We start from the raw sequence: 144,179 nt of genomic DNA on the forward strand, positions 1-144,179 counted from the left end.
TAGTTAAGGAAATAAGAGATTTGGTCAGCATATTATATTTTTCTTTTTGTCTTTACTGTTCAAAGGAGCACCGATCAGTTTTAGTTTTGATTCCTAGATCTGCTGATATCTAATGTTTGTCACATTTTTTGGGCTTTATCTGTAATATGGAATCAATGATACCTATCCTATGTCTCCGTCTGTGAAGATAAAATGAAAGCATGAATATGAAAGTTCTATATAAGTTACAAATCACCATATAAAGCAAGATAGGATCTAAGAACACATTGCACATGCTACAGCAGCATTACTTTGACTGGATTTTTAAAGAGTCTGAGATGCTGTTAAAAATGTCAGTTCCATTCTCCTACACTGGATTTACTGAGTTATTGTATCTGATAGGGCCCCGACATTTGAATTTTAGCAAAACCCCAGGTGATTCTAATGCATATTAAAATTTGCAAGCCAATGTACTCTGTTACAGTTAGTTGAAATGAATTAAATAAAAACATCCTCAAGTTCACAAGGAGATACTAGTTTTTAATCAAGAAAAAGCAAATAGTGAAATTGAGTAACTTCCCCCAAATAGTGGCTTCCCGTGGCTCAGTTAGTAAAGAATCTGCTTGCGATGCAGGGAAGATCCTTTGGAGAAGGGAATGGCAACCCACTCCAGTATTCTTGCCTGGAGAATTCCATGGACAGAGGAGCTGGGCTGGCTACAGTCCATGGGATCTCAGAGTTGGACATGACTGTGAGACCAACTTTCAGCCTTTCAGCCCTTAAACAGCAGGAAGGGAATGGGTTTACTTCATTTCTATTGTGTATTTGCTCCAGATTCAGAACTGTGAATTTAGTGATTCCCAACCCTGATTGATTTCAGAAACACATGGAAACTTTATATCAATTCCTGACCCCGTTTCAGGAGAATTTGATTCAGTAAGTCAAAGGCAGGATCAGGAAATCTGTTTCTCAAATGCGCATGCGATGGTTGTAGACATTGAGGGCAGGCCATTGAATTATGGTAAATGATTGTAAAGCCAATTTGAATTATGTAATTGATTGTAAATGATTGTAAAGCCAATAAAATCCACAATTTCTTTACTTAACAAACTTCCTATGTACCAGTATCAGTGTTGACTTATGTGATAATGACATTCATTAGTCCTGATAAACAAAATGTAGTTTTAAAAAAGGTGACAACTTACTATAGGCCTTGCATCTTTTTGTTCAGTATTGAATTGTGTATCTACTTGGAATAGAGTCACTTTTTTTTTTTTGGTTTAAGATGTGCAATTGAAAGCTGGAAACTGACAGAGCCTAGCTGTTCTGACTGAATGAGTTTTAACTTTCAAAGTCTTATGATTTTTATAACCGTCTTCTCTACAATCCCAAGGTTTGAGATGGAATCTGAACACAAAACCTATCACAAACTTATCTGAACACAAAACCTACTTTGTAAAATAGATTTTTAACAGTATTTATTCAATTGGAGAGAAGTGAGTCTTAAACACTTCTTTCAGTTCAGTTCAGTTGCTCAGTCGTGTCTGACTCTTTATGGCCCCATGAACCCTAGCACACCAGGCCTCCCTGTCCATCACCAACTCCCAGAGTTTGCCTAAACTCATGTCCATTGAGTCGGTGATGCCATCCAACCATCTCATCCTCTGTCGTCCCTTTTTCCTCCTGCCCTCAATCTTTCCAGGCATCAGGGTCTTTTCAAATGAGTCAGCTCTTCACATCAGGTGGCCAAAGTATTGGAGCTTCAGCTTCAACATCAGTTCTTCCAATGAACACCCAGGACTGATCTCCTTTAGGATGGACTGGTTGAACCTCCTTGCAGTCCAAGGGACTCTCAAGAGTCTTCTCCAACACCACAGTTCAAAAGCATCAATTCTTCAGCCCTCAGCCTTCTTCACAGTCCAACTCTCACATCCATACATAACCACAGGAAAAACCATAGCCTTGACTAGATGGACCTTTGTTGGCAAAGTAATATCTCTGCTTTTCAATATGTGATCTAGGTTGGTCATAACTTTCCTTCCAAGGAGCAAGCGTCTTTTAATTTCATGGGTGCAGTCATCATCTGCAGTGATTTTGGAGCACCCCCAAAATAAAGTCAGCCACTGTTTCCACTGTTTACCCATCTATTTGCCATGAAGTGGTGGGATCAGATGACATGATCTTAGTTTCTGAATGTTGAGTTTTAAGCCAACTTTTTCACTCTCCTGTTTCACTTTCATCAAGAGGCTCTTTAAGATGCGTGTACCACAATGTTCAGAGCAGCACTGTTTACAATAACCAGGACATGGAACCAACCTAGATGTCCATTGGCAAGATGAATGGATAAGAATGTTGTGGTACATATGAACAATGGAATATTACTCAGCTATGAAAAAGAAGGCATTTGAATCAGTTCTAATGAGGTAGATGAAACTGGAGCCTCTTATACAGAGCAAAGTAAGTCAGAAAGAAAAACACCAATATAGTATATTAATGCATATATATGGAATTTAGAAAGATGGTAATGATGACCCTATATGCGAGACAGCAAAAGAGACACAGATATAAAGAACAGACTGTTGGAGTCTGTGGGAGAAGGTGAGGGTGGGTTGATTTGAGAGAATAGCATTGAAACATGTATATTATCATATGTGAAATAGATTGCCAGTCCAAGTTCAATGCATGAGGCAGGGTGCTCAGGGCTGGTGCACTGGGATGACCCTGAGGGATAGGATGGGGAGGGAGGTGGGAGGGAGGTTCATGATGGGGAACACATGTACACCCATGGCTGATTCATGTGAATGTATGGCAAAAACCACCACAATATTGTAAAGTTATTAGGCTCCAATTAAAACAAAAACAAACAAACAAAAAAAAGAAACTCTTTAATTCTTCTTCACTTTCTGCCATAAGGCTGGTGTCATCTGCATATATGAGGTTATTGATATTTCTCCTGGTAATCTTGATTCCAGCTTGTGCTTCCTCCAGCCCAACGTTTCTCATGATGTATTCTGCATAGAAGTTAAGTAATCAAGGTGACAATATACAGCCTGACGTACTCCTTTTCCTATTTGGAACCAGTCTGTTGTTCCATGTCCAGTTCTAACTGTTGCTTCCTGACCTGCATACAGATTTCTCAAGAGGCAGGTCAGGTGGTCTGGTATTCCCATCTCTTTCAGAATTTTCCACAGTTTGTTGTGATGCACACAGTCAAAGGCTTTGGTGTAGTCAATAAAGCAGAAATAGATGTTTTTCTGGAACTCTCTTGCTTTTTCAATGATTCCAGGAATGTTGGCAATTTGATCTCTGGTTCCTCTGCCTTTTCTAAATCCAGCTTGAACATCTGAAAGTTCATGGTTTACATATTGCTGAAGCCTGGCTTGGAGAATTTTGTGTGAGATATTGTGTGATAGTTTGAGCATTCTTTGGCATTGCCTTTCTTAGGGTTACACTTCTTTAAACTTCATTTACCCAAATGCTTGCATGCTAAGTCACTTTAGTCATGCCTGACTTTTTGTGATCCTATGGGTAGCCCTGGAGAAGGCAATGGCACCCCACTCCAGTACTCTTGCCTGGAGAATCCCATGGATGGAGGAGCCTGGTAGGCTACAGTCCATGGGGTTGCTAATAGTTGGACATGACTGAGCGACTTCACTTTCACTTTTCACTTTCATGCATTGGAGAAGGAAGTGGCAACCCACTCCAGTGTTCTTGCCTGGAGAATCCCAGGGACAGAGGAGCCTGTTGGGCTGCCGTCTATGGGGTCACACAGAGTCGGACACAACTGATGTGACTTAGCAGCAGCAGCAGCAGCATGGGTAGCCCGCCAGGCTCCTCTGTCCATGGGATTCCCCAAGGAAGAATACTGGAGTGGGTTTCCATTTCCTCCTCCAGAGGATCTTCCCAACTCAGGGATAGAACCTGAATCTCATTGTTTTATGACTTATGTTTGTATCTTCAGAGGCTTTCAGACATTCTTGTGATTCTTAGTGAAGTGAAAGTTGCTCAGTTGTGTCTGACTCTGTGACTCCATGGTCTATACAGTCCATGGAATTCTCCAGGTCAGAATATTGAAGTGGTAGCTTTTCCCTTCTCCAGGGCATCTTCCCAACCCAGGGATCAAACCCAGGTCTCCCGCATTGCAGGTGGATTCTTAACCAGCTGAGCCACAAGGGAAGCCCTTTGATTCTTAGTGAGTGAAGTGAAGTCACTCAGTCGTGTCTGACTCTTTGTGACTCCTTGGACTGTAGCCTACCAGATTCCTCCATCCATAGGATTTTCCAGGCAAGAGTACTGGAATGGGTTGCCCTTTCCTTCTCCAGGGGATCTTCCCGACTCAGGGATTGAACCCAGGTCTCCTGCATTGCAGGCAGATGCTTTACTGTGTGAGCTACCAGGAAAGCCCGGGGCCCCCGGTGCTGATAAGCCTCCCCCACCCCCAGGCCCTGAGTGATCCACATCACACCTGTCTCTGCAGGACCTGTCGCTGAGTCTGATCTCCCCTCCTTTCTCACCCAGTTCCTCAGGTAAGGTGGTGCTCACGCCCCATGTTCTTGCTGTTGTTGATCATTTAGGTGATTCTTAAAAGAAGCCTAAATGCTGAAAAAGTTCTGTTCACTACCCTCCTTTGAGAGAAGAAGAAAGAGAGATGGAATGGCTAACCTATCATGGGCCATGGACTTAATTAGTTGTCAAAAACTGTGCAAAAATGCAAGTCTTCTGGACATAGTTCACTTCTTACTGAATCAGGTGAGCAAAATACATCCCATCCATATAGAAAAGAATGCTATTGTTACATCGCATGAAAGTGAGTTTAAATGGATGTGGATATTGTCAACATCAGGCATCAAATAATTTTTCAGCCTTCCCTCATTGTACTTCTAGTATTCGAAATTACTGGGGGCAAGAAAAGATTATGCTGCTCCTGCCTTGTGTATCTGCTTCTCAAAACTGCAGCCCATAATTCCTCTTATTGGTCAACTTCTGGGGACATGATTTATAGTTTTCCAAGAACAGAAGTAATTTAAAGGCTCTAAATTCTATTAGAGATTAATTTTAGATAAGGACCAGAAAGTATTTGACACATTAATGGAATTAGCTTCATGGAATCATCTAGATACATATAATGCTTTCTTGATATGTACTCATTAAAAACAAAGTGGAACACTGAAGCATAGGCAATGATTGTTTTGAGAGCTCTGGATAATCAAAGAGCAGTCTCAGGTTATTAGCATACAAGTCTTTAAATTCATCTTATCTTTGTTACTGATTGTGCTATATTATAAAATTTTTCTTTTAAAGGAGAGTAAGGGCTACCTTATTGGAGAAGGAAATGGCAACCCACTCCAGTGTTCTTGCCTGGAGAATCCCAGGGATGGGGAAGCCTGGTGGGCTGCCGTCCATGGGGTCACACAGAGTCGGACACGACTGAAGTGACTTAGCAGCAGTAGCAGCAGCAGCAAGGGCTACCTTAAGTCACAGATACATCAAAAGACCCTTCAGATGAGATGTAGTAAGAGAATTAGAGAAAGGAGTTAACTCTAACAAAATCTTTGTATTTTGACAGAACCAATACTCACTTTTTAAGTATCCCCAGTCTGTAGTGTTTGTTACAGCAGCCCAAGCAAGCTAATACAATTACATACATATGGATATATATCCTCTTAACATCTTCCCACCTTGTCAGAGCCTGGAAATCTCTTGAAATTGTATGTAAAATATTTTTAGAAGCAGGGCTGGCTACATACTTTCTGGGTTTTCTTGCAAAATGAAAACACGGGTCCTTTGTTCAAAAAGAGCAAGAAAGTACCTTTCTTTTTTATAACCTATAGTATCTTTAAAGTACTAAAATACAATGTTTTTAAAATTTATTCCATGGCCTGTCTTTCAACTTGCCATTCTTAATTTCCCAATAAAGAAAAATGAAAATATTTAAAAGTATTAGTTTGCATTTTACCATTTATATTTATTGTGTCCTGCAAGTTTGAAAGGCAAATAATTTTACTAAAAAAGCATTTAACTTGTACACAGAATCACCAAATTTATACAGTTCTTATTCTGTAGTTTGTACATATATATTTTGTTCTTATCAGAACAGTAGAAACACTGCACGTAACAACTCAACTGTTTTTTTTTTACCATTTCTTGGTACACATATGATCAACACTCAATACTGATGGCTTTCCCATATGTAAAGAAGGACTTAAACGAACTATGGGTTACCTTGTCTTTTCCTTCTATGTCATCGTTTTCAGCATAGTGGGTTGCCTAATGCAGGGAAGGGACAGAAACAAGAAAGGATACAACAGGGCCCCTTGGTCATTAGTTTTCTTTCTGTATTTGAAGCAAAAGTTTTGATTGATTTGAAAGAGTGGCCTCTTGGGGCAGTTAGTGCCCTGCTTCCTCGTTAGTAGATACTCATGTTTGCCTTGTTCTTGTTTTGAGTCTTAGTAAACATCCACATATTGAGGGTTCACTGAATTCTGTGCTCATGGGTGTTGCAAATTCTATATACAGATAGAGTGGCAAGGACAGGGGACATGTGTATTTTCCATTCTCCTCTGCTCATGTTCCATCATCCCACTGAACTTTTCTTACAAAGCATACATTCAAAGGTAAAATCATTAAGAATTCAAGATAGTGACATCAGAGTATTAAAACAAACATGAGAACCTTCTGAACAAGGGACCTTTTGTGATTGCACAGGTCACATGTGTATGAAGTCAGCATGTGTAGGGGTGTGTGTGTGCTCATGAACATCCAGTAGTATTTTCCTAGCAAGAAGATGTGGAGAAGGCAATGGCAACCCATTCCAGTACCCTTGCCTGGAAAATCCCATGGACAGAGGAGCCTGGTAGGCTGCAGCCCATGGGGTCACGACGAGTTGGACACGACTGAGCGCCTTCCCTTTCACTTTTCACTTTCATGCATTGGAGAAGGAAATGGCAACCCACTCCAGTGTTCTTGCCTGGAGAATCCCAGGGACGGGGGAGCCTGGTGGGCTGCTGTCTATGGGGTCGCACAGAGTCGGACACGACTGCAGCGACTTAGCAGCAGCAGCAGCAAGAAGATGAAGACTCTTTTTCATACTTTCAAATAAATGTCTGGCCTCACAAAATGAAGAGAAGATAATGTTTTAGAAGGATTGTGTTTCAGAACAAAACTTTGTCACTCTGCGGGGGAGGTGGTCATTCTTATTTTCCTCCTCTGGAGAGAACTGATGCTAGTAGATTTGCTGGTACCAATTGCAAGGCATTAATTGAGGCAATAAGTTTGGAACTACACTTCCAAAACTTTTACTGAAAGGAAATATGGGTGTTCCAATCACAAAGCATCTGAGCTAGGGTATCTATCAACTTCATTTTTATATATAAGAAAGAGGGACTCTAGAAAGGAGCTTTCCTAAAGAGCTTGTAACTGTTTAAAAAGTATGTCCTGAGCTTTGTCCTTTAGGACTACACATAAAGCTAGGGGAGAGAGGGGCTCTCAGATGGCCAAAGAAAGGCTGAGACTTTCTTAAATATTTGAAAATAATGCTTTTGGCAAAAGCAGTTGCTGTTCAGTGGTGAGTAACATCTTGGGTCACATGAGGCTGGCAAAATAAATTGCCTGCATCCTGCTTCATCACCTCTGTTAGACATTGATATCACACAGTGTAAAAATGGGTGTTTTATGCAGGGAAAGACACTGACATTTGTGTGCACCACTCTGGAGTCTTTGCTGCTGGTGAATGCTGTGATAATTACACGCAAATACTCATTCAGTCTGCCAACCATTTCTTTGTAATTGACAGTTCCTGACTCCTGGGCTTACTGCAGAATTGTATACTTGGTGCAGCTCAATAAAAGCCAGGAACAGGTTTGTATACATTGCTCTGTCAGGCAGAGTTCTGGGATGTTGGAGTCGTTTATTACAGCCTTTGCTGCATCATCCCACACAACTCCAGCCAGGATTTAGTCACTTGAAAGATTGTTTTCAAGCTTTTAAAGTAAGATGGTTTGTACTCTGAGATAGAAACTAAGGGCGCCATGAATTTAGGGTTCTAACAATACTTTTCTTAGCCATTTAACAACGTGGAGTGGAGAATTTTTTAAATGTTTATTAATTAATACTTACAGGTTGGAACAAATTATTTCTTTCTTTGATTTTGCCCAATGGAAATAATTTGAAAAAGATAGTATAGAGACAGTAGGTGGCAAAATGCAAATGGTTTCTGTCTCTGAAACAGAAATGGCAAGGTTAGGAAAATTCAGAGGTTTCTTTTTCCCCTTCTAGTTTCAAACTCAATATACTGTCAGAAATAGTCAACATAATGGATCATCGTTATTCAACAAATGAAGCAGTCCCTGTTTACAATAAAAACATATGGTAATTTAGAAACAGCAAACACATGCTATAAACATTCTGGGACTGAAATATTTACCTAAAGACTTGGCTGATCAGTTGCATTTGATGTGCTTTATCAAAGATGCCTATTCCTTAAGTGTCAGAAAAGAAAGGCAAAGGAATGCATGCCATCAGTGTCAGGGAAAGGGAAAGTCGACTGACACATGGACACATGATATCTATACATGCTTTGCTTCCTGTCTCTTAAAAAAAATGTGGATAAATGAAAACTCTGAGGTCCTTACAAGTATCTCATTTTCTGATAAGTTTTATTAATTTTTTTCCTTTATTACTTGGTTATGATTTCAATCTTATTTCTTCATTTGTTTCTAGACCAAATTCTCAAAATGCATGCCTGTCATGAATCCTCTTTCCAGGCATGCGCGATCAGTTAGAAATAAAAGGCCCAGGAACTGTTGTTGGCAATAATTTTTTTCCTTATTGGCTTGCCACTTCTGCTTTGTTTTTGTCATAAACTGCCAAGTTCCCTTTGAACAAGGAGCTTTTTATTCCAGCTAAAAGCATTCACCTTCGGGGCCAGGAGACCTGCCCTGACTCCTGCCTTTTCTTCCCTTCCGCAAACATCAGGGTCTCAGCAATCAAGGGATGTTAATATTCCAAATTTCATATCTTACAGGATTACAGTGAGCATGACATGAGTTAATAAATATACTCGGCACCAGACTTGCTTAACATTATTGAGATTTTTATTGTAGTATTAGAAAGAGAAAGCAAGTTCTAATTAAAAAAAAAAATGTATAGATTCTTTAAACAGTTACCCAAAGCCTTCAATTGGTCCTCTATATACTGTCACCTGATTTTATAATCTCTATCTCTTTCTTGGAATGTGAAGTCAAGTGGGCCTTAGAAAGCATCACTACGAACAAAGCTAGTGGAGGTGATGGAATTCCAGTTGAGCTATTTCAAATCCTGAAAGATGATGCTGTGAAAGTGCTGCACTCAATATGCCAACAATACTGGAAAACTCAGCAGTGGCCATAGGACTGGAAAAGGTCAGTTTTCATTCCAATCCCAAAGAAAGGCAACGCCAAAGAATGCTCAAACTACTGCACAATTGCACTCATCTCACACTCTAGGAAAGTAATGCTCAAAATTCTCCAAGCCAGACTTCAGCAATACGTGAACCGTAAACTTCCAGATGTTCAAGCTGGTTTTAGAAAAGGCAGAGGAACCAGAGACCAAATTGCCAACATCTGCTGGATCATGGAAAAAGCAAAAGAGTTCCAGAAAAAAACATCTATTTCTGGCTTATTGACTATGCCAAAGCCTTTGACTGTGTGGATCACAATAAACTGTGGAAAATTCTGAAAGAGATGGGAATACCAGACCACCTGACCTGCCTCTTGAGAAATTTGTATGCAGGTCAGGAAGCAACAGTTAGAACTGGACATGGAACAACAGACTGGTTCCAAATAGGAAAAGGAGTTCGTCAAGGCTGTATATTGTCACCCTGTTTATTTAACTTAGATGCAGAGTACATCATGAGAAACACTGCACTGGAAGAAGCACAAGCTGGAATCAGGATTGCTGGGAGAAATATCAATAACCTCAGATATGCAGATGACACCACCCTTATGGCAGAAAGTGAAGAGGAACTAAAAAGCCTCTTGATGAAGGTGAAAGAGGAGAGTGAAAAAGTTGGCTTAAAGCTCAACATTCAGAAAACGAAGATCATGGCATCTGGTCCCATCACTTCATGAGAAATAGATGGGGAAACAGTGGAAACAGCGTCAGACTTTATTTTGGGGGGCTCCAAAATCACTGCAAATGGTGATTGCAGCCATGAAATTAAAAGACGCTTACTCCTTGGAAGGAAAGTATGACCAAGCTAGATAGCATATTGAAAAAGACATTACTTTGCCAACAAAGGTCTGTCTAGTCAAGGCTATGGTTTTTCCAGTGGTCATGTATGGATGTTAAAGTTGAACTGTGAAGAAAGCTGAGCACCAAAGAATTGATGCTTTTGAACTGTGGTATTGGAGAAGACTCTTGAGAGTCCCTTGGACTGCAAGGAGATCCAACCAGTCCATTCTGAAGGAGATCAGCCCTGGGATTTCTTTGGAAGGACTAATGCTAAAGCTGAAACTCCAGTACTTTGGCCACCTCATGCGAAGAGTTGACTCATTGGAAAAGACTCTGATGCTGGGAGGGATTGATGGCGCAGGAGGAGAAGGGGATGACAGAGGATGAGATGGCTGGATGGCATCACTGACTCGATGGACATGAGTCTGAGTGAAGTCCGGGAGTTGGTGATGGACAGGGAGGCCTGGCGTGCTGTGATTCATAGGGTTGCAAAGAGTCGGACACGACTGAGTGACTGAACTGAACTGAACTGATCTCTTTCTTTGCTACTTCTAAAATTAGCCCTTGGCTTCTTTCCTTCCTTATCTTTCTACCTCTTGTCCTGTTTCTTCTATAAGGAAAGCTTCTTCTCCTAATGTACTAAATGATTTTGTAAGGCAGTTCAAGACTGGTGTCCTTCAATGAGTTTGCACTGGTTGTTCCATTTGGCAGTCCCCACCTCTGACTTTTGTGTCCATAGCCCTTTCCTATGTGATCTGTTGCTTTTTATGTGCCTATGTGTTTTAATGCTTTCTCTGATATGCTTATTTAGATAAATTCCAAAGTACTACTTTTTTCTACATCACACCTGTTAAAGTAGTGCCAAATATCTTTCTTTCTATCTCTCCATACACGCAAAGGGTACTTAATAAATGCTTGCTAAACAAATAAACTATCATCAGCATGCCTCATCTAGGAGTTACAATGAAATAATTTCTATTTGGAAATCTAGTTTTTCTTGTGCATTGTTATCCTAGCTCTCTGCCTCAGTGTTTCCATATATACCATTTAGAATATTTTCAGTTATGGCTACATAAAAATGCATTTGAGGATGTTTTACATTTTTTAAAAAATATTTTATTACTAATATGTAAACATTACATTGCTGACGATTCTTCTGATATCAAACCTCAGATGCTGGCCATCTAGACAGGGGACAGCAAATATTTTCTTTCAAAAGTTAGGGTCAGATAGTAAATATTTTAGACATTGGCCACACACAGCCTTCATTGACATATATTCCTTAATATTTTTATTTTAGTTTTAACAACCCTAACAACATTCAAACCATTTTTAGCTTACTGGACAAACACCAAAATGCTGCAGACCATGGTATGTGACTACTGATCTAGATCTCTTGAACTTCAGCTCTTGATGGTTCCATTGCACAGAACTTTCAGTGCATTCCGCCTACTGTACTCTATGCAATTTTTAAAGAGTGAATTTTCCTTGTGGAAATTACTTAAGAAGAGCTGCAAAGATGAAGTATGATCAGTAAGGAACCAGAGGAGTGTTCCTTCAGTATCAAGTTCTCTTATTATCATTGCTGGCTTCACAGCAATTCTGTTAACCCTAACAGCTTGTGACAGCTGGCTAATTCATGGAAGCCTCACCAATTAACCTGTGCGATGTCTCCATAGGCTCAGGATAATTGTGTTTGGACTAAATATTCCAGGTGGTGTCTTAACATGCCTTTAGGGACACTTCTAACACCCTGGGGGAGATTCCAGGCATGACACCTGTGGACTCGACCCCAGAAATTTTCCTTGGAGGACAACTCAAATGCCATGTTTTTCAGAAAGCTTTTCTTATTCCCAAGATCTCATAATTTTCTGAGCCCCATGACACCTGATTGTCACTTTTGTGTCTTTTAATAGCTTTTCCTGACTTCAACTGTAGCTATTCAAATCCTGTTTTTATCCTCTGTGTTACAGCTTATGTACGAAGGTTTGTGTGTGTGTTTTTTTTTTTTTATGTATTTAAAATGTCTCTCTCCTGGTAGATGTTCAAAAATATTGAACTGAATTCAAAACCTACTGATACCCAATTAAGTGATATTTTTCCTGCACCTTCTGTTGGCTTTTAAAGAGATGAAGAACAATCCTACTAAATGATTTACTGAGAGTCTTTTTCCATCAAAAGAGAGCCTAAAGAGAAATGGTTTCCCCACAATATATTTTTCTAGGAGTCTATTCCCTTGCAGTCTTGTCAAATTTGATACATTTAATCATTTCTGAGTCTATGATGAATTCTGGAAGTCTGGCACTTAAGTTTTTAGTAGTTATTTTTAGTCAAACTGTCAAAAAAAAAAAAAAACTGACTCGGACTTTTTTTCCCTTTGGGGTCAGTTTCCCACATCCTTTATTTCTCTTTCTGTTCTGAGAACATATTCCAGGGAAGTCAGTTCTGTTCCAACACTAGAGCACCTGTTAATAGCCACTTAACCATCCCAAGGAGGCACAGATCTTCATCCTGGGCCTGTCATAGTAGGTAAAGAGAAAGCTGGCTTAGTCAAAGGCTTTCTCACCAAACTGGAATATGATCTGACTGCTTGGAGAGGCATCTGTGCAAGCAGGCAACAGCTTTCCTAAATTCAACCAAAAAGGAAGGGGAAAACATATCCTACTGAAGACTCATGCTTTGAAATTTCTTCGGAGAGCACAACTGAGTCTTTGTATAAATCTTTCCTGGTGTATTTGCTAACAATAGTTGGTGGAGGCATAGAGAGAAGGAGGAGAAATACCTGAATTAAATGGCTGCCCTGGCAAATTAGTGTGAGAGCAAGTTCTCATTTGACCATCTGGACGATAAGTTATTTGCTGGTGGTCATTCAGAGAAAGTAAAAATTGTCCATTTGATGTGTGAAACGTATTTTCTTTAGTTTTTTGCTTGCCCTGTGATAAACCAGTGAATTTCCCTAAGCTGTTCAGCTGTACTGTGGGGATTAAATATTGATTCTAACCTTGTAAATGGGGGTAGAATGTGAAGCTGGCTGATGGGCCCCCTAGGGAAGGACACTATGTTTTAGGTCTTTCTTTTATAGAAAGTTAGAGATAAGTTGCTCCATTTCAAGCATGAAAGTAGACAGACAAGGAAGACAGCCCTTTTCTTAATCAAATTAATATGAACAGGCTGCCTATGGTATGATGAGTACAAAGAGAAAAAAAGTGGCATATACCTGCCTTTTTGGTGGAGAGTGTCCAAAGTGCTGTTTGCATAAGTGACAGTGAGTGTATTGCTTTTTAGAATGTGCAGGGCGCAGAGATTATGAGAGCGAATTCTTCCTGTCAGCTGGACCCTTTTGTATCTTGGGTTCGTTGTTAAGTCAGTTCACTTGTGGTCTGTTTCCTCTGTAATTTGACTTAAAGTTGAGGGCAAAGATAAAATCAGCTTAGAGAGGAAGTTGACAATCTGGTAAATAGCTGTGGCTTTTCTCTTTTAGGCAATAGGTGAGATAACCAAGGATCAAAGCAGTGCATAATATTTCCTTAGGAAATAAGTTTTCTGCTGCTGTCAGATGGTCTTGAATATTCAAAATTGCCCACCAGATAAGCTGACCTACAAATACACAGGGAGACTCGGGGAGGACTGACCTCCCTACCTGCCTTGGCAGCAGTACACAGACTTTTCTCACCTAGGTGGCAGCAAGCTTCAGTAGCTGGATGGAGACTAGTGTATGCTGTTCTTTGAGGTTGTTTTTGTTTTTTTTTTATGGAAAGCCTGGTGGGGGAGGTCTTTTCTCCTTTCATGGAAAATCTATCTTACAAGAGGAGATGAATAGAATAGAAAAGATAGACCTTTACATGTAAATGAAGTGGTGTATGGATGGAGACAGCAAAAGACTGATTCTTATGTATTGTTTCTTTAAATAACATGATGTTTTTCTTTGGACCTCTGCATTATTCTAGTAATTGGCCTATTTTATACATTTCCACATTATTTTGCACAGAATAACACTGTGTAAATTCAATTTTTAAAAGTCCTCCTTTTAAATAGTGTCAATCCCAACTAGTTTGGTTCTATTAAAGAATCAACTAATTAACTTACTGATGTTTTAAAAAATTATTGGGAAGACTGTATGCCAGTCATTGTACTATATACTGTCAGATAAGAACCAGGAAACTTTCCTACACTAAATTCTTGTACTTTTTAAGCCATAATCATGTGATTGCAAGTTTTTGTCTTGTTTGCAATTGTACTGTACATGCAGTTTGTACAGTAAAACTGAATTTTAATTTCTTAACAGCAATTAGTGTTTAATACTTTTATTAAATGTCCTATGATACCCAGAACAGAGTAAAGCATATAGTACTCAGTTCATTTCTTTTGACTGTCCTCTTTGGTCAAGTTTGAGAGTGCTTTTTATATATTGAGAAACAATGACTGTTTCTATACCCACAGGCTGAATTTTTTCTGTGCTGTCTCTTCCCTCTCAACCTGAACTTTGATCATAACTTTATTTGGGAAAAATATAAAATCAGACCTGCCTTGAGAAGTGGGAAATTTGAGAAAGCCCATCCTGGGTCGGGAAGATGCCCTGGAGAAGGAAATGACAACCCACTCCAGTACTCTTGCCTGGAAAATTCCATGTATGGAGGAGCCTGGTAGGCTACAGTCCATGGAGTTGCAAAGAGTCGGACATGACTGAGCAACTTCACTTCACATCAGATAAATATGTAAGAGAGAAACCCTGAGGCAAATTTGAGCTAACATCTTGAGAAATGGAGCACAAATGAAGTGGTACAGTTATGTGAACAGTATCCTCTTCAGCTCCTTGTCCTTCTCTGTACCATCGTAATAAGTGGTAATCCTAGAATCGTTCTTTGATTCTTCTCATTTACTCTCACTCTATGGCAAACACTTTATCAGGTCCTGTCAATACTACTTCCTGAATCGTATCCCCAAACCAACCATTGAATACCACCACTCTGGTTCAAACGTCCGTCTGTCATCTGGACTTTTGCAGTAGTCTCCCACACAACAGCCACTTGACTTTAAAAAATAGAAACCACAGTTCCACCCATCAGAACACTGACACAAGCTTCCCTAACCAGGAAACCTTGACAAGCCACCTGTACAAACCCACACACAGTGAGGAATAGCCACAATAAAGAGAACTCCACAAACTGCCAGAATACAGAAAGGACACCCCAAACTCCGCAATTTAAACAAGATGAAGAGACAGAGGAATAGCCAGCAGATAAAGGAACAGGATAAATGCCCACCAAACCAAACAAAAGAGGAAGAGATAGGGAATCTACCTGATAAAGAATTCCGAATAATGATAGTGAAATTGATCCAAAATCTTGAAATTAAAATGGAATCACAGATAAATAGCTTGGAGACAAGGATTGAGAAGATGCAAGAAAGGTTTAACAAGGACCTAGAAGAAATAAAAAGAGTCAATATACAATGAATAATGCAATAAATGAAATTAAAAACACTCTGGAGGCAACAAATAGTAGAATAACAGAGGCAGAAGATAGGATTAGTGAATTAGAAGATAGAATGGTAGAAATAAATGAATCAGAGAGAATAAAAGAAAAACGAATTAAAAGAAATGAGGACAATCTCAGAGACCTCCAGGACAATATTAAACGCTACAACATTGAATCATAGGGGTTCCAGAAGAAGAAGACAAAAAGAAAGACCATGAGAAAATACTTGAGGAGATAATAGTTGAAAACTTCCTAAACTGGGAAGGAAATAATCACCCAAGTCCAAGAAACCCAGAGAATCCCAAACAGGATAAACCCAAGGCGAAACACCCCAAGACACATATTAATCAAATTAACAAAGATCAAACACAAAGAACAAATATTAAAAGCAGCAAGGGAAAAACAACAAATAACACACAAGGGAATTCCCATAAGGATAACAGCTGATCTTTCAATAGAAACTCTTCAAGCCAGGAGGGAATGGCAAGACATACTTAAAATGATGAAAGAAAATAACCTACAGCCCAGATTATTGTACCCAGCAAGGATTTCATTCAAGTATGAAGGAGAAATCAAAAGCTTCTCAGACAAGCAAAAGCTGAGAGAATTCTGCACCACCAAACCAGCTCTACAACAAATACTAAAGGATATTCTCTAGACAAGAAACACAAAAATGGTGTATAAATTCGAACCCCAAACAATAAAGTAAATGGCAACGGGATCATACTTATCAGTAATTACCTTAAACGTAAATGGGTTGAATGCCCCAACCAAAAGACAAAGACTGGCTGAATGGATACAAAAACAAGACTCCTACATATGTTGTCTACAGGAGACCCACCTCAAAACAGGGGACACATACAGACTGAAAGTGAAGGGCTGGGAAAAGATTTTCCATGCAAATAGGGACCAAAAGAAAGCAGGAGTAGCAATACTCATATCAGATAAAATAGACTTTAAAACAAAGGCTGTGAAAAGAGACAAAGAAGGTCACTACATAATGATCAAAGGATCAATCCAAGAAGAAGATATAACAATTATAAATATATATGCACCCAACACGGAGCACCATAGTATGTAAGACAAATGCTAACAAGTATGAAAGGAGAAATTAACAATAACACAATAATAGTGGGAGACTTTAATACCCCACTCACACCTATGGATAGATCAACTAAACAGAAAATTAACAAGGAAACACAAACTTTAAACGATACAATAGACCAGTTAGACCTAATTGATATCTATAGGACATTTCATCCCAAAACAATGAATTTCACCTTTTTCTCAAGCGCACATGGAACCTTCTCCAGGATAGATCACATCCTGGGCCATAAAGCTAGCCTTGGTAAATTCAAAAAATAGAAATCATTCCAAGCATCTTTTCTGACCACAATGCAGTAAGATTAGATCTCAATTACAGGAGAAAAACTATCAAAAATTCCAACATATGGAGGCTGAACAACACGCTGCTGAATAACCAACAAATCACAGAAGAAATCAAAAAAGAAATCAAAATTTGCATAGAAATGAATGAAAATGAAAACACAACAACCCAAAACCTGTGGGACACAGTAAAAGCAGTCCTAAGGGGAAAGTTCATAGCAATACAGGCACACCTCAAGAAACAAGAAAAAAGTCAAATAAATAACCTAACTCTACACCTAAAGCAACTAGAAAAGGAAGAAATGAAGAACCCCAGGGTTAGTAGAAGGAAAGAAATCTTAAAAATTAGAGCAGAAATAAATGCAAAAGAAACAAAAGAGACCATAGCAAAATCAACAAAGCCAAAAGCTGGTTCTTTGAAAGGATAAATAAAATTGACAAACCATTAGCCAGACTCATCAAGAAACAAAGGGAGAAAAATCAAATCAATAAAATTAGAAATGACAGTGGAGAGATCACAACAGACAACATAGAAATACAAAGGATCATAAGAGACTATTATCAACAATTATATGCCAATAAAATGGACAACGAGGAAGAAATGGACAAATTCTTAGAAAAGTACAATTTTCCAAAACTCGACCAGGAAGAAATAGAAAACCTTAACAGACCCATCACAAGCACGGAAATTGAAACTGTAATCAAAAATCTTCCAGCAAACAAAAGCCCAGGTCCAGACGGCTTCACAGCTGAATTCTACCAAAAATTTAGAGAAGAGCTAACACCTATCCTGCTCAAACTCTTCCAGAAAATTGCAGAGGAAGGTAAACTTCCAAACTCATTCTATGAGGCCACCATCACCCTAATACCAAAACCTGACAAAGATGCCACAAAAAAAAAAAAACTATAGGCCAATATCACTGATGAACATAGATGCAAAAATCCTAAACAAAATTCTAGCAATCAGAATCCAACAACACATTAAAAGATCATACACCATGACCAAGTGGGCTTTATCCCAGGGATGCAAGGATTCTTCAATATCCGCAAATCAATCAATGTAATACACCACATCAACAAATTGAAAACAAAAACCATATGATTATCTCAATAGATGCAGAGAAAGCCTTTGACAAAATTCAACACCCATTTATGATAAAAACTCTCCAGAAAGCAGGAATAGAAGGAACATACCTCAACATAATAAAAGCTATATATGACAAACCCACAGCAAACATTATCCTCAATGGTGAAAAATTGAAAGCATTTCCTCTAAAGTCAGGAACAAGACAAGGGTGCCCACTTTCACCATTACTATTCAACATAGTTTTGGAAGTTTTGGCTACAGCAATCAGAGCAGAAAAAGAAATAAAAGGAATCAAATTGGAAAAGAAGAAGTAAAACTCTCACTATTTGCAGATGACATGATCCTCTACATAGAAAACCCTAAAGACTCCACCAGAAAATTACTAGAACTAATCAATGATTATAGTAAAGTTGCAGGATATAAAATCAACACACAGAAATCCCTTGCACTCCTATACACTAATAATGAGAAAACAGAAAGAGAAATTAAGGAAACAATTCCATTCACCATTGCAACGAAAAGAATAAAATATTTAGGAATATATCTACCTAAAGAAACTAAAGACCTATATATAAAAAACTATAAAACACTGGTGAAAGAAATCAAAGAGGACACTAATAGATGGAGAAATATACCATGTTCATGGATTGGAAGAATCAATATAGTGAAAAATGAGTATACTACCCAAAGCAATTTATAGATTCAATGCAATCCCTATCAAGCTACCAACAGTATTCTTCACAGAGCTAGAACAAATAATTTCACAATTTGTATGGAAATACAAAAACCTCGAATAGCCAAAGCGATCTTGAGAAAGAAAAATGGAACTGGAGGAATCAACCTACCTGACTTCAGGCTCTACTACAAAGCCACAGTTATCAAGACAGTATGGTACTGGCACAAAGACAGAAATATAGATCAATGGAACAAAATAGAAAGCCCAGAGATAAATCCACGCACATATGGACACTTATCTTTGACAAAGGAGGCAAGAATATACAGTGGATTAAAGACAATCTCTTTAACAAGTGGTGCTGGGAAATCTGGTCAACCACTTGTAAAAGAATGAAACTAGAACACTTTCTAACACCATATACAAAAATAAACTCAAAATGGATTAAAGATCTCAACATAAGACCAGAAACTATAAAACTCCTAGAGGAGAACATAGGCAAAACACTCTCTGACATACATCACAGCAGGATCCTCTATGACCCACCTCCCAGAATATTGGAAATAAAAGCAAAAATAAACAAATGGGACCTAATTAAACTTAAAAGCTTCTGCACATCAAAGGAAACTATTAGCAAGGTGAAAAGACAGCCTTCAGAATGGGAGAAAATAATAGCAAATGAAGCAACCGACAAACAACTAATCTCAAAAATATACAAGCAACTCCTACAGCTCAACTCCAGAAAAATAGATGACCCAATCAAAAAATGGGCCAAAGATCTAAATAGACATTTCTCCAAAGAAGACATACAGATGGCTAACAAACACTTGAAAAGATGCTCAACATCACTCTTTATCAGAGAAATGCAAATCAAAACCACTATGAGGTACCATTTCACACCAGTCAGAATGGCTGCGATCCAAAAGTCTACAAATAATAAATGCTGGAGAGGGTGTGGAGAAAAGGGAACCCTCTTACACTGTTGGTGGGAATGCAAACTAGTACAGCCACTATGGAGAACAGTGTGGAGATTCCTTAAAAAACTGGAAATAGAACTGCCTTATGATCCAGCAATCCCACTGCTGGGCATACACACTGAGGAAACCAGAAGGGAAAGAGACACATGTACCCCAATGTTCATCGCAGCACTGTTTATAATAGCCAGGACGTGGAAGCAACCTAGATGTCCATCAGCAGATGAATGGATAAGAAAGCTGTGGTACATATACACAATGGAGTATTACTCAGCCATTAAAAAGAATACATTTGAATCAGTTCTAATGAGGTGGATGAAATTGGAGCCTATTATACAGAGTGAAGTAAGCCAGAAGGAAAAACATAAATACAGTATACTAACGCATATATATGGAATTTAGAAAGATGGTAACGATAACCCTGTATACGAGACAGCAAAAGAGACACTGATGTATAGAACAGTCTTATGGACTCTGTGGGAGAGGGTGGGAAGATTTGGAAGAATGGCATTGAAACATATGAAATGTCATGTATGAAACGAGATGCCAGTCCAGGTTCAGTGCACGATGCTGGATGCTTGGGGCTGGTGCGCTGGGAAGGCCCAGGGGGATGGTATGGGGAGGGGGGAGGGAGGAGGGTTCAGGATGGGGAGCATGTGTGTATCTGAAATTAAAAAAAAAAAAAAAAAAAAAAAGATGAATTGACAATGGCATAAAAAAAAAAAAAAGAATGTGGAGAAAGAAAAAAAAAAAAATAGAAACCATTTGATGCTACTTCTGTGCTCAAACCTCTGTTTCATGGCAAAATAACAGTAAAAATAAAATGCCCAGGTTAAGCATGAAGTTTGGTCTATAAGGCGCTATAAGAACTGGTCCTTGTCTATCAAAGCAATTGTCTTCTGACCTCCTTTCCACCTCTTCCACTCCAGCTACACTGTTTTCCAGCTGTTCCTTGAGCTTGCTGATCTTATTCACATATCTGGGCTTTTGGGCTTGCTATTTCCTCTGCTCCAAATGTTTACCTTTGATTTTTGAATGGTTCTATTACTCCCTTCTATCCTAAAGGAGACCAGTCCTGGGTGTTCATTGGAAGGACTGATGCTGAGGCTGAAACTCCAATACTTTGGCCACCTCATGCCAAAAGTTGACTCATTGGAAAAGACCCTGATGCTGGGAGGGATTGGGGGCAGGAGGAGAAGGGGACGACAGAGGATGAGATGGCTGGATGGCATCACCGACTCAATGCACATGAGTTTGGGTGAACTCCAGGAGTTGGTGATGGACAGGGAGGCCTGGTGTGCTGCGATTCATGGGGCCACAAAGAGTCGGACACAACTGAGCAACTGAACTGAACTGATCGCTCCTTTTATTTAATTTTTGATTCAAATTTTACCTTTTTTGATAGGCCTTGTTTATTTTAATATTTGAACATAGGCCTAATCATTCTCTTTACTCTGTTTCTTTTAAAATTTATTTGTAGCACTTTTCATTATCAGAGATCATATTCTTTATTTTTTTAGTGTCCTTTTTTTTCTACCATAATGTAAACTAGATGAAACTGGAGGGATTTTCCCCACCCCATGAGTAATGCTGGAACACGTAGGTACAAAATAAGATTTACTGAATAAATAAATAAAGGGAGTAATGCTATAGCTATTTCTGGGGGCAGGTGTTCAGTGCTGGTACAATGATCTTGATTTGCTTCATGCCATTTCTGTTTGTTGAACCTGACCTGGTGTTAGTAATTTGTTAAAGAGTCAGTGTCTCCTTTGGATCACCTCTGGGTTAGGCATGGGGGCCGCAAGCCACTCAGAACAGGACAAAAATAAAGAAACTTCCAAGTCACAAGGTAGAATGTCATAGAATCATTGCCAAAACAGTCTTAATTGTTTCAGTTTGTAAGTGACAAAATGAGGGTCCATAAAAATAGTAGCTGGAAATATTGCATGTTCTCGGTTGTTCATCCAGCATTTTTAAGTGTATTAAGTTATTTGTATTTCTATGATGTAGGTATTATTATGCTTCATACTTGATGGATGAGGAATGAAGTTTCAGGCACAGCTGCCCAGTGTCTCCCAACTATCAGTAAAACTGGATTCAAACAGTGGTCTCATAATTACCACTTAAGTAATAGTTAATGTTTTTATTCCCTGGGGACAGAATGTTCTAGTCTAAAGAAATTGTTTTGCAGAAAATCCCAATCAGCTCTCCTAATTACTGTCATTATATTTCTTATATTCTAAGAACCATAGTTTTAACTTAAGTGGATATATGTGTGTGTGTGTGTGTGTGTTTATATCTATATCTGTATCTATGTATCAGGCTTCACTGGTGCCTCATATGGTAAAGAATTTGCCTGCAATGCAGGAGACCTGGGTTCAACCCCTGGGTTTGGAAGATCCCCTGGACAAGGAAGTGGCAACCTACTCCACTATTCTTGCCTGGAGAACTCCATGGACAGAGGAACCTGGCGGGCTACAGTGCATGGAGTCACAAAGAGTTGGATATGACTGAGCGACTAACACTTTCACACTTTTTTTCATAGTAGATATTATATTACCCGTTTCATATCATTGAGAGAAGTGATTGATCATATATTATGTGCTCAACACAATGCCTGGCGCATGTAAATGCTATTGCTATTAATAAAGTATTAACTACTTTCATTCAACCCTTTGGTCCCATTTATGCGTATTGCATTACCACAGTTATCTTCTTCCTAGAAAAAAACATTTCATAGACATCTGGAAATCCAAGGGACTGTAGAGACATCTTATCCTTACTGCTGCTGCTGCTAAGTCACTTCAGTTGTGTCCAACTCTGCATGACCCCATAGATGGCAGCCCACCAGGCTCCCCCGTCCCTGGGATTCTCCAGGCAAGAACACTGGAGTGGGTTGCCATTTCCTTCTCCAATGCGTGAAAGTGAAACGTGAAAGTGAAGTCGCTCAGTCGTGTTCGACTCTTAGCGATCCCATGGACTAGGTGGTATATAAGCATGATTTTTAAATCTAATTTGTTTCTTACAAAGCACTGTGGGAGTTAATGGAAGATGTATTTCGCCACTGGAGAAGGACATGGCAACCCACTCTAGTACTCTTGCCTGGAAAATCCCGTGGACGGAGGGGCCTGGTAGGCTACAGTCCATGGGGTCTCGAAGAGTTGGACACGACTGAGCAACCTCACTTTCACTTTTCACTTTCATGCTTTGGAGCAGGAAATGGCAACCCACTCCAGTATTCTTGCCTGGAGAATCCCAGAGACAGAGAAGCCTGGTGGGTTGCCGTCTCTGGGGTCGCACAGAGTTGGACACAACTGAAGCAACTTAGCAGCAGCAACATATTTCACCAGTTTTGGCACAAGTCACTCTCCAACTGGTATCAAAAGTCCAATGAATCATTCAACGCACTTTATTTTCAATAGAACCACTGAAGAGAAAACAGAAACTTGTCATTTTCCCTTTAAGGCCATGCACATTACTGAGTTTTCTATCGGCTTGCTGTGCACACATGACTTTTAAAATGAAAATACTATTCATGTGAAGAGGATGATCAAGGTAGACTGCAACGGATTGTCACTGCAGTAGTTTGGGATGTCAGTAATTCTTAAGCTAAAAGGAATGCTTTCATGATTCAAGAGGATGCCTCTAATTTTACATTTGTTGTCATCTTTCATTTGTTTTCCTATTTTGGAAACATTTACCAACTGCACTTATTAGGTGGCTTCTCATTCCTATGGAAGAATGATCTGTCTTAGAATTTGTGATCCAAGAGGAAGATAGGAGACATTTGTATTTTGATTTCAAAGTATTTTAAAGATTTGATTGTTTATCTACTGTGAGCTTTTGCATTTCATTATTTTAGGCAGCACACAGAAAAGGCTACTTTGTATATTTTTTTTCTGAGACACTTGATCAATGAAGCAAGCTTAAAGTACTTTTCCAAAAGAAATAATCACATGTAATTAATATAAAGAAATCAATTGGATCTATTTATTCTCCTCTCCTTATTACAAGAATATATTTAACCTTAGAAGTAAAAACAAGAAATTTCAGTGTTATTACTTCACATGGCAGAATCACTCAGCTGTGTTTGAAGTATGATTAGCTGTGTCTTTGGTAGCTGCTGTGATTATCATGCCCCTTAGGTACCCTTCAAGGAAGTTGGAGTAGGACTTTTCAACCAGAGAACGATAATACGATCCTTGGATTCATGGTCCTAGAATATTATCCTTTGGTTGATTTCTGAACTTTATAAAATTGTGAAAGTGAAAGTTGCTTAGTTGTGTCCGACTCTTTGTGACCCCGTGGACTATACAGCCCGTGGAATTCTCCAGGCCAGAATACTGGAGTGGGTAGCCTTTCCCTTCTACAGGGGATCTTCCTAACCCAGGGATCAAACTCAGGTCTCCCACATAGCAGGCAGATTCTTTACCATCTGAGCCACTTTAAGACACCCTAAACATATTGTTGTAAGTATTTACATAAAATGAAAGTGCCGATAAATTTTTTTTTTTTTTATCAGCTTGTTCTAAATGACTGGAAACTGCCATCAATAGGCCAACTAATTATGTCTGAAATCCTCAAGGTAAAAAAATTCTGCTTAATAAGGGACTGACATACCTGTCCTCATTTGCTAGAATCCCAAACTATTGGGAAGTAAGAAGCATGAAAAATCTAGTATAGAAGGGACATTTTAGAAACTTCAAAGGACAAGAAGAATAAACAATACAGTAATGTGATGTGAACAAAAATCTCAGCGGGGGAAACAAACGACTGTTCCTATTAAACTGTCGTTTGTGGATTGGTCTTGCCACACTTCTGAGCGGACTTCACAGAAAAAAAGAAAAAAATCATCTCTTCTATCTGTGACTGTTTTGACTGGTGCTTTCTACATTTCTTGGGAGGTAGATCATACTGGGAAAATTGAATCAATTCATTCACTCTCAAAACATAGAACTCTTCATTACTCATCTTTGCTGAGCTGGGCTATAATTCTGATTCCCATGAAAATTTCTTGGCTTGGAAGAAGACATCTGTGTCACTAAGGCAGTAAGATGTACTTACCAATGAATTCAGGGCTTTCTTTCATCAAAGTATAGTACTGAGGGTAAATTATAATAATCAAGATTTGGCCCTTAATGGAAGCCAATCTGCAAGCAGATCTGAAATGAAAACTCTTGAAATCCGTTATTTAAGGCAGCTTAAATCTCTTAGGAATCCATGGACTAGGAAAGTCCCAGTTATAGCACTCCAAGTTTATACAAATATTCTCTTTGTACAAAAGCATGCTTTTTACAAGTACTATGCCATTGAAGAGGAGAAGGCAATGGCACCCCACTCCAGTTCTCTTGCCTGGAAAATCCCATGGGTGGAGGAGTCTGGTAGGCTGCAGTCCATGGGGTCGCTAAGAGTCAGATACGACTGAGCGACTTTACTTTCACTTTCATGCGTTGGAGAAGGAAATGGCAACCCACTCTAGTGTTCTTGCCTGGAGAATCCCAGGGACGGGGGAGCCTGGTGGGCTGCCGTCTATGGGGTCGCACAGAGTCGGACACGACTGAAGCGACTTAGCAGCAGCAGCATGCCATTGAAGAATAGCAGGAAGGAGGGCATAGAGTTGCAGTGACACATACTATTGTCATTCGTGTAGCCATTCTGCAGACTTTATGTCACCAGTCATTTTCCTTTCCTGCTAATTTACATGATTGCTTCTTCACTGGGTGGTTTTCTATGTGTTAAGCTTTGAGTAATTCATTCTTACACCACTCTCCTCCCCTTTCTTGTTTATTTATCACAGAGTCTATAAAGCTCAGTGACATTTGACTTTGCTCTGTTGCTGACTGGGTCATGGAATGCAGAAAGCATGTATGTATCATTAAGTGCATCTCTGAGTGATGGGCTCAGCATCATGTCACATCACGGGGTCAGCCTCTCTCATCATGTCACATCACATCATGCTTGATGTAGACACATGGCTCAATTCTAAGTATCCACATGTAATTGGGAAGTGAGCCTTCACAGCAGTCTGAGCAGTGGTTTCAGATAACAGGAAATGAGCAGATTGACCTCACCATTTTTACCACTGCAATTATAATGAACCCTGTTAGAAGTTGTGCATATATATACGTATTCACATCTCATTGATAAAACAAAATTATCTGTATAAGACAGGCATTTTCTTTCTGAATTCTTCTCATAATGATGAGGCAGTGACCCTCCTGGGTTTATTATTGTGATGATAAGATCTAATTCCTGGAACCAGGTATTAATCTAAAGGAATCTATTGACAGAATGAGCTACATGATAGTTATTAGGGATTTGCAATGTGACAATCAAACTAAGGCTATTGAAAAAAAGTTAGACTAGGCCACTGAGAGATTATTTCTGTAAAACGTCTCCACTATAAAATCAATCCAACCTGGTACATTAGGCTTCTGTTGCTTGATAAATCAGGAGTATGAATATATTAACCAGTAACACTGAATACTTCCAATTTTAAATTTTTCCTTGATTAAGAACTCTAAGGCACTGAATATTAGTCCTCGAAACTCCTTTGCCTTTAATCCTCCATCCTTAAGTCTTTTCCACATTAGAAGCTAATAAAAACTAATCTGAATAAAACAAGATTCTTGAAAATTAATGAATGAAGTAATTAATGAATAATAAGTTGACAAACCTATATTTTTCATATTTCTTGTGTTCCAAAAATACACATGTGTCTACAATAGAGAGAGACAGGCATGTTTCTGAAGCTTTAACCAGTGGAGAAGTAGGTTGTTCTTTAAAGAATGTGGAAGTTGACATACGCGTCCCTGGAATTCAGGAGTGTTAGATGGAGGTATTACCCTGGTCATCAGAAGCATTAACTTTCATAAGCACTGGTGGTCCAGTGAAGCTTTCCTTAGTGCTCTCAGTCTCCTGTTCCATAGCCCTCTGCTCATTTTACTCTAGATATTTATTTTTCTCTGTTACGCTTCTCTTTCATTCTCTATCAAAGCTTCCTCTCCTAGCTATGCCTGACAACTTAATGTGCTATTCTTTTCAAGCAATTTAATAAGAATCAAAATCTTATGTGCAGAAATGAAGTAATGATTATTGGATAAGTGAAGGGTGTTTAGGAAACAGACTGAATTGGTTAACCCTGAAATGATAAACATGGTTAAAAAAAGTATGCTCTATTTTTAGGTAAATTTATCTTTGGTCTATAACATTACTCTAAAATATTTACATTGCCATCAGCTAATATTATTTATCACAGACTCACTGGTAGGTTGTGTTTTAATATGCTATTGTGAAAAAGACTTCCTCATTTCAGTAGATTGTAGATTCAGCATGCATATGTTATCACTGCTCAGAAAGCTAATGAAAACTTTGGTTACATTCATAATGTACTGTGTTTTGATCAAGGGCAGTAATATTCCCTTTGTTCTCTGTGCTGATCCTGCTACATCTGGAAAACTGAATTCACTTCCAGATGCCTTATGATTGTGTATTGGACCATTCCAGTTGGATTACAAGTAAAAGATCAAATGTATACACGTATTGATATATAAAGACATATTGTTTGCTTAAATTTAAGGATATTGCAGGAACTGATGGTTCTTGGAACAGCCTTTCTGATGTGGGGTAAGAGTGAAATTAAGATTGGATCAGGGTTAGAATGAGGTGAAAAATGGGCTGGGAGTGAGCACAGCATGTGCCTAGGGTGATATTGGGTACAAGTTGAGCTTTAGGCAAATTTAGAGTGTTGAGGGAATGACAAGAAGCTTGTGAGTGAGTCTAGAGAGGACCAAGGAACACTTTCAAGCTTGCATAGCAAATTGATACATTCTATGGATTTAGGGCACACGTCAGGCTTACCAACATAATACCTCTAGACAGAGTCAACCTAACAATGGACAAAATTAACCTTAGCAGACTGCTCCTGAACTTTTTCACCATCTTTATTATATTCAGTCATCTGAGCATCTCTTATGTCTGCTACAGCTGCTGCTATTTAGTCGCTAAATCGTGTCTGACTCTTTGCAACTCCATGGATTGAAGTCTGCAAAGCTCCTCTGTCCATGGGATTTCCCAGGCAGGAATACTGGAATGGGTTGACATTTTCTGCCCCAGGGGATCTTCCCAACCCAGGGATTGAATCTACATCTCCTACACTGAAGTTAGATTCATTAGTGCTGAGCCACCAGCTCTTGTGCCTGAAAGTATGTGTCAGTTGCTCAGTCATGTTTGACTCTTTGCTATCCCATGGACAGGTAGACTGTAACCCACCAAGCTCCTCTGTCCATGGAATTCTCTAGGCAAGAATATTGGAGTGGGTAGCCATTCCTTTCTCAAGGGGGATCTTCCTGACCAAGGGATCGAACCCAGGTCTCCTGAATTGCAGGCAGATTCATTACCATCTGAGCAGGAAAGCCCTTATGCTCTTATGCTTGTGTGTGTGTGTGTGTGTGTTAGTTGCTCAGTCATGTCTGATTCTTTGTGACCCTATGGACTGTAATCCACCAGGCTCCTCTGTCCATGGAATTCTCCATTCAAGAATACTGGAGTGGGTTGCCATTCCCACCCAGGTCTCCTGCATTGCAGGCAGATTCTTTACCATCTGAGCCACCAGAGAAGCTCAAACGATCCTCAAATATGGAAAGGGAATTGATGAAGATGTTAAAGATTAAGAGTTACCCCAGGCTTAATTGTGTAAGTTGGGAGTTTGTCAAGAAGAATAATTGGGAAGCCATAGTTCTTGTCACCTAATAACTTAAATGAGGGGCATAATGTGAAATGAATAGCTCTCTTGGCCTTGAGCTTATCAGATATCAGAGTTTAAATGGGTACCTGGAGTTTTGTGGGAGATATCTGAGGAAAGCTTTCTAATAATAAGGGCTATGCAGGGATGGGATGAACACCCTTATAACCAGGGGGTTACCCATTTCTACACGTGTACAAGAAGAGGCTGGTGAACTTTGCCTGAATTGGAAATGTTATTGGGGGATCTCAAAGGTCTTTTCTGAGACTGTGATTCTGAGAGGCTCTGAATTCTTCAACCATGAGTTTCAAGATTTTCCTGTTTCAAAATTTTCCCTGAATCTGAAAATTCAGATCACTGAATTTTCTTCTTGAGGTAAAAGCAGAAGTAAAGGAGATAATGTCTCTAAAGCATCTAGCACATACCCACTTTTCCTAATCACTGTCTTCCTTTGACTCTTAAAGAAAACATATCAGAAGAAAATTGAGTAACTGAATAGGATGTGCTGTCTAACACAGCAGCATTTCTGTTGGGTGAGAAATAGCCCGTCAGGCAATGGAAGATTTATGGTGTGACTTACAAACACAGTTGATTGAATATTTTCATTTTAAGCTTCCCAAACTATTGCTGACCACCAGTTCTTTGTACTTCTATTTTTGCTCATTTTTAAAAAGCAGTTTGAAACTCCAGCTGCTAAGGCAAGAATGCTCTTTTTCACTGGCAACATTTTCTTCTATTGGCAGAATCCACAGGCAATTGCTTTGATGCTTTTTGGAGTTACATTTGGTCTCTGTCATAGTTCATGTAAAGATAAGCTGACTGGGTTGTCTGGTTGGTCCCAGATGCTTTTGGCTTTAATGCCCCATCAATTCTCTTTGTAAATGAAGTCCTGGGCCAATCTTGGGTCTCAGAAGACACTTGCAGATGACTTGTTCATGATCAAAAGGCAACATAATTTCCTGATGTCCATATGCTTTTTCTGGAACTTCTTATGGTGTCCTCAAAAGTGATGTTTCTTATAAGTGGATGACAGATCATCATTTAGAAAAGGTCTCTAAGCTTCAGAAGTGTTTCCTCAAGTGTTCCTGCAAGTTAGAGTGATGAGGGCTGAACTGGTTTCTCAGAACTCCAAGGAGTGGGTTCTAGAATCCAGAGCCATAAAATCATCCCCCACAGAAATAAAAAACTGGGTTTATTGTTTACTTTTGCATCATGATTATATTAAGTGGGGATGTGTAGAGTAGAAATTATCCTCATTTTTCAGTCTTACATTAATATCTGATTCACATAATTTCTCCTAGACAGTTACTTGCAAATCATTTTGTTATAAAGAAATTCAAGAGGCTAGGTAAACCAGTGGTGTGATCATGTACAACATAGATTTGCTGGAACTAAGGCTTTAAAGATCGACAGAAAACCATGCAAGTGGCATCTTTGAACTCCATCTGACATTCTATATGTTTATTTATTAATGGGCAAAAGATTTAAACATACATTTCACCAAAGAATATATACTGGTGGTAAATAAGAACACAAAGAAATACTCAACATCTTTACTCATTAGGGTTATATAAAATCACAATGGGGTACAAATATGCTCTAAAATTGGCAAAAATTAAATTAAATGGCCAAAGTAAGTTTTGGCAAGGATGTGGAGGAAATAGAACTCTCTTGCACTGCTGGTGGTAATGAAAACTGTACAAACACTCTGGAAAACTATTTGACAATTTCTTAAATATTTAAACTGCACTTACTGTATAATCTAGCCATTCCATTCTTAGATATTTACTCAAAAGAAAAAAAAAAACTCAGCACTGTCCATGTATATGCAAATATTCATAGCATCTTAATTTGTAATAGCCAAAAACTGGAAGTGACTTAATGTCCTTCAATGAATGAATTGATAAAACAAATTGTGATACATCCATCAATGAATTACTACTCAGCACTAAATTTTAAATAATTAAAATATGTGTGTATGAGAGTGTATGATGCTGTATATATTACACACTTCTGCATCTCTTTAGGAGCAAGCATGGAAGGCAAATAAAGATCCTTCTGTTTTCTACATTTGTTTTCCAAGAAGGACACATCCAACTAGAGGAGACCACGCCAAGGCTGAGCAGCAGGATTGCTCTAAGAGCCAGAGTCTGTGCTTTTTGTGGTCTCAGAGGGACAGTGGGGCACTTAAATAATAGGCTTATTCAAGTTGAGCTTCTGAGTCTCATTTTTCTTTCCCCAACAAATAATCCCCCTTTAAAACTTTTTTTTTGAGGGGAGAAAGAGATGTTTGGGCTAGCTCTGTGTACAGTCCTGATTGAAATGGTTCCCACCTTGCATGTAACAGAGGAGGAATGATAAAATCCCTAATTAGGAAAATTTAAGAAAACCACATAAACCTCTGAAATAATGCTTTCATTTGTGTAAGGAAGAAAAATGAAGATGATAGTGCAAATTCATAAAGTTTTTGGGTGGTGTCAAGGAGCAAATCATTTCCACTTTAAATAAAACAATTGGAGTCCTACAAACAGCTCAGAAATACAAACAGTGACATCAAAACCATCTGTCAGCTACCTATTCTTATCACTCATCTTAACCTTTGCCTTCCAGGGTTGTGAGCATTCCAGAGACTGTTTGAAAGATGTGTGTGTCTCACAAGCAGCCATCATAAGGACACAAGCTACTGAACTGAAATAGTGAACTTGTCAACAATGATTAAAGTTAGATAGTATTTTTAGAAAGGGGAAGGCTCTGTGCTGGTACTTTATGCAAGTGATTTGAAATATTTATTTCAACAAACCTAAGTTTGGTATTATACCACCCTTACTCTATAAATTGAGGCTGTATAAATTGCCCAAGCTCATATAGCAATCCCATGGACAGAGGAGCCTGCTGGGCTACAATCCATGGGGTAGCAAAGAGTCATACATGACTCTCTGACTTAGCACACATACACTCATATAGTTGGTAAAAGTTGAGCTGAGATTTGACTCAATTGGACCTCAAACTGACTCTAAAATCTCACTCTTTCCAGGGCCTCTGTTTTCTTTCTGGTGGACAAGATAAGTTGCTTTCTAGACATTGTAATTTTTCTCTCTCTTAGCAGGTTCCTTTTATATTTGACTTTATATTGTTTACATATGAACTTGAAGGACCTTCCTAACTGTTACCTATCTCTACTTCCCAGGGATATATCATCACAGAAATAATTTAAAATATTCAGATGCATGAAAATTTGGTGTTACTTTCATATATCTAATTGTCTATAGGCAAATAGGTCTGGATATTCTAGGAACACCTGAATTCAAGTCAAAACCTAAAGATTATCTTTCACACTGATAGTTCTGTTTTATTTTTCTCGGTTTCTGTGAATGTCCTAAGCCTCCACCCAAACTGCTAATCTCTGAACCCGGGTTTTATCCCAGATGTCCTTTCTTTAGCTTTCTCTTACCTGTTTGCCTTTCGCATTCCTTCAACTAGTGCTTCATTTCAAGTCCTTAACCTTATCTCACCTGCATTATTCAATACTGATTGCCAGTCTTTCTGCATGCAGTCTAGTACCTCCTGGATCCAAATTCTCCACTACCACTAGAGAGAGAGAGCTTTTGAAAAATAAGTAATGTGATGTTTTATTCCCCTTCAAGACTCTAGACTTTTTAGGGTATCAGAGAAGGCCATCCATGGTTTTATCTTGTTTCCTATTTCCAGATTTGCATTGTGTCATGTTCTTCTGGCATTTCATCCCAAAGGCAGATACATCTACTTGAAATTTTCCAATTTTGTTTTTGTCATACAGATCATTCTGGTACATCGTTCCATTCTCCCCATTCATTTACATAGTAGGAGGTACCTATTTATCTTTTGATATTCAGCTCAACAACGAATGGCTTTCCAAAGCCATTCTAACATGTTCCTGTAGATAGATAGATATCTCCAGCTAAGCATTCTCTTCTCTGTTTCCTCTCTGTATTCAGATGTCTGCGGTTGCAAGCATGTTATTTCCCTCTTTACTTTTCGATCTTCCTTGACTGTAAGTTCCTGATGGCAAGATCTGTGGCACCAGGATCTAGCCAGGGCAGGGCTCAATTGGTTTGCAGCAGTTTGGGGAAACAAATAAATTGAGAGTGAAACCAAGATCTCAAATCTAAAGACTCTAAATGACAGCATTCTGACAATGGTCTCAAGGAATAGATCAATAGTGAACTGAATAGTCTGGATTACATATTTTACACTTATATTAGTTAAGAAACTTCTTAGAGAATCCATAAATTAGTCTACAAAACCTACTCTGAAGTTTTCTTAGTATCTATACATGAATTGTCATTTTTCTATAAATGTATTTCAATGTGGGTCTAGAAAAAAAATGAGTTAGCCTAAAACAGTGTCAAAATAACGACTTCATCCCTAATAAAGTGGATGAGTGTATTATCTTAACAAGATGTTGGGTCTAAATCATGCTAATAAAATAGAATATTTTCTCATGCCCATTGTGAAACAGCATAAAGTAGACCAATGTAATGGCAAGCACCTCAGAAAATTAGAAATGATTCATTAAATGTGAGATACAACTAAAGAAAAAATTTTAGAAAAATCAAATATCAAAAAACTGATAAGCTAAATTGTCTATATTTACATATATTCATAATTTATTTTCCCCAACTGTCTGTATTTAGCTCATTTGGAAGTCATGTACAAGTTGCAGCTGTTGCTTAAGTCATAAGTGTTTCTATATTCTGAGATAATAAGAATCAATTTAAATTCCAGTGCCTCAAAACATAATCAACTTCCATATAAACTTCATTGCTTAAGGGCAGTGCAGAAATTGAGAATGTATGGTCTTAACAACTTGGGGTTCTAAGAAATGCAAGTTATTCTCTTTTCCTTAGTTTCTGCTTAAACCACTGTGTTTTGAGTATACTTTTTGCAGTTCACTATTGGATGATCTATTTTTGTTTTCTTCAAGTTTATGTCATTTGGTTAGAATAAAAAGTATATAGGCTCACAAATGACAATTTTTAACTGGGAGAAAATAGATTAAATAAAACCAGGGTGTAGGCACCAAAGACCTTATGTCTTTTCCTTGGGGTTTGGAATGGGGAACCAATGACTGAAGCACACTTGCCTCCATGGTGAGGGCCCATGAGTTCTGACACTCCAATGTACAGCCAGCTGCCTTAACTCATATTCATGTGAATGTGGACAAGTTGTTTTAGTTTGGTAAATAGTTCTTAGGCATTGTTAGAAGCACATTTATGCAGGTCAGTCTTTCAAATTATGATTGATCTGGTCTACATTTGCTAACATTTACTCATGGTGGTGACACTGTCCCAGTGGTTTGTACTTTAATTGTTCCACATGTGTATGTGGAACACATACAGAGGAGTAGCTCTTCTTTTTTGCCTCTCTTTATTTTTCATTTCTTCATCTTTTAGTTATTTTTTGCCTCTTCCTACATTCACTCACTCACTCAAGTCCCCTCTGAATATTAATCAGGTACTGAGCTCCTCAGTTCTGGGCTTGTAACCTATGCCTTTTCTTTAAGAAAGGCAGCTGTGCCCTTGGTAAAAATCCTTTCTCCTCACACCTCCCCCTCTTTCCTTCATGCTGCCACTCCATCCTCCCCTCTCGGAAGTTGTGCATGCTATCATTTATTGGGTAGGTATTGCATATCAGGTCCTGTATGGTCACTGCATATATATTATTACATCACTTCACACAACCACCTATGAAGGAAAACCAGTTACCTCATATTTCATCCAGGAGAAAAACAGAGCCCAGTGTAAATTGCCTCAAAGTTTAGAGTTAATGAGTAAATAGGCCATGAACAAAATCCAGAAGTGTCTGACTCAAAAGTCCATTCTCTTCTATTGCTTCATTTTTACTTCTTTAATAGATTTTTAACTTAACTTACAACTTCTAAAAGTTTTAGAAATCAAGACACTGAACTTGTTACGAGGGCTTTTTTATGGCTGTGACATCTCTAATGTTGGTTTGACTTTCAGAGAGATTACTTTTCAAAATGAATTTGTAGAAAAGTGGGGAGTGTACATGGAAGAGTGATTATTTTCAAAATTCAATTGAATGCTTATACTTTTATAACTAAAACAGTAATTGGAACATAAAATATTTTGACAGTACTTAAGTTTTTATTTTAGAGTAACAGGTCCCTTAATAAAGGATCTGTTTAATGGCTGCTGCTGCTGCTGCTAAGTCACTTCAGTTGTGTCCGACTCTGTGCGACCCCATAGATGGCAGCCCACCAGGCTCCCCCGTCCCTGGGATTCTCCAGGCAAGAACACTGGAGTGGGTTGCCATTTCCTTCTCCAATGCATGAAAGTGAAAAGTGAAAGTGAAGTCACTCAGTCGTGTCCGACCCTCAGCGACCGCATGGACTGCAGCCTACCAGGCTCCTCCGTCCATGGGATTTTCCAGGCAAGAGTACTGGAGTGGGGTGCCATTGCCTTCTCCACTGTTTAATGGAGACCTTTACAAATTGAACAAATGCAGGGCTCTCCATCCCAGTCTGACAAGAAGGTCAGCCATCCGCCCTCAGAATTTGAATGATGGGGCTGTCATTTAGGTTGGTGTTGGAAATCAAACTATTGCTATGAATTTCTAAATTACAAAGTGAAGAGAGGATGGTTGGTTTATCAGGACGATATGGAAATTATCTTCAAATTCTTTCCCCTAAATGTCCCAGTTTAGAAGCCACGAAGTATTTTCTCTGGTTTGGGCAATACTAGACCACCTCTCCAGAGAAGGCAATGGCAACCCACTCCAGTACTCTTGCCTGGAAAATCACATAGACGGAGGAGCCTGGTAGGCTGTAGTCCATGGGGTCGCACAGAGTCAGACATGAATGAAGCGACTTAGCAGCAGCAGCAGACCACCTCTCAATCAGACTAAAAAAATAAAATAATTTCCTGTTTTAAATCAGTAACTATTTCCTCAGATTCCAGTGTGCATTTAACACTGTTCTCGATATTATGGATAATATAATATACTTTTAGATATGATACTTGAGCCCAATCTAAAACATCTGGGCTTGCAGTACAGTTGTTGAAATAAATACTTATCAGTTCCAAGAGATTTTGAAGATCAAGAAGAGGAATAAACACCACAAGTGAAGTTCTTTACTCTGTGGAAAATTTTTGTTTGATTAGAGCAACACACTCACATCCTCAAATAGAATACAAACTGACATAATGATAATAGTTTCCACTTCCAGTGTGTGATACCAACTTATCAAATAGTCTAGGTTGCAAGAATACAGAGACATTTGTATCTAGGAGAAAACTAAAAGGTTCTTGGTATAGTAAACGTGCTTCTAAGTGGGGAGATACATCAAATATCATTTTAGCATTCTGGGTACTATGGCAGGATATATAGGTAGGTTGGAGGGGCAGTATGTGTGGAGCAGAAAACACAAATGAGATGGAGAGGAACTTATAGAGATATATGCAAGAAGTCTCTCAACACTATGTCATTAAAGACAATAAACAGTGTCACCTTCTAATCTTTCATCTTAAAACTGTGTAGATTCATAATTAGAATTTGATTTTGGATTTTTCACCTTTCCTCTAATGAGGTAAAGCCACATTAGCTTGGTGGTTGCCTTACCTGTTGATGCTAGATACTAGACAAAGCCCTAAGATATTGTTGTTATGGTGATAAGAAAGGAAAGGGAATTATACATTCTTTGGTAATATGTAGGGCATTTGAATCACAAAGCCATCTGGTGAGAGCCTTTTAGTGTGGGATTGATGTGTCATACTGCCCACTCCATCATGATGGCATGAATGATGAGGTCCATAAACGTTCCATATAGCTGGTAAGTTGGAGTGGTCTCTATCCTTAGTACTTTAGGGAAGAAGAACTAAGGGACCATTTATTCTTATGTAAATGAAATGTATTAGTAATTATAGTTTTCCATCCAGTCAACTTCGGTTAGGCATTTGGATGCAGCTTTGGCATAATTTGGCTGCAAAGAATATAATCAATCTGATTTCGATGTTGACCATCTGGTGATGTCCATGTACAGAGTCTTCTCTTGTGTTGTTGGAAGAGGGTGTTTGCTATGACCAGTGCGTTCTCTTGGCAGAACTCTATTGGCCTTTGCCCTGCTTCATTCCATATTCCAAGGCCAAATTTGCCTGTTACCCCAGGTGTTTCTTGACTTCCTACTTTTGCATTCCAGTCCCCCATAATGAAAAGGACATCTTTTTTTTGGGTGTTAGTTCTAAAAGGTCTTGTAGGTCTTCACAGAACCGTTCAACTTCAGCTTCTTCAGCATTACTGGTTGGGGCATAGACTTGGATTACTGTGATATTGAATGGTTTGCCTTGGAAACGAACAGAGATCATTCTGTCGTTTTTGAGATTGCATCTAAGTACTGCATTTCGAACTCTTTTGTTGACCATGATGGCTACTCCATTTCTTCTAAGGGATTCCTGCCCGCAGTAGTAGATACAATGGTCATCTGAGTTAAATTCACCCATTCATTTTAGTTCGCTGATTGCTAGAATGTTGATGTTCACTCTTGCCATCTCCTGTTTGATTACTTCCAATTTGCCTTGATTCATGGACCTAACATTCCAGGTTCCTATGCAATATTGCTCTTTACAACATCGGACATTGCTCCTATCACCAGTGACATCCAGAACTGGGTATTGTTTTTGCTTTGGCTCCATCCCTTCATTCTTTCTGGAGTTATGTCTCCACTGATCTCCAGTAGCATATTGGGCACCTACCGATCTGGGGAGTTCCTCTTTCAGTACCCTATCATTTTGCCTTTTCATACTGTTTATGGGGTTCTCAGGCAAGAATACTGCAGTGGTTTGCCATTCCCTTCTCCAGTGGACCACATTCTGTCAGACCTCTCCACCATGACCCACCCATCTTGGGTGGCCCCACATGGCATGGTTTAGTTTCATTGAGTTAGAAAAAGCTGTGGTCCATGTGATTAGATTGACTAGTTTTCTGTAAGTATGGTTTGTGTGTCTGCTTCTTGCAACACCTACCATCTTACTTGGGTTTCTCTTACCTTGGACGTGGGGTATCTCTTCATGGCTGCTCCAGCAAAGCGCAGCTGCTGCTCCTTACCTTGGACGAGGGGTATCTCCTGATGACTGCCCGTCCTGAACTTGAACGTGGAGTAGCCCCTCTCAGCCCTCCTGCACCTGCGCAACCACCACTCCTTGGACCTGGGGTAGCTCCTCTCGGCCGCCACCCCTGATTGCAGCTCAGATCATGAACTCCTTATTGCCAAATTCAGACTTAAATTGAAGAAAGTAGGGAAAACCACTAGACCATTCAGGTATGACCTAAATCAAATTCCTTATGATTATACAGTGTAAGTGAGAAATAAATTTAAGAGATTAGGTCTGATGGATAGAGTGCCTGATGAACTATGCACGGAGTTTCGTGACATTGTACAGGAGACAGGGATCAAGACCATCCCCAGGGAAAAGAAATGCAAAAAAAGCAAAATGGCTGTCTGAGGAGGCCTTACAAATAGCTGTGAAGAGAAGAGAAGAGAAGCAAAAAGCAAAGGTAAAAGGAAAGATATAAACATCTGAATGCAGGGTTCCAAAGAATAGCAAGCAGAGATAAGAAAGCCTTCCTCAGTGATCAATTCAAAGAAATAGAGGAAAACAACAGAATGGGGAAGACTAGAGATCCCTTCAAGAAAATTAGAAATGCCAAGGGAATGTTTCATGCAAAGATGGGCTCGATAAAAGACAGAAATGGTATGGACCTAACAGAAACAGAAGATATTAAGAAGAGGTGGCAAGAATACATAGAAGAACTGTACAAAAAAGATCTTCATGACCCAGATAATCACGATGGTGTGATCACTCACCTAGAGCCAGACATCCTAAATGTGAAGTCAAGTGGGCCTTAGAAAGCATCACTACAAACAAAGCTAGTGGAGGTGACGAAATTCCAGTTGAGCTATTCCAAATCCTGAAAGATGATGTTGTGAAAGTGCTGCACTCAATATGCCAACAATACTGGAAAACTCAGCAGTGGCCACAGGACTGGAAAAGGTCAGTCTTCATTCCAATCCCAAAGAAAGGCAATGCCAAAGATGCTCAAACTACTGCACAATTGCACTCATCTCACATGCTAGGAAAGTAATGCTCAAAATTCTCCAAGCCAGGCTTCAGCAGTACGTGAACCATGAACTTCCAGATGTTCAAGCTGATTTTAGAAAAGGCAGAGGAACCAGAGATCAAATTGCCAACATCTGCTGGATCATGGAAAAAGCAAAAGAGTTCCAGAAAAAAACATCTATTTCTGGCTTATTGACTATGCCAAAGCCTTTGACTGTGTGGATCACAATAAACTGTGGAAAATTCTGAAAGAGATGGGAATACAAGACCACCTCACCTGCCTCTTGAGAAACCTGTATGCAGGTCAGGAAGCAACAGTTAGAACTGGACATGGCACAACAGACTGGTTCCAAATAGGAAAAGGAGTACATCAAGGCTGTATATTGTCATCCTACTTATTTAACTTCTATGCAGAGTACATCATGAGAAATGCTGGCTGGAAGAAGCATAAGCTGGAATCAAGATTGCTGGGAGAAATATCAATAACCTCAGATATGCCGATGACACCACCCTTATGAAAGAAAGTGAAGAGGAACTAAAAATCCTCTTGATGAAAGTGAAAGAGGAGAGTGAAAAAGTTGGCTTAAAGCTCAACATTCAGAAAACGAAGATCATGGCATCTGGTCCCATCAGTTCATGGCAAATCGATGGGGAAACAATGGAAACAGTGTCAGACTTTACTTTTTGGGCTCCAAAATCACTGCAGATAGTGATTGCGGCCATGAAATTAAAAGACGCTTATTCGTTGGAAGGAAAGTATGACCAACCTAGATAGCATACTCAAAAGCAGAGACATTGCCAACAAAGGTCCATCTAGTCAAGGCTATGGTTTTTCCAGTGGTCATGTATGGATGTGAAAGTTGGACTGTGAAGAAAGCTGAGTACCAAAGAATTGATGCTTTTGAACTGTGGTGTTGGAGAAGACTCTTGAGAGTCCCTTGGACTGCAAGGAGATCCAACCAGTCCATTCTAAAGGAGATCAGTCCTGGGTGTTCTTTGGAAGGACTGATGCTAAAGCTGAAACTCCAATACTTTGGCCACCTCATGCAAAGTGTTGACTCATCGGGAAAGACTCTGATGCTGGGAGGATATGGGGGCAAGAGGAGAAGGGGACGACAGAGGATGAGATGGCTGGATGGCATTACCGACTCGATGCACTGGAGTTTGGGTGAACTCCAGGAGTTGTGATGGACAGGGAGGCCTGGTGTGCTGCAGTTCATGGGGTTGCAAAGAGTCAGACACGACTGAGTGAACTGAACTGATTGACATAATTTTGTAAAAAATTAAAAATTTTGGAGCAGATTTGCAATTAAACTGTATTTTACTTTATATGTGTTAACTCTGTGCTTGGAATTTGAATGAACCTGAATTTTTTTTATTTTTCATGGTTTTGGAAAAGAGGGAACAATATATGATATAAGACATCTTCTATTTTGCTGACTACCTAAAACTTTCTCTCTGAAATCTGGTTAATGCTTTCTTGATTTTCCATGTTATACACATTAAAGATCAGTTGACTAGGCAGATTGTGAATGCCAGTCTCATTTTTTATTACAAATAAATTAGGTAAATTTATCAGTAGACTAGGTAGCCTTTAAAAAAAAAACACAGTTTTATTTGTTTAGCTAACCCTATTACTATTATTTTCATAGAAAAATGTGTTATGTGGTTATATCCAACTCCAAATGTAATGCTTTGGGACTGTAATTCCAAAATTATTACATCTAGCTATAATTCCAAAGGTCTATAACTTTTAGGATTTTATGTAAATGTAGGGAAAAGACTACAGTGTGTAATCAAAGCAGTTGTAGTAGAAAAAATTTGAGTCAATCCATTTTCAAGATAGAATATAATTATAATGATCATGGATATGAGTAAATTGGATTTGTTAAAATAACAATTTTTGTTCTAATCTCATTTTCCTCTCTTTAAGCATTAAACAGCAATTTAATTCTTTCTGCCTCCTTTTTCTCTTCATATCCCCACTATCCAAGTCAATCAGGAATTAATTCCTCTTATCTCCTTGCAACATTCTTGAATCTTATCTTACCATTTTCTTTCCTTTTCTACCAATCATATCTAAGCCTTTATTTCCTCATACTTAGATTATTGCTTTGTTCTCTAAAAGTTTCTCTCCCACTAACACTGTTTCCCAAAAGGTCACATTTTTATACAGTTTTTGGATTAATCTTCCAAATGGAGAATTTTCATTAAGTATTTCATTAAAGCAAAATGCTTTTACACTCACTTTACAATTTTCACCATTACGATGAAGGCCCACTTCCTGTCCTAGTGTATGTGATATTCCATCAGCCCCCTACATCTGCATTCCCAACCTTATCCTTGCTTTAATCCTCTTCTGGATTCTCTGCTAAGACAGAATGGTTTAACAGCTGCAACATTCCACCTTCTAATGTGTTCATTCACTCTATCCCCAGCACTCCAATTTGTACTGTCTTCATTTAATTCCATCAAAACCTAAGATACAAGTTTTACCTCCTTGATAAGAAAAATAATTGATGAAACTAACCTGCAATGCTTTGTCTACTTCTGAGCTTTCATAGCACTCATATCTATACACCTTCATGGTGATCTGAAGGATGCATGTGGTTGTATATGTGTGTTTATATATGTATATACATATGCATTCATACACATACATCTCTTTCTCAAACATCAGTTCAGTTCATTTCAGTTGCTCAGTCATGTCTGACTCTTTGTGACCCCATGGACTGCAGTATGCCAGGCCTCCCTGTCCATCACCAACTCCTGAAGTTTACTCAAACTCATGTCCATTGAGTGGGTGATGCCATCCAACCATCTCATCCTCTGTTGTCCCCTTCGCCTCCTGCCTTCAGTCTTTACCAGCATCAGGGTCTTTTCCAATGAGTCAGTTCTTTGCATCACGTGGCCAAAGTATTGGAGTTTCAGCTACAGCATCAGTCCTCCCAGTGAATATTCAGGACTGATTTCCTTTAGGATGGACTGGTTGGATCTTTTTGCTTTCCAAGGGACTCTCAAGAGTCTTCTCCAACATGACAGTTCAAAAGCATCAATTCTTCGGTGCTCAGCTTTCTTTATAGTCCAACTCTCACATCCATATATGATTACTGGAAAAACCATAGCTTTGACTAGACGAACCTTTGTTGACAAGTGATGTCTCTGCTTTTTAATAAGCTATGTATGTTGGTCATATCTTTTCTTCCAAGGAGCAAGCATCTTTTAATTTCAAGGCTGCAGTCACCATCTGCAGTGATTTTGGAGCCCCCCAAAATAAAGTCTGTCACTGTTTCCACTGTTTCCCCATCTATTTTCTATGAAGTGATGGGACCAGATGCCATGATCTTCATTTTCTGAATGTTGAGCTTTAAGCCAACTTTTTCACTCTCCTCTTTCACGTTCATCAAGAGGCTCTTTAGTTCTTCACTTTCTGCTATAAGGGTGGTGTCATCTGTGTATCTCAGGTTGTTGATATTTCTCCCGGCAATCTTGATTCCAGCCTATGCTTCATCCAGCCCAGCATGTCTCACGATGTTCTCTGCATATAAGTCAAATAAGCATGGTGACAATATATAGCCTTGACGTACTCCTTTCCTGATTTGGAACCAGTCTGTTGTATCATGTCCAGTTCTAGCTGTTGCTTCTTGACCTGCATACAGATTTCTTAGGAGGTAGATCAGGTGGCCTGGTATTTCAATCTCTTTCAGAATTTTCCACAGTTTGTTGTGATCCATACAGTCAAAGGCTTTGGTGTAGTCAGTAAAGCAGAAGAAGATGCTTTTCTGGAACTCTCTTGCTTATTCGATGATCCAACGGATGTTGGCAATTTGATCTCTGGTTCCTCCACCTTTTCAAAATCCAGCTTGAACATCTGGAAGTTCATTGTTCATATCCTGTTGAAGCCTGGCTTGGAGAATTTTAATCATTACTTTGCTAGCGTGTGAGATGAGTGCAATTGTGTGGTAGTTTGAGCATTCTTTGGCATTGCCTTTCTTTGGGATTGGAATGAAAACTGACCTTTTCCAGTCCTGTGGCCACTGCTGAGTTTTACAAATTTGCTGGCATATTGAGTGCAGTACTTTCACAGCATCATCTTTTCGGATTTGAAATAACTCAATTGGAATTCCATCACCTCCACTAGTTTTGTTTGCAGTGATGCTTCCTAAGGCCCACTTGACTTTGGACTCCAGGATATTTGGTTCTAGGTAATTGATCATACCATCATGATTATCTGGGTCATGGAGATCTTTTTTGTATAGTTCTTCTGTGTATTCTTGCCACCTCTTCTTAATATCTTCTGCTTCTTTTAGGTCCATACCATTTCTGTCCTTTATTGTGCCCATCTTTGCATGAAATGTTCCCTTGCTATCTCTAATTTTTCAAGAGATCTCTGCTGCTGCTGCTAAGAGGTCTCTAGTATCTCCCATTCTAATCTTTTCCTCTATTTCCTTTCATTGGTCACTGAGGAAGGCTTTCTTATCTCTCCTTCCTATTCTTTGGAACTCTGCATTCAAATGGGTATATCTTTCCTTTTCTCCTTTGCCTTTCGCTTCTCTTCTTTTCACAGGAGGCCTGTTTTTAAGGCCTCCTCACACAACTATTTTGCCTTTTTGCGATTCTTTTTCTTGGGGATGGTCTTGATAACTAGCCCGTGTACAATGTCACGAACTTCTGTCCATAGTTCTTCAGGCACTCTGTCTATCAGATCTAATTCCTTGAAGCTGTTTGTCACTTCCACTGTATAGTCCTAAGGGATTTGATTTAGGTCATACCTGAATGGTCTAGTGGTTTTCCTTACTTTCTTCAGTGTAAGGCTGAATTTGGCAATAAGAAGTTCATGATATGAGCCACAGTCAGCTCCTGGTCTTGTCTTTGCTGACTGTATAGAGCTTTACAGGCATAATTATTGAAGATGAGCTCACACTAGATAAGGATCGGCCCTAATCCTATGACTGGCACCCTAATAAGAAGAGAAAACACACAGAGAGGTTGTCACATGAAAACTAAGGCAGACACTGGAGTGAGGAGTCCAAAAGCCAAGGAGGTCAAGGATTTCCATCAACCACCAGTCTCCTGGCTAGGGAGATTCCAGAGGTGAGAAGATTTCTTCCCCTGGATCTTCATAGAACATCAGACTGCCAATGCCTTGAATTTTGCCTTGCTCCCAGAACTCTGAGAGGTCACATTCTGAGATTCAAGGTAGACATGAATTTTGGGGGCTGCTGCTGCTGCTGCTGCTAAGTCGCTTCAGTAGTGTCCGACTCTGTGCGACCCCATAGACGGCAGCCCACCAAGCTCCGCCATCCCTGGGATTCTCCAGGCAAGAACGCTAGAGTGGGTTGCCATTTCCTTCTCCAATGCAGGAAAGTGAAAAGTGAAAGTGAAGTCGCTCAGTCGTGTCCAACTTTTCGCGACCCCGTGGACTGCAGCCTACCAGGCTCCTCTGTCCATAGGATTTTTCAGGCAAGAGTACTGGAGTGGGGTGCCATGAATTTTGGGGGCACATTATTTAATCCAGTGTGCTACTTTAGGACTATATTAAGGATTTAATGAGATAATTCATGTAAAGTGTTTGGTGAAATTCACTGATACATGATGAGTGCTCATAAAGTTAGATATTGATATGGCTATTACTACTACCAGATAGATACTCTTGATATCATCAAAGGATCATGTATTTGAAATCAGAGACTTTAGTCATTTGATCATGCTGTTAAAGATGTTTTTAAAATCCAAAGCTCAAATATTTAATAAAGAGATAAGCCATTCTCTATAAATATAAACTAACTACTTTAAAACTATTAGAAGTTATTGAGGGAGCACGTGTTTATAAAAATATAGGCATAAAAGACATAAAAGGGATAACATTTCAGAGATATTATTAGGATACTTTGAATCTAGTGGAAACAAGAAAGGGAATTAAGGAAAGAATAAGGATATCACTGGAGGAAGATGCTCTACTGTGCAGAGATGTTTTGTTGTTTAGTCTGTAAGTCCTGTCTAACTCTTTTGCGACCCCATGGATGTAACCCTCCAGGCTCCTCAGTCCATGGGATTTCCCAGGCAAGAATACTGGAGTGGGTTTCCATTTCCTTTTCCAGGGAATCTTCCTGACCCAGGATCAAACTCATGGCAGATTCTTTACCATTTAGCCACCAGAGAAGCCCTGTAGAGATGTTAGAAAGCTTAACTACTCAGTCTCTGTTATCCTTTGTTCTTCTTTATCAAGGAAAATAAATTACAAACTGACAAGTAGAGTGTAAGTAAACATAAGTAAGGGAAAATGGAAGCTCAAGCCAGATAACTGTGGGTTACTTGCTCTTTTGAATCAAGTCAGTTCTTCAAAACTAAGGGAATACTTTTGGGATGGAGTTTGAACAAGGATGCAGAGGTGGAAAAGTAGCCACTGTTTTTAATTTTCAAGAATTGCAGAAAATGGAGAGGTGCTAGCAAACAGGGCCTTGCAGAATTCCTGGCTTAGACATAGTATTTGCCATACAGTTTTCCTTTTTAAGTGGACTAATAAAGTTGGTATCTCCCCCAAACAAATTTTAGAAAACTGATCATTGAATTTACTAAGAGTAACTAGGTCAAACTTTTCCTTTTATAGTAAATGATACAAGTATTTGAATAATACAGGTATTTGAATCTCAGCAGAACATGTGACAGTTTTTTATAATGTCTTCAGTAACAAGTATAATAAATATGAGTATGACAATATCCTAGTTTGGGAAATTTGTAACTGGCAACATAACTATTCAAGGAATTTTACATGCATATAAAACTTAGAAAAATATAATAGATAGGAGGGTGGGGTCACCTTTAAAATTATCATAATATGGATTTCTGGTCAAGATAGGACCATGAGTTGATGCTGTAATTCATATTCTCTGCTTTAAACACATAGATAAACTATGACAAGGCAAAATAAAAATTACACTGCCACGCTAAAATACAGAACAAAACAAAATCATAAACAAAAAGAATCTCCATGGATCTGACTCAGATGAAAAACAAAAAAAAAATGATTACTGTAGATGGACTACACAATTTCTGGCCCTTGACCTCAGCAGAAAGTTGTGGTTTCATTCGACCCTTTGGGGACAAAAGAAATTTAAGTACTTCATGTGGGATGGGACCCTGAAGAAGACTCCTTGATTGTATCCAGGGACTGTTCAAGAAGCTTTTGAAAGTAAACTGAGAGAAAAATAAAACCTTGCCATTATATGGGGTATTGGATGTAAGCAAGCAGCTGAAATAGAGATTTGCATGATCCTCTATAATCTCCCAACCAGGTCTGGACTAAGCTGTGCTCTGGACCACTAATTGGATCTGTAATTTTATCAACACCACAATGGGCACGAGTCCTCAATTTCCATTAGAGTCCTGAGGGTTTGGAAAGTGACAACTGCAAAACCTTTCAATGTGGAAGGAAGAACACAGAGAAAGATGGAAAGACAAAATAATAACAGAAACAAAAACTAAATATTCAAAATGAGCACTCAAACCAAAATTCAAAAATGCATAAGTAATTGTAATCGCAAAAGACAGCCCATCAACACTCAAAACATGGATTTATTCCCAAAGAAACTAACCATAGTAACAGTAGCACAAGGGATTTTAAATATGTGTCTAGAATACTTAAGACAATTTTTTATGAAAGAACATAATGTTATAAAATATATAAGCATAAATAAATCAAGGAAGGACAGATGGTTATGTAAAAGGCATGTTAATAATGAAATATGTAGTCATTAAAATATTTTTAAATGGAACAAATTAGATGAACTCTAGATTATACCTGGTGAGTGAGTTTTTGAACCAGAACATGATGGTAAGAAATTCACTCAAACTAGCACAATGAGACAAAGAATATGAATGAGTAGTTAGTAGATATAAAAGGGAGACTTAAAAGTTCCAATATAGACCTAAAGGAGCTTTACAGGAGAATGGCAAGAACTATAGAACATAAATATTTGAAGAAATAAAATGTACAAATTTCCAGAATTAAATCCCTGAATCTTGAGACTGAAAGAATGAATAAAACAAATCTACAACTTGGAAGATTATTGTGAGACTATAGTATATAAACAATAAGGAGAGACTCTCTTGCTAATTTTACTAATTAGCCACCATTGCTTATTTTCAAGAATTGCAGAAAATGGAAGAGATGTTAGACAAAAAGGCCTTGCAGAATTCCTGTCTTAGATACAATATTTGCCATACTGTTTTTCTTTTTAAGTGACTGATCACTGAATTCACTAGGAGTAACTAGCTCAAATCTTTTTTATAGTAAATGATACAGAGAAGAAATAATACAGGTATTTGAATGTCAACAGAACATCTGACAATCCAGTAAGACAAGATAGGTTTCCCTCAAAGGAATAACACTTCAGTGGAGAACTGCCTTCTCTACACAACTATATACTAGAAAATAGTAGAACAGTGGTTTGAAAGTGCTGCAATCAGGTGATATTCAGCCTAAAACTGTTTAGCAATCAGGAGTTTTTGCCCCAGGCCTATATACATTGAGTTTTTAAATGTTAAAAATTATTAAATATTTTAGGAGAAAAGTTTTTAGCACAGACGTTAAAACCATGTAAAATGTGTACTGACTACAAAACAACATTTAAAAAGACAAATGTAAACCACAAGAATTAGAGATGGGAGGATAATTTTCAGTGGGTAATGGAACTTCATATTTGAGACATATTTGGGATGAGATGGAAATCTAGCATAACCTTTGCTTTGTTATAATAATTTATAGTTCAATGTGTTACAAATATAAGGACAGTTACACTTATGGCTACTATTAAAAAAAAATCAACAGTTGGAAAGGACATTTAGAAGTTGGGACACTTGTGCCCTTTTGGTGGGAACATTAGCTGGTGCAGCTGCTATGTAAAACAGTGTGGAGGTTCCTTCACAAATTAAAAATAGACTTGCCATGTGATCTAGTGATTCCACTTCTGGGTAGATATCTAAAAAAAAAATTAAAAGAGAGTCTTAGATATATTTGCACACTCAAAGTCATAACAGCATTATGTACAATGAATAAAAGGTAGACACAATTCAAATGTTCATTTACAGATGAATGGATAAGCAAAATGTGGGATATATAGTCAGTGGAATATTATTTATCTTTAAAAAGGAAATAAATTCTGACACATGCTACAACATGGATGAATCTTGAAGATAGTTTACCTTCAAGATGAACCTTGAAGATAGATTGGCTAAAGGAAATAAGCCAATCACAAAATGATAAATACTATAAGAGTTGCCTAGAGTAGTCAAATTCACAAAGACAGAAAGTAGAATGGTGGTTGCCAGGGGCTGGAATGAGAGAGGATGGACGGCTATGGTTTAATAGGTATAGAGTTGCAGTTTTGCAAGGCAAAATAATTCTGGATATGCATGGTGGTAGTGGTTGCCTAACAATGTGAATGTGTTTTATACCACTGAACTATGTACATCTAAAATAGTTAAGATGGTCAATTTCACTGTTTTTTTTTTTTCTAACCACAATAAAAAATTAAAAATGTTAATTATTGAAAGAATAGATATATAATCTATGACACATACCAGCAAAGGGAAAATATAATACTTTATCAATTCCAATAAAGGAAATAAAAAGGGAAAATAAAACCAAAAGACAGGTTAATACATAGAAGAAAATTAGGATGATAGAAGTCAGTGTGATAAATCTCACCACATTATCATATATTCAATATCCTGCCTTATGATGATACTTGGAGTACAAAATGAAGCAGGGCAAAGGCTAACTGAATTCTGCCAAGAGAATGCACTGGTCATAGCAAACACCCTTTTTCAACAACACAAGAGATGACTTTACACATGGACATCACCAAATGGTCAATACTGAAATCAAATTGATTACATTCTTTGTGACCAAAGATGGAGAAACTGTATACAGACAGCAAAAACAAGACCTGGAGCTGATTGTGGCTCAAATCATCAGCTTCTCATAGCAAAATTCAGGCTTACACTAAAGAAAGCAGGGAACACCACTAGACCAGCCAGGTGTAACTTAAATCAAATCTGCTGTGAATATGCAGTGGAGGTAATGAATAGATTCAAGGGGTTAGATCTAGTAAACAGTGTACCTGAACTATGGATGGAGGTCTGTAATATTGTAAAGGAGGCAGAAAAAAAACCATCCCAAAGAAAAAGAAAAGCAAGAAGGCAAAGTGGTTATCTGAGGAGGCTTTACAAATAGCTGAAGAAAGAGGAGAAGTGAAAAGCATGGGAGAATGGGAAAGGTACACTCAACTAAATACAGAGTTTCAAAGAAAAGCAAGAAGCAAGAATGCCTTCTTCAATGAAAAATGCATAAAAATAGGGGAAAACAACTGAAGGGGAATGACTAGAGATCTCTTTGGGAAAATTGGAAATATCAAGGGAACATTTGGCTCAAAGATGGGGACAATAAAAGACAAATGATAGAGACCTAGTAGAAGCAGAAGAGACCAAGAAGAGATGGAAAGAATACATGGAAGAATTATACAAAAAAATGTTAATGAACTGGATAACCAAGATTGAGTGGTCAATCATCCAGAGCCAGATATCTGGAGTGTGAAGTCAAGAGAGCCTTAGGAAGCACTGCCGTCAGTAAAGCTAGTGGATGTGGTGGGATTCCATTCGAGCTATTCAAAACCCTAAAAGATGATATCAAAGTGTTACATTCAGTATGTCAGCAAATCTGGAAGACCCAGTAGTGGCCACAGGACTGGAAAAGGTCAGTCCTCATCCCAGTTCCTAAGAAGGGCAGTACTAAAGACTGTTCAAACCACTAGGCAGTGGCACTCGTCTTGCACGCTGGTAAGGTCATGCTCAAAGTCTCGCGTGCTAGGCTTTATTTAGCATCATGTGAACTGAGAACCTCCAGATGTCTAAGTGCTGGGTTTAGAAAAGATAGGGGAGCCAAAGATAAAATTGCCAACTCTCCCTGTATCACAGAGAAAGCAAGGGAATTCCAAAAAAAAAAAAAACAGCTACCTCTGTTTAATTGACTACACTAAAGCCTCTGACTGTGTGGATCATAACAAACTGTGGAAAGCTGATGGGTATACCACCACTGGAGTGGTGGCTGCACGGGGCTGGAGTGACTGTGAGGTGATACCCCACATCCAAGGGCAGAAAAGCCCCAGCAAGATGGAGCAGTGGCTGCACAGTGCTGGAGTGATGTTGAGGAGATATCCTAAGTCCAAGGGCAAAGGGAAGCCCCAGCAAGATGGTAGAAGGGTCGATATCACATCTAGAATCAAACCCCATGCCCACCAGAGACACTCAGAGGGCTCAAAAATACCTTGTGCGCAACAGGACCCAGAGACCCCACACAGATTGAGACAGAACTGTGTTTGGGTGTCAATTTAACTTATATGCAGAGTACATTATGAGAAACACTGGGCTGGAAGAAGCACAAGCTGGAATCAAGATTGCTGGGAGAAATATCAATAACCTCAGATATGCAGATGACACCACCCTTATGGCAGAAAGTGAAGAGGAACTCAAAAGCCTCTTGATGAAAGTGAAAGAGGAAAGTGAAAAAGTTGGCTTAAAGCTCAACATTCAGAAAACTAAGATCATGGCATCTGGTTCCATCACTTTATGGGAAATAGATGAGGAAACAGTGGAAACAGTGTCAGACTTTATTTTTTTTGCAGATGGTGATTGCAGCCATGAAATTAAAAGACATTTACTCCTTGGAAGGAAAGTTATGACCAACCTAGATAGCATATTCAAAAGCAGAGACATTACTTTGCCAACAAAGGTCCGTCTAGTCAAGGCTATGGTTTTTCCAGTGGTCATGTATGGATGTGAGAGTTGGACTGTGAAGAAAGCTGAGCACTGAAGAATTGATTCTTTTGAACTGTGGTGTTGGAGAAGACTCTTGAGAGTCCCTTGGACTGCAAGGAGATCCAACCAGTCCATTCTAAAGGAGATCAGTCCTGGGTGTTCTTTGGAATGAATGATGCTAAAGCTGAAAATGCAGTACTTTGGCCACCTCATGCGAAGAGTTGACTCATTGGAAAAGACTCTGATGCTGGGAGGGATTTGGGGCAGGAGAAGAAGGGGACGACAGAGGATGAGATGGCTGGATGGCATCACCGACTTGATGGATGTGAGTTTGAGTGAACTCCAGGAGTTGTGGTGGACAGGGAGGCCTGGTGTGCTGCAATTCACGGGGTCACAAAGAGTCGGACACGACTGAGCGACTAAACTGAACTGAACTGAGGAGGTACAAGTCAGCAGTGGACTACTGTGGGGGCAGGGGCTCTGGGTGCAGTAGACCTGGGTATGGCATAAGCCCTCTTAGAGATGGTCACCATTAACCCACCATAGAGCTGTAAGAATTTACACAGGACTGGGGAAGCAGACTCTGGGAGGGCACAAACAGAACCTTGCCCACACCAGGACCCAGGAGAAAGGAACAGTGACCCCACAAGAGACTGACTCAGACTTGCCCATGAGTGTCCAGGAGTCTCTGGCAGAGGTGTGGGTTGGCAGTGGCCTGCTGCAGGGTTGGGAGTATTGGGGTAGCAGTGCCTGCATGGGACCTTTTGAAGAAGGTGACCATCATCTTCATTACCTCCATCATAGTTTGGCCTCAAGTCACATAACAGGGAGAGAACACAGCCCCTTGGACTGCAAGGAGATCCAACCAGTCCATTCTAAAGGAGATCAGTCCTGGTTGTTCTTTGGAAGGAATGATGCAAAAGCTGAAACTCCAGTACTTTGGCCACCTCATATGAAGAGTTGGCTCATTGGAAAAGACCTTGATGCTGGGAGGGATTGGGGGCAGGAGGAGAAGGGGACGCCAGAGGATGAGATGGCTGGATGGCATCACTGACTCGATGGACTTGAGTCTGAGTGAACTCTGGGAGTTTGTGATGAACAGGGAGGCCTGGTGTGCTGTGATTCATGGGGTCGCAAAGAGTCGGACATGACTGAGCGACTGAACTGAACTGAACTGAGGACTATACAATGGAAATAACAAACAGCTTCAAGGGATTAGATCTGGTAGACAGAGTGCCTGAAGAACTATGGACAGAAGTTCCTGACATTGTACAGTGGGTGGTGATCAAGACCATTGCTAAAAAAAAGAAATGTAAAAAGGCAAAATGGTTGTCTGAGGAGGCCCTAAAAATAGCTGAGAAAAGAAGAGAAGCGAAAGGCAAAGGAGAAAAGGAAAGATATACCCATTTGAATGCAGAGTTCCAAAGAATAGGAAGGAGAGATAAGAAAGTCTTCCTCAGTGACCAATGCAAAGAAATAGAGGAAAACAACAGAATGGGAAAGACTAGAGATCTCTTCAAGAAAATTAGAGATACCAAGGGAATGTTTCATGCAAATATGGGCACAATAAAGGACAGAAATGATATGGACCTAACAGAAGCAGAAGATATTAAGAAGAGGTGGCAAGAATACACAAAAGAACTATGCAAAAAAGAACTTCACGACCCAGATAATCACGGTGGTGTGATTACTCACATAGAGCCAGACAATCTGGAATGGGAAATCACTGGGCCTTAGGAAGCATCACTACGAACAAAGGTAGTGGAGATGATGGAATTCCAGTAGAGCTATTTCAAATCCTAAAAGATTATGCTGTGCAAGTGCTGCACTCAATATGCCAGCAAATTTGTAAAACTCAGCAGTGGCCACAGGACTGGAAAAGATAAGTTTTCATCCCAATCCCAACAGAGAATGCTCAAACTACCACATAAATGCACTAATCTTACATGCTAGCAAAATAACGCTCAAAATTCTCCAAGCCAGGCTTAAACAGCATGTGAACTGTGAACTTCTAGATGTTCAAGCTGGTTTTAGAAAAGGCAGAGGAACTAGAGATCAAATTGCCAACGTCTGTTGGGTCATTGGTAAAGTAAGAGAGTTCCAGGAAAACATCTACTTCTGCTTTATTGACTATACCAGAGCCTTTGACGATGTGGATTACAACAAACTGTGGAAAATTCTTAAAAATATGGGAATACCAGACCACCTGATCTACCTCCTGAGAAATCTGTGTGTAGGTTAGGAAGCAACAGTTAGAACTGGAAATGGAACAACAGACTGGTTCCAAATAGCGAAAGGAGTACATCAAGGCTGTATATTGTCACCCTGCTTATTTAACTTATATGCGGAGTACATCATGAGAAATGCTGGGCTGGATGAAGCACAAGCTGGGATCAAGAATCCTGGGAGAAATATCAATAACCTCAGATATGCAGATTACATCTTGCTTATGGCAGAAAGCAAAGAGGAGCTAAAGAGCCTCTTGATGAAAGTGAAAGAGGAGAGTGAAAATGTTGGCTTAAAACTCAACATTCAGAAAACTAAGATAATGTCATCTGGTCCCATCAAATAGATGGAGAATCAGTAGAAACAGTGACAGACCTTATTTTGGGGGCTCCAAAATGACTAAGAGTTGGACTGTGAAGAAGGCTGAGTGCCGAAGAATTCATGCTTTTGAACTGTGGTGTTGGAGAAGACTCTTGAGAGTCCCTTGGACTACAAGGAGATCCAACCAGTCCATTCTGAAGGAGATCAGCCCTGGGATTTCTTTGGAAGGAATGATGCTAAAGCTGAAACTCCAGTACTTTGGCCACCTCATACGAAGAGTTGGCTCATTGGAAAAGACTCTGATGTTGGGAGGGATTGGGGGCAGGAGGTGAAGGGGACACCAGAGGATGAGATGGCTGGATGGCATCACTGACTCGATGGATGTGAGTCTGGGTGAACTCTGGGAGTTGGTGATGGACAGGGAGGCCTGGCATGCTGTGATTCATGGGGTCGCAAAGAGTCAGACACGACTGAACGACTGAACTGAACTGAAAATGACTGCAGGAGGTGACTGCAGCCATGAAATTAAAAGATGCTTACTCCTTGGCAGAAAGGTTATGACCAACCTAGACAGCATATTAAAAGGCAGAGACATTACTTTGCCAGCAAATGTCTGTCTAGTCAAAGCTATGATTTTTCCAGTAGTCATACATGGATGTGAGAGTTGGACTATAAAGAAAGCTGAGTGCCAAAGAAATGATGCTTTTGAAGTGTGGTGTTGGAGAAGACTCTTGAGAGTCCTTTGGACAGCAAAGAGGCCCAATCAGTCTGTCTTAAAGGAAATCAGTCCTGATATTCATTGGAAGGACTGATGATGAAGCTGAAACTCCAATACTTTGGCCACCTGATGTGAAGAACTGACTTATTTGAAAAGACCGTGGTGCTGGGAAAGATTGAATGTGAGAGGAGATGGGGACAACAGAGGATGAGATGGTTGGATGACATCACTGACTCAATGGACTTGAGTTTGAGTAATCTCCAGGAGTTGGTGATGGACAGAGAGGCCTGGCGAGCTGCCATCCATGAGGGCTCAAGAGTTGGACACGACTGAGTGACTGAATGGAACTGAATACCAGATTGTCTTACCTGTCTCCTGAGAAAGCTGTATATGTGTCAAGAAACAATAGTTAGGACCCTGTATGGAACAACTGATTGGTTCAGGATTGAGAAAGGAGTATGACTGGGCTGTCTGCTGTCACCCTGTTTGTTTAACCTATATACTGAGCACATCATGAGACATGCTGAGCTGGATGAGTTACACGCAGGAATCAAGATAGGCAGGAGAAACATCAAGAACCTCAGATATGTGGATGATACCACTCTAATGGCAGAAAGAGAAGAGAAAGTAAAGACCCTCTTAATAAGGGTGAAGAAGAGAGTGAAAAAGCCAGCTTTAAAGTAAGTATTAAAAAAAACTGAGATCATGGCACCTGGCCCCATTACTTCATGGCAAACAGAAGGAGAAGAGTTGGAAGTTGTGACAGATTTCTTCTTCTTGGGCTCTAAAATCACTGCCGATGGTGACTGCAGCCATGAAATCAGAAGATGATTGCTTCTTGGCAGGAAATCTGTAACAAACCTAGACAGTGTGTTGAAAAGCAGAGACATCACACTGCCAACAAATGTCCATATAGTCGTGGCTTGGTCTTCCCACTGGTCACATACAGTTGTGAGACCTGGCCCATGAAGAAGGCAGAGCACCAAAGAATTGATGACTTCGAACTGTGGTGCTGGAGAGGACTTCCAAAAGTCTCTTGGACCACAAGAAATTCAAACCAGTCAATCTTAAGGAAATCAACCCTGAATACTCACTGGAAGGACTGATGCTGAAGCAGAAGTTCTAGCCTTTTGGTTGCCTGATGTGAACAGCCAACTCATTGGAAAAGTCCCTAATGCTGGCAAAGATTGAGAGCAGAAGGAGAAGGGGGCATCAGAGGATGAGATGGCTGGATGGCATCGCCATGCAATGGACATAAGCTTGGGCAAACTTTGGGAGATGGTGAGGGACAGGGAGCCTTGCCATGCTGCAGTCCACGGGGTCACAAAGAGTCAGACACGACTGGGTGACTGAACAACAACAACAGCGTGGTACTAACATCAGAAAGACCTAGAGCAAAACCATGCCGGATATTTGAACATAAAGGGATAGAAAAGAATTTATCAGACAAATGTGAACTAAAAGAAAGCTGCTGTGTCAAAATTAATGTTAGAAAAGATAAAATTTAAGGCAAGAATCATGTATAAGAGTAAATAGAGTTACTATATATTAATCAAAATTAATCCACCAAGAATATGAAAAAGTTATATACTTGGCACCATTCTGGTTACTGGAGAGGAAAAGTGAACGCAGAGCCAAAAGTTCTGGTCCTCATGGACAGAACACAGGCAAATTTGAAAAATATACAGTCGTAGTGGGAGATTTAATCACACTTATTTGAAGCTGCGGGGAAAAATTTTAGAAGGATTTAGAATGTTTAAATAAGAAAATTAGTGAGTCTGATCTAAAATACATTTAAAATTATATACGCCATTTGTAAAGATATATATTCTTTTCAAGTGCCCATAGAGCTAAAAACTAAATAACCAGAAATAAATTTAACAAAAGTGCTTAAGGATCTTATTGAGAAAAATATAAGATACTATTGAAGAAGGTTTTAAAAATCTGATTAAATGGAAAGATATAAAATTGCCATGTACGTGGTTACTTAATGTGAAAAATATCACTTAATCTATACATTTAATTCAGCTTCTATTTAAATCCTAATAGGAACTTTCCTGTGCAAACTGATCACTAAAATGTTTGTTGAAGAGCATAAAGTCAAGTATAATTAAGGCAGTTTTGAAGAGAAATGTATTAGAGTTCTCCAGAGAAACAGAACCAATAGGATGTAATCACAGGAAGAGATTTGTTATAAGGAATTGGGTTACGCAATTATGGAGGCTGAGAAATCCCATGATCTGCCATGTGCAAGCTGAAGACTCAGGAAAGCTGGTGGTTCAATTTCAGTACAAGTTCAAAGGCCTGAGAATCAGGGGAGCTGATGGTATAAATTCCAGTCCAGGGGGGATGAGACTCATATTTTAGTTCAAACAGGCAGACAAGAAGTAAAAGGGGCAAATTTCTTTTTCCTCTATCTTTTGTTCTATTCAAGCCCTCAGCAGATTGGATAGTACCTACTCACCCTGGGGAGGTGAACTACTTTAGTAAATCCATCGATTCAGATCCTTATCTCGTTGTGAAACACTCTCCTAGATACAGCAGAAATAATGTTTAATCTGGTCACCTCTTGGCCCAGTCAAGTTGACACAAAAAATTAACCATCGCAGAGAGGTACATGGTAATAGTGCTTCCCTACAAGACACCAAGGCTAATTATAAATTAGAGCGATTAAAATAGTGTAGGGGGAAATGTGGCATTATTTCAGAGAGTATATTGAATGATGGAAAAGAACAGAGAATCCTGAAATGAACCATTAAAATACAAAATATGACAAATGACAGAGATGCCATTATAAATCAAGGGGAAAAGACTAGAGCAGTTAATAAATGGTGCTGGGACAGATCTTATCTCTCTGGATAAAAAATAACATCAAGTTTTATCCATAGACACAAGGATATGACCCAGGAAGATGAAAAACAGAAATGTGAAAGCCAGAATTTTAAAGCTCTTAAAACAAAATGTATGTTATTTTTATGACCCTCTGGAAAGAGGGAAATTTGTTTAGACTGGACACAGTAGGCACAAACCATAAAGAATAATATTCACACATTTGATTGCATTAGTGCTATAAAAATATCTGTATAGCTATAAATAAAAGTCACATGTTAGAGAGACTTGAATGATTTATATCAGAATATATAAAGTTAAAAAAAAGAGAGACCAGTAACTCAGAAGAAAAAAAAGTACACAAGCAATTCATGGACAAAGAAAGCTAGATGGTCAAACACTATAAGCAAAGACACTTTAGCCTTGTTGGTAATTAGAGAAAGGCAAATAAAACAACAATGAAATAGAATTCCCATCAGATTAGCTTAAAGTATCAAGTCTTAATACCAACTGTTGTCAAGATAGTGGAGGAGTAGGCTACTGGTGTGTGTCTAAATTGGTTTAATCCCCTTACAGTGCTCCTTTTTACTATAGCCAAGTAATTTCATGTTTAGGTTTATACCCTAGAGAAACTCTTCACATGTGCTCAAACACACACATTTTTGCAGTATTTAATTTTTTATTTTGGTTATTCAAAAGTTAAAATGAATTGACTGGAGCTATATGTATCAACCCAGACAAATCTCAGAAGTTAAATAGAATAAAGCAAGCTTTAGAATATGACATATGTTTAGCTGACTCTTGAACTACATAGACTGCCAATCCTCTGAGCAGTGGAAAATTATCTGCATATAACTTGTAGTGTGTGCTAAGTCACTTCAGTCATGTCTGACTCTTTGAGACCCTACGGGCCATGGCCCACCAGGCTCCTCTGTCCATGGAATTCTCTAGGCAAGAATACTGGAGTGGGTTGTCTTGCCTTCCTCCAGGGGATCTTCCTGACCCAGGGATTGAACCTGAGTCTGTTATGTCTGCCTGCATTGGTAGGTGTATTCTTCACCACTAGCAGCACCTGGGAAGCCCCATATAACTTATAGTGGACCCTCTGTATCCAAGGTGACTCCATATCTGTGGTTTCACTCCCTTGATTTAACCAACACAAGATTGTGTAGTACCACACTGTTTACTATTGACAAAATCCACACAAAGGTGCACCCGTGCAGCTCAAAGCCCAGTTGTTCCAGGGTCAACTGTGTGTGTATATCTGTCTATCTGCCTACCTATCTACCTGTATGTCTACTGAGAGACTGATATCATTTATGCAGAATTTAAAATGTATTAAATATTTCTATATTATTTACAGGATATGTACATATGAGCAGTGAGCAAAACTATAAAATGCAGAGAAGTGATTTGAGGCAAATTCAGTATGGTGGTAAGTTCTTGGGAAAAAGGAAAGGAGTTAGGTTTTGGGGATTCAACCATGTTGTGAAATTGTTGGTTGTTGTTTGATTTACTTTATTCTGATTTGCTTTGTTTTAATATTTAAAATAAACATGAAAAATTGTGAAAAGTTAGTTGGTGCATAAGCATTTATTGTTTTAGGTTTTTCTGTGTGTTTAAAACATTTCACAATAAAAGTATATTGTAAATTTATTTTAATATTGGCCTAAAATAACATGGAGAACAAGGCAAACTTTCAAGCTAGTCTCTAAAATTAGATCCAAGAGACTGGCTGACTTAAGAGTGCAAATGAAAATGTCTCATGGCACTTAGTTAACTGTAACTCTTTAGAGATCAAAAGTAAAATAAATGCAGTCAACTCACTGCATATATATTTGGGGTGAAAAAGAATTCAGTTGCCCAAATTGGATGGAGTAATGGCAGGGAGTAACCTCCTTTTTCTTGGAAGGTTTTCAAACAGAACCAGTGACCACAGTCAGTTTGGTAGGGATGGGGGGTAGTATTTTGGGTGTAAGAGTCAGTGAGATAAGTACTAAGGTCTCTTTGGACAATTGTTGCTAAATATGATCATTTTTTTTCCCTTGTCAATTAAACAGGCACTTCTCACAGGGTTTTCAGGTCATCTCTTTTCACACAAACAGTCATTATCCTGTGACCATGCACACATTTTTACATTCTTATTTTAGGTGGTCTCAACGTTGGATTAGGCTTTGTAGTAGCTAAAATTATTCTCTTTCATGAGCAAATATTTCATTAAAAATGTCAGGGAAATGCGTGTGCTAGCTTTCTGTGTGCTTAGGTGCCCGAGCTACTGAGGGTCTAGGTCCGGGCAGCCGAAAAAAAAAAAAAAAAAGTGTCAGATGAAATCACTATTCAGTAGCATTTAATAACCACTTACTTAGTGCTACTCTCTAAGCTTTGTTTGTCATTTCCTTAGATTAGAAAGAATTTTAAAAAGTCTAACAAATTCAGTTTTTATCCATGTACTGCTGCTGCTGCCGCTGCTAAGTCGCTTCAGTCGTGTCCGATTCTGTGTGATCTCATAGACGGCAGCCCACCAGGCTCCCCTGTCCCTGGGATTCTCCAGGCAAGAACACTGGAGTGAGTTGCCATTTTCTTCTCCAATGCATGAAAGTGAAAAGTGAAAGTGAAGTCGCTCAATCGTGTCTGACTCTATCGACCCCATGGACTGCAGCCCACCAGGCTCCTCCGTCCATGGGATTTTCCAGGCAAGAGTACTGGAGTGGGGTGCCATTGCCTTATCCATGTACACTATTCTCCAACTATTGAAATCAAGTTATTCAATGGTATTAAAAATAAACTGTATCAATATTATTGCATCATTTTAGAGGTAGAAGTACAACATCTAACATTGTTTGTAGCTTAACCTGCAATTTATTTTCCTATTTGTGTTAGAAGTAGGGAAACCAACCTTGGCCTCTGTCTCTGGAGATTACTTGAAAGAAACAGAGGCATGGTCCGCTAAGGTCACCCTAAAAACCGTTTATAAATTTATTAAAGACTTGACTTAGTAGTAGGCAGATGGAAAATATAAGTATCCAAATGGAAAATAGATGTTGTGATGCAGCAGGAAACATAGGTATATAGCCATGAAAAATCAATGGAACTAACTCAAAAAGGTAATAAATCTCTCTTAAAGAATATTGTCATGTTTTCTGAGCCTGCAGCTATAGCCTGCATTAAACTTTTTATCTGATGAGTTAAAAGTCCCTTGCACTTTCTTATCTAGTAACAAATTAAGAGTGTTTTCTTTAGTGATTGAGTGGTGGGATAGAGAGATTTTTTTCTGGAAAAAAAAAATCTATTGAAGCCCTGTGCAATTATTCTGATAGGATCTCTGCTGCAGAAAAAACAAGAAACTATATAATTGGTTTCTAGTTTTTATGAGTAAGAATATAGTGGTGTGACCCAGCTGGTCATTCCCTGAATCCTGAAGGAATGCCTGTTCCACAGCCCATGTCTCCAGATCACAGATGCATAGTTAGTCGGGTATTAGCTGCCTGTTTGAATCAAAATACATATAAAATGATGGTAATGGAAGGTGGGGAGGATGTCATGCTTATAGAAGAGTGACTGCTAAATAAGAAAGAGAAGTAATTTTTGGAATGTCTGAAAATTTTGTTCTTTTACTCAGAAAGTCCCAGAAAAGATCTAGTTGTGTTGCTTGAAGGCGTTAGTGGGCAATTTTCAAGCCAGAGACTGAGAACAATGTTTCCACTCCAAACAATTTTAGAATTTGTGTCTAAATGAGCAACTGAAACCTTCAGGAATGGGTGGTCCCTCATGCTGCCTGGACTGTTTGAATAGTGTTTGTGTGTGTCATTTATTGCCACTTGTCTTCCCTGTGATGATACCTATTCAGAAAGCTCTTACGGTAAGGACTTTTTCTTAGTGAGTTAAACATTTAAAAAGTGTGATATCTTAAGAGAACTCATCACTGCAGAAACATACTCCATGGCTAACATTTCCAGGTTGGTTAGAGGCATTTCTAAATTGCTCTGGATCACATTGACTTGGTGGCTTTGAAAGTAACAGAGGGAAACCTTCGAAATAGTTTGACAATACTGGCAGTGCTTCAGAAAGAGGAGAACCAAAGGGAAATGTCCCAGGGGAAAATGCACTGCTCAGACAGTTGTAATAGAGTGGATTATGACAGGACAATGCATATCATGTTTTGCTCATGTATCAAGGCCAGATAGAAACGTGTTCTGTGGTCTTTCGTTGTGAACCAAGCTTTCACTGCATATTGACAGCTCTAATTTTGTTACAAGGACATAATATATTCATTGCTCTCTTAGTATCCTAGTCTGAAAATAACCTAGATATTTTTCTTTCAGTATTATTTGAAGAAGGTTGCTTATGAATAAAAGATGTACTGGCTTTATGTGCTATACATTGTTTCGGCAAACATAGTTATGGTCCTCAGCTGAGATTTTGACACAGAAACATAGTAACTATATTTCTATTGTGTACAGAAGTTATTCTAGACAAGCAAATGTAATAAAAAGGTACTTTCTAGTCTATCAATTTATGACAGAAAATTTATCAAAGTTTTGTTATTGTATATTGTGTTTTGGCATGTAATTTTTAAGAAGTCTTTCTTGGTTGATCTTAATATCATGAAAGGTGAGATAGATTGACAGGTTTTCTTACGATGTATAATATATCCTTTATGACTTGCTTTTTGGATAGCAAAATTGCCAATTCCTTTTTTTAACCTTCATATTTAAGGGGAAAACAAAGTACCACTTTTGTTTCGATTTTTCAACAGCCCAGGGAAGTAAAATAAATGATATCATGGTCTGCAATTGAATTTCTAGCATTAAAATGAAATTTTGTAGAAATTTAACATCTTCTGCTTCAGAGGCTAGACAAATTCCATTCTAGTATATAAAGTGCCTCATTTGTGTCTATAAATTTTTTCCTTTTTTGGCAGGAGGAGGGAAGAAGTATGAAGGTGACAGCAGAGGATAGATTTGATTTGACTTTGTCCCCACATGACTGAAGTGATTCTCTAGGAGATCTTAGGGAACATTGGGAAGGGGTTGATGGCCTCTGTATTTGAAGAGAAGTAAGCATGAGACAGATACATGATTTTTGTCCTATTATTTGATCTTGTTTACTTTTTTTGAATTGTATTTTTTCTTGTATACTATTGTATACTGGACTTCACTATTTTGTATACTATTGTATATTGTATACTATTGTATACAATGTTTTATACACTATATTGTATACTATTGTATACTGGGCTATATTATTTTGTGTACACTATTTTGTATATACTAGAAGGCAATGGCAATCCACTCCAGTACTCTTGCCTGGAAAATCCCATGGACAGAGGAGGCTGGTAGGCTGCAGTTCATGGGATCGCTTAGAGTCAGACACGACTGAGCGGCTTCACCTTCACTTTTCCTTTTCATGCATTGGAGAAGGAAATGGCAACCCACTCCAGTGTTCTTGCCTGGAGAATCCCAGGGACGGGGGAGCCTGGTGGGCTGCCGTCTCTGGGGTCACACGGAGTTGGACACGACTGAAGCGACTTAGCAGCAGCAGCACTATATTGTACAGTGGACTTCACTATTCCCTTTGGTGGATATAGAAAAAGATGTACTCCATGAAGGCTTTCTTTTCACAAAGTTTTTCTTTTAAAGAGAGAGCTATACACACATCACAGACCATCCCCCACAACACACATATTCATGTACACTAAATGCTATAAGAATGCTTATAACAGATATATAATCTGCTTCATGAGTTCCCAATTCTAATCTCAGAGCTTCAGAGCCACTGATTTATAGCTGTTTCTAGTTTGGTCATTTTCTTCTCATCAATAAACATTTATATATATATATATATATATATATATTTCTGGATTTAGACATTAAACTTCTTAATATGCCAAAGATTTAGCTTTACTGCACTCAATATGCCAGCAAATTTGGAAAACTCAGCAGAGGCCACAGGACTGGAAAAGGTCAGTTTTCATTCCAATCCCAAAGAAAGGCAATGCCAAAGATGCTCAAACTACCGCACAATTGCACTCATCTCACACACTAGTAATGCTCAAAATTCTCTAAGCCAGGCTTCAGCAATACATGAACCATGAACTTCCAGATGTTCAAGCTGGTTTTAGAAAAGGCAGAGGAACCAGAGATCAAATTGCCAACATTTGCTGGATCATGAAAAAAGCAAGAGAGTTCCAGAAAAACATCTATTTCTGCTTTATTGACCATGCCAAAGCCTTTGACTGTGTGGATCACAATAAACTGTGGAAAATTCTGAAAGAGATGGGAATACCAGACCACCTGACCTGCCTCTTGAGAAACCTATCTGCAGGTCAGGAAGCAACAGTTAGAACTGGACATGGAACAACAGACTGGTTCCAAATAGGAAAAGGAGTACATCAAGGCTGTTCGTTGTCACTCTGCTTATTTAACTTCTATGCAGAGTACATCATGAGAAATGCTGGACTGGAAGAAGCACAAGCTGGAATCAAGATTGCCGGGAGAAATATCAATAACCTCAGATATGCAGATGACACCACCCTTATGGCAGAAAGTGAAAAGGAACTAAAAACTTCTTGATGAAAGTGAAAGAGGAGAGTGAAAAGTTGGCTTAAAGCTCAACATTCAGAAAATGAAGATCATGGCATCTGGTCTCATCACTTTATGGGAGATAGATGGGGAAACAGTGGAAACAGTGTCAGACTTTATTTTTTGGGCTCCAAAACCATTTCAGATGGTGATTGCAGCCATGAGATTAAAAGACGCTTACTCCTTGGTAGGAAAGTTATGACCAACCTAGATAGCATATTGAAAAGCAGAGATATTAATTTGCCAAAAAAGGTCTGTCTAGCCAAGGCTATGGTTTTCCAGTGGTCAGGTATGGATGTGAAATTTGAACTGTGAAGAAGGCTAAGCGCTGAAGAATTGATGCTTTTAAACTGTGGTGTTGAGGAAGACTCTTGAGAGTCCCTTGGACTGCATGGAGATCCAACCAGTCCATCCTAAAGGAGATCAGTCCTGGGTGTTCATTGGAAGGCATGATGCTAAAGCTGAGACTCCAATACTTTGGCCACCTCATGCAAAGAGTTGACTCATTGGGAAAGACCCTGATGCTGGGAGGGATTGGGGGTAGGAGAAGAGGATGATAGAGGATGAGATGGCTGGATGGCATCACCGACTCAATGGACATGAGTTTGAGTGAACTCTGGGAGTTGGTGATCGACAGGGAGGCCTGGCGTGCTGTGATTCATGGGGTAGCAAAGAGTCGGACACGACTGAGCAACTGAACTGAACTGATACTCTCTATCAGATAGAAAAGTGTCTAACTATACTTTTTTCCTCCATTTTGTGGCATACTTAGAACACTTTTAAGTTTCTGTTGGTTGTTTTTATATCTTCAAATATTAATAATTAAACCTCTATATCTGTGTCACTATCTACATGAAGTATGTATCTTTTAATGTGTGTTTATTTTTATAGTCATGGTTGACTTATTATCTAAGGTCAAAAGGGAAAGTTTGAAACCAACTTACGTGGCAAACTTCCCTGGGAATGCCTTGTGTAACATAGCAGTCTTATCAATGCACTGATTTTCACCTGGTGCTCTGTAGATCACTAGGAGTATCTTTAGGTGTTTCACTATCAATGATCTTTCTCTTCTGCTATTCTGCAGATCATCTGTCTTTTTGTTTTTCTGTGTCCTATGTTTTGATTTTTATTTTAAAATGAGACTGGTTTCCAGGAGACATGGATTCTAGCCCAGCTCTTCTAACTTGCTTTGTTACTTTGACTAGTCCTTTGGGCTCTCAACAGCAGCACCAAGCAACAAGAAGATGGGATTGTATTGGGCTGCTCAGGCTGCCATTACAAAGTATCATAGACTGGGTGGCTTAAACAACAGAAATTTACTTTATCATAGATCTGGAGGCTTAGAAATCCAAAACCAAGGTTTCAGCAGGGTTGGATATTTTCTGAGGCTTCTCTCAGATTGTGGATGGTAATTATTTTTTTTCTCTTTAAGAATTTTAAAACTTTATTTTTTAACATTGAAGCCTTAAATGGCTCAACTCAATTTTTTTCTTTTTAAAAATTTATTTATTTTAACTGAAGGATAATTGCTTTACAGAATTTTGTTGTTTTCTGTCAAACTTCAACATGAATCAGCCTTAGGTTTACATATATCCCCTCCCTCTTGAACCTTCTCTTTTTTAACTTTTTATTTTATATTGGAGTATAGCTGATTCACAACATGGTGATAATTTCAGGTGGACAGCAAAGGGATTCAGCCATAAATATACATGTATCCATTCTCCCCCAAACTCGCCTCCCTCCCATCCAGGCTGCCATATAACATTGAGTAAAGTACCCTGTGCTATATAGTATTTCCTTGTTGGTTGTTGTTGCTTAGTTGCTAAGTCATGTCCGACTCTTCTGTGAGCCCTTGGGCTATAATCTAGCAGGCTCCTCTCTCCAAAGGATTTTCCAGGCAAGAATACTGGAGTCAGCTGCCATTCCCTTCTTCAGGGAATCTTCCCAACCCAGGGATCAAATCTGTGTCTCCTGAGTTCGAGACAGATCCTTTACCACTGAGCCACATGGGAAGCCCCCTTGTTGGTTATGGATTTTAAATATAGCAGTGGCTGCGTTTATATTGTGTCCTCAGATGGTCTTCTCTGTACCTCTGTTTTTTAATTTTTTTTTTAATAAGGACACCAGTCATTTTGGATTATATCCTACACTGTTGACCTCATTTTAACTTAATTATTTTTAAAAAATCTTATATCCAAATACAGTCACATTCTGAGACTTTTAGCATATGAATTTGGTGATGGTGGGGGGCACAATTCAGTCAACAAGATTGGTAATCTCCAATTTTATTTGACTCTAAAATTAAATGAATATTGCTAACCAAGAAGCAGGGACTTGTTCATATTTAATATTTATTATTTAATTTGTAGGTAAAGACAGTATGATGCAGAAAACAATCACTGGTCTATTCACTGTGTCTTACACAATTGTATAATAGATATTTCTGGCTCTAAGTTTTTCCCTCTGATTTAGCTGCTGACTGGTAATCAAAAAATTTCATTCCTGGGTCATCACAAAGGGCTACATATAATGTTGGGTGTTAAAAAAACGGTACTTTATTTATCCCCACCATGTAGTAAATATAAATACTGAAATACCATATACCACTGGCTTATATAAAGCTCCCCATTTGGATTTATTGTATGTATAGCTAGAAAATCAAAGCCACAAAATTCCTAATTCCAAACCAGGGACATTCCATAAAGCTACTCATTAAATATAGCTAGGAAGTTCTACTAGAAATTATAGGATGGTGGGTGGTTTTATGACAACCTTGTGTGGTAGAGCACTGACCTCCCTTACTGTTCTGATATCCTTCAAGTCGCATAAACGATGTCTTCCCAAAGAAAACATCAAAAACAAACAAACAAACAAACAAACATAAAGCAGGAACAGTTAAGAAAACCCAGCCCAGGTTTATTCAATAGGAAAGAAGTCTTAGAACCAACATCTGGAAGGGCCAATGGATCACAATTTCTTACTGTAAATATAAGCAAGCGATTAAAAGCCAACTTGGTGGCTGAGTGGTAAAAAGAATTCACCTGCCGATGCAGAAGACACTGGTTCAGTCTCTGGACTGGGAAGTTTCCCTGGAGAAGGAAATGGCAATCCACTCCACTATTCTTGCCTGGGAAATCCCATGGACAGAGCAGACTGGCGGGCTAGGGTCCATAGGGTTGCAGAAGAGATGGACATGACTTAATGACTAAACATTAATAACAACGGCTGATTTACCAAATTTAACTCTGCAGACCAAGAGTGTGGTTCCAAATATTACTCCTCTCGAGTTGCAAGAAAGGAAAATGCTAATATCCTCTACTTAGAATTAAGGAGCTTGCTATCTTTTGGATACACCCTGACAATATAAGATGAAACCAGTTGTCTATTTAATACATTTTTGGGGCATGGATCTTTTGCTATAACTGCATACCCAGTGTGAAGAGAGGTCAGGTATACACAGGATATCTTTCCCCAGCATTTTATGTTCAATGTCTTTTGTATTTACCTTTAAAAAGCTTGTTTTTTCTTTAGTCTGATAATTTTAAGGGGGGGGGTACTTAGACCATTATCATTTGATATAGTTTTTAATATAATGTAGTTATATTTAAACTACTGTTTTTCAATTTATTTTCTGTTTATCCCAATGGTTCTTCCATTCCCTAGGGTTAGCCAAATAACCTATTGAATTTAGTATTCAGTATTGAATATGGAGTATTGAAAATAGTGTTATCTTTTGGCTATACCCTTTCATATTTTTTGAAGAAGTCACTCTAACAGTATCATGAGTTATTTTAAATTAATATTATACTACTTGATGTCTAATGTAGCCAACTTAAATAGTATAATTTCATTCATCCCCTCCCAATCTTTGTGCTGTTAGATGTTTTCAGCTCTAGGTCTGTTTACTTTGTAGGGTAATAGTCACAAGTTATAGAAAGTAGGGCTCAGATGTACCCTTGGGAGGTCACCATTCAGCTCTATGCTATCACTTTTCTATTTAAAACTCTCCGGTTCCTTCATCTATCACTCAGAGTTAAAGACAAAGTCCTAAAAATGGACTGCAAGTTCTTATACAAGACTCCCTGTCTTTGACCTCATATCTAACTAATTTTCTTTTTTCTCTTTCTACTCCCGGAACACTGTCATCCTTTAATTTTGAAGCATAGCAGTCATGTACTCCTCAGGGCAATAAACTTAATGGAACACTTTTGCTCCAAATTCCAAGCTCTCACTCCCTCATTTTAGGGCTTTGATCTGAGGTTTCCTTCTTACTGAGGCTTTTCTGGACTTTCTGTTTAAAATTGTAACTCTTCTAAACATCCTTTCCTATTTCCCACAGTCAGTCATTGTCTCCCCACCCCCCCACAACATATCACTTATTTCTAATGTATATTCTATTTATTATTTTGATTACTATCAGCCTCAGTGGCAGTGCAGGTGGAAAATGAGAGTACTATGAAGGCAGAAGTTTTCATTTATTTTGTTTACTATATTAAACATAACACAATAGCATAGGGCACTATACTCAGTACTCTGTAATGATCTCTATGGGAAAAGAATCTAAAAAAAAAAAAAAAAAAACAGTGGATATATGTGTAACTGATTCACTTTGCTGTACTGCAGAAACTAACACAACATTATAAAACAACTAACTATACTTGAATAAAAATTAACTTTAAAAAACACGTAGTAAATAGTAAGTATTTCTTGAATAAATGAATATATGTTTTGAGACTTCCATTTTCACTATTGAGAAATCTGTCAGTTTGGTTATTTTTATTTTGTGGGTAAAAATACTTTCTGACTACTTTAATGATATTCTTATAGAGTTTCTGGTTTCACGGCACAGTAGCTATGTACACATTTATTTTTATGTACTCTGCTTAATGTAGGTTATATTTCCATACCTTGGATTCATTTCTTTCCTTAGCTCTAGAAAATTTGTAGCAGTGATACTTTACGTGTAACTTCTCTTCTTTCTCTTCTCACCTATGGGACTCTGACGCTATCTTCTTTCTTTCATTATTTTTTCATAACGCCCACCGTAACTACTACTACATATCTGGTACATGTCCAGTATCACGGATGCTACACATCTACCACATAACTACTGTCTGCTACATAACGATTATCTACCTCCTACTTGCTTTGGATCTTTTTTCCCTCACCTTTTTCCTTCAGGGAGTAGAAAGTGCCTAATATACATTTGATGCTTAACGAAACCTTATTGAATGTTTATAGAATGGGTGAATAAATAAATATTAGCTGTTTTCTTTCTATTCTCAATATTTAACTTCTCTTTCAAATTTTCCATCTGCATTTCTATCTGTGCTACATATGAAATAATTTCTTCAATGATGTCTCTGAATTCATCTTTTCAGTTTTGCTTATTGTTTATCTATTAATATTTTTATTTCAACCATTTTTAAATTTCTTTTTTAAGGCAGATATATTAAAGTTAATTGATGTACAATAAACTGCACATATTTAATGTATACAGTTTGATGAGTTTGCTCACTACTGTAATCAAGGCAATAGCCATATTCAGTTCAGTTCAGTCACTCAGTCGTGTCCGACTCTTTGCAATCCTATGGACCACAGCACACCAGGCCTCCCCGTCCATCACCAACTTCTGGAGTTTACCCAAACTCGTGTCCATTGAGTTGATGATGCCATCTAACGATCTCATCCTCTGTCGTCCCCTTCTCCTTCCACTGTTAATCATTCCCAGCATCAGGGTCTTTTCAGTGAGTCAGTTGTTTGCATCAGGTGGCCAAAGTATTGGAGTTTCAGCTTCATCATCAGTCCTTCCAATGAATATTCAGGACTGATTTTCTCTAGGATGGACTGGTTGGATCTTCTTGCTATCCAAGGGACTCAAGAATCTTCCCAACACCATGCTTCAAATGCATCAATTCTTCAGCACTCAGCTTCCTTTATAGTTCAACTCTCACATCTATATATGACTACTGGAAAAACCAAAGCTTTGACTAGATGGACCTTTTTTGGCAAAGTAATGTCTCTGCTTTTTAATATGCTATCTAGGTTGATCATAGCTTTTCTTCCAAGGAGGAAGCGTCTTTTAATTTCATGGCTGCAGTCACCATCTGTAGTGATTTTGGAGCCCCCAAAAAGTCTGTCATTGTTTCCACTGTTTCTCCATCTATTCGACATGAAGTGATGGGACCAGATGCCATGATATTAGTTTTCTGAATGTTGAGATTTAAGCCAACTTTTCCACTCTCCTCTTTCACTTTCATCAAGAAGCTCTTTAGTTCTTCACTTTCTGCCATAAGAGTGGTGTCATCTGCATATTGATATTTGCAGATATTGATATTTCTCCTGGCAATCTTGTTTCCAAGCTTGTGCTTCCTCCAGCCCAGCGTTTCTCATGATGTACCCTACATATAAGTTAAATAAGCAGGGTGACAATATACAGCCTTGATATACTCCTTTCCTGATTTGGAACCAGTCTGTTGTTCCATGTCCAGTTCTAACTGTTGCTTCTTGATCTGCATACAGATTTCTCAAGGGGCAGGTCAGGTGGTCTGGTATTCCCATCTCTTTCAGAATTTTCCACAGTTTATTGTGATCCACACAGTCAAAGGCTTCGGCATAGTCAATAAAGCAGAAATAGATGTTTTCCTGGAGCTCTCTTGCTTTTTCCATGATCCAACGGATGTTGGCAATTATTCTCTGGTTCCTCTGCCTTTTCTAAAACCAGCTTGAACATCTGGAAATTCTAAGCCTGGCTTAGAGAATTTTGAGCATTACTTTACTAGCATGTGAGATGAGTGCAATTGTGTGGTAGTTCGAGCATTCTTTGGCAGTGGCTTTCTTTGGGATTGGAATGAAAATCGACCTTTTCCAGACCTGTGGCCACTGCTGAGTTTTCCAAATTTGCTGGCCTATTGAGTGCAGCACTTTCACAGCATCATCTTTTAGGATTTGAAATAGCTCAACAGGAATTCCATCACCTCTACTAGCTTTGTTTGCAGTGATGCTTCCTAAGGCCCACTTAAAATCACATTCCAGGATGTCTGCTTAGGTGAGTGATCACACCATCGTGATTATCTGGATCCTGAAGATCTTTTTTGTATAGTTCTTCTGTGTATTCTTGCCACCTCTTCTTAATATCTTCTGCTTCTTTTAGGTCCATACCATTTCTGTCCTTTATTGTGCCCATCATTGAATGAAAAGTTCCCTGATATCTCTAATTTTCTTGAAGAGATCTCTATGTATATATATAATGGTATATACCAAATATATATATCATTTACACACACAATTTTCTGAGTCTTATATAGCACCTTATATAAAACGAAACCTGTAAACCTACAATTCAGAAGCTTTTCTTAGAGATAGTTTGCATTTGTTTAACCTGGCAGCAGCAAATCTTTAGTTTTCTTCCAGAATCTTGGCTTAATTCAAGCATCTTAAATTCAGCTCTACCTTTTTACTCTTTGCCAAGACTAAATGTCTTATTGCAGTGCTGTTACTGACGCTTGTCTTCAGAGCAACATGACTTTCATATTTGCTTACTACTTTCTGATTTTAATTTCTGATTTCACTTTTCTTTCTTTTTTTTTTAATATCTCCTTCATTTATCCCTTATCTCCTTGAAGTACAAAAATGTAATAAGCATTATGGATGAATATGTTCTTATCTCTATGTACCTATATGTATATTTGTATGTGTATATATATAGTTTTTTTCTCCATGAACTTTCATTTAATGTAGAATATCTTGGTGTGTTTTCTCTACTTTTAATTGAATTTCTTATAGAATTGTGAGAATTTTACTAAAAGGATACCAATACTTGGATAAATAATCTATTGTTAACAAATATGGAAGCATCACTGAGTAAGTCTATCAGTTATTTGCATCATTAACAGTAAATATCTATCTGCTCATAATGTCAGGTCTACCACTAAAAGGACATTATAATTCTGTATGGAAAGTGAAAGTGAAAGTTGCTCAGTCATGTCCAACCCCATGGACTATACAGTCCGTGGAATTCTCTAGGCCAGAATACTGGCATGGGTAGCCTTTCCCTTTCCCAGGGGATCTTCTCAACCCAGGGATATAGCCCAGGTCTCCCACCTTGCAGGTAGATTCTTTACCAGCTGAGCCACAAGGGAAGCCCTTTGTATACCTACAGAATATTCTTGACAGATAAATTAAAACTGATTTTTCTGCTAATCTCCTTTAGTGAGATGTTTTTAATATTTTTCCTTTGATGGGAAAAAATAAATTACCACTATATCCCTTTGCAAACAACTTTGGAACTGACAATTATTATTGCTTTTTGTTGGTGTAAAAACATGAACCTGTACATTTAATATTAGCTATGGCTAAATGCTTCCTCCATGTATCTGTTTTTCTGTCTTTTATCTGAAAACACATCCTAATTGAGTAGCACTCAAAAACCTGGTGCAGATTTTAGACTTGGGAAGAACTTCAGGATAAATGCTTACTATGCAATAGTATAATGTTTTAAGACCTGCAGAGGAAGTCAGTGGTCTTTTTTTTTTTTTTAATAGAGAACTGTGCCCCCTATTTAAAATACAGGCTCTAGTGGTTGCTGTTGATACAGCCGTCGTGGGCATTGTGACAATTTCTTATTAGATATTTTGCATAGTTTTGGAAGAAATCATGCTGATAGGTTTCCTGACCTAAAGTTGATCTCTCTTTCATCATCTAAGAAATTCACTGACATTTAATATTATTTTTATTAAAATAGTTAGAAATTATTTTATTTAAAAAAGTTAGCAATTATTTAGGATGTAGTATAAGTATCTTTAGAAATCTTTTAAGCTTTACCCATAAAAACTTTTGACTTGAGAATTCTTACTGCTAGACTTCAAATCCTTCCTTTTTCTCTATGTTACACTTTCAGACCAGAGCAATTAGAAGTGTGGAATTTAGAGATCAGAGAGGGTAGAAGGACAGGAAAGAAGGAAGGGAGGAAGGGACAGTAAAATGTCATATTGAAGAAAGAAGAAGCTGTGTTCTGCTTTAAAAAATGCAAAAACTATCTGGGGTGCCCAAGCCTCCACGTACAAAAAAATCCAATTAAAATGATGAAATGAATGACCAAATATTTCTCCAGTTTTTAGACAGATGGGCTGTGTGTTTTAAGTGAATGTCTTAGTTTTATTTAAAACTGTAGAACTGTGTTATCATCAAAATCTTTCAGGTAACACATTTAAAGAAATAAGTGTGCGTGCTAAGTTGTGTCAATCATGTTCAACTCTGCGACCCCATGCACTGTAGTTTGCCAGGCTCTTCTGTCCATGGGATTCTCTAGGCAAGAATACTGGAGTGGGTTGCCATGCCCTCTTGCACGGCATCTTCCCAACCCAGGGGTGGAACCTGCTGTCTCACGTCTCCTGTATCGGCAGATGGTTCTTTAGCACTAGCGCCATCTGTGGAGTCCTTAAAGAAGGATGTTTCCTTTTAAATTATAAACATTTTGCTCTCTTGCTTAAGACTTTCATTTCTCAATGTGATATGTAAAGCCAATCCACAGTGTACAGTTTAAAATGCCAAGTTTTGCCTTTCTGTATGGCTTCTATTGTCACCCAGAAAGAGGAAGTGTTAAATCTCTTTTCTCCATGTGGAGAGGAACTCAAGGAAGCTGATTAAGAGCATGGGAAGTGAAGTGAAGTCGCTCAGTCGTGTCCGACTATTTGCGACCCCATGGACTGTAGCCTACCAGGCTTCTCCATCCATGGGATTTTCCAGGCAAGAATACTGGAATGGGTTGCTATTTCCTTCTCCAGGGGATCTTCCCAATCCAGGAATCGAACCCGGGTTTCCTGCATTGCAGGCAGACGCTTTACCCTCTGAGCCACCAGGGAGCATAGGAAAAGAAATTAAAAATGATTATCCTCCTTGTAATAGTGATGAAAAAGTACCTATTCTCTTTCTATAATTCAAAAGTTAATAGCACTTTGGGACTGTAGAAAATGTAAAATCATCAGGGAGAAGGCTGAGACCTGTAGCCCATTATAAGGGAACCCTGTTCTGTTTGGAATTCCAAAGGCAAATTTTATCTGGTAAATCTGAGCATATCAATTCATATTTATTTATCCATTACTTGCACAAAAGTAACTAATATTCTCAATTTATGCTTCTAGTCCCGACTTATGACCCTTTTCTAACCTCTTGAAAACGTTGCCAAACCTTGTCCTCTTTTCATCATGTCTTCCCATTTCCTTTTCCTCCATCTAGACTTTTGTTTTCTTCTAATATTAGAAGGTGTGACTTGTGACTTGGAGGTTGTGGTCAAAGGCAGAAAAATAGCAAGCAATGAAATGAAAGAACTCTTTCAGATTCTTCCTCCTTCTCTCTCTCTCTTTTTATTCCTGAAGGAACACTGTTGAATTCACATTTATTTCCGTGGCTCCAGGATCTGAGCTAGTGCAATAACTCTGTCCCCACCAACGTTACAATTTCTTCCCTCACCCAGGTTAGCTCTAATGATGTAATCTTTGAGTAGTCTTTGCCAATTTTTGTTAAAGTATTCAGGGAAAATGAGATCTATATCAATATGTGAATTTCGCAGGTAATACCTTAACCTGTGAGGTAAAGCTTTAATCCTCAGTTTGATTCCTGGATGAGGAAGATCCCCTGGAGAAGGGATAGGCTGCCCACTCCAGTATTCTTGGGCTTCCCTGGTGGCTCAGCTGGTAAAGAATCTGCCTGCAATGCGGGAGACCTGGGTTATATTCCTGGGTTGGGAAGATCTCCTGGAGAAGGGAATGGGTACCCACTTCAGTATTCTGGCTTGGAGAATTTCATGGACTGTATAGTCCATGGGGTCACAAAGAGTTGGACATAATTGAGCAACTTTCACTTCACTTCACTTCAAAGCTATTGAGGGTGTTGCACAAAGCGTGTCTTTATATAAGACGCTAATCAAAGTTTTCCTTTACTTCAAGTAAAATCTCTGTATTACTCCATTTCTGCAGCATGTGAATAGGCCTATTTTGGATATGAAAGAAACATACTATAGAAATATATGAAAGTCAACTTCCTTTCTCTCTTTTTGTGATCCAAACTAAAACTGAAGTGGAAATCTGAATATGTGAGGCAGATTGGTAGAATACCTTAATAGAGGAATAATTAGGATGTTAAAATAGTTGTAGATTTTGCTCTTCTGTTTGGCAAGAACATACAATTGCATTTTTTAACCTAGGTGGCTTCATTTTGAATTCAGATTTAGTGGGGCATCCTCTGGTAAGAACGGGGTCAATTAGGATCCAATGACCATTTCTTAAGATCTTCTTTGAAATGAAAGAACACTACAAGAATACAGAGAAGCTGAGAACAAGAGGGAAAGTAGGAGCTCCAGAACTTGGAAGGTTTGCCGATATATATATATATATCTTGAAAATATATTTTTTCCTCCCTCATTGCATGAGAACAAGACTACCAAAGTACTACTTGAACTTTGGTTAAAACCGAAATTATGAGTCTCAACTTCCTGGGTATCCTCTAATGCTAAGCATTAGTAATATATTAGTTTTATATAATTTATTATATATTATATAATTTATACTACATTAGTAATATATTAGTTTATTATTTTAAGCATTGGAGTTATTTAAGTACTTAGCTATTAAAAGGTCTTTGTCTTTGTAGTCAGAACTGGGTAAACTTAATTTTCATCTTTATGAATGAACTTACTGAATAAGATAGTTTTCATCTTTCTACCTTAGTTTGTCATCTTTAAAATCAGGATGTAAATCCCTAGTTTATAAGATTTTTGTGGATATTAAGTGAAAATGAGTATTTACCACACACATTTGTTGTTGTTCAGCCACTTAGTCATGTCTGACTCTTTGCGACCCATGGACGGCAGCACTCCAGTCTTCCCTGTCATTCACCATTTCCTGGAGTTTGGTCAAACTCATGTCCATTGAGTCAGTGATGCTATCCAATACCATTTAATCATTTAGTTTTACCATTCTTAAGTAGGATGAACAAAGTTACAAAATGTAGTTCCTTTTATTTTAAAATCCCTCATTTTAGATAGGGAACATTTTATTTTGTTTTAGCTCGGAGAATGTAATTATGTACCGTAATCACGTTAGTGATACTGAATAGAGTATGCATGAGTTAGTCTGCTTAGATCTCCTTAGGCTTAAGTGTACTTTGTATATGTGTGCATATAGAGCCCAGTGTCTAGCTGAAAAGGTGAAATGATTTAGTGAAAGCACTGTGTATTTACAAAGTTTAGATATTGGGATAACAAAGTAATAGACCTTTTGCCTGACTTGTCTTTCATCTGGAGGTGTCTTATGATCACAGCTGAGGTCCTGTCTATCCAAAGGAGGGACAACACAGTGGTAATTTGTTTGAATTAGTATGTTTCTAAATCTTTGAACTTACCCAATTTCTTAATGGGAGAATATTTTAATCTGTGTTTAATTGAAAGAAAAAAATCTATATTTTTGCTTTTTCTTTTTTGGGGGATACACTTGATAGACATTTAAACTCTGAGTGTTCTTTTTAATGTAGAAACTGAATTGCCTTTTCATGTGCTTTTAAAAAAATCCAAGCTAAAATATAAAATTTCTTGCCTCATTTGTTGATAGTGTTAGTCCTTTTATAGAAGTCTCCCAGACTTGCTAAAAGTTCAAAATGACTGAAATTAACTTTATCTATTGAAAATTCCACTTGGAAATAGAATCTTACTGAGACAAAATGTCAAATCTCATGCCAACAATAAATTAGAGGTGGAAAGAACCTACTAAGTTATTACCTCCATCCAAGTAGCAAGAAATTTTCTGTCTCTGACAGAAAATTATTTTAATATATAATTTATCTCATAGCAACACTTGGAAGACCTTCCAAAGCTTCTGCAAAATTGCCATGTGTCAGGGTGACTTATTTTTAATAGCATTTATCTAAAGTGAAGAGTGTGAATGTATAAATTAGTCAATCGGAGTTGACACATGTAGAGTGAAAGGGAAAGAGCACTGGGGCAGAGACAACAGGACTAGAGGTTTATAGGTATTCAGCTCCATACCCTGCCACTTGATAGTCTAATATAGATGAAAGTGCTGAGCTCATAACAGATGATTAACACGACTCCTGGTATTTACTTATCAGGTATTTCAGTGATTTTAATAAAAATCTACATTTAATAACTTATATACATATAGACACATATGCATTTGGTAAGGTATATACTAGTGCAGCAGGACAGTCTGTTAGAAGTGTTAAAATTTTTGCTTCTAAATTATTTATAGCAGTATTAAGATATTATTGTTTCTTTGAACTTTAATAACATCTCCAAAGTGTGAATACAATCTGGCTCCTGATTCTCTAGTAGTTTCTTGCAGGTAGATTTTTTTTCTTTTTATCTTCCACAATACCTCTGATGCAGTACTGAAAAGACATCTTAAAGTTTTTTCTTTTAAAACACTATTTCTGTCTCAGTATTGAAAACACACAGTGCTTAGAGTTGTTGAAGAAAAGCATTTTAAAGTACAAAAATGGTTCTAATAGAGAATTTAAAAGTGTCTGGAGGCCTATTAGTTGACCTGAGCACTCTGTCTTCTATCTTTGAACTATGAATCTACTCTCCACTCTTCTCCTTGGGCCAAAAAGAATTGTAGGAGGCAACCTAGATAGCATATTAAAAAGCAGAGATATTACCTTGCCAACAAAGGTCTCTCTAGTCAAGGTTATGGTTTTCCCAGTGGTCATGTATGGATGTGAGAGTTGGACTATAAAGAAAGCTGAGTGCCAAAGAATTGATGCTTTTGAACTGTGGTGCTGGAGAAGACTCTTTCGAGTCCCTTGGACTGCAAGGAGATCCAACCAGTCCATCCTAAAGGAGACCAGTCCTGGGTGTTCATTGGAAGGACTGATGCTGAGGTTGAAACTCCAATACTTTGGCCACCTGATGCGAAGAGCTGACTCATTGGAAAAGACTCTGATGCTGGGAGGGATTGGGGGCAGGAGGAGAAGGGGATGACAGAGGATGAAATGGGTGGATGACATCACTGACTCTGTACATGAGTTTGAGTGAACTCTGGGAGTTGGTGATGGACAGGGAGGCCTGGAGTGTTGCAATTCATGGGGTTGCAGAGAGTCGGACACAACTGAGTGACTGAACTGAACTGAACTGAACTGAACTACAGTTGTCATGTTTCCCAGATGACTCAGTGGCGGAGAATCCACCAGCAATGCAGGAGACTTGGATTTGAACCCTGGGTTTGGAGGATCTCCTGGAGAAGGAAATGGCAACCCACTTCAGTATTCTTGCCTGGGAAATCCCATGGACAGAAGAGCCCATGAGGTTATAGTCCTTGGGGTCACAAAAGTGTCAGACATGACTTGGTGACTAAACAACAGCAAACAACAATAGTTGTCTTTTTTTCCTATAGCTGTGTTTTGAACTTAAGGTAGCTACTTGTCCCTAGCCAGGGTATCTATCATGTTCCTGCTTCAGTTTCAGAGGAATTCTGTCACAGTCTGAATGAGAATATGCATGCTATTTTTAGGGTCAGACATCTCTGAGGGGAAATCACTAATGTAAATCTGTCACTCCAACTTACCATCTCCTATTAGTAACAATTTTCCTTTGCCCCCTTTATGTGTTTTGCTCATTAACACCTGTCATTTTTTAGGATCTTCTGGTTTTCAGATACCATGCTAAGTTCTTGAAGATGTAACAAGTGAATGAAACATGCTGACTGCCTTCAAGTCACTAATAGTCAATCTCTTTGAATCATTTCTTCCTCTAAGCTTCTGTACCTGTTTTTAAGTGACATCTTTTTCTCCTATTAAATTTCTGTCTTGCAGTCTCTCTCTCTACCATAGCTTTGAGATGTCATTGGTCTCATAACTGTACACACCACATGTACACTGACCAATCCCAAAAGTACATTGGTGGCCTCTTATTTGCACTGAGTTCCAGTTCCTGTATGCAATTTACTACTCCCTACTTGTTGTCTCAAAATTAAATCATCCTGAAATAAACACATGATTCCATCTTCTCCAAACTTGCTCTTTCCACACTTCTCTCCATCTCAGAAAATGGACTTTTCTGCTGCTGCTGCTGCTAAGTTGCTTCAGTCATGTCCGACTCTGTGTGACCCCATAGATGGCAGCCCACCAGGCTCCCCCATCCCTTGGAGTCTCCAGGCAAGAATACTGGAGTGGGTTGCCGTTTCCTTCTCCAATGTATGAAAGTGAAAAGTGAAAGTGAAGTTGCTCAGTCGTCTCCGAGTCTTAGCAACCCCATGGACTGCAGCCCACCAGGCTCCTCCATCCATGGGATTTTCCAGGCAAAAGTACTGGAGTGGGGTGCCATTGCCTTATGCGGTTTCTTTCTGAGGTCTAAGCAAAAAACATTGGAGCCTTTCCTAAATTTGGTTGTTGTAATAGTTATTAAATCTTGTTGCCTCTAATACTTTCAGCTCTGATTCTTACAGCTGTGACACTTTAAACCACCTCTATCACCCTGACCTGAATCGCTGTTGTACTAGTTTTCTGTGCTACATAAACAAATGGCCATACATTCACAGCTTAAAACAACATATTACTATATTAATACATTTATTATCTCACAGTTTGTAGGTCAGAAGTCTAGGTGTAGTTTTCCTTGGTGTAGTCTGTGTTCTCTGGTTTGGAGTTGTACTTCCTCAGGGTCCGGTCCAGCTGTTGGTCTAATCGGCAATCTCATCCGAGGTGTGACTGGGGAAAGGTTAGCTTTAAAGTGCCAATAGGTGATTGTCAAAACCTATTTCCTTGTGGCTGCATAACCAAAGCTTCAGTTTCTTGCAGGAGGCTGCCATTAATGATTCAAAACCTTCTGTTGATTTCTGATCCAAGTGCTTCTTGAACATACCTTGTGGAAGTAAGCTAGTAAGAGGAAATCTCTCCACTGGCTTTGCAAGCAAGATGAAGTCTTAAGGTAATCATGGTAATGGCATCCCATCATCTTGACCATTTTCCACTGGTTAGAAGCAATCAAGTCCCATACCCAGAGGAGAGGATTGTCCAAGGGTGTAGACACCAGGAGGCAAGGATCATTGAAAGTCACCCTAGGGGTTGTCTGCCACAACTATCATCTCTTGCCTAGATTTTTGAAATTGCCTCTTAACTCCTTCCTGGTTTTTCCCTCTCCCACCCTCATTAAATAGTTAGGATGATCTTTAAAAAAAAAAAAAAAAAAAGCCACATCACATCATTCCTGGACTCAAAGCCTTAAAAGGGTTTCACTTCATACACAGTAAAAGCCCACGTCTTTGTAAGGCCATACAGGATCTGAACATTTACCTCTCTGATCTTACCTTCAGAGGGAACTGACTACTTTTCTGAAGTGCTTTTCTTGGTTACCCATATTATTCTCTGTATTCTCTTACCTCTTTCAAGTCTTCACTTTAAAATTATCCTTGAAGTGAGGCATTACTAGGATACCTACCTACTATTTAAAAGTGTGACATTCAACTATTCTTCTTTGCTCTGTTTTCTTTCTTAGCATTTGTTACCATCTGATAGCATATATAGTTTTACTTTTTAAATTTATACTGCCCACTGTTCCCCCTTGAATATAAAATTCATAAAACATGGCTCCATGAGACTGTTCTAATTCCTGCTGTATTTCCAGCATTTATCTAGTGGACACACAACAAATATATGTTGAATAGATCAATGATATATCTCAATTAGGCCTCATTTTCTTAATATAGATTTCTTATTATCCAAATCAATGGAAATACTTTATAAACATTCCATTGAAATCATTTTCTGTTCAAATTTTCCCTTCATCTTTACAAGTTTATTCATATATATATATAATTTTATTATATATAAACTATATAGTTATATATGTTTTTATATATGTACATATATAATATAAATATGTAGTTTTATTTCTCTAAACATTTGGGAATTCTTGACGAGTGAAACAGCTGCTCAAACTAGAATGACTTGTGTTGGTTTTCAGTAACTATTTGTTCATTGGTTTTGAAACTCACACATTAAGGACTACTAGTAGAGTGATATTCTAATATGCAGCATGAATCTTTTTGTAGAAGTCCTATTTGGTTATTGGGCTTCCCTGGTGGCTCAGAGGGTAAAGCATCTGCCTGCAATGTGGGAGACCTGGGTTCAATCCCTGGGTTGGGAAGATCCTCTGGAGAAGAAAATGGAAACCCACCCCAGTATTCTTGCTTGGAAAATGCCATGGATGGAGGAGCCTTGTATGCTACAGTCCATGGATCGCAAAGAATCATACACGACTCAGCAACTTCAGTTCTTACTTATATTTGGTTATTACATAAAAACTAGGTTACTTCAATCCGGGCTTTCAGAGTTTTACTTAGGACTCTCGTTGGGCTTGTTAGTTGATCAAGAGTTTTTGCTACTATATGGCAGTTAAGGAATGGTCAAATAAGATTCTATCTTAAAAAATAAGGTTTTATTTTTAAAAATCTCAAAACAATAAACAATGAAGGCTTTGATGTGTCTTTTGTGGGAAAATATTCTTTTTTATTTTTAAAATAACTTTATTTAGGTATAATTGATAGTTCCAAATAGGAAAAGGAGTACGTCAAGGCTGTATATTGTCACCCTGCTTATTTAACTTCTGTGCAGACTACATCATGAGAAATGCTGGGCTGGAAGAAGCACAAGCTGGAATCAAGATTGCTGGGAGAAATATCAATAACCTCAGATATGCCGATGACACCACCCTTATGGCAGAAAGTGAAGAGGAACTAAAAAGCCTCTTGATGAAAGTGAAACTGTAGAGTGAAAAAGTTGGCTTAAAGCTCAACATTCAGAAAACGAAGATTATGGCATCCGGTCCCATCACTTCATGGGAAATAGATGGGGAAACAGGGGAAACAGTGCCAGACTTTATTTTTGGGGGCTCCAAAATCACTGCAGATGGTGACTTCAGCCATGAAATTAAAAGACGCTTACTCCTTGGAAGGAAAGTTATGACCAACCTAGATCACATATTGAAAAGCAGAGATATTACTTTGCCAACAAAGGTCCATCTAGTCAAGGCTATGGTTTTTCCTGTGGTTATGTATGGATGTGAGAGTTGGACTGTGAAGAAGGCTGAGGGCTGAAGAATTGATGCTTTTGAACTGTGGTGTTGGAGAAGACTCTTGAGAGTCCCTTGGACTGCAAGGAGATCCAACCAGTCCATTCTGAAGGAGATCAGCCCTGGGATTTCTTTGGAAGGAATGATGCTAAAGCTGAAACTCCAGTACTTTGGCCACCTCATGCAAAGAGTTGACTCAATGGAAAAGACTCTGATGCTGGGAGGGATTGGGGGCAGGAGGAGAAGGGGACGACAGAGGATGAGATGGCTGGATGGCATCACTGACTCGATGGACATGAGTCTCAGTGAACTCTGGGAGTTGGTGATGGATAGGGAGGCCTGGCGTGCTGCAATTCATGAGGTTGCAAAGAGTCGGACACGACTGAGCGACTGAACTGAACCGAACCAAAAATTCACTTGTTTAAAGCGAATAGTTTTTTTTTTTTCTTTTCATTTTTGACCTTTATATCCATGAAAATTTTACCATAGTCAAGATAGTAAACATACCCATTACCCTCAAAGGTTTCCTTTTGGCTCTCGGTATCAATAATTCTTCTATCCTCCCTTAAATGTCCTGCTGCTCATTGTTTCCCACTGAGAACTATTTCTGAAAGAAAGAAAGATTCTTTCTGTTACTATAGATTCATTTGCATTATATGGGGCTTTATGTAAATGGAATCATACAGTATGTAATTTTCTGTCTTATTTACTCAGCAAAATTATTTTGAGATTTATACTTCTTGTGTGTTCATCAACCCCTTCTATTGCTGAGGAGTATTCCATTGTATAAATATGCTATAATTTAATTTTTTACATTCACTTTTTGATGGACATTTGGGTGGTTTCTAGTTTTTTTTTTTTACTTTTGTAAATAAATATTCTATGTATATCTCTGTCCAAGTATTTGTGTAGGTACATATCAAATTGTTTTCCAAAGTGGTTGGGATTTCCCAGCAACAACATGTGAAAGTTCTAATTGCTTCACATCCTCTCCTGCACTGGATAGGGTCAGTCTTTTGATTTTAGATATCAGAGAAGGCAATGGCACCCCACTCCAGTCCTCTTGCCTGAAAATCCCATGGATGGAGGAGCCTGGAAGGCTGCAGTCCATGGGATCACTGAGGGTCGAACATGACTGAGCGACTTCACTTCCACTTTTCACTTTCATGCATTGGAGAAGGAAATGGCAACTCACTCCAGTGTTCTTGCCTGGAGAATCCCAGGGATGGGGGAGCCTGGTGGGCTGTCATCTATGGGGTCACACAGAGTCGGACACAACTGAAGTGACTTAGCAATAGCAAGCAATTGTAAATGGAGTCAAGTGGTATCACATTATGATTTTAATTTTCTTTTCCCTGGTTACTAAAGACATTGACATCTTTTCATGTGCTTATTTGATATCTATATATCTTCTTTGGTGAACTGTCTTTTCACATCTTTTGCAGACTTGTAATAGAATTTTTCTCTTATTGAATTTTGAGAGTTCTTTACTCTGGATAAAGTTCTTTATAAGACATATGTTTTGTCAATATTTTCTTTTAGTTTATGAATTATACTTTAATTTTCTTAATAATGTCCTTTTGTTAAAAGTGTCTTTTGATGAGAAGTTTTATTTTTGATAAGGTATAATATATCAATTAATTTTTTTTCTAGGTCAAGATTTTGGTATTTTATCAGAACGATATTTAAAATCTTAAAATGGCATGATGAATTAAGAAGCACTGACTTCTTTAAGATATACTTTAATATAGAAATAACACACAAATCCAGAAATAAACTATAGCCCAGTTAGTTTTTATATGCTTTGACCAATAACGAAATCTCATTGAACTTACTGTATTGTGTTTCTAACTTTTCATCTGCCTATCATTTATACACATGGGTATTTCCCTAGGCCTGGATTTCTTGACCTTGATGCTATTGATATTCAGGGGCAGATAATTCTTCATGGTGGGGGATAATATCCTGTGTATTTTAGGATGTTTGCAGTATCCTTGACCTCTGTCCACTAGTTTCCATGGAAACCTCCAACTGTGATGATCAATAATGTCTGCAGATATTGCTAATTATCCCCTGGTGGGCAGAATCACCCTTGGCTAAGGATTATTCTAGTCTATTGTACTGATGGGCCTAATTCTGGTTCTCCCTGTCCCAGACTGCCTAATTTAATACTTTAAGTCAGATGATGAATCCAGGAAAATATAGTTGTTCCTTTCTCCCTTGATTTGGCTGCCAATTATATTAAGACAGAGAGAGACATCCCTTGCTGAATATATATCCATGTAAATAGGCCCTAAATGGTACATTAAATTGTTCTTCAATGGAATCCAATTCTATTTTCTATTTTAATGTGAGTAGACACAGGAAAACCATTTGAGTCCTTTTCTTGTAATAGACACAAAGAATTCTAGGTGTACTGTTATTTCTAATTCTAGAGGTGGTGATTTTCTACTTCATAAGAGTTACTCAATGCTCTTCTTTTCCATCAACAGATGATACTAACTTGTATATGAGTTTTTCTTATAGCTTACTTCAGATTGAGAATGTATTATTCACCAGTTAAACTGACTCCTAGTTGGTAGTATTTGTACAATTTTAGCTCAAAATATAAATAACTTTATCTAAATTATACAAAGTAATACAGAAAATTTTGAGGGCAAAGAGAAGGAAGAAAATACTTGTAAAATAATCAGTTCAGTTCAGTCGCTCAGTCATGTCCAACTCTTTGCGACCCCATGGACTGCAGCACGCCAGGCCTCCCTGTCTATCACCAATTCCTGGAGTTTACTCAAACTCATGTCCGTTGAGTCAGTGATGCCATCCAACCATCTCATCCTCTGTTGTCCCCTTCTCCTCCCACCTTCAATCTTTCCCAGCATCACTGTCTTTTCAAATAAGTCAGCTCTTCACATCAGGTGGCCAAAGTATTGGAGTTTCAGCTTCAGCATCAGTCCTTCCAATGAATATTCAGGACTGATTTCCTTTAGGATGGACTGGTTGGATCTTCTTGCAGTCCAAGGGACTCTCAAGAGTCTTCTCCAACACCACAGTTGAAATCACTACCTTATATATCACTTAATGTTATTCTTTCAGTTTTATAATACCCATGGGCTTAATTTTTTCCAAAGTATCCACTCCCTATTTCAGACCATTTGTAAGATTTAAAGCATAATTTGGGATAGTGTTTTAATTTCTCCTTTGCTGGGGTTCCCTTGGAAAAGATTGGGAATATCTTCTCACATGACAAAGAGATGGTATTTCTACTATTCTATAGGTTTCAGAAAACAGTTGAGCTTCTTGTCTTCCTCACGGAAATATAAGATTTGAATTTCATTTTTTCCTTTGGGAATGCGTATTTACAAATGACACAGGATGAAGTTTGAAAACAAGACAAATGCCAATGACAATAGGAAATTTCTTGGAATAAGAGTCTGCAGGAAATTGTTGGCTAAAACTGAACATTCCTTTTAGGTTGTTATGCCACATTAAGAGACTGTTAGTGCAATTAAAGGAGCTCAAAAGGAAGATGATAAGAGATGCTGATGAAATTCATTTTGTTTTGAAAGCTGACACCAAGTATTATGATGTCAGTATTAACAGAACTACCCTGTACTGTGGTGACTCAAATAGTGATAGTTAGGTCCTTCTGAAATAATAAGTTTGTGGTAAACCATTTATTTTCAGAGCAGGGAAACAAGTGAATGTTGCTTTGAAGCCTTTAGGTCACCAATAGACATCACATTATTTTAATGGGTGAGCCAGTTGTCATTCACCCAAATTACAAGGCAAATTGCTGGAAGGAAGCATTATATTGTACCATCATGCTGAATGTGGGATGTCATTTTTTCAATTCAGGCTGAGAAAGTTAGAGAAGAATGGTGATTAAATGCTGGGAGTCATTGAGAGTTTGATCTGATTCCACAAACTGGCAGAATTCAGAATGGAAATTCCAGTTACCACCCTTTCTGTGGCAGGGTGAAATGATTGCTCGGGTGGAAGGATCTTTCTCCTCCCTCCCTCCCTCCCTTTTCCCTTCCATTTCTTTCTTTCTTCCCTCCTTCCTTTTCCTATTCAAGATGTCAAAAAATGGAAATTCTGTTTTAAAATCTTATTTTCTCTCATTAAACTCATTTTTTTCTCTTCACTTTTGCCTTTATTACCCCCTTTCCACTTTTTTCTCTCCCTAGTCTTTTTCTCTCAATCACTTTGATCTTCCTTATGTGATTTTTTGTCCTTCCATAATTTCAGTTTGTGATAAATACTAACAAGGAGCTACTGTATAGCAGGGAACTCTTCTCAATAGTCTTTATTGACCTACAAGGGGAAAGAATCTAAAAAGGAGTGGATATATGTATAACTGATTCATCTTTCTGTGTAGCAGAACCTAACACACCACTGTAAATCAAGTATACTCCAATAAAAGTTAATTTAAAAAAGATACTAGGAACACAAAGGAATTAGCCAACTATATCTCAAAAGCAGCATTAGCTGTTTTTCACTTTTGCTTCAAATTGGTTTCAAAACTAGTCCTGCTTATGCCCCCTGAGGTTCACTGTCATAGAAGTAAAATCATTAGTTACATATTATCATGGAAAGCCAAAAACAAAAGTGTGTTACTTCTCAATTCTTATTTAGGAAATGGGAAATCACATTATATTTTGGGGTAAACAGGTCATGTGGCTCAGTAGAGCATGTGTTATACACCAAATTATTTAGTAAGCAAGGATGCTACTATATTTCAGTAAACTTGTATACAGTAAAAAATAAAAAAGATACCTATTTGTCTTACTAAAAGGAGGCAGTGTAATAGGCTTCTCCTAGCTCTGTGACCCTGGGCACATGATTGAAATTCTTCAGGGCTCATTTTTCTTATAGAATATAGAAATAATAGTTTCTTCCTTGCGACTTCACAAGATTAAATGCATGTAAGGCAGACTATTCTAAAAGCTCCAGAATCAGAACTGTATTTATTTTTTGCTCTGTCATTTGTGATTGTGGTAATATTTAACCTTTGTCTGATAATCATCTGTTATATGGAGATTGTTTTCAAGAGTAAATAAGATAATACATATTGGGCACTTAGGCTCTTGTAACAGACGTGATTATAAATGTTATTACATAAAAATGTTTTCCTTTTTAAAAACTACTTTTACTATAAAATATTAGATGCATAAGATCATGTTTGTGAGATTTATCCTTGTTTTTACATATAAGTATTGTCTATGCATTCTTACTGCTGTTACAGTGTTCTATTGAATGAAGATAATTAAATCATCCAATCAGTTGTACCTGGACATTTAGGTTGAGTCTAGCTTTTGACTGTTAATAATGAGGCTGCTATGAAAATTCTTTATCTCTTGGTGTATATGAATTAATTTTGGTGGTGTCAATACACAGGAATGAAATTGCTAAATTATAGAGGGTGAGTGGCTTCAGCTTCTATAGATAACACCAAACTTTATGAGTGTACCTATTTCTCCTCATCCTTGCAAGCACATACATTGTCAGTCTTTTTAATATTGGATATTCTGGTGGGTGTATGTGATATATCATTATGGTTTTAATTTGCCTTTCTCTGATGATTAACAAGAGTCCCTTGGACTACAAGGAGATCAAACCAGTCAATCCCAAAGGAAATCAGTCCTGAATATTCATTGGAAGGACTGATGCTGAAGCTGAAACTCTAATACTTTGGCCACCTGATGCGAAGAACTGACTCATTGGAAAAGACCCTGATGCTGGGAAGGATTGAAGGCAGGAGGAGAAGGGGATGACAGAGGATGAGATGGTTGGATGGCATCACCGACTTGATAGACATGAGTTTGAGCAAGCTTCAGGAGTTGGTGATGGACAGGGAAGCCTGGCATGCTGTGGTCCATGGGGTCACAAAGAGTTGGACACAACTGTGTATGTGTGTTAGCCACTCAGTTGTGTCTGACTCTTTGCAACCCCACGGACTAGCTCACCAGCCTTCTCTGTCCACAGAATTCTCCAGGCAAGAATACTGGAGTGGATTGCCATTCCCTTCTCCAGAGGAACTTCCCAATCCAGGGATTGAACCCCAGTCTCGTACATCGCAGACAGGTTCTTTATCATTTTAGCTACAGGGAAGTCCTTATTAATGATGATTAATGAAGAGGACAAATTTTTCACTTGATGGTGGGCCATTTGAATGTATCCTACTGTGTGGTGTGTATATTCTGCATTTATACTTCCTTTATTGATTTGATGGCGAACTCCAATTTAATTCTATGATTGCCTTCAAATTCTTGACACTTGTAGGAAAAAATAATTTAATTTTAATGCAGTCAAAATACCTGTCTTCAAATCTATGGTTAGTGCTTTTGATTTTTCTGTTAAAAAGAAACTTAAAATATTTTCTTTCCCCAAGATTTTATGATATTCTTCTCTATTCCTCTAAAAATTTGATTGTTTTAGTTTAAGATCCACTGGGAATTGATTTTTTGTATGGTAGAAAGGAGGAGTAAAGTTTGTTTTCTTCTTACATGGATGTCTAATTATCCCAGCATCATTTATTGAAGATCATCCTTTTCTTGTGGCTTTATAGTTCACTTTTGTGATCTGTCAATAGAGGTTCCATATATCTATATATCTGTTCTAGAATCTTAATTTTGTTTCATTGGTCTATTTTTTCTCTTTCTGCCAATGCCATACTGTTTTGTTAATTGTTACTTTATAATAAATAGACCAGATTATCACTTCTTAGCTGGAGAAGGCAATGGCACCCCACTCTAGTACTCTTGCCTGGAAAACCCCATGGACGGAGGAGCCTGGTAGGCTGCAATCCATGGGGCCGCTAAGGGTAGGACACAACTGAGCGACTTCACTTTCACTTTTCACTTTCATGCATTGGAGAAGGAAATAACAACCCACTCCAGTGTTTTTGCCTTGAGAATCCCCGGGACGTGGGAGCCTGGTGGGCTGCCATCTATGGAGATGCACAGAGTCGGACACGACTGAAGTGACTTAGCAGCAACAGCAGAAGCAGTCACTTTATTTTAAAATTTTCTTGACCAGTGCTTCCCAAAGCTGTGTGTGAGTCCCTAAGAACCTCTCAGAGGGTACCTGATCCAATCTTTTCTAGTTATGATTGAGGCTGGATATTCTTTACAATCTTCAACCAAACAGCATATGCAATAGATTTAATTCTGAAGAAGATTTGAGAAAGTGGTAGAAATTAGGAAACATGCAAACAGGTTTTGTCTCTTCATGTCTGACTTATTTCACTTCCAGATCATCTGTGTTGTTGCAAAAGGCACAATTTCATTCTTTTTTATGGGGTAAGTAATATTCTATTGTGTCTATATGCCATATCTTCCCTATTGTAAATAAACCTGAGAGTGCATATATCTCTTCAATTTAGTAATTTTATGTTCTTTGGATAAATATACAGAAGTGGAATTTTTGGATCATATATTCAGTTCAGATCAGTTCAGTTGCTCAGTTGTGTCCGACTCTTTGCAACCCCGTGAATCACAGCATGCCAGGCCTCCCTGTCCATCACCAACTCCTGGAGTTCACTCAAACTCATGTCCGTTGAGTCAGTGATGCCATTCAACCATCTCATCCTCTGTCGTCCCCTTCTCCTCCTGCCCCCAATCCCTCCCAGCATCAGAGTCTTTTCCAATGAGTCAACTCTTCACATGAGATGGCCAAAGTACTGGAGTTTCAGCTTTAGCATCAGTCCTTCCAATGAACACCCAGGACTGGTCTCCTTTAGGATGGACTGGTTGGATCTCCTTGCAGTCCAAGGGACTCTCAAGAGTCTTCTCCAACACCACAGTTCAAAAACCAATTCTTCGACGTTCAGCTTTCTTCACAGTCCAACTCTCACATCCATACATGACCACTGGAAAAACCATAGCCTTTACTAGACAGACCTTTATTGGCAAAGTAATGTCTCTGGTTTTCAATATGCTATCTAGGTTGGTCATAACTTTCCTTCCAAGGAGTAAGCATCTTTAATTTCAAGGCTGCAATCAACATCTGAAGTGATCATATATTAGTTCTATTTTCATTTTTTTGAGGAATCTCAAACTGTCTTCCACTGTGGCTATACAGATCTACATTTCCATCAACAGGGCGCGAGGATTCCTTTTTATCCACAACTGTGCCAACATTTGTTATTTTTGTCTTTTTTATAGTAGACATTCTAGTAGATGTGAGGTAGGTGATTTCTCATCATGGTTTTCGTTTCCATATCCCTGGTGATTAGTGATGCTTGAGTATCTTTTCATGTACCTGTTGGCAATATGTAAGTCTTCTTTGAAAAAAATGTCTCTTCATATCCTTTGCCTATTTTTTTAGTTGGTTTGTTTGCTATTGAGTTATATGAATTCTTTATGTATTTTAACTGTCAACCCCTTATCAGATAATACTATTTGCAAATATTCTCTCATTTAGTAGGTTATCTTATCACTTTGTTGATTGTTTCTATTGCTATACAATAACTTTTTAGCTTGCTGTAGTCCCACTTATTTATTTTTGCTATTGTTGTCTTTGTTTTTGGAGATAGATCCAAAAAAATTACCTCCAAGATCTATGTCAAGGAGCTTACTGCCTATGTTTTTATCTAGGAGTTTTATGATTTCAGGTCTTACATATTCAGATCTTTAGCCCATTTTGAGTTAAGTTTGTATATGTAATACACAAATAGAATAGTAAAATGGTATAAAATAGTGGTTCAGTTTTATTCTTTTGCATGTGGCTGTCAAGTTTTTCCACTAACCATTTAGACTGTCCTTTCTTGATTGTATATCCTGGGTATACTTTTGTCATAAATTAATGGACTTTTGTTGTTGTTGTTTAGTTACTAAGTCATGTCCAACTCTGTGACCCCCGTGGACTGCAACAGGCCAGGCTGTGAATTAACTTCTAGGCTCTCTATTCTGTTTTGTTGATATATGTGTCTGCTTTTATGAGTTCTGGCTAGTCTTGATCTTTGCATTTTCATATAAATTACAGAAACGTCTTGTCAAGTGTAAAAGAAAATGAAAAATCTATTTCTGCTTTCACTGTGACTGCATTGAGCCTCTAGTTCAATTTGAGGGATGATTGTTTAATGTTAAGTCTTTTGAATATAAAATTTTACGTCTTAATTTATGTTTTCTTACATTTCTGTCAACAATGTTTTGTAGACTTTTGTGTAGAGACCTTACATATTTTAGTTTGATATTTTTTGTGCTACTATAAATAGAATTTTCTTTCTTTTCTTTTTTGTTTTTGTTGCTTATATACAGAAATACTGTTGAATTGTGTATATAGGTCACTAATTAAGATTTTTCTGCATTTTATTTTGGATTTTCTACTTATATAATCTTAAGTCCCCTGATAATAAAGGAAATTTACTTACTTATTCATTTCCAAGTCTTATACTTTCATTTCTTGCCAATTGTTCTTGCTGGATCCTGTAGTACAGGGTTGAATAGGAATGATCACAGCAGATATATTTTTCTTGAACCCAATTTCAATGGAAAAGTTTTCAACTGTCAGTGTTAAATGAAAGCAGCTTAATGTACCATAGGTTTCCTGTAATTATCCATTCTTGTATTAAGGAAAGCATGAAAGTCACTCAGTCGTGTCCAACTCTTTGCGACCAGGCCAGAATACCAGAGTGGGTTGCCTTTCCCTTCTCTATGGGATCTTCCCAACCCAGGGACTGAATCCAGGTCTCCTGCATTGCAGTTTCTTTACCAGCTGAGCCACAAGGGAAGCCCAAGAATACTGGAGTGGGTAGCCTATCCCGTCTCCAGTGGGTCTTCCTGACCCAGGAATCAAACCAGGGTCTCCTGCATTACAGGCAGATTTGATACTTGCTGAGCTATGAGGAAAGCCCTTATATTAGGTTGGTTTCTATTTCTAGTTTGCTAAGAGTTATAATCATGAATGAATGTTAAATTTTGTTCAATTCTTTATCTGCATCTATTGAGATGATTATATAATTTAAAATATTTTTCTTTAGTTAATATGGCATACCACATGGATTGATTTTAAACATTATTCTGATATTTTTATTCTTGAAATAAATGTATCTTTGTTGTCTATTTTACATACTTCTGAATTAGTTTTCAAGTATTTTGTGAAGACTTTTGTATCTATTTTATGAGTGAGATTGACTGGTAAGTTATCCTTCTCAAAATGTCCTTACAATATCTTGATATTCTAGTTGAGCTGATCATAAAAGTTTGGTAGAACGCTTGAGGCTCCTGGGGCTGATTTTCCCTGTAGGATCATTTTAAACTGTGTGTTCAGTTTCTTTCAAAGTTATAAGACTTTTTATATCTTGGTAAATTTATATTTATTGACATAACATTTTTAATAATACACATTATATATGTACAGAATGTCTAGTGAATCTTTGCTGGTGTTCCCTTTTCTCTTCCTGAATTGGATATTTTTTAAACATTTGCCTTATTTCTTTTTTGAAAATTTACCTTAGGAATTTATTACTTTTATAACTCCTCAATAAACCAAATTCTGGCTTGCCAGTTCTTTCTATTGTATATTAATTTTTTATTGTATTCTTATTGTTATTTCTTTTAATATATTTTAAATCACTTTCCTAACATTTTTATGGATCCATAATTTATTAATTTTTCTGTCCTAACCTTCCATAATTTCATGTATGAAGTTAAGGCTACAATTTCCTGAGAAGTATAGCTTCAACTAGTTCTTATAAGTTTGATATGTAGAATTTTAGCCAACTTTTAATTCAAAATATGTTCTAATTTTCTTGTACTTTGTTATTTACCCATGAGTTCTGGGACAGAAGGTTAGTCTATAATTTTAGATCCACCCTTGCTGGAAATAGATACATTTTATCCTTTTTGAATAACAGAATGGCATTTATCTGTGTCTACCTTCTGCAATAATTCTAATCTTCAGTTTAGTTCAGTCACTCAATCGTGTATGACTGTTTACAACCCCATGGACTGAAGCATGCCAGGCTTCCCTGTCCATCACCAACTGCTGGAGCTTTCTCAAACTCATGTCCATTGAGTCGGTGATGCTATCTCATCCTCTGTCGTCCCCTTCTCCTCCTGCCCTCAATCCTTCCCAGCATAAGGGTCTTTTCCAATGAGTCAGTTCTTTGCATATGGTGGCTGAAGTATTGGAGTTTCAGCTTCAGCATCAGTCCTTACAATGAATATTCAGGACAGATTTCCTTTAGAATTGACTACTTTGATCTCCCTGCAGTCTAAGGGACTCTCAAGAGCCTTCTCCAATACCACATTTCAAAAGGATTAATTCTTCGGTGCTCAGCTTTCTTTATAGTCCAACTCTCACATCCATACGTGACTACTGGTAAAACCATAGCTTTGACTATATGAACCTTTGTTGGCAAAGTAATGTTTATACTTTTTAATATGCTATCTAGTTTGGTCATAGGTTTTCTTCTAAGGAGCAAGAATTTTTTAATTTCAAGGCTGCAATCACCATTTGCAGTAATTTTGGACCCCAAGACAATAAAGTCAGTCACTGGTTTCCACTGTTTCCCTATCTATTTGCCATGAAGTGATGGGACCGGATGCCATGATCTTAGTTTTCTGAAGTTGAGTTTTAAGCAAGTTTTTTCACTCTCCTCTTTCAGTTTCATCAAGAGGCTCTTTACGTCTTCTTTGCTTTCTCTATCTACTATGGTGAGCACAAATCCCTTAGAAGAAATGGAGTAGCCATCATAGTCAACAAGAGTCCAAAATGCAGTTCTTGCGTGCAGTCTCAAAAATGACAGAATGATCTCTGTTCTTTTCCAAGGCAAACCATTCAATATCACAGTTAACCAAGTCTATGCCCCAACCAGTAATCCTGAAGAAGCTGAAGTTAAACAGTTCTATAAAGACCTATAAGACCTTCTGTAACTAACAACCAAGAAAGATATCCTTTTCATTATAGGGGACTGGAATGCAAAAGTAGGAAGTCAAGGGATGCCTGGAGTAGCAGGCAAATTTGGCCGTGGAGTACAAAATGAAGCAGGGCAAAGGCTAAAACAGTCGGAATCAATATTGCTGGGAGAAATATCAATAACCTCAGATACACAGATGATATGGCAGAAAGGGAAGCAGAACTAAAGACCCTCTTGATGAACGTGAAAGACGGCAGTGAAAAGTTGGCTTAAAATTCAACTTTAATCTTTTCGGTTTTAATACCTCCAACAGTGGTCTAATGAAATTGTTTTGGGAAGGGGAATTCCTTCCAGGGACCAAGAGTGGGCTCTTTCCTAAAACTCAGAAATGAATTGTCTGAGGAGGCAATGCATGCTGACAAAGCAAGAGGCATTATTGGGAAGGGCTGCCAGGGTGAGTGCAGCAGGGTAAGGGAATCCTGGAGAACTGCTCTGCCAGGAGGCCCACAGTCTCAGGTGTTATGGTAATGCAGTTAGTTTCTGTGCTGTCTCTGGCCAATCATTCTAATTCCAGATCCTTCCTGGGGGTGAGTTCATCGTTCAGCCAAGATGGATTCCAGCAGGAGATATGCAATGGGTCTCCTCTCTCATATTTACCTTTTCCTAATTCTTCTGGTTGGTGGTAGCATATTTGTTCCTCATTCCTTACCAGGCAGGACCTCCTGCTGTAAGATGACTCATGCAAGTCGTTACTATCCAGCCTGGCTAGGGTAGGTGATTTCAGTTGCTGATTCTCCTAACAAAATGATGCTGTGATTTCCTATGTACAATATTTAGATGTTCTAGAATGTAATGTATTGGTCAAGTGGTAGTATCATTTTACTATCATTACATTTAATTTTAAATGTAAGAGCCAAGAAATATTTTCATTTGAGTTTAATTGGTAATGAATTTTTTATGATAACATTGGGAAGTTTTTATTTAAGCCATTTCTAGGTGATGATATTGAGGCCATATTGGCTCAAATGGTAAAGAATCTGCCTGCAATGTAGGAGACCTGGGTTTGATCCCTGGGTTAGGAAGATCCCCTGGAGAAGGAAATGGCAACCCACTCCAGTATATTTGCCTGGAGAATCCCATGGACAGAAAAGCCTGGTGGGCTACAGTCCATGGGATTGCAAATAGCTGGACATGACTGAGCAACCCACACTTTCACTTTCATTAACCATAAAGAAAATTATATTCTGGTCTATCAGCTATTGTATATAAGTCATATAAAACTTAGATCAGGGTTTCTAACTGTGTACCCTCCACACTAGGGAGGTTATATACTGTAGTGATAAGAATGTGAGGATTGGAATATCAAGAGTGGCTTTAAGTCATGACTTACTAGCTATGGGACATTAGACATATTACTTAACCTCTCTAAGCCTATTTTCTAGGTTGTTAAATGGAGATGGACTGTCCCTATCTCATGAAATTGACATGAAAATTAAATGAGATTATGTGTATAAACTGCTTAACACATTGCCTGGCACTCTGAATACTTAATAGATCTTGACTGTGCATTTTACTTTGAGGACTATTTCAGTTGGTCTTCTGTATCCATGGTTTCCACATCTGTGAATTTAACCAAAGTCAAGTGGAAATCAGTGCCCATGGATACAGAGTATCAACCCCACTGGGACATTTTGTATGAGGTACTTGAGCATCTGTAGATATTGGTATCTGTTGGGGTCCTGGACCCAATCCCCTGAAGATTCTGAGGGATGACTGTATTGTATTTCATTTAATTTTATTAAGGAGGACCTCATTCTCTCTGATTTCCTTTAAGTAATATTCATCTAGATATATATTATCAAGTGGATATATTGATATATATCTATATCATATAGATATCTATATATCTATATGTCTATATATTATATCTATAATATCTATATATAGATATCATGATATATATAATATGTATCTATAATATCTATATATTATATATAGATATATATAATATTCAAGTAGATCTATAATAATCTACAGTTCAAACTGCTCTTGACTGTAATTTTCAAAAAACCACTTTCAAGGAAGGCTCCTCTGACTGTGTATATGTGCAGTTGTTTTGGAGCTCACTACAAAGCTTACATTTATGCATGTTCAATTTTATGTGTTTAATTCTTTTGATACTATATCTACCTTTTATCAATTTATCTGTTATGATAGTTATCATGTTTGACCACAAACAACAGTGTTCATTCAGGCCATTGATGAAAATGTTAAACTCATTGGAACCAAGGTGACACTGAAGTAAATTATGTGTAATATAAGATAACTTGAAAATCTTAATGCATCTTCCACTAAAAGAAACAAATTTAATTTATATAGGCCTTACTCTGGTGGTTCATACGGATCACTATAGTCTTTTCTAAGAGTGAATAGACTTTCATGTTTAGTGATATCTCCAGCTTTTTCATGGACATCAAGTCAATAAGTTAGCTTATAATTTCCATAATTAAAAGCCTAGAACATAATTTAAAAAAATTGATAACAGAATTTTACTGGAATTTCCCCACAGATTATTGCCATGAGATCGTTTTTACACTTCCCACAATATGATCATTTGTGGAAAAAACTGCACTTATTTGAAGGAATCACTTACTTTTTCCTACATTTTTTCATGAATAAGCCAAAGCTTAGTCTTCATTCTTAGAAACAGCCAATACTTTTTACTATATTTTTAATTGCTAAGAACTTTTCATAATTTGGCAGTCTATTTTCCTGATGCTACTGCATACCTACTTATATATTTCATTATTGTCTGATTAAGTTGACATCAGCTCTCTCCCTCCCTTTGTGTGGTAATAATTTATTCTGATGGTGAGAAATAATAGGTCTGCAGTGTGTGTGTGTGTGTGTGTGTGTGTGTTTGAGTGTGTATGATTCTTTCACTAGATTGTAGTATCTTTCTCTTTAGCAGAGCAGTTAAGCTTTAAGTGTTCTTATGAAGGCAATGTAAAATTAAGTGCATTAAAAACCATCAGGAGAATGTTAAGATTATAATATATGCTGGCTTTAAATATATATTAATTCCATTAAATATGCACATATATAGAGTGCTAAGTCAAATAATTGAATAAGAAGACTACTTTTCAAAAACCATTATTTCATTAGCTTGTTACAGAGTTACCTACAGAATTCTATAATTTTATAAGTACAAAGAATATTAGCAAGCACAGAATTAAGAATTTTTATTTTTCAGTGGACAGAACAGAGGACAAGAGAGGGGAAATAACTTGCCCCCAATCACATGTTTTGGTGGTGAGTGGGGCCACATTCATGTCTCTTGATTTTCAGTATGCTTTGATCATTTGCTCTTATAATCTAACAATCTGCCATATGGTAGGAATGGATTTTCTTTCATAGGAGAAGATTTAGTGTGTCCTGTTCTGTCTTATTGTGGGAGGAAAAAACGGCAAAGTAGAGCTTGTTTGAAATAATTGCTACAATAAGAAAAAGAATCCACTAGTTTCTCCTTTACTTTGATGTTTGAATTTGCAGAAGTGACCTTTGGGATCAAAGAAATAAAAGATATATTCCAGGATCATCATGTGTGGAGGAGGCAGGATCAGGCTTGTGGCAATAATATGAAATTCTAAGGCCTTAAAGGCTTCTTCATTAATTATCTTTGAAAAGTTCTGGGTTTTGTTCTGAACAGAAATGAAACCATGGGCTTCAGGAACAGAATAAAAATATCTAATTCCTGAGGCCTATTCAAGATATTCCTCATAACCTTTACACTGGGCACAGAAAAATGTAACAGATTTCGTGAGTAGACGTTTGACCTTTCTTTTCCATTGAAACCATCTTTGGAGTCTCTCTTTCTCTTACCTGTTGGATACCTCTTCAAAATCCATCTCTTACTTCTCTTCTGCATTACCGTGATCCCCTTGCTCATCCTTTGTCTGTTCCCTTCTCCAAAGACATTGCCTCAAAGTTAATTTCTCACAATTCCTCCTGAGAAACTCTTTCTCTAGTAGCTTGATATTTGAGAGGAACAGGGAGAGGATCTGGGGGCATCCGAGAGCTGTGTCACTGCTCCCAAGTGTCTTTCTCTCCTGGAATGTTCATCTTCTCAGTTTTCTAAGTGACAAGTGAGAAAAATGCACTTTTAAGTGCATCAACTAGAAGGTTCTATGATGAATGTTATGTTGTTAAAAAAATAATCCTGTTTCCTAAGGTATCATATAAAATGAGCAATCTTTATATCCTCATTAGCAAATTGGTAGTAAAATTTCAAGGTGATTGTATCTCTATGCAAATTTATCAAGAGTGTTTCTTTTGAAATCTGTTTCAGAAGTAATTATATTTGGAATGCTGAGTGTATATGCCCCTTTTTCACATATATATTATCCTTAAATAGCATTGGCAATGGCATTGAGGTTATAGGTAAGCAGCCCAAGTGTTTTTTTCCCTTTTCTTTTTTGATATGCTTAGCAAAATAGTAACATTAAATATATTGAAAATGGCAATATCTTAATCATACATGTTTTTCTCATATCTGTGTGGTTGCATAATTATTAATGCCTCTGTGGCTCATATTTTTTATAGAAATATGTCTTTCATTTATCACATACATAACTACAGCCTTCCTGAATGGAAGAACATAAAAGAAAGCACATAATCAGTAGATTTTATTTTTTGTATCTTCTCATCAGTTGCCTACCTATGTATACAAAAATGAATTCCATTTTAGTTTATATACATGTTACTTTGCCCAGTTGGGAAATAAATTCACTATAAAATGACAGTGATTAAAAACATCACTCCCAGATAATATTTTTTACTTTGACAAGAGTTTTTAATATCTTGATACAATGGAGCAATCCAAATTTGTTCCGTTTCTGGGGTCAAAATGCTGCTTTTTTGTTACTTGTTTTCCTGGAGCACGTCCACAGTACAGCAAATACAGTCATCTGTTTTGTCTGTAACAATGGTTAAACTGACAGGTCCTTTCCAGGATATCCAAGTCTAGCTGTCATGGAATCATAGGCTATCTGGCCCCTTTCTGAACTTTTGGAGAGAGAAAATTCACTGCTTCATGAGGAGACTAATTTTTTCTCAGTTTATTGAGTTGTTTTTGATATATTACATTGGGTAAATTTAAGGTATACATTGTGATGATTTAATACATATATATTGCAGAATGATTACCACCATAAGATTAATTAATGCATTCATTTCCTCACATAATGAACTTTTTTTGGTAAGAACACTTTAAGACTTAGTCTTCTAACAAATTTCAAGCATTTAATATAGTTTTAACAACAGTCACTGGAGAAGGCAATGTTACCCCACTCCAGTACTCTTGCCTGGAAAATCCCATGGATGGAGGAGCCTGGTGGGCTGCTGTCCATGGGGTCGCTAAGAGTCGGACACGACTGAGCGACTTGACTTTGACTTTTCACTTTCATGCATTGGAGAAGGAAATGGCAACCCACTCCACTGTTCTTGCCTGGAGAATCCCAGGGACGGGGGAGCCTGGTGGGCTGCCGTCTATGGGGTCTCACAGAGTCAGACACAACTGAAGAGACTTAGCAGCAGCAACAACAACAGTCACTATGTGGTTCACTGGATCCTCAGAAATAGATCTCTCTAATAAATGAAAGTTCGTGCCTTTTGACCAACATCTCCACATCTCTCCCACCCCCTAGCCTCTGACAGTCACTACTCTTTGTTTCTATGAATTTGACTTCTTTTAGATCCCGCATTTAAGTGAGCTTGTATGGCATTTGTCTTTCTCTGTTTGTCTTATTTCATTTAGCATAACGCCCTCAAAGTTCATCCATATTGTCACATATTACAGAATTTCTTGCTTTATCCATTTATCTATTGATGGACACTTAGGTATTTTTTTCATCTTTTCCACATTACAGGCAGATTCTTTACCAGCTGAACCACAATGGAAGCCCTTTTATCTCTTAGCTATTGTGAATGCTTTAGTAAACATGATGGAATACAGATATCTTTTCAAGATAGTGATTTCATTTTCATCAGATATATATCCAGAAGTGTGATTGCTAGATCATATGATAGCTCTATTTTTATTTTTCAGGAAACTTCTATACTGCTTTCCATAATGGCTACACCACTTTACCTTCCCACCAACATTGTACAGGGTTCCTTTTTTGAGGAGACTGTTTTAAATTCTAGACAGTTTTAGGTAAAAAATTGTTTACTGTTTAATCCAAGTAGTTTCGTCTCTGTAATGTCTCCATTCCTTCTTGTTGTTCCCTACTGAGCCGCAAAACCCTGGCTTAAACTGTGTGACCTTAGACTTTAAAACAGCTCACTTTGCTCCTCAGAATGCCTTCTCCTCCCTGAGCCCAGTACTCTCCTTTCACTAAGGTACCATTCTAGCACCCCACTTCCAACCTTACCAGCTAGTCTTGGCTCTCCCTTAGATGAACTCAAGAATGTTGAGGTTTCCTCTGAAATGACAGAAAGAAGATGGCATAGGAAGAGAAATAGAGAGGGAGATAGGGACAGAAAGATATGCAAGGATGCTTGTAGAGAAACAAAGAAAGAAACAGCAGAAGGCAGATGTTCCAGAAAGGCAGAGGATGACCAGGGGCTGGGTTGGCACAAGAATATATTCCCATAGGCTTCTGAGTCTTAATATTGTACTTCTTTTAATGAAGCCCTGGGCAGGGTATTAAGTATTTCAGCAGTCTCCTAACACTTTTGATTCTCATTGAGATGCCAGCTGAAACACCCCCTCTTCTTCTTCTTTTTACAAACACAATACTATTTAGCATTCATTACCACCTGATTCTGTGTCTGAATAAACTTTAGACTCATTGAACCCTACAACATTCATAAAAGATCATACTGTGTTTATTAAATCTGTTTTACAGATGGAGAAACTGAAACACAAACAGCTTAGGCAACTTGTTCCTGTGTATACAGTGAGTAAATGGCATATCAAACATTCCAGCCTATCCCATGCTTATCCTTGCACAACTTTGATTAAATGTACTTTTAATATAATCCAGACTGGACTTCTCTGTTGGCTCAGTGATAAAGAACCACCTGTCAATGCAGAAGATGGGGTTTCATCCCTGGATCAGGAAGATCCCTTGGAAAAGGAAATGGTAACCAACTCTAGTATTCTTGCCTGGGAAATCCCAAGGACAGAGGAGTCTGGCAGGCTACAGTACATTGGGTTGCAAAAGAGCTGGACACAGCTTGGTGGCTAAACAACAACTTTTAATAAAATCCAGAATACATTGTACTATATTCATTTTCTTTTTTGATAAATTTTGCCTATTGTTTCATCCTATCATTTTTAACCTTAATTCACTTTTTGTGTCGGCCTTTTCTCTGTTTCTCTTAATAATCAAATAATGAGCATATTACCTTTCCTCATCCAAAGCATTCATGGACTTGATACGCAGAATGGTCAAGGATGGAATACAATTGTATATGCTATGAGCCTTTTTTTCCAAGTGATATTGATTCATGTGGCTATACCTTTAGATCAAGACATTTACTTATTTTAATATAATCTAGAATTAATTAGTATCCAGTTATATTTTTCCATCTTATCCAGGATTTTATAATAGTCTATTTCTAATACTTGTCTATGCTCGTTTATACCAACTGTTTCTATTCTAATGGTTTACAAGAAGCCCTATCAAATATTTGAGTAAAATTATGTACACTCGAATATTTCCCAAGTAGTTTCAATAGGATAATTTTTCAAGGTAATTGATACTTCAATGATTTTGAATTATGTAAAATAGTTTTCTACAATTAGAGATTTTTCATCGATTCCTTAAAATATAGATATAAGTATATAGTTAAAGATTAGTGTGCCTGTGTATGTATACATGTGTAGATGTGTTTATTTATAAAATTTTTAGATGTATACACTTAAGCCAACTTTATAAAATTTTAATTTCACAAAAAGAAATTTGACTGTTTATAGTATTAATTATAGTTATAATCCTAGAAAATTTCAGAGTTCAAGTAGTGAAAGCAGCTTAAGTGGTGAAGAAAAGTATTTCTGTCACTCTTTTGCCTTCTAGAATCATCCAAGTTCTAATTTTATATCATAGTGAATACACAAACCTTTTGACTTTGAGAGAATCTTGGGTGGCAAGGTGGTGTGTTGAATTTCTAAATCAAAGCATAGCCTGTTTTAATTTTCTGCATTCACGTCTCAGTTTCTTTCCAAATGGACTGTTAGAAAATAGAATTAAAAATTATGCATATTGCAGAAATACTGAGCCCCTGGCTTTCTGTAGGGGTATTTGGAAAACTCATTGTCAGTTAGGTATTAAACTTTGCCTGAGTATTTTATTAAATGCTGGGCCATGACAAGTACTCAGTGAGAAATGCTTGAACAAATGGTGCCAGGTTGATGTCCACTGGCAATGGCATGAATTGTCCAACTTCCTTATCTCTGTTTCTGCAGCTTCATTCGCTTATCAAAGAGAGAGAGAAGCCCAACCATTTTACAAACAGAAGATGGTCAGAGGGTAAAACAAAATTAGCATGTACATCAGTAATTGCTCAATAATCTCCCCCTGCAAAATCATTGCAAATGACTCTTTTTCTTTGTAGGAATAATTGTGCACCTGCTTTTCACAACACAAAAGCTGGTTTTGCCTTTGTGCATAAAATGTGATTTGGAGAGTTTGGAGATCATGCAACCACATATTTACATAATCAAATGACAAACTGCTATTTATTTTAAGCTCATGGATTCTTTGTTATTCCTTACCCAACAATCATGTAAATAATGCCAAAAGCACTGGTGTCTGTCTGACACTTGGGGGGTTAGGTTTAGTTTGTATAACTCTGTATCAAGGACACATGGTAGAGTAATGAATACATATGATTCTAGGACATTCTACTGAAAATACCTCCTATTTTTCTGGTACACGCCAAAGCCATTTTTAGAATCTTTTCCCATCTACTCACCTTGTGCATATTACAATTTTTGTTCCCCAGGGAGAAAAGAAGTAAAAGGTTTCTTGTTGATGATCCAAGAAATGTGAATAAAGTTGTTGGCAGATGGTTCGCACATTTCATTCTGAAATATCTTATAGTGACAAATAACAAAGTGTATATAATTAGCTCTATGCAGATGGCATGCCAAGTGTTGATATTCATCTCTGCAGACTTTTTACAAAGACACTATTTTAAGAGTCAAGATTCAGAGACAGCCCATGAACCGTCTAGAAGTAGGCAGGGTTTTACAAAAAAAGATCATGGATATCAAGTAAGATTTCCTAGGCCAAGTTTCAAGTTTCAGTCCTATATCCATGTTGTGCTCCAGGAGGCATGTGCCAGTGAATTTAGGGGTCTGGGTTTATTGTGTTAAGCTATAGAACTCTTCTTTCTTTTCCTCCATCTAGCCATGCCTTTAAACCCTACTGTTATTTTTACCAAGAACACTTTGCTCTCAGATCATTTCATGGCTGGAGCCTCTTTTCAATCAGATTTTAGCTTAAATGTCACCTCTTCAAAAACTCTTTTCCTGATGATCCAAACACTTCCTATTCTTTGGCATGACTACTTCCTCTCATGTTAGCCTGGTCTATTTTTCTTTTAGCTTTATCATTATATTTGAGATAAGTGGTAAGTGAGGACTTTAACCATCTGGTTCACGGCCATATCCCCAGCCTCAGTTACAGTCCATGGCCTGTGCAAGTTCTTACATATTATTTACAAGAATGACTTTTGTAGCTCACTCCTCACTGGTCAAAGGAATCAAGATGTTTAAGCTAATATCTTTTCTGTATTTATCCAGTATTAGTATATACAGCCAAAGTTAACATATTGAGCCAGTGTTATCTGTGCTATAAAGATTTTATTACATTTTTTCCCAATACTTTCTTTCATTTAGTTTGATAGCTACATATGGTAGGCAGAGAATGTGGAAGCAGACCAGGACTGAATATAAATAGAAAGTAGAGTTTGACATACTTGCTTATTTTCTTTTATAGTTTTTTCTAGTAAATGGATATCATGTCAGTTTAACTTATTTATGTATTGTCTGCCTTGAGGCCATGTGCCTAACAGATACTATGTGGTATTAATGACATAACGGATATGTTGGGAAAGAAAGCATTGTCTTACTGAAGAAATTGGATTTCATTTCCATTTTGCTTCCTTCATAAATTTATTATTATGATTAAAAATATTCTGTGTCTGGGTTCAATAACCTATATATAAGAAAATATTTATAATATGCTTCTGGATTTGGTGGGGCTAATGAAAAGAATGTAATCCAAAGAAATAGAAGTAGACATTACTTTGCTCTTATTTTGAATTAATCATTTAAAGAATAGCATTCCTGAATTTCCATTTTGGAATCACTGTATTTTCTCATAAATTTTCTTGTGTTTCATGGGACTCACTGCTTAAATGACTTTTTTCAATCTCAGTCCACTGATCTTTTGAGATTTCTGTTTCTTTAAGGCAATTTGAGTGTTTATCTTGATTCATAGTCTGTTGCAGCTCTCATTATTTGCACCTCTGGTTTTAAGCAGGAGCAGTTGAAAATTTTGAGAACTTACTCAGTGAAACATAAACAACAGGTTTAAAGTACCAAAATGGAACATTACCTTCTTCCCCAGTGTCTTTTTAATTGTTAAATTTAAATGCTTTAGACTGAGTATCCATAAAGTGCAATGATTGCCTCAGCTGGGACTCTGCTGTTTTCCAGTTTCTTCATATATTTTTTTAAAAAATGCAACTCTTTTGTTTGTAAAGATGTTATAGGTTCTATGTATTTTCTCTATTCTCTAAGCTTTTCGTGCACAAAGGGATCCTTATAATAGCCTTGTTTTCAATTCTCATTGCAAAAGTTGGGCACATTAAAGTCAACAAATCTCTAAACTCTTAATATACGAGGATTCCCATGGGCCTCAAACTGCTGTGAATGGAGAACAGCTGGTCCTAATTGCTCCCTAATGGAAAGGCATCATGGAAAGCAGGTTTCTACATGGTAACACTTCAGAAGCCATGTTATTGTTCAGTCACTCAGTCGCATCCAACTCTTTGTGACCCCATGGACTACAGCATTCTAGGCTTCCCTGTCCTTCACTATCACACTAGACTAGAACTTAACAACAAATGTGTTTCTTTAAGCAAATGAAAGAAAACTTGAGTAAATTACCAATTTCTTCTCCTAGCTCTATGGATATCCAATTTAATTCATAAATTCATTTTCTCCTTTTTTCTGTCATAAATTCCAGTCCAACTTTAGGGTCATTGTCTCCTTGAAATCTTCTAAGCCAATCACGACTAACATAAGATAAATTTAAATAATCTGTTTGTCTTCTTCCATTGATGAGCTTAGAAATTAATATTAATAGAGGCTTCAGAGGATCCGTTGGAGTGATACAGAGACTGTCATTCATTTTTCACTAGGTAAATGAAGCTTCTGAAACATAGATTTCATATTTTTTTCTGACATGAAGTCTAATTGGCTATTCTTTTCCTATATGGATAGAGGGCTATGTGATGATAGTTACAGAAGATACCTCCTCTTCTCAGATAAAGTTATTTCAGTTAGAAAAGATTTAGGTCTAATGTTATGGTATTGACCCTAAGTGCAATAGGAGTACAGAGAAAGAAGAGACTAATGTGGTTTCAAATAGATCTAGGAGACTCAGAGAAGACAATGGCCTTTGAGTAGAATACATAGAAAGCATAGCTCATCATTTCAATTGTGAGGAGCCATGGGACAAGCCCAAATTGAGGGGCATTCTTCAAAAAATAACTGTCCTCTATTCTTTGAAAGTACCAGTAACATGAAAGATAAAGAGAGGATGAGGAACTCTTATAGATTAAAGAAGACTTAAAAGATGAGAATTGAGTAGTCCAGGATTATCTTTTGCTTATAAAGAATACTATTGGGACAGCTAGTGAACTTGGAATAATATCTACAGACTACATACTATATTGTATCAATGTGAATTTTCTGATTTTGATAAGTACATTGTGATTGTGTAAGAAAAGTCCTGTTGTTAGGAAATTTACACCAAAGTGTTTAGATGGGAATGGGTAAGATGCCTGAAACTTCTCTCAAGTTCAGAAAAAAAAAAAAAAAAGTATGTAGACAGAGAAAGGAGATAGAGGGAGAGAGAGAAAACAAGTCTGGAAAAAAATGCTAAAAGTAATGGTAAAGGCTACAGTACAAGCTTGCTATGTGAACTATTTAGTAACTTTTCTGTGAGTCTGAAACTCTTTCAAAATAGAAAGTTAAAGACCTGGCCCTGTGTTCTGAATCCTTCTCTTAGAGCTAAGCCACAAAGGAAAGGGCTGGCTTCTCTGGTGAGTGTTATGCCTGACCCATCGGATCTCTATTTCTAACTGTGGCAGTTCTTCTAAACCTTTCTTAAGCATTGAAAAAAAGTGCACTTTCAATCCACAATCTCTTTGGTTAATGACCTCTCTCAATTTATTTACAACACCTAGCATTTTAGAGGTGCTGCTGCTAAGTCGCTTCGGTCGTGTCCAACTCTGTGCAACCCCATAGACGGCAGCCCACCAGGCTCCCCCGTCCCTGGGATTCTCCAGGCAAGAACAGTGGAGTGGGTTGCCATTTCCTTCTCCAATGCATGAAAGTGAAAAGTCAAAGTGAAGTCACTCAGTCGTGTCCGACTCTTAGCAACCCCATGGACTACAGCCTACCAGGCTCCTCCATCCATGGGATTTTCCAGGCAAGAGTACTGGAGTGAGGTGCCATTGCCTTCTCCGTTTAGAGGTGCTAGGATTTGTATATTATTTTTCTACATTTATACTCAATGGGTAAGATGCCTGAAATTTCTCTCAAATGGTTCAAAAAAAAAAAAAAAAAAAGTATGTAGACAGGGAAGGAGATAGAGGGAGAGAGAGAAAACAAGTTTGGAAAAAATGCTATTTATTTTTAAAATTTATATTTTTATTTTTAAAATTTATATCTCTATACCCTTCCAATATTCCCAAAACATTTATGGTGACTTACCATCAAGGGTAGACAAGAGACGATTTAGGAGGTAAATTATATCAATGTTGTTTCCACTGTGTGTTAGGCACTACACTGAACATTGTTTATAAACTGATTTCTCATAACAGTACAATGAGATATTATAAGTATTACTAATGAGAAAAGAGGCTCAAAGAGGTTATGAAATTTTTTCAAGTTCACACAGCTAGTGAATGGTAGAGTCAGAATTTGAACCTATGGTTGTCTAATTCAAGTTCAGTCTCTTTTTACTGCTGTGCTGCTCTCCACATATCACATATCTCTACATAAGTTAAAGATCAAAGTACATTTGAAGATAGAATGGGAAGAAAATTATATATAAATATTGTATAGGTTAGTGGTATAATTGCAATAAAAGATAAGTTGTTTTCATTGATGCAGAAATGGAAAGATAACAGTATATCAGGGGAGATAAACTACTGAGTGGAATCAAATTCTAAGAGTGTTCAAGATCTAGGTGTTCTCTGTCTCTAAAATTCCAGGACCTAAAGAACACACTGGTCTTCAAATGCTTCTTGAATTAAACTACCACTGAAAATTACTTTAGCTCAGAATTTCACCAGATATCTTGAAAAACATGCACTTACAGGGCACTTACCAATCTCTTTCACAAGTGAAAAATAATGATCTAGAAATTCTTATGACTCTTAAAGAGAAAATTTTAAACAATTTATGTTGAGCCAAACCTAAACATCATTTTTGAGAGGGCCAAGAAAGAACTGTAATAAGGGACAGAAATGGGGATCCAGACATTATTTCTTTGTGTCTCCTCAGTTCAGACACGTAAGGTATTTTCTTGACTCCCTTGAACCTGTCCTATTCACATCCATGATTTCATGAGTCAATGAATCATAATTGTATGCATTCTGCATGTTTATTGAGCACTCACTATCTTCCAGGCTTAGTTGTTGTTACTGAGGTTATGTAAATGAACAAGACAGACAAACATTTTTAGGACTTGTGTTCCAATGGGTGAGAAAGGCAAAAAAGGAGCAAAATAAATAAACTGTTGGAGAAGGTCCTGTCATATTTTGGCAAGTGGGCTACAAGGAATATATATGTGGCATATGATGCTGAACAATCTGAAAGGACTATGGATAGTTAGGAATGGCCTCCCTGAGTTAGGTGATGGTTGTTGTAAGACTTGACACACTGTGGGTTCCATCTAAGTAGTGGAATAACCAAGTTCAGCAGGTGAAATGGTAGGTGCAAAAACCATGAGAAAAGTACGTATTTGATATTTTCTAGCGGAGAAGGCAATGGCACCCCACTCCAGTACTTTGCCTGGAAAATCCCTTGTGTGGACGAGCCTGGTAGGCTGCAGTCCATGGGGTTGCTAAGAGTCGGACACGACTGAGTGACTTCACTTTCACTTTTCACTTTCATGCACTGGAGAAGGAAATGGCAACCCACTCCAGTGTTCTTGCCTGGAGAATCCCAGGGATGGGGGAGCCTGGTGGGCTGCCGTCTCTGGGGTCGCACAGAGTTGGACACTACTGAAGCGACTTAGCAGCAGCAGCAGAAAGAGAAAGAAAGCCAATCAAGCAGTGTTATTTTGAATGAAGAGAAAAATAGAAAATTATGTCAGCAAATTAGGAACATGATAGGCTTTTTAAAGAAGTTTGAATTGTGTTCTAAACATGATGGGCAGTCACTGGAGGATATTTGACTGCAGTATTATATGATCTGCTGAACATTTTAAAGTTATCTTTTTGACTGCTTTTTGGGAATTGGATTATAGAAATGCAGGAGTAGAATAACTGAGAGGATGTGGTTGGTTATGACAATAATCTGGATAAGGATTAGGGAAGTAGCTATTACAGTGGAAATGAGGGGACAGATTTACATTTTGGGGGTAGAGCAGTCAGGTAGGACAGACTAACTGCTGGACTGGAAGTGAATCAGGAAATCAAGGATGACCATCTAAATGTTTGGCTTAAATAACTGGCTTAAATAACTTAAATAGCTTGTGCCATTATGGAAGAAAATTTTATTTTAGAAATGAAATTACTTCCCAGAGTATAGAGTACTCTATAAATATAGGTACTAGAAAAATGACCTTATTAAGTGTTAGCTTTTTATCCTCTACTCCACTGGGTCATTTTTATAGCAAACATTTTCAAGAATATCAAATGACCTTTTTTCTTAGCACATATATTTCTTCAAAAAATCAGAATGTCAGGCTTTTCTATTATTATATGAATAAAAGAGAAAAAGCTTGAATACTTATTTTTAGAGGCTTAGCTGACAACAAATTAAAGACGATACAAAGAATTAATTTTAGAACTTTCTAAGTACATCATTCAATCACAGACAAATGGTGACCCATAGATGAACAAATATTGATGACTATCCAATGTCCAAAACTGTCTGGTAGATAATTACCATTTAATAAAAGTTTTTTAATAAATGCATGAATTAAGCTATGAAATACTTCCCAAGAAATGTGCTTTGAAATCTGCGTAGCTCCATGATGTGGTCTTTGAGTAACTATAGCAAAGTGGCCAGAAAGAAGAAAATCCATTTCTTAGAAACACTAGGTTAAGGGTCAAGGCTCTTAAAGTGAAATATTTCATTTTCCTGCTATAGGAACAGATAGAGCAACATCTCTTCCTTAAGTATTGATAGGCACTGTTTTGTCAGAAGTGCACCAGGATCAACAAGATTCTACTGAGATTGTTTTGAAGACTGGCAGGATTACAGAGAATGCTCAGAGCACCAGGTGTTCTCATTGGACCCTGTGACTCAAACTCTGTATTTTGGGTTGAGTTAGTCTCAACAGCTGTCTGAGTTCTGATCAGCTTCACTGAGCTTTTAATACTAATTTACTTTGTTATCCTTGAATTTGTAAACAAATGAAACTTTGCATAAAGTTATTAGACCATGGTCTTTCCATAATTTAGCCCAGTCCTTGTCTAAGTTTTAGACAAATACATTACTTTACATGGTAAATACTTAGACTGAGTATTTTATATAAGGTCATTAGACCTTTAGGTTTGAAAGTATGCCATTTGGTATGTTGTTGTTGTTGTTTAACCATTAACCTATTTATTTTCCCGCTGCTTAATTTACTTTTGCTGTTGTCTGTGTATATGTACAATCTTGTTTTATATATATTTTGTGTTTCCTGGGTTTTATAATGTATAAGAGTATCTTTCTTAGGTAGTAAGTGGAAAAATAACTCAAAAAAGTCTATGCTAATGCAAGACATATCTGAAGGCTAATGGTTTGTTAGGCTGGTAACAAATTCATGAAAAGTTAATTGGTCAGACTTTGCCCTGGGTGACCTAAACGTCTTTCATGTGAGCTCTCCCATTTTGGTCAGTTTGTGAAAGAGGTTTCCTTTGTTTAGTCTGCATTCCAGCATTAACATCATCATATTGTTGATCATACAGCTCTTTTCCTAGCCTCTGCTTGGTTTGGGAACCCAAGAAATTATTTGTAAGCACATACTGTTCACCAGTCTTAATGGCCTTTATTTCTTGTCTGTTCTTGGTTTGTCTGTGTTAGAGTTACAACCTCCTATTGGAAGAACTCTGTTGACCAAATCACTAAATAAAATCAGCAGTCTGTTGTTCTTGATCAGCATAGATCTCTTTTACTATAAAAAAATCATTAATTTGCCTTTCTATCTCAGATATTCAGGGGTGTTCTCAATATCCTTTGACAATTCTGGGTTTGTCACTATTTGAAATTTAAGACAAAGATAAATTTATAGCTTACTAGGGTCAGGCAGAATTGTGTTGGTCAGGCACAATCCACCCAGGGAAAGAAACCTGTTAATTTTATACACAGTTTTGAATAGCATGGGATTTAGGGACAGAGGTGCAAATGGTTTGCTCACATCTATGCATGTGTGATAGCTGTTGATCGGTTGGCCTTGAGTACTGTATTCATTGGAAAGAAGTCATTCCTGATTGTCTGACATCCAAAACCAAAAAGCTGTCACTGACTGTTTGGATTGTAAAAGTGTATTCACAGAGACAGATTTTTAGTGGTTGATCAGGGGGTTTAAAACCAGTTCTGGTGGCTACTGGTTAACATAGTTGTGGGACAATCAGTCATTTCCTAGGAGTATGGGAGCCTCTCTTTGTTTTCAGACCTCTATTTTCTTTCTCATTCAGCCAAAACTGTTTCTATCAAGAGATGGGCTTCTCAACCTCAGTATTATTGATATTTTGAGTCAGATAATTCTTTGTTGTGTGTGTTTATGGTGGAGAGGCTGTTCTGCGCTTTGTAGGATATTTAACAGTGTTTTTGGTCTCGCCCTAATTAATAGATGCCAGTGCAGCCATCTTTCCCCAATCATGGCAACCAATAATGGGCTCCAGACTTGCCACATGTCCCTTTGGGGGTTGGAGACTCAAGGCTAGATCACCCAGATAAAAAACATGGGTGTAGAGAGATGAGTCTCTCTAGTGAAGCCTAGACTTAGGAAAAACCACAGTAGGCTAAATTGGAAGGGTCGGATCTTAAAACAATGAGGAAAAATATGAAGGCAAGAATAATAGGCTAGTGTGGGTAAAGGACTGTGGGATATAGGAGAATCTTGTTCTGATCGTTTTGTGAGGAAGCTGTCTACTTTGTGTCATTAGCTTATTGCAAGGATCTTTAGTAAGTAATAAATTTCCTCAGAATGTCTGCTCCTGGAGGGCTGCAACTTCTGTATATCTAAAGGGAGTAACTTTCCAGTTCTAACACAAGGTCTCTTCCATTTTTTCCCCCAGAGAATTGGGTCTGATAAGGGCAGTAATGTTTAAGTAAGAGGCAAAGTATGCATAATTCGAATCTGTGAATAAATGTACCAGTTAAATATGTCCTGATATCACTGATAAATATGTTGGAATGTTTTAGGTAGAGAACAAAAATCTAATAGGCTTTTGTTTCTGCCACTATGAATATTGTGAATTTTTATAGGGACATAATTCAACCAGTATAGGAGCTCAATAATACAAGTTTATAAACAATGGATAGAAGCAAATAAACAAAATTAAATAGAATCTATTAAATGAAATAAAATCCATTTGGAGATACTTAGAGGATCCTTTATAGCATGGTTCTAATCCTTGTTGCACTTTTATCAATATATAAAACTGTATAAAAGTTATAAAAGATCAAAGTTATCTAAGGTCCTGCCACTCAGATAAAAGACCTGCTGACATTGGTAATAATTCTTTCTGTCCTTGCTCTCTGTTCACACACTTACATACATGCATTATATTATACATAGATGGAACCATATGTTTTGGACAACCTCTCTTGTTAATAAGTGTGTTGTGTCCATATATGTATAATAACTTTATGATATGTAAACATTTCTCCATTGTGTATTTGTACCATAATTTAAATGGTTAGTTATCTGTTGATGGGCACATAAGTTTATAATTTTTTTACTGAAACAAATTACAATACAATGAAGTGAGGTGAAGTTGCTTAGTCGTGTCCGACTCTTTGCTACCCCTTGGAGTATAGCCCACCAGGCTCCTCTGTCCATGGGATTTTCTAGGCAAGAATCTTGGAGTGGGTTGCCATTACAATAAACATACATTTATTTATATATTTTTTATAGATATTACTGAAAGACCAAAATTTCTGTGCTTTGATATTTTGATTCATATTGCCAATATGGCCCACAGAATTCCCTAACACTTGATCTGAGTGAATACTCTGAAAAGATGCAAGTTGATAAACTTGTACCATGGGTGATTAAGGGCAGTTTGACTTACTCAGAGTCATTTATGTTTTCCAAGAAGACACCTGGAGAATGAAATTATTTAATTCAAAAGGAAAGAAATATTTAAAATATGATTTGTAGGAAATTGTTTTAAAGTCCCACAAAAGAAACCATTTATAACAGTTAAGAAAGTGATACATTTATAAGGCCTGAGAAACAGAGAATTAATTTAAAGTTGGAAGGATTAGGTAATCCTTTTCTTTTTAACTTGTATGCTTTCCTCAAGGAATTGGTTAGGACCTTTGATTACTAGCTTCCATTTTAATTACAGGGATAATAAGTGGGTATAAAGTGATTTAGGCATTCAGAATACACAGAATCCTTTTTGAAACAATAATTTACATATTTAATCTTTTAATTTTACCTTGACATAATGCTTGTATAGCTAGATGCCTCCTGATTAGCCCCTGGAGGAAATTCAAAAAAAGAAAAAAAAGAAAGTATGATTAGGAGGTGAGTAGACAGAAAGGAAAGGGTGAAGAGAGAGCTGATTTCTGTGGGTGTGAGGTAAAAGAGTAGAAAGGATTTGAGTAAGGAGAAAGAATACTTGATGGATTTTCCTGGAAGGAAGTTACACATTAAATACAGAAAAGAGAATGAAAAATTGGAATTTGACACTCTGATCACTGTAATTATCAGTAATGGTCAATTGTAATTATTATAATTTAGAAAAATGAAGGAATCTGGCTGGCACTCAGGCATTTAATTACCGTGTTATGACCACACCATTTGGAAAGCTTTCATTTGCATTCATGGAGATGAATAATTTCTTTTTGATTTCATGAGAAGAAAGCAAATTTCCTCTGCTTTACTTATATCTTACAATCTGCTGGAGAAACTTCTTACTCAGATTCCATTTATGCAAATGATCTGCATTATGAGCGCAGAAGTATAGCAACTTTTTCTTTCCTTTGTTGTGAGCTCTTCTCTTTTGAGAAAAGCATTTCCAGTTCTCAGTGCCCTATACCTCACCACTGAATAGTGCGTTCTAGCTGCAAAAATCTGCCTAAAGTGGAACAACTCATTGGCTGAAACCTTATAATATTTCTGTTTGCATTTATGGTGACTTTATACTCTTATTCTGACAAGAACCTTCATATTCTTTGTGTCTCAGCTTTACTGTGAGAGAGTTTATGTGTCATTATTTTTCAGAGATTAGATCTGAGTTAGAGAATTGATTTTTTGCTTATTTTTCTCATTTTTTGCTTATTCTGATATTCATTTCTATGAGGTGAGGCAAGGGTTTGAATTAATTTTCTTAGAGACTATTTGTTACACCAGTGACATATTAAACAAGTCATATGTCCTCTTGGAATAGAAATATCAGTTTAACCATACATTAATTTCTCCTATGCATTTATATCTATACATACACATATATACATGTATGTATTATTTTATGGACTCTCTATTTGTACTCTTTTTTTCAACATTATACTCTTTTGATCACAACAAATACCACATAAGTCATATTTTTCTAACCCAATGATATAAAATAGAAGAATCCCTAAAGAATAGTATAAAAATTTTTTAAATTCAGTAGATAATAGATTAGGTATATAAACTGATAATTCACAGAGGAAGAACTGCTATAACCTCATAACAGTGAAAAAAATGAACCAACTGTGAATGGAAATTCATTGTGAGACTGTGATTTCTACACATTAATGAAGGAATTGAAAGAAGTAAATTAGAATTAAGAAAAGAAAAGAACAGATGGTGGCAAAGGAATTCCTAGTGACTATCCCCTCCCTGGTAACATCAGTTTGAACAACTATCCATGTAAGAAATTACCTTCAGAAGAGCCAAAGATTCCAGGTGAGGAAATACAGAATATTATGGGTGAAGCATAGAAATAAGAAAAGATGTACTGAGGAGGGTAGGGAAGGTAGTTTCTCATGTCCCTCCCACCCCTCCCTAAGCCCAGGTAGCCTAGTTCAGAGATACCCTCTCCCTACGGAAGAGGACTGAGGTCAGCAGCCTGCTTCACCTGAGACCCCAGAGGTGGCTCACTTGGCACCAGGCCTACTCTTGTGGCCCTAGATGGCTCCCTGCAAGTTCCTTCATATGCTCAGAGGTCTTGCTTACTCCAGCACTTGCTGATTGAGTATTCAAAATCCTCCCAACAAAGAAAAGCCCAGGACCAGATGGTTTCACAGTGAATTCTACCAAATGTTTTAAAATAGAAAGTATTAACAGCAATCCTTCTCAAAACCTTCCAAAAATTTGGAGAACATTTCTAAACTCATTTTATAAGACCAATATTACCCATTTCAAAGCTGGAAAAGGACAGTACAAGGAAACAAAACTATATGGTCCAATATCCTTGATAAATATAGACACAAAAATTTTCAACAAGTAATTAGCAAGCCAAAGTCAAAAAAGCATTTAAAAGGATAATACATCCAAGTTAGATTTTTTCCTGGGATGCAAGTTTGCTTCAACATATGTGACTCAGTAATGTGCTGCTCCACATTAATAGAATGAATGATAAAAATGATATGGTCACTTCAACAGATGCAAGAAAAGCATTTGACAAAATTCAGCATCTTTTCATGATAAAAACAACAAATTGGATATAGAAGGAACATATCTCAATGTAATCAAGGCCAAACTCACAGCTAACATATACTCAATGGTGAAAGACTAAAAACTTTGCTGCTAAAATTGGGAACAAGACATGTGTGCCCACTCTCACCATTGCTAATCAACATAGTGCTGTAAGCCCTAGCCAGAGCAGTTAAGCACCAAAAAGAAATAAAATGTATCTGAATTGGAAAAAAAAGTTACAATTGTGTCCGTTTGCAGATGACATGATTTTGTATATGGAAAGTCCTAAAGACTTCACCCCAAAATGTTAGATGAGCGCCGAAGAATTGATGCTTTTGAACCGTGGTATTGGAGAAGACTCATGAGAGTCTCTTGGACTGCAAGGAGATCCAACCAGTCCATTCTGAAGGAGATCAGCCCTGGGATTTCTTTGGAAGGAATGATGCTAAAGCTGAAACTCTAGTACTTTGGCCACCTCATGTGAAGAGTTGACTCATTGGAAAAGACCCTGATGCTGGGAGGGATTGGGGGCAGGAGGAGAAGGGGACGACAGAGGATGAGATGGCTGGATGGCATCACCGACTCAATGGACATGGGTTTGGGTGAACTCCGGGAGATGGTGATGGACAGGGAGGCCTGGCGTGCTGCAGTTCATGGGGTCGCAAAGAGTCAGACACGACTGAGCGACCGAACTGAACTGAACTGAGAGGTAAAAGACTTGCACACTGAAAGACTTCATGAAAAGTATTTAGGAAGATACTTTCTAAATAAATGGAAAGATATTCCATGCAGATGGATTGAAAGAATTAATACAGTATTGTTGAAATGTTAAAACTACCCAAAGTCATCTATATTGAATCTATATTCAATCCAATCTTGATAAAAAATTCCAATGGCTTTTTTTAATACAATTTGAAAACACACCTAAAATTTGTTGTAAAAAAAACAACAACCCTGAATAGCCAAAGCAATCTTGAGAGAGAATAAAAAAGCTGGAGGCATCACACTTCATGATTTCAAACTATACTACAGAGCTAGAATAAGCAAATCTTTACATTACTGATATAAAAACAAACACATAGACCAACAGAACAGAATCAAGAGCCCCAAAATAAACCCACATATATGTGGTCAACAGGTATTTTATAAGGGAACCAAGATATTCAATGAGGAAACCATAATCTATTTAATGACGTTAGGAAAACTGGACAGCTACATGCAAAAGAATGAAATTGGACCTCTGTCTTACACCACTCATAGATATTAAATCAAAATGTTAAAAACATAAATATAAGAACCCAAAATATAAAGTTAATAGAAGAAAGCAGGTTAAAAATTCTTTGATATTGATCTTAGTTAACAACGTTTATTTTATTTGACACCAGAAGTACAAGCAAGAAAGCGAATATAAACAAGTGGGACTACATCAAACAAAAAGCTTCTTCACAGCAAAATAGACAATCACCAAATGCAAAGGTGACCTATACTATGGGATAAAATATTTGCAAACCATCTTTTGATAAGGGGTTAATATCCAAAATGGGCTTCCCAGGTGGCACTAGTGGTAAAGAACCTACACGCCAGTGAAGGAGACTGAGAGACCCAGGTTTGATCCCTGGTTTGGGAAGATCCCCTGGAGAAGGGCACAGCAACTCACTCCAGTTTTCTTTCCTGGAGAATCCCATGGACAGAGGACGTGGGCTAAGGTCCAGAGGGTTGCAAAGGGTTGAACACAACTGAAGTGACTTAGCATGCATGCAATATCCAAAATATAGAAGGAGTCCATACAACTCAATAACACAGAAGTAAACAATCCAATTTTAAAAATGGGAAAATTACTTGAGTAGACTTTTTCCCCAAAATGGCGTATAGATGGACAACTGGTATATGAAAAGATTTAATCATCGGGGAAATGCAAATCAAAATCCCAATGAGGTACACCTCACAATTCTTAGAATGATTATTATCAAAAAGAGAAGAAATTATGAATGTTGGTAAGGATGTGGAGTAAAGGGAGGCATTGTGTGGTGTTGGTGGGATTGTAAATTGGAAAACAGTACAGAAAACAGTACAGAGCTTCCTCAAAAAAATGAAAAATGAAATCACCGTGTGATTCAACAGTCCAACTTCTGGGTATATTTCTGAAGGAAATGAAATTACTATCTTAATAGTTAATTATACCCCCATGTTCATTGCACATTATTCACAATAGTCAAGGCAGTGAAATAAACTCAGTGTCTTTAGATTGTTTAAGAATAAACAAAAATTTAAATATATACACACACATACATGTGTATATATTTAAAATTTATATTCCTTTACATTTATATAGGAATATATATATATATGTGTGTATAATAATGCAATTATATTCCTTTACATAATTTGGCCGTATGAAAGAAGGAAATCTTGCCTTTTGTGATAACATCAATGGACCTTGAGGGCATTATACTAAGGAACATTTCACTAATCTCAAAAATATACAAGCAACTCCTACAGCTCAACTCCAGAAAAATAAACGACCCAATCAAAAAATGGGCCAAAGAACTAAATAGACATTTCTCCAAAGAAGACATACAGATGGCTAACAAACACATGAAAAGATGCTCAACATCACTCATTATCAGAGAAATGCAAATCAAAACCACTATGAGGTACCATTTCACACCAGTCAGAATGGCTGCGATCCAAAAGTCTACAAATAATAAATGCTGGAGAGGGTGTGGAGAAAAGGGAACCCTCTTACACTGTTGGTGGGAATGCAAACTAGTACAGCCACTATGGAGAACAGTGTGGAGATTCCTTAAAAAACTGGAAATAGAACTGCCTTATGATCCAGCAACCCCACTGCTGGGCATACACACTGAGGAAACCAGAAGGGAAAGAGACACGTGTACCCCAATGTTCATCGCAGCACTGTTTATAATAGCCAAGACATGGAAGCAACCTAGATGTCCATCAGCAGATGAATGGATAAGAAAGCTGTGGTACATATACACAATGGAGTATTACTCAGCCATTAAAAAGAATACATTTGAATCAGTTCTAATGAGGTGGATGAAACTGGAGCCTATTATACAGAGTGAAGTAAGCCAGAAGGAAAAACATAAATACAGTATACTAACACATATATATGGAATTTAGAAAGATGGTAACAATAACCCGATTATGCGAGACAGCAAAAGAGACACTGATGTATAGAACAGTCTTATGGACTCTGTGGGAGAGGGAGAGGGTGGGAAGATTTGGGAGAATGGCAATGAAACATGTAAAATATCATGTAGGAAACGAGTTGCCAGTCCAGGTTCGATGCATGATGCTGGATGCTTGGGGCTGGTGCACTGGGACGGCCCAGAGGGATGGTATAGGGAGGGAGGAGGGAGGAGAGTTCGGGATGGGGAACACATGTATACCTGTGGCGGATTCATTTTGATATTTGGCAAAACTAATACAATTATGTAAATTTAAAAATAAAATTAGAAAAAAAAATATATACATGTATTATTTTTGCAGTTAAAAAATTGAGTACAATGATAACTAGAAAAAAATGCAATTTATGAACACCTAGAGAATCAGAAAATGTTAACATGATTTCAGAATATGAACTGTTCTCATTACATGTCTTAATCTGGAGTCTCCAAAATCAGACCCTGAAATAAGGATTTATGCTCAAGTAGTTTACTGGGGAAGGATACTAAAAAATTCTTGACTGTGGGAAAGAACACAGGGAAGGGATGGCAGTTAACATGTGTTTGTCCTTAGTCGCTCAGTCATGTCCAACTCTTTGGGACCCCATGACTCTTTATCCTGCCAGGCTCCTCTGTCCATGGGGATTCTCCAGAAAAGAATACTGGAGTGCGTTGCCATGCTGTCCTCCAGGGGATCTTCCCAACCCAGGAATTGAATCATGGTCTCCTGTATTGCAAGAGGATTCTTTACCAGCTGAACTACCAGGGAAGCCCGACCTAGGGTATGTTATTGAATATTTGGCCACTGTGAGTTGTTATTGGGCTTCCTAGGTAGCACTAGTGGTAAAGAACCCGCCTGCCAATACAGGAGATAAGAGACACAAGTTTGACCCCTAGATTAGGAAGATCCCCTGGAGAAGGGAGTTATTCTGGCCAAGGGATAAAAGAAATAAGGTATGTACATAAAATCATATAGATATTAATTTGTGAAGGAGACATTAACCTTAATTTTTTGAAAATTATTCAAATCAGGATATTGCATCACTTTAAATAGAGCCTCATCTGCAATTTGTGGACATTTAGTTGTGTGTGTGGGTTTGCGTGTGTGTGTGCTTGTGTATATGTTCTCCCTATTCTTAGAGTGAAATTTAACTGGCAATCTATAGTTAAAAGATGAACCGAAAGGCAGACAGACTGCAGTTTCTTATATATACCTTTTTCTCTGTCTTTATACCTGGTTAATTATTAGGCACAAAGTTTACAACGTTATGGAACTTCAAAGACACTTCAGCATTTTAACAGTTGTTTGAATTATTTTCAGAGTAGACCATGAACATTTGAAAGCTGGAGAAATCTCTCTCAAATATGTGAAGTTATCTTATTATCCAGTCTTTGTAAATGAATTGCAAATAGATTAATTTTTAGCAATAAATATAATCAGTTAAATTCTCATTTAAATTTTGGTGGTTTTGTTGTGGAATGAAAGGGGAAATCTTCATATGAATTTATTTGATCAAGCTTTCTGTGCACTTGCCACATTCCTTGCTGGCCATTGACTTGACATCCAGCTGACTTCCAAATGACTGAGCAATGAGGTGATTTCTCTCTTCTTTCTGTCTCTTTCATAGTCGACCTTGTTTAGAGCCTGTTTATTGATTTTTTTTCATTGTAATACATTATGAAGTTGTTTTTACAGTACTGTTCCAATGGGTTATTATTTACTTAGATTTGTAGAAGGATTAATGATAAAGATTCCTGTAAGTAGCTAAAATAGAATTTGTAAATATATGGAAAATGGCAGTAATTAATATGAGGGTAGGGTTCAAAGACAATTTTACTTTTTTAAAGTTTGAAAATGACTGGAGCAAAGCTGTATACACAACAATAAACACTGATAGCCTCTTCAGGCAAAAAATAAAGCCTTTTCCCCGCTGTAGCTCTAGCAGAATCAAAGCCCGTAAATCTCTTAGGTATTCCAAATTGTAAATCTCATTTCTGAAAATGGTTCTGGGGATGATACCATGATTAGAAAACAAACTAAAAGGCAATTATTAGCAATTGACTGTGTGATTTACAGCCATTGCTGGTAATCTCTGAGTTTAAGAGAAATAAACTTCCTTTCAATTTCTTCTATGTCCATACTTTACCAACTATAAACCTTGATGACCTAGTTTTGTCATATGTTTCATTCCCCCATGGGTAAAAAACAAAAGCTGAAGTGAACTTCACCTTTCCAGTATTCACTTTAATCCACATCAATATTTTAAAGAGGGTTAATGGCCAAGCCTTTATCCAGCTGTGTAGAGTTCTGTAAATAGCCAGGCCAGGGCCTTTACCTGGAGGAGACTTTTCAGTCAGAACTCTTTGCTGTGGCAGATACCCACCTCAGCCTAACTTAAGCAAAAAAGGGTATTTATTGTCTCTAATAACTCAGAAGTCTAGAGAAGGGTTAGTTTTCTCGCTCAAAGCAAGGGATGCAAATGAGGTCATTGGGTTGTTCCTTTGTGCTCTTCCCTTCCCTCCTCCCTCCTCCCCTACCATCCCCTCCCCCTCTGATTCCATCGATTCCCTCCCCTCATCTCCTTCCCTTACCCCTTTTTTATGCTCTGTTTTATGCTCTCTAGAAGAGGTCACATCCTCTTCTACTGAAGCCAGTTTTGTATCCTTTGATTCGTATCTAGTCAGCCTAACAAACTCTGCCAACCTCTTGGCCTGAAAGAAAACAACTATTTTATTATTATTATTTTTATCATTCTTTGGATCAGAAACTCAGACAGGGCACAGACAGATGGCTCATCTCTTATTTGCTTCATGATGGCAGGAGGTTGAGTATCCAGGATGCCGTCTTTACCTACACATCAAGCACTCCAGCTAAGATAGCAAAAAGCATCCATGCTGCTGCTGCTGCTAAGTCGCTTCAGTCGTGTCCAGCTCTGTGTGACCCCATAGATGGCAGCCCACAAGGCTCTCCTGCCCCTGGGATTCTCCAGGCAAGAACACTGGAGTGGGTTGCCATTTCCTTCTCCAATGCATGAAAGTGAAAAGTGAAAGTGAAGTCGCTCAGTCGTGTCGGACTCTTTGCGACCCCATGGACTGCAGCCCACCAGGCTCCTCCATCCATGGGATTTTCCAGGCAAGAGTACTGGAGTGGGGTGCCATTGCCTTCTCCAAAGCATCCATAATGATGATAAAGTAATAATGGTGGACTATAGGTTTCACTGTGTCCCCCTCCCTTTAAAAGGAATCTTATAATACCATGTTAAGTGTTAGATTTTATTCATCCTATATATATATGTATCCTTTTCAGTTACTCTAAGTGGTTTTAGAGAAAGCACTGTCTATTTTATTTTAAAAACTTGATTGCGTGTCTAGAAAAAATCATGTAGTTTTCTTAATTTGTCACTATGATAGTTTATGGTTATAGATATTTATTATTAAATAACTTTTGCAATTCTTGTAAGTAGGGTAAAACACTACTGTGCCTCATTTTAATAAAAATTCAACTTTGATCTGTTAGTAATTTAAGGTGTTTATAAGTGAGATTTTCCAAAATTTCCTTTTCTTCTTTCTTTTGTCTGAGATAGGTATCAAGTCATGGTATCTCATAATATTAATTACGTATCCTTTTAACGTTTTTTTCCTATGTAAAACATAACATTTTCCTTGAACATTTTGGGAGAAATGACTATAAAATCATCTAGAATAGGAGCTATTTTAATGCAATATTCTAATAATGTTTTCAATTCTTCTATGATTATGTGATATTTAGTTTTTCTATGCTAGAGTCTTCCCAGGTGGCCCTGGTGGTAAAGAACCCATCTGCCATGCAGGAGACAAAAGGGACTCAGCTTTGATCCCTGGGTTGGGACAATCCCCTGGAGGAAGGCATAACAACCCACTCCAGAATTCCTCCCTGGAGAATCCCATGGACAGAGGAGCCTGGTGGGCTACAGTCCATGAGAGAGAGAGAGAGAGAGAGAAAGAGAGAGAGAGAGAGAGAGAGAGAGAGAGAGAGTCAGTCACGGGGACCAAAGCTCTGATGGTGCAAAGGTGTTTTAATCAACATGGTGTGGGCATATATACTGTATTGCTGCTGCTGCTGCTGCTGCTGCTGCTAAGTTGCTTCAGTTGTGTCCGACTCTGTTCGACCCCATAGACGGCAGTCCATCAGGCTCCACCGTCCCTGGGATTTGTCTTACAAGGCAGTTATTCTCAGCAAAGATAAAGATTAAAATTCCAGACTTACAAAACATAGGAGATCCATATTAAAGAATGAGAGAGTTGTAAACAATCACTTTTACCATATGGTTCATAAGAAGGAAGAGGCTAAAAAACTAACGAAGGAAATGCCTGGATTCCTCAGCCAGGGGAGAGGCTTGCCTCTTCTCTTAATTCCTGAATATTCAGGAATTAATAAGGAACAGAGGATTCCTGAGAGATCCAAAACAGCACACAGGAAGCCTCCTGTTAAATGCTTCCGGACAATTTGGGATGAGATTAACATTTGAATTGGAAGACTGCCTAAAGCAGATTGCTGTCTTTAATGTGGATGAACCTCATCCGATTGACTGAAGACCTGAGCTGAACCAAAAAACTGAGTAAGAGCGAACTACACCTGCCTCACTACGTCAGCTGAAACAGCAGTCTTTTCCCACATTTAGACTTGAACTGAAAAATCAGTTCTTGGGTGCTGAGCCTGCTAGCTTTCAGACTAGAACTTACACCATTAACTCTCCTGGTGTGGAGGCCTTTGGATTTGTACTGCAACTATACCATTGTCATTCCTGGCTCTCCAGCTTGACAATTTTAGGTCTTGGGACTTCTCACCTTCCATGGTCACATGAGCTGATTCCTTATTATCTATCTTTCTTCCTGTCTCCCTATAAACCTGCATGCATGTGTGTTTGCAGATATTCATATTACTGAGCCTTAAGATCCAGTGAAGTTTACTTGGCTAGGTTTTGGATTTTATTGAGATCCTTCATTTATTTCCTTCTGGTTTCTCCATTTGGAGTGGGAATGTCTATCCTATAACTGTCCCCCACTGTATTTTGGAAGCACATATCTTGCCTGGTTTCACAGGTTTACAGCTAGAGAGAAATCTTGCCTCAGGATGATTCATGCCTCGAGTCTCACCCATATCTGATTTAGATGATATTTAAGGGAGACTGAGCTTCAGACTTAATGTTGGAATGAAAACTGTTGAGGTTGTTAAGATAGAATGAACATATCTTGCATGAGAGAAGAACATGAATTTTGGAAGGGTCAGGGGTTGAATGCTATAAACTGCATTGTGCTCCCACCAAAGTTTATATGTTGAAGCCCTAATGTGACTATTTTGGAAATAGGGCTTTTAGGAGGTAACTGAGTTTAAATGAGGTCATAAAGGTGGGACTCTAATTGGATAGAATTGATGAGTTTATTTAAAAAGCAGGAGAGATATCTCTTTTTCTCTCCATTCACATGTACTCAAGAAAGGCCCTGTGAGCACGCAGTGAGAAGGCAGTCATCTGTAAGCCAGGAAGAGAGGTCTCACCAGCACTTAACTTTGCTGGCACCATGATCTCAGATTTCCACCCTCCAGAACTATGAAAAATAAATCTGTTTAAATCACCAAGTATATGTTGTTTTGTCATGGCAACCTGAGTTAAGACACTATTATATCTCCTTTAAATGTGTACAGTTTATAATTTGCATATTCACTATTTTTATTAGATTTTTCATAGATATGTTACATTTTTTTTAAAACAGCCATGTCTTAGGTTTATAGGCAATTGTACTTATCATTCCGGTTCCTAAATCACCTAGTTCAGTTCCATCAGTTAGCATTTTTTATTTCTTTAACTCTGTTTGCTTTCCTTCAGTTTCCTTTGTGCAATCAAAATAATATTTTGAGCTGAATGTTTTGTTCATTTTTTGCCTTTTCCTTGTTTTCACATTTGAAAAGGACAAGACATTTCCTCTGAATATACCTCGTTAGCACACACAACTTACGCTACATCTTATAGATTTTGAAAGGCTGTAATTTTATTTCAGTGTGATCATAGGAAAGAAGATCCTTCTGAAATAAAGCAGGCACATATATACTAACTTTCCTACTGAACTAATTTGTCTATCTACAAGTATATTATACATTCATATATGGAATGATGATTCTCAAGTATCTGATAGGATTTAAAAGAATTAAATATCTCATTAGTTTATAACTTTACACATTTTGGGGAGAAGATAGTCTGTGCAATTTGCTTTCTACCACTGTTGAATTTTATTGGTTCTGTAAAAATATGGCAAATTTTGTGATTCTTCCACATATATTATAGGCAAAAAAGGCAAAAAAGTTTTGTTTTCAGGATATAGAATACTGTATATAACACATGAATTTAACATCATTATTATTTTATTTCAATTGTCCATGGTCCAATTAGTTTTTTCTCTTTATCATTAATCGATAATAGTATATCAGCACAATGTAAAAACTAAATCTTTAAATGAGTAAAGATCATTTGAATAACAAAGCTATAATGATGAGAAGAATGTAGATATTTCCCTACCTTATGTTGTCTCCAAGCAGACAACAACTTGTCACATGTACACACATTTGTGCTATACCAGTACATGGTTTCCTAGTACAATTTGTTACAAATTACTGTAACAAATTACCACAAATTTCGTGCTTAAAACAACACAGATGCATCAGCTTATAGTTTTAGAGGTAAAAACTCTGAAATGATTTTCACTGGGCTGAAATTACAGTTTGGGTGGGGCTGCCTTTTTCTGGAGGCTCTAGAGAAGAATACTCTTTCCCTTGCCTTTTCCAGCTGCTAGAAGCCATCTACATTCCTTGGCTCATGGCTCCATCCCCCATATTCAAAATTAGCAGCAGCCTAACTTTCATCAGATCCATATTTTTGTCAGATCCATATTTCTCTTTTTCGTTGTCTAACCTCTACTTCTGTTGTTATGCCTCCTTCTCTGACTCTGTTGCTTCCCTCTTTCACATGAGGCCACCAATACATTCAGAATAAACTCTCAGTTTCTAAAATATTAATTTAATCGCATCTATAAAATGACTTTTAAATGTAAAAAAAAACATACTCATAAGTTCTAGAGATTAGGATATAGACATCTTTAAGAGGTCATTATACTGCCTATAACACCAGGCATCTCTAAAGTATTTTTCCTCAAGCTTTTCATGGTTGACAGTCTTGTAACTACAAATACATTGCTAGTCATTTGCTTTTCATCATAAGTGGAATGTAAATGTGCTGACCTTACATAATCATCTTTTTTTTAGTACTCAGGAAAATGTTTAATACAGTGAATTTTAGAATCACTGTGTAACTTTATGATGACTTTGATATTTGGTTGGATTAATTATGATTCAGTAATGGGCTATTTTGATTTTTGTATGTTAGTCTTCAATTCATTTAGCAGTACAATAATGGTTTTTTCATGTTTCAAAATGTGCCCCAAAGATTCTGATTAGAATTATTACTAACCTGCTAATGGGCAGTATGAAAAATAAAAACTAATTGTAGGTTTTTATAAAGGTAGAAGAGTTAATTAATTACTTTTTCCTGTCCTCGATCCCCCAAGGAAGAATAATATAAGTGCTATGCTTCTGTAATCTAAATGAACTTGGTTTTTAGTTTCTTGGAGCTGGTAAGGAAAAAATATGGCACATTATTTGTCAAATATACAATAAGCCATGTTTTATATGCATTGTTTTCCTAATTTTGACCCCATATAGAGTTAACATATGAATAAAGTATAGAATTAGCATCTTTTATTATTTTTAAGTATATATGCAAGTGTCAGTGAAATGCTTAATAATGATTTTATTTTCTGCATAGTTCATCAAACCAGGAACCTCTGGTCATTCTAGTTTACAATAGTTTTGTATTTGCTCATTGACAGATAAAATATTTATCCTAGTCCTGGACACTTTACTAACCAAAAGCCTGGTGCTATTTGAAGGGAAAAAAGGGAAGAATAAAAGAGTTCTGAAGGCTATGTATTTATCAGGCAAAATATAAAACATCTCAGAGTGATCTGGTTAAGAACAACAGCAGCACACATACCTGTGAGAATTCATTTTCTAAAAACTAGATTCACCACTGCAAATCTTCTAAAGGTCAAAGAAATAAGAAGGTAGGAAGGGAAAAACAAAACAAGCAAAAACCTTAAGTCATATATTAATCTTCATGGGTTTCCAGTATAGTTACACAGTGATAATTAACATCAAAATATGACCTAAAAGATTAAGGGGATTAAAATTAAACATAACTTATTTTCAGTACAGTGTCTTTACAATATAGGTCTTAATGGTAATGATATTACATAGTTTCTTCAAATGACCAAATTTCCATTCATTTTATTGATAAATACTAAGTATAAAATTAAACACTATGCTAAACCAGAAAATAAAGACCTACCAAGGCTATAGGATTAGGATGCCTCTTATAGAATCTAAGTAGTGAATAAGCTTCATACTGGGCTTCCCTCATGGCTCAGTGGTAAAGAAACTGCCTGCCAATGCAGGAGACAGGGGTTTGATCTCTGGGTCAGAAAGATCCCTTGGAGAAGAAAATGGCAACTCACTCGAGTATTACTGCCTCGAAAATTCCATGGACAGAGGAACCTGGCAGGCTACAGTCCATGGAGTCACAAAAAGTTGGTGACACCCAGACTTCATACTGTGAACTCTAAAATATGGATCTTCTAATAATTTAAACTTGATCAAAAAATAATGCAAAATATGTAGGAGGAAAGGAAAGAAGAAAGAGAACTCAGAAATGAGGAGATGATCTTGAGCAATTTCAGTTCAGTTCAGTCGCTCAGTCCTGTCCGACTGCTTGCAACCCCGTGAATCACAGCAACCAGGCCTCCCTGTCCATCACCAACTCCCAGAGTTCACTCAAACTCATGTCCATTGAGTCAGTGATGCCATCCAGCAATCTCATCCTCTGTTGTCCCCTTCTCCTCCTGCCCCCAATCCCTCCCAGCATCAGAGTCTTTTCCAATAGGTCAACTCTTCCCATGAGGTGGCCAAAGTATTGGAGTTTCAGCCTCATTATCAGTCCTTCTAATGAACACCCAGGACTGGACTCCTCTAGGAGGGACTGGTTGGATCTCCTTGCAGTCCAAGGGACTCGCAAGGGTCTTCTCCAACACCACAGTTCAAAAGCATCAATTCTTTGGCACTCAGCTTTCTTCACAGACCAACTCTTACATCCATACGTGACCACTGGAAAAACCATAGCCTTGACTAGATGAACCTTTGTTGGCAAAGTAATGTCTCTGCTTTTGAACATGCTATCGGTCATAACTTTTCTTCCAAGGAGTAAGCGTCTTTTAATTTCATGGCTGCAGTCACCATCTGCAGTGATTTTCGAGCCCAAAAACATAAAGTCTGACACTTTGCACTGTTTCCCCATCTATTTCCCATGAAGTGATGGGACCGGATGCCATGATCTTCGTTTTCTGAATGTTGAGCTTTAAGCCAACTTTTTCACTCTCCACTTTCACTTTCATCAAGAGGCTTTTGAGTTCCTCTTCACTTTCTGCCATAAGGGTGGTGTCATCTGCATATCTGAGGTGATTGATACTTCTCCCGGCAATCTTGATTCCAGCTTGTGTTTCTTCCAGTCCAGCGTTTTTCATGATGTACTCTGCATAGAAGTTAAATAAGCAGGGTGACAATATACAGCCTTGTCGTACTCCTTTTCCTATTTGGAACCAGTCTGTTGTTCCATGTCCAGTTCTAACTGTTGCTTCCTGACCTGCATACAGATTTCTCAAGAGGCAGGTCAGGTGGTCTGGTATTTCCATCTCTTGAAGAATTTTCCACAGTTTATACAAAAGAATATTTATAGCATGTGTAGGTTAAAACACATAAACATATAACCGACATGAGCATATTAATGTTGTTTGAGAAATAAAGCTCTACCAGAAATCTTAAAACTGTTTGATTCTTCCCTCACCAATATGATCCTCCTTCCTCTACTCATAAATGGCTATGTTGTCAATTGTATTTATATAATTTTTTGCTTTTTATAAGTTTACCACATATTTAGTTTTGCATGTTTTTGAATGTCACATAAAACTGGATATCCTTCTAAATATTGCTTTTCAAAGTTATTGATGTTTCCAAGGTTCATCCATGTGTGTTTGTGTAAGTTGTCCAATGTCTGGATAGAATAATCTAGTTGGTAAATATTCAAATATTTATAACTCAGGCTTCTTCCATGTATATTTAGATTCTTTCCACTTTTTCTACTATCACAAAACAACATTTTCTATGAACGTTCTTGGATGTGCCCTCTGGTGCACAGAAGGAAGAGTTTCCTCCGGTGTGCATGAATAGGAGTAAAGTTTCTGAGTTAATGCTTTTTCAGTTGTGCCCAACTCTGCAACCCCATGGACTGCAACATGCCAGGCTTCCCTGTCTATCACCAACTCCCAGAGCTTTTTATTAAGGTATTTTATGTCTAGAAAGCTTTCTAAACTCTATTATTATTATTTTGGGTTTTATCCATAGATTATCATGTATCTGGAGAAGGAAATGGCAAATATTCTTGCCTGGGAAACCCCAGGGCAGAGGAGCCTGGTGGGCAAAAGTCCATGGGGTTACAAAGAGTCAGACACAATTTAGTGACTAGACAACTACAAAATCATATATCTATTATAATAGCAATTTTCATTATCCTTTAATCAGTCTTTCTTTTCTTTTATTTGCTTCTTATACATACAGAATTCCATATCTTGGCTATTGTGAATAATACTACAGTGAATGTGAAAGTGTAAATACCTTGTTGATATCTTTTTTTTTTTTTTTCATTTCCTTTCAATAAATACCTAGAAGTAGGACTGCTGAATCTTAAAGTAGTTCTAGTTTTAATTTAAAAAGTGACCTCCATACTATTTTCCATAGTAGTGATTCTGATATATAATACATTTCCACCACAGCACACAAGAGTTCCCTTTTTAAATTACAATTTTGTGTGGCTATATGCCAAAGAGTGGAATTGTTGGGTCATATGGTAGTTCTGTTTTCAGTTTTCTGAGGAACTTCCATACTTTTTTCTATAGTGGCTGTACCAATTTAAGTTCTCAACAGTGTAGGAGGGTTCTCTTTTCTCCATACCCTCTCCAGCATTTCTTATTTATAGACTTCTTAATGATGGACATTCTGACCCATGTGAACTGTACTCATAGTAGTTTTGATTTATATTTTCTCTAATAATTAGTGATGTTGAGCATCTTTTCATGTGCTTACCAGCCATCTGTATGTCTTCTGTGGAGAAATGTTTATCAAGGTCTTCTGACCACTTTTTGACTGGGTTGCTTTTGTTGTTACTGAATTGTATGAGCTGTTTGTGCATTTTGGAGATTAAGCCCTTGTTGGTTGCATTATTTACAAACATTTTCTCCCATATGACAGGTTGTCTTCATTTTATTATGATTTTCTTTGCTGTGTAAATCCTGTAAGTTTGATAGGTCCCATTTGTTTATTTTTGTTTTTATTTCTATTGTCTTGGGAGGCTGACCTAAGAAAACATTCGTATGATTTATGTCAGAGAACATTTGCATTTCCTTTATTCTAGGAGTTTTGTGGTGTTATACTTAATATTTAAATCTTTAATCCACTTTGAGTTTATTTTTTTGTATGGTGTGAGAGCATGTTCTTACTTCATTGATTTACATGCAACTGTCCAACCTTCCAGAACCACTTGCTGAAAAGACTTTTTCCCATTTTATATTCCTGCCCCCTTTGTCAAAGATTAATTGACCATAAGTGTGAAAGTGTATTTCTGTGCTCTGTATGCTGTCCCATTGGTCCATATGTCTGCTTTTGTACCACTATCAAACTGTTTTGGTTACTGTAGCTTTGAAGTATTGTCTAAAGTCTGGGAGAATAATGCCTCCTACTTTGTTATTTTTTCCTCAGGATTGCTTTGACAATTCTAGACCCTTTATGGTTTTATATAAATTTTTGGATTATTTGTTCTAGTTCTGTGAAGAATGCCATGATTAAGTTGATAGGAATCACAATAAATTTGTGGATTGCTCTGGTAGTACTGCCATTCTAAAAATATAAAGTCTTCCAATCTGGTGAAATTTTAAAAGAAATGTTTTTTTTGTTTGTTTTTACATTTCTGATATTTAATTGTTAATATAAATACATGTCACTGATTTCTGAATGTTAACCTTATATCCTGCTACTTTGCTGAATTATTTTATTACATCTGTAGTTTTTGTGTGGAGTCCTTAGGATTTTCTATATATTGTATCATATCATGTGCATATAGTGGCCAAAAAATATATGCACCTGTATGTTCATAGCAACACTATTTACAAAAGTCAAGACATGGAAACAACCTAAATGTCCACTGACAGATGAATGGATAAACAAGATGTGGTACATAGATACAATGGCATGCTACTCAGCCATAGAAACTAATGAAATAATGCCATTTGCAGCAACATGGGTGCAAACCAGAAATTATCATATTAAATGAAGTAAGTCAGAGAGACAAATATAATATGCTATCATTTATATTTGGAATCTAATATATGCCAAAAATGAGCCTTTCAACAAAACAGAAACAGACTCACAGACATATAGAAGAGACTTGTGGTTGCTGAGGGGGTAGGGGAGAGGGAGAGGAATGGAGTGGGAGTTTGGGATTGTTCAGTTGCCTAGTCATGACTCTTTATGACCCCATGGACTGCAGCACACCTGGCCTCTCTGTCCCTCACCATCTCCTGGAGTTAACCCAAGTTCATGTCTAGTTTGGGATTAGCACATGCAAACTATTATTAATTTATTTGGAATGGATAAGCAAGGTCTTACTCTATAGAACAGGGAACTATATGCAGTCTCATGGGATAAACCATAATGAAAAAGAATATTAAAAAAATATATATATATATATATAACTGAGTCACTTTGCTGTACAGCAGAAATTAGCACATCATTGTAAATCAATTATATTTCAATTTCAAAAAATAGAGAATTAAAAAAAATTCCCTTTTCTCCTCATCCTTCCCAATATTTCTCTCTTGTCTTTTTAATGAAAGCCATTCTAACATGTGTGAAATGGTATCTCATTGTAGTTTTAATATGAATTTCTCTGTGAGCTACTTTTTGTGAGTGGTGCATGATAGAACTCTAATTTCATTCTTCATGTGGCTACTCAACACCACTTATTGAAGAAACTATCCTTTCCCGTTAAGTTTCTGGATCACTTGTTAAATACCAGTTGACAACATATGTGTGGGCTTATTTCCATGTTCTTTTGTTTGATTGATCTATGGGTCTCATTTTATGCCAGTACTTTATTAATTTGATTACTACTGTAGAATGGATTGACATGAGGAAGTATGATGCCTCCAGTTTTGTTCTTCTTTCTCAAGGTCACTTTGGCTATTTAGGTCTTTTATGATTCTAACAAATTTGGGGATTACTTTTTCCATATCTGTGAAAAATGCTGTTGGGTTTTGGTAGAAATTGCATTGAATGCAAAGATGGCTTTGGGTAGTATGAATGTTTCAACAATATTAATTCTTCCAGTTTATGAACTTAGGATATCTTCCCATATTTTTGGCCTTTTTAATTTCTTTTACCAAGTTTTGCAGTACAGATCTTTACCTCTTTGGTTATATTTGTTCCTAAGTATTTCATTGTTTTAATGCTATTCTGAATGGGGTTGTATTCTTTATTTCTTTATCAGGTATCTCATTGTTAGTGTATAGAAACACAACTGATTTCTATATGTTGATACTGTGCCCAGCAATTTTTGAATTCATTGATTGGTTCTAACAGGTTTTTGGTGATGTCTTTAGGATTTTGTCTACAGAAGATCATATTATCTGCAAAGGGTGATAATTTTAATTCTTTCCTTTGGATTTGTGTTTCCTTCACTTTTTTTTTTCCTTTCCTAATTTCCCTGGGTAGGACTTCTAGTACTTAGTTGAATAGGAGTGGTAAGAGTTGGCATCCTTATCTTGTTCCTGACCTTAGAGGCAAAATGTTCAACCTTTTACCATTGATTACAGTATTATATGGGGGCTTATCATATATGACCTTTATTATACTGAAGTATGTTTCTTCTATATCTAATTTGTTGATAATTTTTATTATAGAAGAATGTTGTATTTTGATGAATGCTTTTTCTGCATCTATTGAGATGATCATATATTTATAGTTCATTCTGTAAATGTGGTGTACCACATTTATTAATTTGCATGAGTTGAATCATCCTTGTGCCTCAGGGTTATATTCATCATGGTATATAATGTGCTGTTTTAATGTGCAGTTGAATTTTGATCACTAGTATTTTTTTGAAAGTATTTGCACCTATATTCATCAGGGCTATTGGTCTGTAGTTTTCATAGAGTGTACTTATCTGACTTTGCTATCAGGGTAATGTTATCTTCATAAAACTGGCTGCTGCACATTATCCAAACACATAATAGGTTTCTTCCTGAAGGGACAGCTAGCTTGGTGGACTGCAGAAAAAACAAGATCAAGTTTGTTTATCCTGAGAATTATCCTTTCCCTCCTTCACATAAGTGGAACTCCCCAACTAAAGTGGCCGATATGCTGCATATGAAAGGCATGCTGGAATAATTTTATACTTATTAGGATATTCATCCATTTAATAGTCTCTTCAACCATATTGTGGTAAAAACTATGAGTCTGTGTGCGTGCTAAGTTGCTAGTCACGTACAACATGCGACATTATGGACGGTAGCCTGCCAGGCCCCTCTGTCCATGGGATTCTCCAGGCAAGAATACTGGAGTGACATTTCCTCCTCCAGGGGATCTTCCCTACTCAAGGATCTAACCTGAGTCTCTTACATCTCCTGCATTGGAATGTGTTCTTTTTCACTAGTGCCATCAGGGAAGCTAAATACTATGTTAAGTGGGTCCTTTCTGCATGGGCACACCATGCCCCATGCTGTAAAAATCAGAGAAAGATCAAAAAAGCCATATTAGATTTGTTGTCTCAGCTCCCCTTTCTGAGACTCAAAGATTCTAAGAAAATTAGAATGATTCACAGCGATTGAGGAAAGACAAAGAAAATAATAGTCAAGAGATCCATCACAGCAAGCTGAAAGCCTTTAAATAGTTACTATGGAATTGGATGAATAAAAGGCCACTGACGGATTCTAAACAAAAGCCTTCAAAGATTGATAAACAGATGGGAGCCACTCCTGGTTCCCTAACATTGAAGTACTCTAGACAAATCTTCCATATTTACCCTAGTTTAGAGAAGTTTAAAACCCAAAAGCAAAGATCATAATGACATATGTGACCTCAGATTACCAGAGGGTGATAGTCTAACTAATAAGGATAAGGACTGATCTAAGTGCCAGGGTCTTCTGGCCTGACCCTTGGCTGGGGCCCAATGCCACATGCACATGTGTGAACAAACGAGAAAGGACAGGGAGCTGGAGAGGATCCTACCTGGAACTACTTGTCATGGAAACCCCAAACCTGTTGAAAAAGTCCTAACAGGGGCTACAGTTGAAATGAGATGGTATAGAGATGCAATTAAGAAAGCTGTGGTACATATACACAATGGAGTACTACTCAGCCATTAAAAAGAATACATTTGAATCGGTTCTAATGAGGTGGATGAAACTGGAGCCTATTATACAGAGTGAAGTAAGCCAGAAGGAAAAACACCAATACAGTATACTAACGCATATATATGGAATTTAGAAAGATGGTAACGATAACCCTGTATACGAGACAGCAAAAGAGACACTGATGTATAGAACAGGCTTATGGACTCTGTGGGAGAGGGAGAGGGTGGGAAGATTTGGGAGAATGGCATTGAAATATGTGAAATGTCATGTATGAAACGAGATGCCAGTCCAGGTTCAATGCACGATGCTGGATGCTTGGGGCTGGTGCACTGGGACGACCCAGAGGGATGGTATGGGGAGGGAGGAGGGAGGAGGGTTCAGGATGGGGAACACATGAGAAATAAAGGAATAAAAAATTAAAAACAAATAAAACAACAAAAAAAGAATAAGAACAAAGTGATGTTTCAATAAATCAATAGTTATTATTTAAAAATAAAGTGATGTTTCAATAAATCAATAGTTATTATTTAAAAACAACAACAACAACAACAAAAAATAGTCAATGGGACTAAAGTAAAAGCTTGGGTGAAAAGTAGAGTGTTTGAAGAGACTTTATGTGACATGGTCATGTCTCCTTTACCTAAATGTATTATTTGAATGGATATTATGTCTGACTGGAGAATACTTCTACTTAATATTATAAAGCAGAAGGCATATAAGTTTGTCCTTCAAGTAGTATTAACTGGACAGGCTAGATGAGAATTTATAGTATATCCTGTACAGGTTATTAATTTAAAACAGTGTTAAATAACTGGTAGATGGAAAGAGATTATCACTTTAATGAATGAGATGTTAGAAATTGGAGTACTGATACCACTAAATTTTCTGTATATCTGCCCTTTGTGACCCATCCACAAAGCGGATGGCCCAGTAGAGACAAGTAGTAGATTATCGAGGCTTGAATGGAGTAGTACTGTCTCTAGTATCAGCAGTCCCTGGTTATGGTATAAAAAGAAATGCAAGATAAAGGAGGCTGGTACTAAATGACTGATCTTACAAGTGCTTTTTGCTCCATTCTGATCTTATGGAAGGGCCAACCGGTTTGCCTTCATCTGGGATGAAATCCAGTTTACCTTTATTATGTTGCCATAGGGTTATTTGGAGTCACCAATTTCCTGGCATAATTTTGCTAGAAGGAATTTGGATTTGAGGCATGTCCCAAGTGTGGCAATACGCTATCTTGATAACATGATAATATCACAAAGTAAAAAATAAACTAGAACAGACAAATTTTATGGTGATACACATGAATAGCAGAGGCTGCTTGATAAATCCAGGAAGGATGGAAGAACCCACTCAGATGGTAAATTTGTTAGGAATAACCTGGGCAGGAGACTCATGACATTCCGCAAAAAACTAAAAGTAAATCACTGTATTTCCTATCTCTGGAACTAAGCAAGAAATCCAGTAAATGGTCAGGTTGTTTGGATTTTGTAGGATGCATATTCCACGACTAGGAATATTGTTGTTTAGTTGCTAAGTCGTATCGGAATCTTTTGTGACCCCATGCACTATAGCCTTCCAGGCTCCTCTGTCCATGGGATTTCCCAGGCAAGAATACTGGAGTGGGTTGCCATTTCCTTCTCCAGGAGATCTTTCTGACCCAGAGATTGAACCTGCATCTCATGCATTGGCAGGCAGATTCTTTACCATTGAGACAGTTTAGCCTCTATCTATAAAACTGCCTGAAAGAAGACAGTTATTTGAATGCGAACCTAAATAACACCCTAGTCTATCAGAATTTCAAAGAGCAGTGTCTCAGTCACTGCATTTGAACTTTTATAATTAGCACTTACTCCTTGTAAGGAAAGTTATGACCAACCTAGATAGCATATTCAAAAGCAGAGACATTACTTTGCCAACAAAGGTCCGTCTAGTCAAGGCTATGATTTTTTCAGTGGTCATGTATGGATGTGAGAGTTGGACTGTGAAGAAAGCTGAATGCTGAAGAATTGATGCTTTTGAACTGTGGTGTTGGAGAAGACTCTTGAGAGTCCCTTGGACTGCAAGGAGATACAACCAGTCCATCCTAAAGGAGATCAGTCCTGGGTGTTCATTGGGAGGACTGATGCTCAGGCTGAAACTCCAATATTTTGGCCACCTCATGCGAAGAGTTGACTCATTGGAAAAGACTCTGATGCTGGGAGGGATTGGGGGCAGGAGGAGAAGGGGATGACAGAGGATGAGATGGCTGGATGGCATCACTGACTTGATGGACATGAGTTTGAGTGAACTCCGGGAGTTGGCCATGGACAGGGAGACCTGGCGTGCTGTGATTCATGGGGTCACAAAGAGTTGGACACGACTGAGCAACTGAACTGGACTGAACTGAATTAGCACTCAGATACAATTTTGGAAGAATCTGTAACTTACATAGACTGGAGGTTATGGCAAAATCCCGTGAATGCCACCTAACAACAACAGCTACAGTTTGTACCAGAAAATTTCCACTTGTGGTGGTATGGTACAAGCCACTTTAGAGGCGGTTATTGACTTGTTATTGAATGTTACTAGGATAAAATAGATACTAAAACCTAAAATGCCTATAATGTCCTGGGTAATATTAGAGAAGCACTCTAATAAGGAAGTCAGTGTCCAGAAGAATTCAATAATATAATGGAAATGGTTTGTATAGGGACACACTACCTGAGGAATATAAGGTTTCCTCTTGGACTGACTTGGAGCCATTCAAGTTGTTGCCTGATCCTATTGCTGTATGAGGGGTGCACTATGAACAGACTTAAACTGATCAAAAGGAAGATGCTTGGTTTATGGATAACAGTTTCTGACAGTCCACTACACCATGAGTGACTCCTGGGAACACTGTGATTGATAAAGGTAGCAACAAATCATCTCAGTTGACTTACCAGCATGCTGCTTCCTTGTAGTGATGGAATAAACAATCAGAAGAACCCTGATGTTTGGGTGTATATAGACCCATAAGCAGTGGCTCTGCCATATAGTCAAGCAGAAGGGCAGTGAAAAACTTTACAGTTAAAAGAAATACCTGTATGGGGCATGGATCTATTGCTATCACTATAAGAACTTATTTGGTACATTAAGGTAGTGTAGGAGCAGGCAGCTAGATATGAGCAGAGAAAGGGATTGTTGTTGTTCAGTCACTCAGTTGTGTTTGACTCTTTGTGATCCCATGGACTGTAGCATGTCAGTCTTCCCTGTCCTTCACCATCCCCCAGAGATTGCTCAAACTCATGTCCATTGAATCAGTGATGCCATCCAACCATCTCATCCTCTGTCATCCCCTTCTCCTCCTGCCTTCAATCTCTACCAGCATCAGGGTCTTTTCTAATGGGTCAGCTCTTAGCATCAGTTGGCCAAAGTATCGGAATTTCTGCTTCAGCATCAGTCCTTCCAATGAATATTCAGGATTGATTTCCTTTAGGGTTAATTGGTTTGATCTCCTTGAAGTCCAAGGGACTCAATGGTTAATAGGTTGGGCATGGGTGGTACTGGTCCTCAGGGAAACACTAAGGTGGGGTTCACTGTGTTTGCTAAGTTGATGGAGAATGACATGAATTGTGCCCATCAGCACAGGACTAGAAAAGAGCAAAGAGAATAAGAAAAATGGCACCCACCAGCAGTCCCCTCACTGGAAGAAGTTCTATTAGATCCCTGCCGCTCCAGCACGTGCCATAAAATTAGCCAATGAATCTCCTTCTCACATGATCCCGGCACTTTTCAAGGTGCTTCCTCTGCACTAGGACTGGGAGTGAGTTTGTGTATGAGCTCTTCAAGAGCAAAGTTTTGGTTCCTCATACTCCTTTTGCTTTTTCAGACTTAAGTCCTACTAGTTTTGAAAGCCAAGAATTACAAGTGGGAGGTCATCTTCTTGGTGTAGATCCCCTGGACCGGGGAGCTCTATGTGGGGATGGACCCCTCACTCCTGAGACGGGACCTCCTCAGTTGTGATGTCTCTCCCACTTGTAGGTCTCTGTACCAGGGACGTGTGTTCTGACTACTATATCTCTGTCATTCTACCTGTCTCTGTGGCCTTTTCATTATATCCTTTGTGATAGAAAAATCTTTTCTGCTACTCTGCATTTCATTTTCAGAGATAGTTGTTCTCTATGTATTAGCTGTAGTTTAATGTGTCTTTGGGAGGAGGGAGGCCTGGGATCTTCCTACTCTATCATCTTGATCTGTCCTTTACGTGATTTTTTTTTAATGATGTGTTGGCATATAGAAACTTCTGTCTATATATTCTATCTTCAGTTTTTAGTTAATGATTTTGTTATCATTTCTTCTATTGCATTTTGGGTGACAGTGATTTTCATCTTATGCTGTTGGAATTTTCCATTAAAATATATTTCAGTTAAAATATATTTTAATATATGATATGAAATGTGGATCTGACTTTATATTTTTTTTCACAACAGTTAGGTAACCAGTCCACGTACATTTCAACTCAGTTGAATTCACAGGATGTATCTTTTATTTTAGCTATAAAAAATTAAGAGCAAAAAGACAAAAACAGACATATTGAAAAGTTTTTTCTTTTACTTCTACCTTTCCATCATTGAAGTTTCTTTTACCATTTATTATTTTTTAATGGAGTATAACTCCTTTATTGGAGAAGGCAATGGCACCCCAGTCCAGTACTCTTGCCTGGAAAATCCCATGGATGGAGGAGCCTGGTAGGCTGCGGTCCATGGGATCGCTAAGAGTCGGACAGGACTGAGCTACTTCACTTTGACTTTTCACTTTCATGCATTGGAGAAGGAAATGGCAACCCACTCCAGTGTTCTTGCCTGGAGAATTCCAGGGGCGGGGGAGCCTGGTGGGCTGACGTCTGTGGGGTCTCACAGAGTCGGACACGACTGAAGTGACTTAGCTTAGCTTACCTCCTTTATAGTGTTATGCTAGCTTCTGCTGTACAACAGTGTGGACCACCATTGTTGCTGTTTAGTCACTAAGTTGTGTCCGACCCTTTTGCAACTCCATGGACTGTATGTAGCTCACCAGGCTCCTCTGTCCATGGGATTTCCCAGGAAAGAATACTGGCACGGGTTGTCATTTCCTTCTCTAGGGAAACTTCCTGACCCAGGGATCAAATCTGCTTCTCCTGCACTGCAGGTGGATTCTTTATGGCTCAGTCATCAGGGAAGCCTGGATCAGCTATATAAACATATCTTGAACCTTCCTCCCACCCCCTTATCCCAGCCCTCTAGGTCATCATACAGCCGCGAGCTGAGTTCCCTGTACTATACTATAGCTTCCCACTAGCTAGCTATTTTACACATGGTAGTGTATATCTGTCAGTGCTACTCTCTCAATTCATCCCACCCTCCCATACTCTCCCATCATTTGTGTTTAAATATAATACAGTTGCTCATTTTATTTTATATCTTGCATCATTAAATAAAACACTACATAGATTTTATTTCTTCCCAAATACTGGCAAAGTTTCTTTTTTCTCTACTCTTATTTCTTCTTGGCTAGTTTTGCCAATTATAATATAGATTGCCTGTGGATGGATATGTCTAAAAGGATATTTATATCCAAGCACAGCTAATTCTAGTCACAGATCTAGTGTCAAAATAAAGTAATCGGCATATATCCTGTCCCCTGCCTTTCTTCACCAGTTTCAGATTCTGTTTCAGGAGGCAAAAATACAGCCCCTTTTTCTTCTGCAGTGACAATCCAAGTGAGATAACAGAGTGTTCAATTAGCTGAGCTAATGGAGCAACTCCCCCAGTTAAACAGTGAGAATGGTTTTGAAGCCTTCATGCTTCCTGTTCAATTTCAGTCTTTCTGATAACATTTTTAACTGCCTAGTGAATTCTTTTTATTTAAGGGCGTTCTTGCCGTACTTTATTAGTAGTTTGATATTCCAGCTAAATCACAAAGATGTCAACCTTGTTGGCCCATGGAGCAACATTTGAGTCTTAAATGCAATACTTTTCTACAGCCCATCTTACCTCTTCCATCTTTGAAATCATTCAATTTTAGGGGTGGATTACCAGCTGTGGGAGAAATCTTTGCCATAGTCTTTCTCATAGTTCGCTCCAGACCTGCTGTCTTCCTGGATAGGAAGCTTTCAAATGTCTGAGAGAAGGAAGTTGAATTGTCACTTTCCCTGAAATATGCGGTGTTGACAGCAAGTGTACTAATTAGCAGAAAATAAGGAATGCAGATATAGCACTGAGACTAGTAGTTAGAATCTATTCTTTTAACTCTGTCAGAGCTGGAGGAAGCTGTGATGAGCTGGTGTGTCTGTGGCAATGGGAGAGTCCTGGATTTGCACTCAGAAAATCCGAGTCTGAGAACAGGCTCTAAAACTTACTGTGAAGGTTGATACACCCTTCATCCTTCAACCTATTTCCCCATCTTTATTACCTATGATTACCTGAGAGATGACTTTGAAAGTATTTTGTAAATCCAGCATCTTGTACAAAGTAAAACAAAATGTTATTATTGTTATTCCTGATATACAAACAATGAAGGAAGGAAGGAGTTTTATTTATAGACCTTTCCTAGGAAGACATGTAGAATAAGGCTGTGTGGTGGATGACAGGAAAAAGCAAACAAACAAAAAAACAGAATTAAAGATGATCAGTCGTCTTATAGGTTGCGTAAGTTCCAGGTATGTCCTTCAAAATCCAGTCAGAACATTTAGATTTTATTTACTTTGCTTGAAATAGATACCATGAGAAGATGCTATTTTCTTACTGAGTAGGTAAGAGCTAAAATCCAAGTCTTTAAAAATAGGTTCATGTATTTATCCATCTTTCCATCCATCTATCCACTTATTCATACATATGGTTAATATGCATTCTGTATTGATTCTGCATAATGTACTACGTTAAGCTATGTGATTCCAAAGACAAAAAAGACAAGGCTTCTGTTTTGAATGTTCTCTAAGACTTAAAGAATATATGCATATAGCAATTGCAGATGTAGGTGTTCTTTTTAAAATTAAAATCTTAAAAGAAGGCCAGATAAATAAAATTAAAGGTATGTATGAAATCATTCTTAGCTACAAATTTAAAGTCTGTTTTGTATCATTTTTGAGGGGCCCCTGAATACTCTTCTTTCTTTCCATTTTCAGGCTGTTCAATTTTACTCTGAGGTGGCTAGTATCTAATTCTTATTTTAAAACATCTAGATCTATTTAAACTTTTCTTATTAAGTCAGAACCAGTATACTAGTTGAAACAATTGTGTTTAAGCATCTTCTAGTCTGTGTAGCCAAGTTACCAGATTTGAAAACAAGACTATTGAAATAAGAAATAACAAGAGTATTGAAATAAAGCTGAACCTTCCAAAATACATGGGCCCTAAACAGGCTAAGAATTTAGTTTACATTCAAAGGTTTTCTTTGTGCATATGTTCAACATTTATTTAAAAGGCTTAAAAGACACAGGCTAAGGCATATTTTGTTGTTTGTTACTTTCTATTGTAGAGAAAGAAGTCAATCATTTTATATTTCACTAGTTGTTCTTGGGTAGAGACATCTGAGTTAACTGGCAACAAATCTGAGATTTACTGAAGTGATGTTTTAGTACTTTTTATAAGGTGGCTTGGTTGGCAGCTACCCAGTTGGCTTCCCATAATCTGGCTCAGAAATAAGCCATGCCTATTCTTGTCTTTTATACTTGACCTCTGCTTAGAGGGAAAACATCACCCAGGTGTCAGGGAAGAATCAGATCTCAGTGTTATCAGCCTTCTGATCTCTGTTCCACTCCCTCACCTTTAGGGAATTCTGATTAAACAGCTATCAAGGACTACGGGCTATACTTAAATTAGGCTTTCCTTTCTTCCTCCTTTCTTTAAAAGTACAGAGAAATTTTGTCAGAGAATATTTAGAAACTATATAAGAAAATAAAAATTACTCAAGAAAGGCAAGATTACTCATATTTTAGTGCATTTCTTTCTATTTGTTTTATAAATATACATGTCTAGGTAAATGTATACATGAATGTATACATGTATACATTCAAAATAAGACTTTTTAAATTAATATTTTGTAACCTTTTTTGTTTGCTTAAATACAAGCATGTTTTTTAAAAATATTATTATACAACATAATTTCTTATCTGTACTCCAATGCATGGCTTTACTAAAGCTGACTTGCCAATCCCCTGGTTATTTCTAAATTTACATTACAAACTATTTTATAACATCATATAGCTTTCCTGTATGTATATATATAATTATTCTATTTGATGAACTATTTTACTATAAGTGAAATAACTAAAGAAAGTGCATATATGAGACATATATTGGAAAAACAAATTTCCAAATTATATCCCAGAAATGTACAAATTTATATATCTTTCATATATGTGACTACAAACTCTGTCAAAAGCCTATTTTTACAAAATAAAATTCTGTGAGGCATTTCTTTTCTTTTTAAGCATCATAATCATAACAGAAGAAGAAATTAATTTAATTCACTTTTATTATAGCTTTCCTTTAATAAATATTCTAATGAATTCTAATGAGATAGTCTTGAAATGACAAAAAAGGCAGACTAATTGAGAATTAAAGTAATAATTATAATTACTTTAATAATGTGAATGGATAAGAAGTAACAAATATACAAAATCAAAGCATTTTGCTTTGAAAATTGCTTTGAAAAGCAATCAATTAGTAGAATTAGTGTGAATTAAAATTAAATAAATTGCTTAACAGAATGGAAAAAGTTACGCATCATGACAGAAGTTTTTGTTGTTGGTTTATTCCCAGTAACCTACAATGTTCTACAAAATTTTAGTTTTTTGATAATGTTTTCCTACAAATACAGTTCTAATAACATATTAATACCAAATGTATAGGACCAAATGTTTTTAGGACTAATGAAAAATGCACTGAAAAGGATAAGATGTATTTGAACGTGATCTGCTATTAGTATAGATAAAGTTGTGATACAAAGTGAATCAGCAGTTTCATCACCCAAGAGCAGAGTGACTCAGGTAATTCCCTACTCTGGAATTACCAAATCAGATCCTGCATTTTAGCAAGATCAAGGGATTTCTATTATGTTAAAGTTTGAGTAGCACTGACTTAAAAGCAAACAAAGAAAAAATTTTATCCCTTTTAAATAAAAGATGTTTACCAAAACATCTTGTCATTCTCTTCTTCTTCCAAGGGTTAATGATAGAATAAACGTAAGTAACATAGATAAAGCATATAACATGATGTCTTGGCACCCAATAAGTGTTCAAAATTGATGAAGGTAGCAAGTTAATTAAGTTTTAATGTTTGTTTGTTTGTATTAAAGTTGCTCAGTCGTGTCCGACTCTTTGCGACCCACCAGGCTCCTCCATCCATGGGATTCTCCAGGCAAGCATACTGGAGTGGGTTGCCATTTCCTTCTCCAGGGGATCTTCCCAACCCAGGGATCGAACCCAGGTCTCCCACACTGCAGGCAGACGCTTTAACCTCTGAGCCACCAGGGAAGCCCAGTTTTAATGTCCTCATCTGTAAATGGAGAAGGCAATGGCATCCCACTCCAGTACTCTTGCCTGGCAAATCCCATGGGCAGAGGAGCCTGGTAGGCTGCAGTCCATGGGATCGCTAAGAGTTGGACATGACTGAGCGACTTCATTTTCACTTTTCACTTTCATGCATTGGAGAAGGAAATGGCAACCCACTCCAGTGTTCTTGCCTGGAGAATCCCAGGGACAGAGGAGCCTGATGGGCTGCCGTCTATGGAGTCGCACAGAGTCGGACACGACTGAAGTGACTTAGCAGCAGCAGCAGCATTTGTAAATTAAGGAATGATAAGAATTTACATGTTTTTTGGAAGAGTATTAAAGTATGATACATGTAGATTGTGTGTAAAACATTGTAGCATGACTGGTATTCATGTATTATCCATAGTGGATGAATCTGTAATGCTCCTTGATTTGGCATGATGCCACCATGATCCTGATCAGTATCACTACATCTAACATTCCTATGTGGACATTTTGCTTTAAACATTACAGACATTACATTTATAATGATGAGTAGATGTTGTTATTCCCATTTTATAGATAAGAAAACTCCTGGTAAGAGGGTTTAAATGATTTGCCCAAGTTTTCTCAAGTAGTAGGTAGGTAGTCAGAAGCTTAAAGCCATTAATGTCTGAATTCAAAGCTCATGGTTTTTCTTCCAATTATTAGAAGGTGAATGAAAAATACATGGTTGATTTGATGGCCCTGTTCTTCAAGCAGAAAAAAAAAAAAAAAAGCTAATTTTGTGAACCAGCAAGGGAATAACTTCTTTGTCAAGGTCTCTAGTCTATAGATCAAGTTTCTTAATTGCTTCCTGCAGAAGGAAATGGCAACCCATTCCAGTGTTCTTGCCTGGAAATTCCCATAAATAGAGGAGCCTCGTGGGCTACAGTCCATGGGGTTGCAAAGAGTTGGACATGACTGAGCATGCATGCATGCTGGTCTATCTTATGGGTCTGAATTCTTTAAACCAATTTAACTCTTCCACTTAATGTTTGAAATACAGAGCATAGTATATTATAAAATATTGTGAGATGTTTGTAAGTAGAAGATGGAGTGGTCACCAAAGTTTAGTTTACTGTAAAATTTGTGTAAAAGAAAAGCAAACAAGCTGTTCTAACAGCATTGTCTTTACAAAAGAATAATACAAGATAGTTAAATTTTGTCAAAATCCATACTTTTGAGAGTTGGAGCTGTGAAAATTTGCTGTCTTTATAAGACAAGGTATCAGGTGAAGGGTAAAGTGTGTAAGTAAACATTTACTCTGGAACATCACATCTTCCAGAGGAAGGCTTTTCTATATCTATCTCCTTTCTGATATGATGCTTTGGCAGGATGTTTTTATTTCTAACTGACAGAAAAAAATAGGAATGATTCCTAAGGACTTGAAACTTATTGGTTTCAAACTTTGAAACTTCAAAGAATTTCCTTCATGCTGATACTTAGTTTTTTAACAACTACAACTGTTTAAAAT

The sequence above is a fragment of the Bos mutus genome, chromosome 11 (assembly GCF_027580195.1).
Source record: "Bos mutus isolate GX-2022 chromosome 11, NWIPB_WYAK_1.1, whole genome shotgun sequence".
Classification (NCBI taxonomy): Eukaryota; Metazoa; Chordata; class Mammalia; order Artiodactyla; family Bovidae; genus Bos; species Bos mutus.